This window comes from Macaca nemestrina, chromosome 4 (assembly GCF_043159975.1).
Source record: "Macaca nemestrina isolate mMacNem1 chromosome 4, mMacNem.hap1, whole genome shotgun sequence".
In the NCBI taxonomy this organism is placed as follows: Eukaryota; Metazoa; Chordata; class Mammalia; order Primates; family Cercopithecidae; genus Macaca; species Macaca nemestrina.
This window is the reverse complement of record NC_092128.1, coordinates 13,045,031-13,189,209: the sequence shown is the minus strand read 5'-3', so window position 1 is coordinate 13,189,209 and position 144,179 is coordinate 13,045,031. Positions and strand designations below refer to the sequence as shown.

General features: G+C 35.6%; 1 protein-coding gene across 1 annotated transcript; it reads left to right on the top strand.

Annotated features, from left to right (window-relative positions):
* The first annotated feature begins 81,936 nt into the window (after positions 1–81,936).
* Positions 81,937–82,673, top strand: LOC112425399 (large ribosomal subunit protein uL16-like). The gene has a single exon (XM_071094072.1). It carries the CDS (start codon positions 81,973–81,975, stop codon positions 82,615–82,617), a length of 645 nt encoding a protein of 214 aa, XP_070950173.1. The 5' UTR covers positions 81,937–81,972; the 3' UTR covers positions 82,618–82,673.
* Positions 82,674–144,179: the final 61,506 nt, after the last annotated feature.

The window sequence follows — 144,179 nt, the reverse complement described above, 5'->3', positions numbered from 1 at the left end:
AGAGAAGTATATGAAGATCTGCGAGGGAATAATAGTAAAATAATGTGCTACAAGAAATGGAAAGGGATCAAATACAGTTCGTTGATCCAAAATGATGAAGTTTCAGGCAGAGACACCCAGTCCAGTTGAGAGTACATATCCACACCATCATGACAATGCCCACAGTGTTGGATATACATGGACCAATCAATAGAGTAAGTTAAAATGATTAAATATCCTAATATCCTCATCTTATAAATTATGGTGCTGAGTTACAAGTTAAATCAAAAATATTACAAAAGCAACAAAACAGCCTATCTCTTGATTTCTTAGAACTTAGTACCTGAAAATAATACGCACCAGAAAGTAAAAAAAAAAAAATCTGAAAAAATTCTGTGGTACTTCATTGGCTTCATTAAAGTGAGTTTAATTATATCAAGGTACATAAATACGTATTTGATTCTGGATATTTTCAGTGAAAGATCTATAAGAACCATGTGAAAACATATCTCATTCTAATTTGTGGTTGATGTTATTTCCATTGACTTCCTTCAAAAACATTGCTGGTGTTTCTTATACTCAATTTTCATCCTGAGGATTTCCCTGTAATTGCACTTGGCAAGAATTTCATATTGAGCAATTATCAGTATCACAGTGCTAAATTTGAGTAGAAAAAAAATGTGTGCACGTTACCATTTATTAATTAAACATACAAATGGTTCCCTTCCAGGTTTTTATGATGATCTGGAATTTACCCCAGAAATTAATTACATTCTTTTTTATCATCACTAACTAAATTATTCATGAAAGCTTGTGGAGGTTAATTCTAAATTATTATACTACCAAAAGAGAAGGCCATATGATCAAGTTAAAATGGAAATGGCAAAAGAAGTGAAATCTCTAATCATTTTGAAACAATTAGTTTTGGGTTATCACCTTATTTGATTTTATTGCTTCTAAGCAATCATTCCTTCAGAAATTAGATACAGATATTTTCAACAGAAATGACTGACAAAGCTTAATCAAAGATGAAATAGCTTCATTTATCCAGAATTTATGAAGAAAAAATGTTTTCTAAAAATGAAGCCAATAAACATGAAATAAGTAAACCAAAATATTTCTGACCAGTCCCATATATATAAACAACAATATAAAAATGATATACACTTATAGACAAAAAACTTTGAATGCACTTAGGGCATTATATGACCAAATGCAAAGTATTGCTAAAATTTAAAATGTTGTATAACTAAGACTACATCTTTATTTATTCATTTATTTTTGTATTTTTTTCCATGGGATAATTTCTGGTTTGTGGACTTGCAGTTAATACTCAGAAAAACATGTTGAAATAGGATATTTTTCCATGCATGCCTTTGGCAACAGAAGAATTATATGTAAATGAATGTGCTTATGTGTATCTCATGTCTAAAAATGCAAGTTGGGACAGTATTTGGAGCAATAAAAAAATAATGATTTATTGAAATATATTTTGTTGTATATTTATTTGGTAAAGGGTATTTTTATTTCCTTTTTTTTGAGACAAAGAGTCTTGCTCTGTCACCGAGGCTGAGTGCAGTGATGTGATCTCGGCACACTGCAACCTCTGCCTCCTGAGTTCAAGCAATTCTCTTGCCTCAGCCTCCCCAGTAGCTGGGATTACGGGCATGTGCCACCATGCCCAGCTAATTTTTGTATTTTTAGTAGAGACAAGCTTTCACCATGTCGGCCAGGCTGGTCTCGAACTCCTGACCTCATGATCTGTCCCCCTGTAATCCCAAAGTGCTGGGATCATAGGCGTGAGCCACTGCACCCTGCCTTCAATTGATTTTTATTGTATTTCTTTGATACAGGGTCTTGGTCTGTCACTCAGACTGGAGTGCAGTGGTGCTAGCAGGTCTCCCTGCAGCCTCAACCTCTTAGGCTCAGGAGATCCTCTCCCCTAGACTCCTGAGTAGCTGAGACTACAGGCATGCGCCACCATGCCCAGCTATTTTTTTTTCTTTTCTTTTCTTTTCCTATCTTCTTTTTCTCTTCTCCTTCTCCTTCTCCTTCTTCTTCTGTTGTTGTTTGTAGAGACAACATCTCACTGCGTTGCTCAGGCTGGTCTCTTGCCTTAGTCTCCCAAAGTGGGATTTTAGGTGTGAGCCACGGCACTCAGTCATAAAAGATACTTTTAAATGAGATTTATGATGAATCAATTGACACAAGAAAGTTTTCAAGATTATTTATTCTGACTATGAAGATATTTCACCATTTTACAACCAAGACGACTGCTTATATTATATATGAACCTTGTTTTTACTTGGTGCCCTATGATGTTTTCTTTTATTTCCTTCTATTTATCTATCAGGTCAGGTCTATTGAAGCATTTGCCAACAATGACATTCACTTTTTTTAAATGTACAATTCAGTGAGTTTTGACAAACACGTAAAGTATGTGAAACCACTACAATATATAGAACAGATCAATTCTTGAAGTTTCTTTGTACCTTTTTGTTTGGTTGGATTTTTGTTTATTGTGGGTTTTTTTTTGTGGGTGTGTGGTTTATGTTTATTTTTGTTTGCTTTTGTTTGGTTTTGTTTGGTTTTTATGGTCTCTTTCTTTCTAACACTCTAGCCCTGGGCAATAACTGATCTGTTTCCTGTTCTTACTGCTTTCCCTTGTTTAGAAAGCCATACAAGTGGAATCACAGAATATGTAACATTCTAGGCAGGTCTTTTTTCACTTAGTATAAAGAATTTGAGAATTCTCCATGTTGTTGCACATGTCAGAAATTTGTCCTTTCAAAATTGCTTAGTAGTAGTCCATTGTACAGATGTGTTGCAGTGTGTTTAACCTTCAGTTAGCTTAGGTATATTATAAATAATAACCCTTTACCAAGCTACTATAGATATTCACATACAGCTTGTTTTGTAAACTTAACAGACCATAGCTTGGCAAGGGTTGTCAAGAATGCGAAGTAACTGAAAATCTGATACATTCTTGGTAGAAATGCACAAGTATAAAGCTACTCCAGATAACAGTTTAGCGGTTTCTTATAAAGTTAGACATAACTTACTATGGCATACAACAATCCAATTTTAGGTATTTTTAAAGTAAAATGAAAACGTATGCTTTTTAATATGCTTATTTGCTATTCATACATCCTATTTTGTGAAATCTCTGTTCAAGTCTTTGTTCATTTTTAAATTGAGTTTGCTGTTGTTGTTGTTATATATTCTGGATACAAATCTTTTGTCTGATAAGGGTTTCACATGTATTTACTTCCAGTTTGTGGATGTCGTTTCTCCTTTCCTTAAATGCCTTTGTTTTAAGAAGAACAGAAATTTTAAAATTTTTTGACATAAGACTTAATTATTTAATGAATCATGCTTTTTTTTTAGTCATACCTATACCTAAGAAACATTTGCCTACCCCCAAGAGTGTTTCACTGTATTTTTCTTCTACAAATTTTAAGAATTTCTTAATTTATGGTATGCATTTAAGGCTTAATCTATTTTGAGTTAATTTTTGCCTAAAGTGAAAAGAATAGATTAAGGGTTATTTTTTTTCCATGTGAATATTCAATTGCTCCAGCAGCATTTGTTGATAAAATTCCTCTTTGTCCATTAAATTACCTTTGAAGTTTGTAGAAAATCAACTGACCATATGTGCATAGGTTTATTTCTGGGTGCTATCCTGTTTCATTAATTTTTTGTGTCCATACTTTACAAATACCACACTATGCTGATTACTATAATTGAAAGTGTTTGTTTACAGGATTCTTTTTCCTTGTCAGGATTTTAATGATATCACTTCATTGTTTTTTGATATACATAGTTTCCAAGTAGAACTAACAGTTATGTTGACAAGATCACTGACTACAAAGTTGATTTACAGAAAACAATAGTGTTTCTGTATGCAATGACCATTTGGAAATTACAAGCTTTAAATGTTCACACATGCAATTGTATATAAATATAACAAATCTACTAAAATATGTTTACTGCTAACAAGATCCATTGCTAACAAGACCTATTGACTATAGTAAACCTTAAAATAATAAAATGTGCATTTCTAACTGTACCTTTTTTTTACAAAACTGTTTTTGCTATTCTTGTTTCATTGCTTTCTATATACATTTTAGTATTCATTCATTGATTTTTACAAAGTCAATCAAACAAACAAAATGATAGATGCTGGCATTTTGATTCAGATTGTGTTTACTCTGTAGACTTATTTTAGAAAAAATGATGTCTTACAAGTAGAGTCTTCAGATCTATGAAACTGGCATATTCCCTTTTTTGGTTTCATTTCTCTAATCAGTATTTTATTGTTTCCAGGAATCAGTCTTGATAGTAGGAAACATATATTGGTAGATTTGTTAGAGTTATACATAATTGCATGTGTGGACATTTAAAACTTTTAATTTCCAACTGGTCATTGCTACTGTATGGAAACAAAATTGTTTTCTGTAAACTAACTTTGTAGTCAGTGATCTTGCTCAATGTAACTGTTAGTTCTATTTGGAAACCATGTATATAAAAAAATGAAGTGACATCATTAAAATCCTAACAGGGAAAAGGAACCCTGTAAACAAAGACTCCTACATTCAGCATGCTAAGTAGTTCAATTTTATTTTAATGTAGACATGAATAATTAAAATAAATATCACAAACCCCAAGGTAATCATTAATTTTAAGAGATATAAAGAATGAGTCAATGTTGGTGATAATTTGGTTAAAAATAATATAAAACAGATAGTAAAAAAGAAACAGAAACTGAAAGAATAAAATATGAGAAAGATGGTAGACATTATTTTTATAATATCATTAATAATTCAATAAAATCGAAATATACTTGAGCATACATTTAAAAAGATGTATACCAAAATGTTTGTTTAAATGGCCAAAAATATAAATAAGTGCTCATCTAACTTATTGTAGAAGCTTAGAAGAGTAAGGATTATCATATACTAGTACCAGAAATAAAAATTTCTACAACTTTGGAAATTTTTTTATAAATTTGAAGATAAATATATTTTAACTCATTCATCTTACTTTTAGATATATGCCCCCTAAAAATATGTGCATCTATATTAAAGACAAGCAAAAATATTCATGGCATGAGTACACATAATAGTCCAAATCTAGAAACAATCTGAAAGTTCATCAATACAAAAACAGGAAAATAACTTTTGTTATAATCACAACATGGAATAATGCACAATGAGAATAAACTACAACTATATATAACATAGACACATTTTAAAGTAGGTAATTGTAATAAAAATAAATTGGACATAAAAATAATGTATAATGAATGGTTCTATTTATACAGATGTTTAAGTGCAGGAAAACATAAACTTAGAAAATGCAAAAAACAACAAAACTCTAAAAAACCAAGGATATGATTATCAAAAAATTAAGAAAGTGGTCAACTTTGATGAGATGATGGAGTGCGGAGTGAGGAAGGCTTCGAGAATTTTGACATTGACATTGTTTTACATTGTCATTAGTCTAATGGTTATAGGAATGTGTTTTTTTTTAAATTAGAGCTGTGCAATTTTACTATGTGTACTTTTTTATTTGAGCATTATATTTCACATATTATATATATAAGTTATATATAATATATATAATGATTCTAGATAAACTTTGCCTTGTAACCAATAATAAGCTAGTCACACTTCTTCCCCTACATCCCATATTAACAGTCACATTAAAATGCATGACAGACACAAAATACCAAGTCACTGTAAATGACAAATACTCCAATGATCGGACAGATAGCAAACACAACTTTTACACATAAATACATGGAAAGAAATCTGAAGCTGAGCACTAGAGGCAGAAAAAGGGCAACTGAAAATGCCTTCTCATTCTTCCCTACATGCGTAGACTTTACACGTATATATTTATTACAGAACAGAATGACAATGGACATGCAAAATATTTTTGAAATTAACCTGTACCATTTCTATTTTCCATAATGTTAATTTGAATATCTCCTTCAATCCCTTGTCATGAATAGTAATGTATAAGTAGTAGGAATCCCACCATCTTAAAACTAAAACTCAAAACAACAACAACAACAAAAAACCAGTTGATCTTTGGGATGTTTGTCACCCATTCACTGTTTTGGCAAAATAATAACTAAAATTGCTTTAAAATTCCTCTAAAATATAACTCGATACTTTATAGTATCAATAGATAATGGCAGCTAAATATTCCACTAATATTAAAATAGTGATAAATTCTTTATAATACTGATAAAAGAAATGTAAAAATCTAGTCAGTCGACTAGTGCTCAAGAGGAATCTAGCTCCCACTATTAAAATAATTACAGGGGCCAGTATTAGACTTCTGCACTATACAAGGAGACTATAGAACTAAAGATTCAGAGAAAATATGCAGTTTTGAAATATACCATTAAACTAAAATTTAGAAAGTATGTACTTAGTTATTTCAATAAGTTTATTATTAAAATATAGATTATAATGACAAATTCAGGATACCTTAAAAAGAAATGTGGATGCAATTACAAGAGAAATGGATGTTATAAAAAGAGTTTGGGGACAAGAAAAGAACAATATTTTAGGAAGAATTCAAATGAAACAGCAAAATTTAAACTTTCATTAAAAAAAATGAATGGTGGTAATGTTATTGGAAAAAATTAAACCAATGTCTAACAGCAGAACTTGAGAGATTTTCTCAGAAAAAAAGAGAAAAAAATGTTTTCAGAAACGTGTGTGAGTATGGGTGTTGTGTGAAACAACATGAACGACAGAGGAAAGAGAGGAGGACAAAATAAAGAGATACTGCCTAATAATATTGATATTCTTGAAGACCACAGAGAAAAAACAAGTGGCACCGGAGCAGTAAAAGGCAGAGTCTAAGTCTTTTCTGAGGTTAAGAGAGAATATAATATTTTAATCAAAAGTGTGCAATGAATAGCAAGAAAATATGTTGAAAAGAAAAAAGGAGGCAGAGCAAGATGACGAAATAGAAGGCTCTACAGATCATCCCCTTTCCAAGGACACTGATTTAACAACTATCTACACAAAACTGGCCCCTTCATAAGAGCCAAAAGTTAGGTGAACACTCACCAGACCTGGTTTTAAATTCATAATGCTGAAAGAGGCATTGAAGATGGTAGAAATGGCTATTGTCACCCCTTGCCCATTCCCTGGCAGCAGCCTCGCAGCATGGAGAATCTGTGCACCTAGGAGAGGGAGAACACAGCAATTTTGAGACATGGCATTGAACTCAGTGCTGCCCCGTCACAGCAGAAAGCAAAACCAGGCTAAACTCAGCTGATGCAAGTTCTGGCAAGCCTTGCCACCATCGGGGCTGATGTGTCCTGGAGCCCCAAATACACTTCAAATGCAGTCTAGGCCACAAAGACTGACACTCCTAGGTGAGTCCTAGTTATGACCTGGGCTCAGCCAGTGGACTTGAGGAAGGCACATGACTTGCGGAGACACCAGCCCAGGCAGCTAAGTAAGCGCTTGTGCCACCCCTCACCCAAACCCAGGCTGCATGGCTTGGGACTTGAAAAGAGATCCCTTCTCTCTGCTGAAGGAGGGGAGATGAAAGAGTAAAGAGGTCTTTGTGTTGCATCTTTGACACTAGGTCAGTCACAGTAGGATAGGGCACTACTCAGACACATAAGGCCCCCTTTCCAAGTCCTAGTTCCCAGATGACATTTACTGACACACACTGGGCCAGGATGGAACTTGCTATCTTGAAGGGAAGGACCCATCCTTGGCAGGAGCCAACACCTGCTGACTGATGAGCCCTTGGACCCCAACTAATCAGCAGCAATACCCTGGTCATACACTGTGGGCCTTGGGTGAGACTCTGAGACTAGCTGGCTTCAGGTGAAATGCAACACAGTGCCAACTGTGGCGGCTGTGGGGAGGGACTCTTTCTGCTTGAGATAAGTGGAGGAAACAGCAAAGGGGAGTTAGTCTTGCATGCTTAGGTACAAGCTCAGCCTCCGTGTGTTAGAACACAAAGTGGCCTTTTGGCGTGCCTTATTCCAGGCTTTGGCTCTCAGATGGCATTTCTAGACCTGTCCTGGGCCAGAGGGGATTCCACTTCCCTGAAGGGTGAGTCCTAGGCCATGCAGCACTCACCACAAGCTTACTTAAGAGCTTTGAGCCTGAAGGGAACATCAGTGGGTAGCCTGGGAGTACTTCTTGTGAGCTGGTTATGATGATGGCCATGTCGTGAAGCTCTTCTACATGTCAGCAGAGAACAATCTGAAGAAGAAATCAAGGAAGTAATCCCATTTACAATAGCCATAAATAAAATAAAATACCCAGGAGTAAACTTGGCCAAAGAAATTAAAGATGTCTACAATGAAAACTGTAACACATTGATGCAAGACATTGAAAAAAACACATAAAGTTCATGTATTAGAAGAATCAATATTGTTAAAATGTTCATACTACCCAAAGCAATCTACAGATTTCATGTAACCTCTATCAAAATACCAAAGACATTCTTCATAGAGATAGAAAAACAATCCTAAAATTTATCTAGAACCACAAAAGACCCAGAGTAGCCAAAGCTATCCTAAGCAAAAAGATTAGGATCTGGTGGAATCATGTTACCTGACATTAAATTATACTACAGAGCTATAGTAATCAAAACATCCTGAACTGACATAAAAACAGACCTTCAAGTCAGTGGAACAGAATAAAGAATCCAGAGATAAATCCATACATCTACAGTGAACTCATTTTTTACAAAGGTGCCAAGACAGTCTCTTCAATGAATGATGCTGGAAAAAACTGGATATCCATATGCAGAAGAAAGAAACTCGACCCCTATCTCTTTCCATGTGCAAAACTCAAATGAAAATGGATTAAAGACTTAAATCTTAGACCTCCAACTATGAAACTACTAAAAAAAAATATTGGGGAAACTCTCCAGGACATTGGACTGGGCAAAGATTCCTTGAGTAATACCCCACGAGCACAGACAACCAAAGTGAAAATGGACAGATGGGATCACATCAAGTTAAAAAGCTTCTGCACAGCAAGGGAACAATCAACAAAGTGAAGAGACAACCTACAGAATGGGAGAAAATATTTACAAACTACAAACTCTGACAAGGGATTAATAACCAGAATACGCAAGGAGCTCAAACATCTCTATAGGAAAAAAAATATAGTAACCTAATTTTAAAAGTAGGCAAAACGGGCATGGTTTTGCACACCAATGGTTCCAGCTGCTCACAAGGCTGAGGTAAGAGAATTGCTTGAGCCAGAGAGGTCGAAGATTCAGTGAGCTGAGATCATATCACTGAACTCCAGATTGGATGACAGAGCAAGATCTTGTCTCACCAAAAAACGACAACAAAACCTGAAAGAATAAAAAATGTAACTTCTTACTCTTTCTATTCATAATAAAACATTATATTTGTATACAATGCTCTATCACTTTAAAGGTAAAGAATACTTTGATGTCTTATCACATCTCATCACTTGTAGTTCAGCATATTACACACGTTTTGTTTTCTTCATTTATCAAAGGGAGAATCCTTTTATAGAAATTAATTTTGTTTCTCTTCAAGCTTGAGATCTCACTGGAAATTGAGAGCAAGGAAGTAGTCAGTCATGACCTGGAAAAGTACTAGAAGAAATGTGGCATACCTGGCCTCTCTTCATACTAAGCTTTGTGAAAACAGAGAAGCAGGAGGGCACAGAGAAAACAGTTAGCTTAGGAGTTTATCAGATGAAATCCCTAGATCTTGTATTGAAGCTAAAATTACTGATATAGAATTTCTACTCTTGCAATGTCCAAAACAAATGGATTTTTGCTCTACTTTTCTAAAGAAAAAAAAGTTCTGCCTTCCATAAATAAACATTCAGATTTGAAATAAAAATTGCCTTATATGAATCTGGAAGTCAACTTTTCTGTTTTATGAACTTATGATTACTTTCCCTTTATTTGTTGCATGTTTTTCTCTTTAAACCTTCAATTAAGTTATGGTATAAAGCATACTGTTTTATTTTAGATGATAAAATATTGGATACTATTGAGTTTTGTAGCCTTTTTTTTCGTTAAATCATCGTTAAATTACTGACCCATGTACAGTAATTTTTTCCCTCATTTTGTCATTTGATGAAAGTTGTAAGCTCTTTAATGAATCCATTTTCTAGCCTTATTGTACCTCTCAATTTTAATGTTTCATTATCTATGGTTTGGCACCCCAGATAGCACATTTTAGAGGTTTACTTCTCTAAAAGGAGGTAATTCATTTTCATATTATGAAAATTAAAAAATCAATATGGACTTGCTCATGCATAGCAAACCCATCTTAATTATGTAGCTTCTGCAAGTATGGTAACTGAATTAATTCTTGCCTGTCTTGACTCTTTATATAAATAAGACCCAGATTATCTTATATAGAGATTCAGGGCAAGCCCTTCTTCAATACTTAATTACCTCTCCCATGCTATCTTCCTTAATGATAATGTATGAAATCAATTCTGCAACATCCTCTGCGATAGCATACATACAAATTATTTAACGTTGTAAGGACTATACATCCTTTGTTCTGGGACTTTTACTTACTTTGAAATGGCTAGATGTGTTTTTCATAATTTCCCATTTATTAGAACTTGCAATTTCCTCTTCACAATGTTAATTTTCCATCAGAGTATATGCAAGCAATGCACAGTAGTTTTCTTGTACTGTCATTTTTTCACCACATTTTTTTGGCTTTTTTTTTTTTTTTTACGTTATTTGTTTCAAGAAAAGGGAATCTCTCATTGTTATTGCCATTCTTAATAAGTCATGTTATAGGCATGTACCTATTAAAAGATTTTGTTATCTCATATTTTTCTATAATCTAGTAACAAATAAGATCAGTCCTTTTTCATTGAGTATGTCACATTACCTTTTTACCAGGTTAGTTCACAATCACATAATCAGAAATATAACTTTCAGAATCTCCCAGATGTTATAAATTGTATTAAATTATAAAGTTTGTAGCATGCAATTAACATATTTTCTGAAATATTCAAATTATTTATTCTTAAAATTTAGGTTGTGTGTCATTTATGAAAGATATGATCTCAGCTTCTTTAAAAAATCTGCTTATTATATTGGTAGGATAAAATGAACGTTTTAATAAATTATGTTGATTGTCAGATATTTATTTTCAAAAAGATCATACTAAATTTATGCCTCACACATCAAACAAAGATAAATTTCAGATAGATTTTATACCTAAATGCACTAGAAGAAAACAGGTAAATTCCTTTATAATCATAATGCAGGGAACATTTGAGCTGCAACTTGAAAACTAAAGCCATTTCAAAAATTCAGTAAATTAAACTACTTAATACATCATAAATATCCTATATTAATGGAAGAGTAGCCATGAAGGAAGCAGAATTCGCATTCCAATGTGGTATCTAAGTATATTTTCCTACTGAAAGCAATGACGATGGGTCTTAACTGTCATTGTTTTTAGTGTGAGAAAGTATTTATGTACCACATTCTGGAATGTGAATATATATGTAACATATGTATGCATGCACTTATATATCATATATATGATATAATATATACATTTTATATATTATATATAATATTCCTGTAATAACTTGAAATATCAGACTTGAGGGACTAGAAAGAGAAGAATACTAATGTTTCATATCAATAAGATACAAGGACCATCATGAAAGAGATACTACTATCCAAAGTCAGGATGTTTTCAACATTAATGTATATAAATCCATAATAACACTAAAAAAGTACAAAATTTACTTCATTTGTAGCAAAGGGAAGTAGTTATCTAACCAACTTCTTATTCTAAAAACTACATTTAGAGAATCAAGTTTTAGCTGCACATTTCAAATTGGAAGTATATTTTTGATTTATCCATATAGTGTTTTGATTCATGAAAGCTCTTCTTTATAGAATAATGCTAGCTGATTAATATAGAAGAAATTATAAAATTAGAAAATTATCATTGAATAAGACAATAATAATCAACGGATGCCAAAATTATTGGATGAAAGTTTATGTGAAACTGAATACATACATAGCACCAAAATATTAGATTAAAAATCACATATGATTTGAAAGGAGGACATGGAAGCTTGCAATTAAAAAAGTCCACCTGTTAATACTTTAAGTGAGCAACCGTAACATCATCAATAGAGGGGCATTTAGACATTGCATGTCTTACACTGCATTTGAATAACACAATACATGATGCCACTTAGGGAGTATTCTTGCTAAAATATCCAGTCCAAATCTAGTTGATCATTTCAATCTAACTCCCATTTTAAATAAGCAGTGAAAGTATTTACTATATGAACTATATCCCCCCCTACACACAAAATGTCTAAAAGTTCTGACTTTAAAAAATTGACCTTTTTAAAAAAAAATACTTAATGCATTTAAACAATAACATAAAAAGGTTCACAGGGATTGGCATAGGTTAAGAAACATATAACTTATCAGAAACCAAGTCAACATTCAGAACTTACATTTACATTAATCTGATATGATGTAGTTTTAAGAAACCAGCATTAAATATTGTCTTTGAGATAACTTTGAATATGAACCTCACACTGGATCAAGTTTTTAAAATATGGTTAATGTTTAGTTGTTCAAATTACACTTCGATTCAGAGGATGAGGCATAATAACGTACTTTGTCTGACAATGACATTGAACTCTTTCTCTAGTTGGCTAGATCAAGAGCAAGCTAGAATCAGTGATCCCCACTTCTTTGCAAACTGAAAATATGGGACTGATTGTCTTCCTCTCTCTGTGCCTCTACACTAGGTATTTGACATTTTCAGAAAACTCTAATAGTAATGTACAGTGGCATCTAAGTGCAAACTTGTTGGTGCCTCAGTAGTTTTACCGTTACTGATAAGGCTGCTGTCAAGGCTTGCCCTTACAAACAGAATGGACTCTCCTCAAAACACACATCTAAGCCAGGTGTTCATAGCACTCTGCCCACTGCAAGATTCTCTGTAACAATGGGGGAGTAACAGGAACTGTGGCTCTCTTCTTAACAAAACACTGACTTTTTTTTTTTAACTTTAAGTTCTGGGATACATGTGCAGAATGTGCAGGTTTGTTACGTAGGTATACATGTGTCATGATGCTTTGCTGCACCTATCAACATATCGTCTGTGTCCATGTGTTCTCATTGTTCAACTCCCATTTAGGATTAAGAACATGTGATGTTTGGTTTTCTATTCCTGTGTTAGTTTTCTGAGAATGATGTCTTCTAGCTTCATCTATGTCCCTGGAAAGAACATGATATCATTCTTTTTTATGGCTGCATAGTATTCCATGGTGTATATGTGCCACATTTTCCTTATCCAGCTTATCCAGCCTGATGGATATTTGGGTTGGTTCTAAGTCTTGGCTACTGTAAACAGTGCAGCATTAAACATATGTGAGCATGTTTCTTTATAGGAGAATGATTTATAATCCTTTGAGTACCTACCCAGTAATGGAATTGCTGGGTCAAATGGTATTTCTGGTTCTACAACTTTGAGGAATCGCCACACTGTCTTCCACAATGGTTAAACTAATTTACACTCCCACCAATGGTGTAAAAGTGTTCCTATTTCTCCACAGCCTCTCCTGCATCTATTGTTTCCTAACACTGACTTTTAAGTTTCCCCCCAAAATATATAAACTTATTCTCTCATGTTTTGGTAGCTGCCCCAGGCTCATTTGAATGACAGATGATAATCATCAAGAAACTTACCTTGTGAAAGAGTAGGCAAATATTCTTATTTTTTGTAAATACATACTGAACTATTTATGAGTAAGGTTTCATAGTGCCTGTTATATTTAAAAAATTATTAAATGGAAAATATGGAGAATATGGCAAATATATTAATTATTAAAGAGAGGTGATGGTTGCATGAGTATTTGTTAAGCTGTTGTCTATGCATTTATGTTGTACTAAAGCTAGTTGTAATTAAAATCAACAAAAGTCTATCTGCTACCTCTTCTCCATTTCTATTAAAACTGCTAGCTTAGAACAAGTTGCCATTATTGTATTCAGAATGCATCTCCTAAGCGTCCATGTTCGTTAATAATTATGATATTGAAGGTTATTTTGGGAATTAGATTGTTGGGATTAAATTTATGTCAAGATACTCACTATTGGTGATCTTTAGTATAAGCAAAGTAATAAACTGCTATTGTTTAAATACCTAAAATACATTTTAAATTGTAAAACATTTTGCAATATTAGTCACTGTATTTGTTTTCAATATAAAATATCACAATATTATATAATCTCACAATATATATCAAAATTTTATGGAAAAAATAGAAATTGATAAAACAACATTTGTGATAGGATATTTTACAAATTTACATATGGCTCACAATATCAGTGAGAATCATACTCTGTAATATCACAATGACCACTACGTTAATAAATATTAAAACATCAATCCTAGGAGAAGTACAAAGGTATGTTTCTAATAGGCTTTGCTCATGATATTTTTCACCAGTCAATACATAACCTTGTTTTATGTGAGTTTCTGTTTAAAGATATCTTATTTAATATATGTTATTGGCTCATTAACACTTACCTCATGGCCAGTAGCATTAACATTCAGCACCCCTGAATGAACCCCAGCTAACATACACAAGGAGGTACATCACAGCCTTCTCAGACTTAAGAATGCCATACTACACTTCAGCACTATGCTTGGGAATTATTTTTAGCAGCAAAATCACCAGGAAAAAGCACGGAAATGTGAAAATGTAATGCTAAATAGACCAAAGAAAGACACTTGTTTATAACATTAGATCCGAAATAAGAAGGCAGAGGATGACTTTGACCTCAGCTGTGAACACACATCTACGTCGGCAGCATCAGTTTTGGTTTTTTGTTTGTTTGTTTGTTTGTTTGTTTGTTTGTTTTGCAGTTCTGTGCATGTGCATGTCCATGAGTGACTGAGAAACTGGCGTAAGTATTGATTTGGATATTACAAATCAATTTTAGTAAATACAAAATTTGGGAATACAAAATGCATAAATATCAAAGATTGACTGTATGTTGGTCTTTGAAAATATTACTCTTACTCTTATTATTAATATCAGCATTACCTATTCAACCTTAGTAATAAATTTAACAGGTAACTAGTAGTTTTATTAAAATATGTTGATGTCATCTTTCTGTAAACCCAAATGACAGAAATATTGTGAACGGAACAACTGACAGATTTGATTTAATAGGTCACGTAGCATCCTGTACCTAGCAATTAAAGAACGCACATATTGACATTTCAAAAACTGTCCACCTATTGAACCATGAGAAAGCTAAAGAAATGTCACGCCCATGAATTAGTATAATATCTGCTTTAATCCCTGAATATGAAACAAAAAAATTAAAAATCAGTAATTAATAGGCAACATTTTAGAAGTCTAAATACATTAGGTATTTAAAAACCTATCATGGTTTCTGGCTTTAACTTAGAATGCAGAAGGCTGGAAACAGTGTAACTACCACTGTAGCTACCAAAAAGATACAATGTTTCTATTTTTTAACTTTTATTTGTTTATTTTAAATTTTTTATTTTTTTGAGATGGAGTCTTGCTCTGTCGCCCAGGCTGGAGTGAAGTGGCATGATCTTAGCTTACTGCAACCTCCACCTCCTGGCTTCAAGCAATTGTCCTGCCTCAGCTTCCCAAGTAGCTGCAATTACAGGCACGCGCCACTACACTCGGCTGATTTTTCTACTTTTCAGTAGAGACAGGGTTTCACCATGTTGGCCAGGCTGGTCTCGAATTCCTGACCTCATGTGATCCACCCTCATGTGAGCCTCCCCAAGTGCTGGGATTACAGCCGTGAGCCACTGCACCTGGCCACACATTTCTAATTTTTCTAGATCTCATCAGAGACATGAGGCTGCAGGGCAATGAAATAGTCCAAAAATCTAGGGAAAGTGACAGTTCAAAGGAGTGATGAGATCTGAAATTTGAGCCCTCTGTGTTAGAGCATAGGAGAAAGAAAGAACCATTATAAAAACTGAAAAAAAAAAAAATTGTTAAAAAGTGTTTGCCTAATTGCTAAAGAACAAGTGTGCAGAAAAGAGCATAGCAGATTTCAGATTGCTTTCATTAAAGGCATGCTTGTACGGTTGGACTTTGGTGTCTGGGAAGTTGGGTTTGAGGAGTTTCCATAATTCTCTAATAAAAATGGATCACTGTGCCTGAATTATGCAAACAGTGTGATTTACGTTGAACACCTGCTTTTCTCCCAAGTGTCTGGCATTTTGATATGTGTTAGTCAGAGGGTGCCTACATAACCCAATATAAAACTTGGGCAGTGAGTCTCTTATGAGCATCCCTGATAGATCACATTTCACAGGAGTTATCGGGAATCATTGCTGGGGGAATTAAGCACGTCCTATGTGACTTCCATAGGAGCGGACTCTTGGAAGCTTGTGCCTGATTTCCTCCAGATTTCACCCATGCCCCTTTTCCTTTTGCTGATTTTTTATTTTTATTTTTTATTATTATTATACTTTAAGTCTAGGGTACATGTGCATAACGTGCAGGTTTGTTACATATGTATACTTGTGCCATGTTGCTGTGCTGCACCCATCAACTCGTCAGCATTTTGCTTTGTATCTTTTCAATGTAATGCATTATAGCCGTGGATATAGCTATGTTCTGAGTCCTGTGAGTCTTCCTAGTGAATCACCAAACCTAGGGGTAGTTTTGGGGACTCAACATACAATGTATGAATATATGAAATTATAAAAGTATAAAATTTCAGGGATCTATGCACTTGTGAGGAGTTCTCACCTACTTTCAGGCTCTTCTCTAAAGACAGTGACATCACTTAGGAGAAACACTAGGATAGAATGGGAATGAGGGGACAGGATTTGATGTCACAGACTGAAGGAAGAAGGTAGCTGTTATCTGTGGGAAAAATAGTAAAAACAGACAAGATATACTTTCATAGAGAGCAAAAGCCTTAAGCCTGTGGGAAGACCAATAAATCCTGTCCATCACAAAAAGCAGGTAAAGATTTATTAGGCAGGATGCAACGACTCACAGCTGTAATCCTACCACTGAAGGAGTTCGAGGCAGGAGGACTGCTTGAGTCCATGAGTTTAAGACCAGGCTGGGCAACACAGTAAGATCCAGTCTCTATTTTTTAAAAATATACATAAACAAAAACGCAGGTGTGGTGGTGCACACCTATAGTCCCAATTACTTTGGAGGCTGATGTGAGAGGATCACTTGAGCCTGGGAGGTAGAGGCTGTAGTCAGCCATGATCACACCACAGCACTACAGCCTGGGCAACAGAGCAAGACCCATCTATTAAGAAAAAAAAAAAAAGACTAGGAAAAAATCTTCCCTTAAGAGAGAAGATTGATTATATCTTACGCTCAGACAATTAGCGGTCTCCTACCACTAATGGAGAGGCAAGATCATGTGAAAAACATATACACACAAAGAAGCCAATACCTGACCCAAGATCCAGAAGCATGAGACCTGAGATTGGGTCATGGCCACAATGAGAGAAGCACCCCGTGTCTAACCATCAGATGAGCAAACATCAAGTGACCAGAAACAGCAAGCTGCCAGTTGCACAGGAGGTGCAAGGATATGAATAAAGACCCTGTCTGAGGTACAGGTGCCTTGTGAAGGCCAAAACCAAGGGTAGAGCAGGGACGGTGAGAAAAACACTCTAGCAAACTAGCAGGCATACCAAGCACTAGGTATTGCTTTAGGAGTTAGAAGTCAGTGGTGCACTGAGGGTAATGGCAGCAACAATGAAAAACAAACTCAGTTCAATTTAAGACTAGATAGACTCAATTTCTTATGCTAATGCCCTAGTGAACGAGGATTTCTGCCTATATTTCACTTAAATGTAATTTACTTCAATCTCTTTTTTTTTTTTTTTTTTTTTTTGAGACGGAGTCTCGCTCTGTCACCCAGGCTGGAGTGCAGTGGCCGGATCTCAGCTCACTGCAAGCTCCGCCTCCCGGGTTCACGCCATTCTCCTGCCTCAGCCTCCCGAGTAGCTGGGACTACAGGCGCCCGCCACCTCTCCCGGCTAAATTTACTTCAATCTCTACTGTAATACACAGGATCTCCCAGTTTCAACCAAAAATAAAAAGAAAATGCAAAAAAGTAAGAAAAACTGCACACAGTAGTGACAAAACCGTCAACAGAAACAGACTCAGATATGATGCAAATACTAAAATTACCACACAGTAAATTCAATTAACTGTGATTTATATGTTAAAGACTTCAAAAGAAAAAATGGATACAATGCAAAAACAAACGTGTAATTTCAGCAGAGGATGAAAACTGTAAGAAAGAATCAAATGGAAATGTTACAGAGCAGAAACCCAGAAATACAGGTGAAGAATCACTTTAGTGTACTTATCAGTATAATCAGTACAGTCTAGGAAAAAAACAACAGTGGCTTTGATAATAAACTAATAAAAATTATTTAAACTGAAATACAATATGAAGTAGTCATTTTAAAAATACAAAAAAACACCCCCTACCCCCACCCCCCCAAAATAGAACAGAACATTCAGGAACAGTGGGACAATATCAAATATTATTTTTGTGAAATTGGAATCCCAGGAGAAGATGAGAGAATTGAGAAGAAAACATATTTGGAGAGACAATGAAATATTTTGAAATAATTTCAAAGATAATAAAAGACAAGATACCCATAATAGAAAAAAGGATGTGCAAGATTTTCCTATTAGACATCCGTTCTTTGTAATAAGATATAGTGCTTTTAAAAGTGTGATTATAAAGACCTGTGGAACAGGACAGAGAGTACAGAAATGGGAATGATTCAATAAATGGTTAACCATATGGGGAAAAGATACATTTAATTTCTACCTCATATAAATTCACAAAATTCATTTTTGTTGATTAAGAAGCTAAAATAATTTAAAAAATTAAGAAGAGAATATCTATGTATCTATAAAATATTTATTTCTAGAAGAAAATATTTTTATATCCGTCTTGGAATGATTTTCTAAACAAAATGCAAAAAACATATTAATCAAAAAGGAAAGATTTGATATATTAGATTACACTATAATTAATAATAAACTTCTACTTATCAAAAGACACTGTGAATAACTTTTAAAAAACACAGTCAAGAAGATCCATGTGTGATCAATAAAGGATTGATAGCTGAATATATTACATTTACTTTAAAACACACAAAAATGATGTCACAGCAAAATGGGCAATTAACAGAACAGAAGCCATGCATAAATATTATGCCTATTAAGAAACACCTTAGTTACCACATTACAAGCAAATGTATTAGTTACCACATACAAGCAAATTTATAATGAAGAGACAATATTTGATCCCTACTGGATTGGTAAATGCATGGAGAAGAGTTGCAGAGAGTGTGGAATAGCGGTGCTCTTTGAAATGGTGTATGACACTATCTAGGAAACTTAAATAGGTAAATACATTCTTGTTCAGCGATTCCATCCTTAGGCATACTAGAATAACTCACATACCTATACATTCCCATATATGTGTGGTAGTCTTAGGTTGGTAGTAGCAAGAATTTAGATGGAACATCATTGACCATAAATAGTGGCAGAGTCATAAAATAGAAAACTATGAACACGTACATTTGATTAGCAACGTTTTACAATTGCTCCCCCTGCAGGTAGTTAAGACAAATGCATACCAATTGTAGAGTTGAAAGGTAAGATTTTTTTCAACTCCATATAATGTAATCATTTGGACGTATGTATTACTATTATTTTCTTTCAATTTGATTTCTATGGTAGCCTTTGCAGTGAGCCAGCATTGGCTCTTCCGCTTACACTCGCTTTTACTATACATTAGGTATTTAATTTATCTAAGTCCAATTACCCAATCTGTAGAAAAGAGAATATTATTATTTCATAGGTTTTAAATAGTTAATGAGATAAATTAGATAATGCATCTTACACAATGTCTTTTATGTAATTAGGCTCATTCTCTGCTACTTTTTCTCTTTCTCTTTTCCATCTTTCTACCTACATATTAATCCTAAATACACACATACATTCACACACAAAAATGTCTATAGATCTATATAAAAATATAAGAATATGTATATTTGTACAAATGTCTATATCTATATCTATATAAATACATGAGCATTTTATAGCACAAATCTGGAATCACGCTTTTAAAATTCTAACTTAGAATTTCCACTTAACATAACATTTTCACAGATCATTAAATATTCTTTAAAAGCATGATCGTAATTGATAAAATATATTTTAGTAGATTTACATTATATATTTTATTTAACTAACCCAAGTCAAAGAGCATTTCATTTTTGTTTTCATTTGATCAATATTACAAATCAGTCTGTGGTATACATTGTTTTACCCTCATCAGGGGGTACCACCTCATATACATCCACACTCTGTCCTTCTTTCTTTTCTTTTAATCAAAGAAAGAAACATCAAGTACCTGGCATTACTATGCATTTGAAATCAGTTACTCTAATCTTTTCCTCCTAGCTCATCCCTCTCCTTATTGTTTTATACACCTTTTGGTAAACCACTCTTGCATACTGTCCAGTAGAACTTCTATATTCATGGAAATATCCTACATTTCTGTTATCCATTCAGATAGGCTTCACCTATGTGTGGCTATTGAGCACTTGAAGGGCAATTAGTGCAACTGAGGAGGTTTATTTTAAATTTTACGTAATTTGAACAAATATCAATTTTAATTATAATAATCATGTGACATTACTGGCTACTGTGTTAGTCCATCAAGAAGGATAAATAGATAAGAAAAAAATGAAGACCGTTGAGTAATACAGTACTGGGATAAAAGGAAAAGAAAGGAAGGATAAAGGAAGAAAGAAAAATAGATGTAGAAAGATACTTAAAATCAATAAAATAGATTTTTTAAATAGTAAAAGTAATTAAAGAAATGGTACAATCATGGTATACCATGTGATTCTAGTGCATAATATGCCATTAATATTGCATAGTTTTTCTATTTATGATTTTAATACACAAATTCAGAGATGGAATTTTGAACACAAGGTATTATCAATTCTACCTGGTGTTGCCATTTGTCCTTGAAGAGGGTCTTGAATATGATCTATAGAAAAGACTGATATAAAGCATCTCACTAACAGAAGAAATTTGTGATGAAATATTTAGATTAAACAAATCTAGTATCTGCTCTAACTAACCTGCATCACTATTGGGTGCTTTTTTGTTTTCATTTGAATACTTCATTTTACTAGTTGTGTCACGTGAACAGATGTCAATATAGTGTAAATTATATTAAGAGATACTACTTCTTGTATTGTATTCATTTTGTAATTTAAGATTAGGTGTTGCACTATGTGAATCCCATTCCCAATGGCAATCCTTCAACATGAGTTTGTAAGGGCCATAGCAATCATTCACATTTTGTACCAGTGTAGGTCACTACTCCTGCATCATTATAACAATTGCACCTATAGAAAGAAACAGGGAGATTATAAGGCAAGATGAAAGAAATATAAGCATTCAAACTCCTCCTTTCAAACCAATTGGGAAGTATTTTTTATCTGAGTTCTTAGTAGGTTAGCCAAATTTCTTCTATGGAACTGATAGGGACAGAAGGCAAGGAAATTCAGGGCAGAAGAGGGTGAGTCCCTAGTGAGTGCCTCACCCTCAAGCCTGGAACCATGGTCCAAAAGGAGAACATACATTCCTCTTCTCCTGCTCGAATCTTGCCTTTTCCAAAACCATAAAAGCCCCAGGCTCCACCAGGAGAGAGAGGAGAAGAGGAGAAGCAGTGAGACGTTAGAGACTATGGTTGGTTAGATGTCGGAGAGAAGCAGATTGACTTCAGAGGAACAGCTTGACCACTTGCTTCCAAGAGGAGTGAGGCTGTGGATGGTTAGACTCTGGGGGAAGGTTATCTTCCCACTCCATCCCCTTTTTAGCTCCCCTTCCCACTGAGAACCACTTTTACTGGCAATACAATCCCGATATTTACCATCTTTAATTTGTTCATGTGACCTCGTTCCTACCGAGTGCTGGTCAAGAACTCTGGTGCAGGTGCAAAAGGCTGTCACACTGACCCTCCACTGAGCTGTTAACACTTAAGTCATCCGCAGATGGCAAAGCTAAAAGAGCACTTACCGTAACACTCTGGGGCTTCAGTGGTTGCAGGCACCCCCTTATATGCTGCTGCGGGTCTGCACAGAATTTTGCTCCTGCTGGCACCTAAAAGTGCCCGCCCCAGGTCCTATACCGGGTCACTTGTGCTCCCCCTCTTGCAAGGAGTGGAATGCAGGGGGACTCCAGCGAGTGGAGTTGGCTCCTGCTGGCACAGAAGAGGCTGACTAGTTTTAGCACCTGTACACTCCAGCTCCCCTCCACAAAGGGATCAGGAAACTTTCCTGCTTCAGAACCATGAAGTTCATTGCAGATACCCATGAGCATTAGTAAATGTCTAAGTGGATCTGGAGGCTACAATATTTTGGCCTCAAAGATACAGCTTAGACTCACACAAACTCACAAGTTACATGCCACCAACGCCCTTCAATACGGAGGTGGAAATTATCAGGAAACGGAAATAAAAACTCTCATTTGTAGAAGGGAAATTGGAAAATAGAGTACCTGATCAAAGAAGCAAGACTAAGCACTCTCTTCCCTTCCCATGGAGGAAAGTCCTCACTTAACGAATCCTGTAGTACATGTGTCTGCCTTCTGCGGCAAATCGTCTTACCTATTATCCTCTGTGGTTTCTGTCTTGCTCTTTGAGAAGTTCTTCCATGTCTGTTTTCTTTCTTTCTTTTTTTTTTTGAAATGGAGTTTCTCTCTTGTTGCCCAGGCTGGAGTTCAGTGGCATGATCTCAGCTCACTGCAACCTCCGCCTCCCGAGTTCAAGAGATTCTCCTGCCTCAGCCTCCCAAGTAGCTGGGATTACAGGCGTGAGCCACTGCCTGGCCACATGTCTGTTTTCATCCATGGTCACATCTGATATGTACATAGGGAAAGATACTTTTTGGAGGACCTGCCCATCTCTTCCAGCTAAGGTTCAGGGAATCTTGGATTCTCTTTAAGAAAATTAAAGCTGTCTTAGCAGTGGCTGTACAATACTTGTAAATGTTAGCAATTGTCTGGTGTATTTTGTCCAATCAATTCTATGTGTAAATAACTACAGCTAAACTTCTCATCCAGATATAGCTGTGAAGATTGAACATTCTTGCCTTTTACTTATTGACTTTCGTGTTCTTCATACTTCTATTGATTATTTTGAATCCACTTGAAATAACTGGCTAGGTGGGAATGTTATACCTTATTCTAACCTTTATCGGTGTGCAGTTGTGTAGTAAGAGGACGCTTAAGAAAATTGCTTACAAGCATTGGGCCGCAGTGTTATCTCTAACTAATGCTGCCCCTTAACAGCCAATATTGGTGAATATACCAGGTTGGAATACAGTAGAATTTGTCTTTTTCATCCTTGCTACATTTCAAATTAATGAGCTCACAGTGAAATTAGACTGCGAGCTGTTGGCAGATAAATTTCTCAAGCCTTCCTGTTCTCTGCTCACTTCCCTACTGATTCTAGCTTCAGTTTGTCAGTCAAAAGCATCAAGATTGAGTATACACTACATTTTAAAATTGTCTGCAATTGTAGATCAGGTAGTAATAGTACAACCTTGGTTGGCATGTTATCTGATTCCAAATATACAGCAGCCAACAGTTTGAACAAACATTTTACTATCACATAAAGAAAGTGATCAACTCTCCAGCCTGTAATATTGATTGCTTAGTATTTGCCTTATCATCTCCACTGAGTCAATTCTATTGATGTTTTGTTCTTGCAAAAGACATTTCCAGGTATGAAACTTTATGCCAGTTACTATTAAATTTATCTCTATAAAACAACAAAATAATAACAACATAAAAACAAATAATACTTTCTTAAAGAGAGTAGATTGTTAAATGTTTCTTTCATGTGAAAAGATTCCAGATACAGCAGGTCAGTGCTAATATGGTGTCTAAGAAATCTCTGCAGTTGTCAGGAATCCACCATGTTTTATCTGTTCCACAATCTTTGTGACAAGTTTCCAAACTCAAGGATTGCCTTATTTCCGTGAAACAGCCATTATAACTCTAATCATCAGATCCACGCTCTAGGATGCCACAAGGAGAAAGGGACAAGCATAAAAGAGGAGAGTACTGTAACAGTCAGCCCTTTTTAAGGTGGTTTCTTGGAAGCAGAATCCAAAAATTTCTGTTCAGAAATGTAACTTAATAACCTGGGATATGTCCACATCTTAGTTTAGTTTTCTAAATTAAACAAAGTGGGAGACTACATGGTAGGCAGGTTACTAGGAGTCTCTACAGTCTAATCATACATTAGTTTTGTTATCTGTAACATATGTTATACTTTATAAGGCTATTGAGTCTTAAGAATAAAATTATTATTAATAAGGATGGGTTGGTATTGACTTTGCCCTTGTCAAAGTTTTTGGGCGTTCCATTGAAGTACATATTAGCAAATCTAATATATGTTTCAATATATTAGTTTCCTAATAGGCATACTTTAGTATCCCAGTATCCAGAGGCCACTATCTCTCTCTTATTTTATAATGTATAACAAACACATATATAGCTTTAAAAGAAAACACCCTGCAGTAAATTTCAGATTAGATTTTGATTTTTTGTTTTCTTGCTACTCTTAATTTTAATGAAATTTTTGGAGACAAATAACTCACAAGAGAAAGTTTTTTAATGAAACTGATTTTGTACATTAGAATTAACATATTTTAAAAGAAAATTGCCTGCCGCTGCTAGAATAGTGCTCTTTTAGTGGTGCTTTTTGGTGCTACATCAAGTTTTAACTTCCTATAAAACTAGAGAAATATCATATACACCATATACACAAACAAGCATCACATACAAAGCAATACTTTAAAAATAAAAAAGAGGACAATGTATTTGTTAGATTGCTTTAACTGTGGCCAAGTACACATATATTGTTTTGCCTTTTATATTCTTCTAGTTATGTATTGTTTTGCCTTTTGTATGCTTCTAGTCAACCCTAATGTTAGAAGTTAATATGACATTAGATACTTTCCCAATCTTTAAATTTGAAACAGAGAAAAATTTCCATATGTAATATATAATAACAAAACTGAAAATTAATCAGTTCATTGATGAGGTTGATTTTGATTCAGGCAAGTTTGAACAATGATCGTCACTTATACATCTCCGATCACAAACTCATTCCTCTATACATCTGTGTGGTAAGAGACTATACATGCAGAATTAGGAAGAGAGGCGCTTTCCTAAGAACAGCATATCTGTAGCCACAGAGGTATTATTTACATAGCCAAAAGGTGGAAACAGCCCAAACATCTATCAGTGGATACGTGAATAGAAAAAATGTGGTATATACATACAGTGGGATATTATTCAGCCTTAAGAAGGAGAAAAATTCTGATATATTCTGCAACGTAGATGAACTGCAAGGATATTATGCTAAATAAAATAAGTCAGAAACAAAAAGGCAAATACTGTATCAATGATTCCTGTTGCATGGGTACATAAATAATCAAACTCATAGGGAGAGAAAATAGGAGAGTGGTTTCCCAGGTCTCGGAAGGGTGTGTGAGTGCAGAGTTGATTAATAAATTTAAGTTCTGTAAGATAAAAGTAGTTCTGTAGATTAATTGTACAACAGTGTAAATGTACTTAACATTACTGAACTGTACATTTAAAAATAATTAAGATGGTAAATTTTATGATGCCTAAACATTTTCTGGGAAAATACTTGATAATTGAAAAATGTGTTTACTTTTGCTAGATTGGAACAGGGTGTGATGAATGAGAAGGGTTAATTTTGTTATTTCTTTTTCGGATTGTTTTGATCTTTGAGTCATGTCATATAAATATTCAAGCTATTCAATATTTTAATGTTAGTAAAGTGTCATGGATAGAAACATAGAGGATTTAATACTAAAACTGATGGGCATAATTGCCTTTACAAAGTGAAATTAAGAATCAATAGTAGTAATTAAGAGAAAGTATTTTCCTTCTAAACATATCTTATGCAGGCATACCTCATTTTATTGTGTTTCACCTTATTATCCTTCACAGATAGTGAGTTTCTTAAAAATTAGATGTTTGTGGCAAGTCTGCATTGAATAAGTGTATCAGCACTTTATTTCCAATAGCATGTGATTACTTTGTGTCTCTGTGTCACATTTTGGTAATCCTCACAACACTTCAAACTTTTCATTATTGTTACATCTGTTGTGGTGATCTGTGATTAGTCATCCTTCATGTTACTATTGTAATTGCTTTGGGACATCACCAACTGCACCCATATAAGCTGGCAAACTTAATTGATGAATGTTATGTGTGTTCTGACTGCCCCACTGACCAGCTGTTCTACCGTCTCTCTCCCTCCCTCATTTTGGGCCTCTCTATTCCATGAGACAGATCAACACTGAAATTAGTCTAACTAATAACACTACAATGGCCTCTAAGTTTGCATGACAGAGTTTCATTTCTCTCACTTTAAATCAAAAGCTAGAAATGACTGAGCTGAGTGATGAAGGTGTATTAGTTTATTCTCACATTGCTATAAAGAACTATCTGAGACTGGGTAGTATATAAGAAAAACACATTTAATTGACTCACAGTTCTGCAGGCTATACAGGAAGCATAGCTGGGAAGGCCTCAGGAAACTTAAAATCATGAAGGAGGGTGAAAAGGAAGCAAACATGTCTTACATGCTAAGAACAGGAGGAATGTAGAGCAGGGGCAGGAGATGCCACACACTTTTCAACAAGTAGATCTTGGGAGAATTCTGGCATGGGACAGCACTGGGGAATGGTGCTGAAACATTAGAAACTGCCACCATAATCCATTCACCTCCCTTTAGGCTCTACCTCCAACACTGGGAATTACAATTTGACTTGAGATTTGGTTGGGGACACAAATTCAAACTACATCATTCTACTCCAAGCCCCTCCCAAATCTCTTGTTCTCTTCACATTGCAAAATACAACACCCTTTATCAAAAGTTCTCCAATGTCTTAACTAATTTCAGCATTAACTCAAAAGTCCACAGTCCAAAGTCACATCTGAGACAAGGCAAGTCCCTTTTTCCTATGACCCAGTAAAATAAAAAAGTTAGTTCTTTCCAAGGTACAATGGGGTTATAGACATTAGGTAAATAAACCCTTTTCAAAAGGCAGAAATAGACCCAAAGGGACTACAGGCCCCACACAAGTCTAAAACCTCGCAGGGAGGCCGTTAAATCTTAAAGCTTCAAAATAATCTCCTTTGACTCCATGTCTAGCAATAGGTGGATCTACTATTCTGGGGTCTGGAGGACAGTGATACTCTTCTCACAGCTCCTCTAGGCAGTGCCCCAGAGGGGACTCTGTGTGGGGGCTCCAGTCCTACCTTTCCCCTCCACACTGCCCTACTGTAGGTTTACATGAGGACTCCACCCCTGCAGCAGACTTCTGCCTGGGCATTCAGGTGTTTCCATACATTCTCTGAAATCTATGCAGAGGCTCCCAAGCCTCAAAATTTGCCCTCTGCACACCTGCAGTGGAAACTTGTGGCTCACACCCTCTAGAATAGTGTGGCCAGGGGCATATCTAGTGCCCTGTTAGCTACACTGAAGCTGGAGTGGCTGGGTCACAGGGAGTAGTGTCCTGATGTAGCACTAGAGAGTGGAGCCCCGGCCCCAGCCCACAAAACCACTCTGTCCTCCTAGGTCTCTGGGTCTGTGATGGTAGGGACTGTCCTGAAGTTCTCTGAAATGCCTTCCAGGCATTTCTGCCATTGTTTTTGCTCCCCTTTACTTATGCAAACTTCTTCAGCCAGCATAAATTCTTCCCCAAATAATGTGTTTATCTTTTCTACTACATGGTTGGGCTACAAATTTTCCAAACACCTGTGTTCTGCTTCCATGTTAAATATAATTTACAGTTTCAGATCATTTCTTTGCACATACATACAAGAATATACTTTTAGAAGCAGCCAGTTCACAATTTGACACTTTGTTGCTTAGAATTTTCTTCTGCCAGAAACCCTAAATTATTACTCTCAAGTTCAAAGTTTCACAGATCTCTAGGACAGGGACAAAATGCCTCCAGTCTCTTTGCTAAAGCATAGCAAGAATGACTTTTACTCAAGTTACTAATAAGTTTCTTATCTCTATCGGAGACCACCCCAGCCTTGACTTCAAACTCTTCAATTTTATGAAGTGCAACTGGTGTCTCTAAGTTGAAGCCAGTGCTAATTTACAATCTGAAAAATCTTAGGGTCCATACTAATTATGCTAAATTGATTCTGCCTGTCCTTTATAAATGAAATAACAATGCCTGGATGACAGCACATCTGTTACAGTATGGTTTACCAAATATATTCAACTCACTGTTGAGACCAACTGCTGAGAAAAACAGACGCCACTGAAAATATTACTGTTCATTGGCAACACACCTAGTCACTCAAGAGTTCTCACAGAGATATACAAAGGGGTGAATGTTTTTTTAATGCCTGTTAATATAACATGCATTCTGTACCCCATGGAACAAGGGGTAATTTCAAATTTCAAGTCTTATTATTTAAGAAATATGTTTTATAAGACTATAGCTACCGTTGATAATGATTCCTCTGATGGACCTGCACAAAGAAAAGTATAAAACTCCTGGAAAGAACATAACACTCCAGATGTCATTAAGAACAGTTGAGATTCATGAGAGAAGGTAGAAATACCAGCATTAACAGAAAATTAAAAGTCGATTCCAAACCTCATGGATGACTGTGAGGAAGCAGTTCAACACTTCAGTGGAGAAAGTAACTGCAGATGTGGTAGAAATAGCAAGAGAAACAGAATTAGAAGTGGAGCCTGACAATGTGACTGAAATGCTGCAATTTTATAATAAAAGTTTAACAGCTAAGAAATTATTTCTGATGCCTGAGTGATATGGTTTGGCTGTGTCCCACCCAAATCTCATGTTTAATCATAACTCCCACAATCCCAACGTGCCACAGAGGGACACAGTGGGAGGCAATTTGGTCATGAGGACAGGTTTTTATCCCGCTGTTCTTGTGATGGTGATTGGGTCTCATGAGATCTGATGGTTTTATAACAAGGAGATCCCCTGCACAAGCTCTCTCTCTCTTTGCCTGCTGCCATGCATGTAAAATATGACTTGCTCCTCCTTGCCTTCCACCATGATTGTAAGACCTCCCCAGCCATATGGAACAGTAAGTCCAATAAACCTCTTCCTTTTGTAAATTGTTCAGTCTCAGGTATGTCTTTATCGGCAGGATGAAAACGGACTAATACAACACATTGGAACCAGCAGTGGGGTGCTGCTGTAAAGATACCCCAAAATGTGGAAGTGACATTGGAGTCACTTGAGTAACAGGCAGAGGTTGAAACAGTTTGGAGGGCTCAGAAGAAGACAGGAAAATGTGGGACAGTTTGGAACTCCCTAGAGACTTGTTGAATGGCTTTGCTCAAAATGCTGATAGCAATGTGGACAATAAAATCCAGGCTGAGGTGGTCTCAACGGAGATGAGAAAATTGTTGGGAACTGGAGCAAGGGTGACTCTGGTCATGTTTTAGCAAAGAGACTGGTGACATTTTGCCCCTGCCCTAGAGATTTGTGAAATTTTGAACTTGAGGGAGAGGATTTAGGGCATACTGGTGGAATAAATTTCTAAGCAGCAAAGCATTCAAGATGTGACTTGGGTGCTGTTAAAGGAAATAAGTTTTATAAGGGAAGTAGAGAATAAAAGTACAGAAAATTTGCAGCCGGACATTGTCATAGAAAAGAAAATCCCATTTTCCGAGGAGAAATTCAAGCCAGCTATAGAAATTTGTAAAAGTAATGAGGAGCCAACTGTTAATCCTCAAGACAATGGGGAAAATGTCTCCAAGTATGTCAGAGGTCTTCACAGCAGCCCCTCCTATTACAGGAGGAAAACATGTTTCTGTGGGCCAGGCCCAGAGTCCCCGTGCTGTATGTAGCCTAAGGACTTGGTGCCCCACATCCCACTCGCTTAAGCTATGGCTAAAAGGGGTCAATGTAGATCTTGAGCCATGACTTCAGAGGGTGCAATCCTCAATCCTTGGTACCTTCCATGTGGTGTTGAGCCTGCAGGTGCGCAAAGTTAAAAATTGAGGTTTGGAAACTTCTACCGAAATTTCAGAAGATGTATGGAAATACCTGGATGCCTAGGCAGAAGTTTCCTCTAGGGGCGGGGTCTTCATGGAGGTCCTCTACTAGGGCAGTGTAGAAGGGAAATGTAGGGTGGGAGCCCTGACACAGAGTCCCTACTGGACCACCACCTAGTGGAGCTGCGAGAGGAGGTCCACCATCCTCCAGACCCTAGAATGGTAGATTCACTGACAGCTTGCGTTGTGCACCTGAAAAAGCCACAGACACTCAACGCCAGATTGTGAAGGCAGCCAGGAGGGAGCCTGTACTCTGCAAAGCCACAGGGGTGGACCTTCCCCAGACTATGGGAACCTGTCTCTTGCATCAGCACGACCTGGATGTGAGACGTAAAGTCAAAGGAGATCTTTTTGGAGCTTTGAGATTTGACTGCCCGCTGGAGTTTGAACTTGCATGGGCCCTGTACCCCCTTTGCTTTGGCCAGTTTCTCCCATCTGGAGTGAGTATATTTACCCAATACCTGTACCCCCATTGTATCTAGGAAGTAACTAGCTTGCTTTTGATTTTATAGGCTGCTAGGCAGAAGGTAATTGCCTTGTCTCAGATGAGACTTTAAATTGTGGACTTCTGGGTTAATGCTAAAATGAGTAAAGACTTTTGGGGACTCTTATGAAGGCAGGATTGGGTTTGAAATATGAGGACATGAAATTTGGGAGGGGCCAGGGATGAAATGATATGGTTTGGCTGTGTCCCTACCCAAATCTCATCTTGAATTGTAGCTCCAACAATCTTCACATGTCATGGGAGGGATCCAGTGAAAGATAATTGGATTATGAGGGTGAATTTTTCTCCTGCTGTTCTAGTGATGGTGATTGGATCTCACGAAATCTGATGGTTTTATAAAGAGGAGATTCCCTGTACAAGCTCTCTCTATCTTTGCCTGCTGCCATCCACATAAGATATGACTTGCTCCTCTCCCTGCCTTCTGCCATGATTTTGAGGCCTCCCCAACCACGTGGATCTGTAAGCCTAATAAACCCCTTTCGTTTGTAAATTCCTCAGTCTCAGGTACGTCTTTATCAGTAGTATGAAAATGGACTGGTACAATGAGCAAATAAATATGATTTCTTAAAATGGAATCTACTCTTTGTGAAGATGCTGTGGACATTGCTGAAATGATAAGAAAGAATTTTGAATGTTAAGTAAACTTAGTTGATAAAGCAACAGTAGTGTTTGAGAGTATTATTCCAATTTGGAAAGAACTACTATAGGTAAAATGCTATCAAATAGCATCACGTGCTACAAATAAATTATTCATGAAAAGAGAGTCAATCTACATTGCAAACTTCATTGTTATCTTATTTTAAGAAATTGCTACAGCCACCTCAACCTTCAGCAACCACCACCCTGACCATTCAGCTGCCATCAAGATCAAGGCAAGACCCTTCAGCAGCAAAAATTATGACTCATTAAAGACTCAGATGATCGTTAGCATTTTTTAGTAATATGATATTTTTAACTAAGGCATATACTTTTTTTCAGACATAAGTCTGCTGCACCCTTAATAGACTGCAGTGTAGTATAAATATAACATTTATATACTGATCAGCCAAAATATTCATGTGGTTTATCTTGTTTCAATATTCACTTTGTTGTAGTGTCTGGAACAGAATCTCTGTGGTATGCCTGTAATTTAATTTTTGCCATCTATTTTAAACATTTTCAAAAATAAAAATACTGCTAGGAAAGATAACATTTGAAGTTATCACCAGTCACTACATTGCATCAGAAAGTTGTAGTACAGTATGGGGAATGGATGTTAAAGAATAGGGACCAGAGGAGAGAAGTTAAGTATTCTCCTCTCCCCACATATTCTCAAAACAAAAGTGATAGCTCACATTCTTCAGAAGCAATATAGTTATTATTATCACATTGTTATAAAACTACTATTATTTTCTACAGTCTTAACCAATGGTAATCTGGAGCCATTATTACCAGTATACATAATAATATCAGATGATATTTACTGTATAACATCTCTTTCAGGTGTACACAAAGAAAGCAGGTGGTATTTGTAGTTCTATAGTTCAAGAATGCCTTTTGTTTTTAACTTATTTTTTATGTTCTCTAAGACCCAGCTATCACAAGTAGACTTGGATGTGATTGTTTTATTATATTTATTCACATTAACCAAAATAAGACATCACTTAATTGTCCATCAGCCAGTTAAATTGAATAAGTTCATTGTGATATGTTCATGCTATGTAATACCCCTTGGTATTAAAATATGAACAGAATTTTGATTCATGCAGCTACACAGACAAATATCTAAAACCTATTGAGGAAAACAGTCTAGACACTAAGGAGTTCACACTGAATGATTTCAACTATATAAAGATTTTAAATAGGCAATAATAATTTATGGTAATAGACATCAGATCTGTTGTTTAAAGGAGCAGAAAAGAATAGATTTCATATCTGGCTTAAAATTTTTGGTAAAAGCTCCACTGTTCATACCCCATGTGAACTGTAAGGCAAATAGAAAACACTCCATACTTAATGGCGTTCCAAACAGGAATCCACACAGAATGAGACAGCAGTCATTAATAGTGGTTCCATATCTGTTCCGGTTGGCTCCAGCTCAGAAGACAATCTGGAGCTGAGCTTGCACGTAGATCTAATGGAAGGATTCTACTTCCTGTCAGTTTTGTTAAGAAACCTAATTTCAGGGAGTGGCTGGCAAGATGGCTGAATAAGAGTGGCTCTGGTGTGCAGCTTCCAGCGAGATCAACGCAGAAGGTGGGTAATTTCTGCATTTCCAACTGATGTACACACCATATCTCATTAGGAATGGTTAGACAGTGGGTGCAGCCCACAGAGGGCAAGCCAAAGCAGGGTGGGGTGTTGCCTCATCTGGGAAGCACAAGGGGTCGGGGAAATCCCTCCCATAGCCAAGGGAAGCCATGAGGGACTGTGCCTTGAGGAATGGTGCACTCTGGCCTAGATACTATGCTTTTCCCAGTCTTCACAACCCACAGACCAGGAGATTCCCTCAGGTGCCTACACCACCAGATCTCTGGGTTGGAAGCACAAAACTGGGTGGTCTTTGGGCAGACACCGAACTCGCTGCAGGACTTTCTTTTCATACCCCGGTGGCACCTGGAATGCCAGTGAGACAGAACCATGTACTCCCCTGGAAAGGGGGCTGAAGCCAGCGAGTCAAGTGGTCTAACTCAGCGGAATCCACCCCTATGGAGCCCAGGAAGCTAAGATCCACTGGCTTGAAATTCTCACTGCTAGCACAGCACTCTGAAGTCAACCTGGGACACTTGAGCTTGGTAGGGGGAGGGACATGTGCCATTACTGAGGCTTCAGTAGGTGGTTTTCCTCTCACAGTGTACACAAAGCTGCCAGGAAGTTCGATCTAGGCAGAGCCCACTGCAGCTCCACAAAGCCACTGTAGCCAGACTGCCTCTCTAGATTCCTCCTCTCCTGGGCAGGGCATCTCTGAAAGAAAGGGATCAGCCCCAGTCAGGGGCTTATAGATAAAACTCCCATTGCTCTAGGACAGACACCTGGGGGAAAGGGTGGCTGTGGGTGCAGCTTCAGCAGACTTAAGTGTTCCTGCCTGCCAGCTCTGAATAGATCAGTGGATCTCCCAGCACAACACTCAAGCTCTGCTAAGGGACAGACTGCCTCCTCAAGTGGGTCCCTGACCCCTGTGGCTCCTGACTGGGAGACACCTCCCAGCAGAGGTCAACAGACATCTCATATAGGACAGCTCCCACTAGCATCTGGTGGGTGCCGATCTGGGGTGAAGCTTTCAGAGGAAGAAGCAGTAAGCAATATTTGCTGGTTTGCAACCTCCACTGGTCTGGAGTGGACCTCTAGCAAACTCCAGCAGACCTGCAGCAGAGGGGCCTCACTATAAGAAGGAAAACTTACAAACAGAAAAGAATACCATCAACATCAACAAAAAGGATGCCCACACAGAAATCTTATCTGAAGGTCACCAACATCAAAGGCCCAAGATAGATAAATCCATGAAGTTGAGGAGAAAAACAGTGCAAAAAGGCTGGAAAATTCCAAAACCAGAATGTCTCCTCTCCTCCAAGTTATCACAACTCCTCACCAGCAAGGGAACAAAACTGGACAGAGAATGAGTTTGACAAATTCACAGAAGTAGGGATCAGAAGGTGAGTAATAACAAACTTCCCTGAGCTTAAGGAGCGTGTTCTAACCTAATACAAGGAAGCTAAGAACCTTGAACAAAGGTTACACAAATTGCTAACTGGAATAACCAGTTTAGAGAAGAACATAAATGACCTGATGGAGCTGAAAAACACAGCAAGAGAACTTCATGAAGCATACACAAGTATCAATAGCTGAATTGATCAAGTGGAAGAAAGGATATCAGAGATTGAAGATCAACTTAATGAAATAAAGCATGAAGACAAGAGAAAAATGAGAGAAAAAAGAATGAAAGGAACGAACAAAGCATCCAAGAAATATGGGACTGTGTGAAAAGACCAAACCTACATTTGATTGGTGTACCTGAAAGTGATGGGGAGCATAGAACCAAGTTGGAAAACACTCTTCAGGATATTATTCAGGAGAACTTCCCCAAACTAGCAAGGCAGGCCAACATTCAAATTCAGGAAATACAGGAAACACCACAAACATACTTCTCAAGTAGAGCAACCCCAAGGCACATAATCGTCAGATTCACCAAGATTGAAATGAAGGAAAAAATGTTAAGGGCAGCCAGAGAGAAAGATTTGGGCACTCACAAAGGGAAGCCCATCAGACTAACAGTGGATCTCAGCAGAAACCATGCAAGCCAGAGGAGAGTGGGGGCCAATATTCAACATTCTTAAAGAAAAGAATATTCAACCCAGAATTTCATATCCTGCAAAATTAGCTTCATAGCAAAGGAGAAATAAAATTCTTTACAGACAAGCAAATGCCGAGAGATTTTGTCACCACCAGGCCTGCCTTACAAGATCTCTGAAGGAAGCACTAAATACGACAGCAAAACCCAGTACCAGCCACTGCAAGAACATAACACAGAATGACAAATTGGACAAAAAGTCAAAACAAATCAGTGTGCTGTATTTAGGAGACCCATCTTATGTGCAAAGACACAGATAGGCTCACAATAAAGGGATGGAGAAAGATCTACCAAGCAAATGGAAAGCAAAAAAAAAAAAGGCAGGGTTGCAATCCTAGTCTCTGATAACACAGAGTTTAAACTAACAAAGATCAAAAAGACAAAGAAGGGCATTACATAATGGTAAAGGGATCAACATAACAAGAAGAGCTAATTATCCTAAATATATGTGTACCCAATACAGGAGCAACCAGATTCATAAAACAAGTTCTTAGAAACCTACAAAGAGACTTAGACTCACACACAATAATAGTGGGAGACTTTAACATCCCACTGTCAATATTAGGCAGATATCGATGAGAGAGAAAATTACGAAGGATATTCAGGACTTGAACTCAGCTCTGGACCAAGTGGACCTAATACACATCTACAGAACTCTCCACCCCAAATCAAAAGAATATATTTTCTTCTCAGTACCACATTGCCCTTATTCTAAAATTGACCACATAATTGGAAGTAAAACACTCATCAGCAAATGAAAAAGAATAGCAATCATAACAAACAGTCACTCAGACCACAGTGCAATCAAATTAGAACTCAGGATTAAGAAACTCACTCAAAACTGCACAACTACTTGAAAACTGAATAACTTGCCACTAAGTGGCTACTGGGTAAATAATGAAATTAAACTAGAAATAAATAAGTTCTTTGAAACCAATGAGAACAAAGACACAACGCACCAGAATCTCTGGGACACAGTTAAAGCAGTGTTTAGAAGCAAATTTATAGCACTAAATGCTCAAAGAGAAAGCAGGAAAGATCTAAAATCAACACTCTAACAGCACAATTAAAAGAACTAGTGAAGCAAGAACAAACAAATTCAAAAGTTAGCAGCACACAAGGAATAACTAAGATCAGAGCAAAACTAAAGAGACAGAGACACAAGAAAACCCTTAAAAAAATCAGTGAATCCAGGAAGTTTTGAAAAAATTAACAAAAACAAATACAGCACTAGCCAGACAAATAAAGAAAAAAAGAGAGAAGAATCAAAGAGACACACCAAAAAATGATAACGGGGATATCACCACTGATCTGACAAAAATACAAACTACCATCAGAGAATACTATAAACACCTCTATGCAAATAAACCAGAAAATCTAGAAGAAATGAATACATTCCTGGACACATGCACCCTCCCAAGACTAAACCAAGAAGAAGTCGCATCTCTGAATAGACCAATAACAAGCTCTGAAATTGAAGCAGTAATTGATAACCTACAACCAAAAAAAAAAAAAAAAAAAAAACCCAGGACCTGACAGATTAATATCCGAATTCTACCAGAGGTACAAAGAGGAACTGGTACCATTTTTTTTCTGAAACTATTCCAAACAATAGAAAAAGAGGGACTCCTCCCTAACTAATTTTATGAGACCAGTATCATCCTGATCCCAAAACCTGGCAGAGACGCACACACAAAAAAATTTCCAGGCCTCTATTCCTGATGAACATCCATGCAGAAATTCTCAATAAAATACTGGCAAACCAAATCCAGCAGCACATCAAAAAGCTTATCCACCACGATCAAGTTGGCTTCATCCCTGGGACGAAAAGCTGGTTCAACATATGCAAATCAATCAATATAATCCATCATATAAACAGAACCAATGACAAAAACCATATGATTATCTCAATAGATGCAGAAAAGGCACTTGATAAAATTCAACACCCCTTTATGCTAAAAATGCTCCATAAACTAGGTATTGATGGAACGTATCTCAAAATAATAAGAGGTATTTATGTCAAACTCACAGCCAGTATCACACTGAATGGGCAAAAGCTGGAAGCATTCCCTTGGAAAACCAGCAGAAGACAAGGATGTCCTCTCTCACCACTCCTATTCAACATCGTATTGGAAGTTCTGGCCAGGGCAATCAGGCAAGAGAAAGAAATAAAGGCTATTCAAATAGGAAGAGAGAAATTAAATTGTCTCTGTTTGCAGATGACATGATTGTATATTTAGAAAACCCCATCATCTCAGCCTCAAATCTCATTAAGCTGATAAGCAACTTCAGCAAAGTCTTAGGATACAAAATCAATGGGTGAAAATTACAAGCATTCCTATACACCAATAGTAGACAAACAGAGAGCCAAATCATGAGTGAACTCTCATTTACAATCGCTAGAAAGAGAATAAAATACCTAGGAATGCAGCTTACAAAGGAAGTGAAGCCTGTCTTCAAGGAGAACTGCAAACTACTGCTCAAGGATATAAGAGAAGACCCAAACAAATTGAAAAACATTTCATGCTCATGGATTGGAAGAATCAATATTATAAAAATAGCCATACTGCCCAAAGTAATTTATAGATTCAGTGGTATCACCATCAGGCTACCATTGACTTTCTTCACAGAATTAGAAAAAACAACTTTAAATTTCATATGGAACAACAACAAAAAAAGCCTCTACAGCCAAGACAATCCTAAGCAAAAAAAAAAAAAAAAAACAAAGCTGGAGGCATCACGTTCCCTGACTTCAAACTATACTAAAAGGCTACAGAAACCAAAACAGCATGATACTCGTACCAAAATAGATATACAGACCAATGGAATGGAACAGAAGCCTCAGAAATAATGCCACACATCTGCAACCATCTGTTCTTTGACAAACTGGACAAAAACCAGCAATGGGAAAAGGATTCCCTATTTAATAAATGGTGTTGGGAAAACTGGCTAGGCATATGCGGAAAACTGAAACTAGATCCCTTCCTCACACCTTATCCAAAAATTAACTTAAGATGGATTAAAGACTTACACATAAGACCTAAAACCATAGGCAATACCATTCAGGACATAGGCATGGGCCAAGACTTCATAACTGAAACACCAAAAGCAATGGCAACAAAAGTCAAAATTGACAAATGGGATCTAATTAAACTGAAGAGCTTCAGTACACCAAAAGAAATTATCATCAGAGTGAACAGGCAACCTGCAGAATGCAAGAAAATTTTGCAATCTATCCATCTGACAAAGGGCTAATATCAAGAATCTGCAAATAACTTAAACAAATTTACAAGAAAAAAAAAAAACAACACCATCAAAAAGTGAGCAAAGGATATGAAGAGACACTTCTCAAAAGAAGACATTTATGTGGTCAACAAACATGAAAAAATGCTCATCGTCACTGATCATTAGAGAAATGCAAATCAAAACCACAATGAGAAACCATCTCAAGCCAGTTAGAATAGCAATCATTAAAAAGTCAGGAAACAACAGTTGCTGGAGAAGATGTGGAGAAATTGTTGATGGGAGTGCAAATTAGTTCAACCATTGTCGAAGACAGTGTGGCAATTCCTCAAGGATCTAGAACCAGAAATACCACTTGATTTAGCAATCCTATTACTGGGTATATACTCACAGGATTATAAATCATTCTACTATAAAGACACATGCACACGTATGTTTATTGCAGCACTGTTTACAATAGCAAAGACTTGGAACCAACCCAAATGCCAATCAACGGTAGACTGGATAAAGAAAATTTGGCACATGTACACTGTATGATATTATGCAGCCATAAAAAGGATGAGTTCATGTCCTTTGCAGGGACAGGGATGAAGCTGGAAACCATCATTCTCAGCAAACTAACACAGGAACAGAAAGCCAAACACCACATGCTCTCACTCCTAACTGGTAGTTGAACAATGAGAACACATGGACACAGGGAGAGGAACTTCACACACCAGGGCCTGTCGGGGGGTGAGGGGCTAGGGGAGGAATAGCATTAAGGGAAATACCTAATGTAGATGGTGGGTTGATGGGTGCAGCAAGCCACCATGGCACGTGTATACCTATGTAACAAACCTGCATGTTCTGCACATGTATCCCAGAACTTAAAGTATATATTTAAAAAAAACCCTAATTTTATATTGAAGACAAATTATAATATGTGCCCAGACTCATAGATATGGTTCAGTATCCGATTTAATGAATTGCATAATTATGTGTGTCACATTCTGCAGGAAGCATAGTATATGAGGTTATGCTTTCAAACTAGGAAGCAGAGATATATGACAGGCTTTCATTATCTTTTCCTTGTTCATCATTGCTACTTCATTAGGTCACTTCTATGCTTTGGAGACTGATGCCATGTTAAAAAGCTCTTATAATTAATTCATCCCCCACAATGTTATTAGTATATTGTTCAAATATTACAGTTGACAAATGCATCAGTGGAGACAGGAAAATAAACATGAATTTGAGATGTGTTTTGCATTTTAATATTTCAATTTAAAGTAAAATAAAAGTTGAAAAAATAAAATGAATAATACGCTTGCCACAACAATTTTAATTATCAGAATTCCATATTATTTTATTAAAATATCACAAATAAAAACACATAACATTTTATCATTTATTTATATCTGAGGATTTTATCATGTTTAAATACAAAAATAAATTTTGTTTTTAATGTTTTTAACTAAAATAAATTTGTGGTGAATAAATGATGTTGAAAGATCATTATAAGTATCATAAATGTTTAATAATTTATATATTTAAAATTAAAATATGGACTCTGAATGTGATTTCCATTTAATCTAATATTTAAACAATTAAACAATGCTTTCACTAGCAATTTTTTTATAGAATTTACGAATGAGAATTAAATAGATTCAATTACAGTGTTGATATGGGAACATATTTGGGGGTTTAGAGATTCTGAAATTTATTGCAAACTATTGTTTCTACTTAAGACTTCAGATGCCTATTTTTATACTAAAAGAGATTTTTGGCATTAAAAATTTTTTTTAGTCAGGATTAAAAACTTACAAAAGAAACCTAAATTGGCTGGTAGAGATACGTCTCAAAGATGCTCAAAAAAACATGATTCCACTGTTTGCAATTCAGTTTAACATCTTATTACAACATAAACATTATTTGTCACGATTTCCACATTAGAATTCTATATGCTGACAGCATACACATGAAGTTCAGAGTCTTCAAAAATGTACTTATGGCAAAAAAAAACAAGGTAGAATATCAGAAGATGTAAACACTATTTTTCCGTCTGACCTTTTGTTTTCATTTGAATACTACAATGTTAAACTTATAAACATCGTTTGTTTACATCATGTGTAGCACTGGCAGGAGACAGATATATATAAGGTGTGTCCAGTGAATGATACAGATTTTGATTTGGTTTGGTTTGGGTTTGGTTTCTCATGTTACGAGGCTTTTGTTATAAGTTGGTTGACAAATGCGAGGTTTAGGAGAAATTATGGCATATGTGATACGGAATATCATAGGTCTTATCAGGCAACATGATGTGTACTAGAATTTTTTAATGAGAAGATGAGCAACGATAGCATTTCAGAAGTCTGTAATTAAATTTACAGTCAAGAGAAGGAAGAGATCCAAAAAAAAAAAAAAGGGAATTTTACAGGTCGGTGGGTGTGAGGGAGGACCAGAATAGATACATTGCAGTATTCTGACTACAAAGTATTAAGATTCTGAACTATGCCTGTGGCAATTGTAATATAAAGGAAGGGATAGACATAAGAAATTTTTGAGAAAAAAATAATCTTTGAAGGAATTTGACATGTTGGCTAATTTATTACAGGGGTAATCAGAAAGAAACGGTCAGGTTTTATTTGTGATTTCCACTTATAGCACTGGGAGACTGCTACCACTAAGAAAATCACAGAAGTCAGTTTGGGTTGGCAGAGTTATCGGGTAACAGGAGCTGATAGGTGGGGTGAAAGCTTTGTAATCACTTAATTTTAAAACGAATTTGGTTTACAAGATAGATACAAGACACAGATGGAAATGATCACAGAGATGAAATTAACAACAACAAAAAAAGGGTGTAATTGCTTCCTGGAAAAAAAAAATGTCTCTAAAAATTACATTTGGTGTAAGATAATGCCCCTCCATTAATGGAAGGGAAGTCATTACACTTGGGCAAATTGCAGAGAAGATTGTACAAAGTTCTCTCACCCTCAACGTTAGCATTATTATAATGCACAGATGGAGTCTAGGTTGTCAGTGGTAGCTAAAACACTGTCTACCACTACACCTTACTCTTACTGTCAAGACTGTGCCTCAGTCCAAAATCTCACCACAAAACCAGCTGGCTTTCCATTTTCTCACAAAATGTTGCATCAACTGCACTCTCAGCACTGCTAATGCATCACAATATGAAATGCTGAGGTCAAGAATACACCTGCTAATATGAGCCAACTAGAGATTTCTATCTTAACTCAGGGAGGTAGGTAAAATACAAAGAAATTTTATTTTAGTCAACTTTACAACACCTAGATTTAGTTATGTCAGGCCATCTAGATAATGTTTACCATCTTTAACGTAGATAGCAGAGGAAATATTAGTTATGTATAGCCCAGAAAAAATAAATCCATGTATACATATGTATCCGAAACCTTCACTGAAAATATGAATGTATTTTGTACTATTTCAGAAGATTTTAGGATTACCAAATAAAAATTTATTAGGTATTGTCTCTTGATAGCCTGGGGACTAAGGCTGCAAAGCAAGAGAAAGAATATTATCTGGGAAGACAAATGGAGCTGCATTACAGCTCCTTAATTCTAAAGAAAATGAGTCATTATTTATAATAAATTTATGTGAAAAATATTAACAGTAACAGTTTAATTCAAAAGCCTGGCCTGTCTTCTTTGACTGGGAAACATAGTTTTCCTCTAGGGCACATTTTATCATTTAAAATATAGAAAAATGTGATGAACATAACACTTGAAATAATAGAACCTGAAATTTATCTTAAATGAGATTAGACTAGGCCATTGTTCCTAAAAGTATATGTCTTTTTAAAACAGCTGTTGGGAAATGAATTCATCATTTCATTATGTATTCTAAGACAATCTCTATGAATTTTTTTAGATTAATTGGCTGCTCAAAAATTTCTAACTACATATTATAAAAGAAGAAAGAGAAACTAACTCTTCATTGTAGCTGGAGGTGTATATCTGAGACAGTTAATGCAACTTTGAAAGCACATGTTCACAGGTGCCCAAGGAATATTTAATAATCTCCGTATCCTTTTTCATAAATGTTTAGCTAGATTTTCATCATAGGTGATGGGGAACCCTTGGCTAAATAAAATATCTCACTTATTTTGTCAATATCATATTCATACAGTGTTTTAAAAATAAAACATCCACAAAGAAAATTCAAGGTGAGGAAGAGTCTAAGATACACATTAATATATTAATATTCAAATGTGGGCCCTGCTTTAGGATAACTTTAGATTTCTTATTTAGCTTCTCATTTGCTAACATAATATTTTACAAGAGACAGATTGAATTTCGTGATACTAAGACAAGAAAAATACATATGGTAAGCTCTGAAAAAGTAACTGTTGTCCTACAAATAATCCCTAGGTAAGTAATGATTTGTAGTCTCAGGACACAAAAATACGAGTTAACCCTTACTTGTTTTTTTTCCTATATAAAATGAATCATTAAAATTTATTTTATATTTATAATTCATAATAAATAGGAGGTACTAGGTAATGTATTGTAATTGTTGTAAATAAATTGACAAAACTTTATGGTGTCACAAAGTTTAAAGATGACACATATTTGTAATTTCATTTTGCATGATATAATATTGAATCATATATTTCACTTGAATACATACAGGAAAATATACAAAATCCATCTCTGCCATCATGGTCTATTTTCTTTCATTTTACTGTTTCAATAGCTTATTTTGACAAAGATTTCTTCCTGCAAGACATAGTTTTCAATGGAATTTTAAGTGGCTGTTTGGTGACAATGCTCTGACTCTTCAGTACAAGTAAAGGAGGATCCAATTGTAATCAGGGCATATGACAACCAAAGAGGAAAGAGCAGAAAGAGGAGGTGCTAAGAAGGTAGAATTGGTAAGAAGTGAGGAAAGGAGAAAGGAGATTGAAAGCCTAATGTCACCAGCTTCACAATCTTTTTTTGTGTTTTCACTATTTAAAAGGTATTAGAGCTTTCCTGTTCTCATATTTACATGGAGATAACTTCATATCATAATTTGTCTTCATAAGAAAAATACTTCCCAAGGTTTATTCTCATTCTGAAAAAGCCAAATGAAGTGCCAAATAAAATGATATACATTTTAAAAGTGCCGTGTCTTTAAAATATCTGGCACAGAGTGTCTGTTTCAGCCATGAGAATTCTTTAGTTTCATGTCAGTTGCATATAGACTATTTACTTTGAAACAATATTAAAAAGAAACAAGTTAAATATTAAAGATTTTTCATAAAGATAAAAATAGATAAATTAAGTCGTGTATTATTAAGGGCACTTCAGTTTTGTAATGACTTTACTTTCACCAAAGGACAATATTGTACTGTCTATTTTTAATCTAGTCAATAATATAAAATAAAACAAAATCCATATATAAACTTAGGATATTTTTTCAGGTGTAAGTTGAATTTACTCAGTTATATATTTTTTTGTGGTTGGACTACAATATTAAAATATGTAAAGAATAAAATAAAGCACGAGAAGTACTTTCTTTTTCAAAGTTATTATTTTGAAGAATGATGCATCCTGTTGATTAAAGTATATTTTGAAATACAGAATGCAAAAGTATATTTTGAAATACAGAATTTCAAAAATTGAAATATATTGATTATATTTCAATTTTCTGATTATACTGATAATATTTAAATATCGATTTTTATTGATTATATTTAAATATTTTTGTCTCTAGTAATCAATATAGTTTGAAGCAAAAAGGTGTTTTTTAAAAATAAAGTCTATATCTGTAAGTAACAGAAAACAAGTTTTGTTTTTTTTTTTAAATAAAGTCTATATCTCTAAGTAACAATAAAATGATTGGAGCTGGGCTTACCCTACTGACTGAAACAACCAAAATATGGACCAAATTAATTGAAAAATGCTTTTAAAGACACTAGCTATCAGGCAAGGAAAGACAGCAATCCTTGAGATTAAGTAAATAAACAAAGTGAACCCCATGTTTACCCACATTTACTGCCTTGACTGAATTTGTAGGGTGTGACCAAAAGAGGGAGAAGCTGGACAAAGCCTTGCATATTCCTAAGTTGAAAAATGAAGCTGAGAGTGCAGGTGGAGAAAAGTGGCTAGAACTTCCAGGGCATATAACTGGAATGAAAACTTCACACAGACAACACTCTGGAGATATTCAACGTACAAATTTTAAAAACCTCAGAAAACCTATGGCTGGGCGCCAGGAAAGAAACACCTTACAGTATTAGAGATAACAGTGCCTCTAATATACACAGAGCCGGAAGTAGTGCCTATTCTCAAAAGCCGGAAGAGAAAACCTCAAGATTTAGTGAGATCTATTTAGAATATGCACAAGGATCTTGCCTCACAAAGGGACAAAAGCTTGTGTTAGGCTAAGCAGTCCCTGGGTTTGCTAATAAATCTTCAAAACAAAATCCAAAGGGTAAAGTTATTCCCACATAATGTTACTGCATCTCAGAACCAAAATCAAGAATATTTATAGGATTATGAAAATAACCAACACCAAAGAAAATAAAATCCACAATGCCTGCATTCAATTAAGATTACCAACCATGCAGAGAGGTAAGAAAATACTCCTATCAAGAAGAAAGGTAAGCCAATAGAAAGTGAATCAGAACTGAAATGAATTTTGATCTTAATAAAGATATTAAAATAGTACTGTGACTATATTCAGTAAGCTCAGAAAGGTAAAGAGACATATGGAAGGTATAAACAATGATCCAAATAAATTCTCTAGATATATAAATTAAATACATGAGATGAAAAATTCACTGGATGATATGTTAACGGAAGATTAGGCACTAGAGAAGAAAATATTTGTGACCCTGAAGACATTGCAAGGGAAAGTGTCTGAAATTAAACATAGAACAAAAATAATTTTTAAAAAAACATATAGTAAATTTTAGGACAAATTCAGGTAAACTAATATGTATGAGTGGAGCTCACACAGAAGAGAAGGGAACATGGAAATAAAATAAAAATAATAGCCAAGCATTTTCCAAAGATGATGAAATGCACTATAGTCCACATACCCAAGAGTCTCAACAAAACTCAAGCAAAAGAAACATGGAAAGTGTACACCATGGTGTGTGAAAAGTACTGGAAAACAGTAATCATGAGAAAAATCTTAAAATCAGTCACAGAAAAAGGGCATTCAGGTACAAAGGAATAAACATAAGACTAGAAGCAGAGTTCTTGTTAAAAACGATGCAAGCGAGAAGAGAATTAAACAACATTTTTAGAGTACTGAAAGGAAAAGAAAGCTTTTTTCATACATACAAGAGCTGAAATAAATCATCACAATCAGACCCACACTACAATAAATCTCAAAGAACTTGAGGCAGAAGGAAAATGAAAGTGGTTATCAGATCAACTGCGGCAGTGTCACAGTGTTTGTGTTCAAGTCCCTCTTATTTTACTTAACGATGGCCCCAAAGGGCAAGAAAAGTGATGCTGGCAATTCCGCTATGCCAAAGAGAAAACAAAAGAGTGTTTCCTTTAAGTAAAAAGGTTAAAGTTCTTGACTTAAGGAAAGAAAAAAAATCGTATGCTGATGTTACTAAGATCTACAGTACAAATGAATCTTTTATCTGTGAAATTGTGAAGAAGAAAAATAAGTTTGTCCTAGTTTTGCTGTTGTATCTCCAACTGCAAAAGTTACAGCCACAGTGTATGTATAGGAAAAAATATAGTATATATAGGCTTTGGTACTATCTGCAGGTTCAGGTTTCCAGTGGGGATCTTGAAATCCACCACTCATGGATGAGGAAGCTTCTATCTTAGGTAAATACAAAATGAAAAGCAAGATAAATGAAAATTAATTGGAAAAAAAAGGAACTAATATGAGAGAGGAAATCAATGAAAAAGAAAAGAGGCAAACCATACTGAATAAAGAAAAAGACAGAGAACACAAATGATTAATATCAGGAATAATAGACTTAACATTACTAGAAATAGTAGATATTAACAGTAAAATAAGAGAATCTTTTAAATAAGTGTAGGTCAATAAATGAACAACTTAGATAAAATGAAGATATTTCTTGAAAGACACTATTTTGAGTCGACTTTGTCTGCACCTTCCAGAAAAAGATACATTGAAGTTCTAATCCCCAGTACCCCAGAATATGACCTTCGTTGGAAATAGAGTTTTTACACAGTAAATCAAGTTAAAATTAGGCCATTAGGATGGCCCCTAATTCAGCATAGCTGGTATCCTTATAAAAGGGAAATTTGGACACAGATACACTCATAGAGAAAATTCTACGAAGGCATGCAGAGATACCACATAAATAACTATGGAGGGTCAGAACAACAAACCAGGGACTGGAATGTCAAGGATTGTCAGCAAACCAGCAGAGCTAGGAAGAGGCAAGAAAGGATTCCTCTATGAGAGTCAGAGAGAGCATGGCCTTGCAAAACCTTGATTTTAGATTTCTAGCCTCCAGAACTGCAAGACGATACATTCGTCTTGTTTAGGTTACCCAGGTTGTGGTACTTTGTTATGGCAGCCCAAAAAATCCATTAAAGACACAAACTATCAATGCTCTCTCAAGAACAAAGAGATGCACTGACTAACTCTATATATTAATAAAACGGAATATCATGTTAAAAACTTCCCACAAAGAAACTCCAGACACCTATGGAATCTCTAGTAAATTTTACCAAATATTTAAGGAAGAAATAATACAAATTCTACAAAACATCTTCCAGAAAATAAACGGGAACATAGTTGTGAATTCACTCTATACATCCAGCATTACTCTGATACCAAAGCAAAACTAAGCAAAGAAAACTACAAAAAAGCACAATGCTACAGACCAGTATCCTCCATGCACAGAGAAGAAATGACTCTTCTATTTTAGCAAATTTTCAGCAAAATTTTACCAAATGGGATCTGACAATATATCAAAAGGATAGCACTTCATAACCAATCGGCCGTTATTTCAGATATACAAGGCTTACTTAACATTCAAAAGTCAGTGAATGTACTCACCATATTAACAAACGAAACAAGAAAAATATATATGATTATTTCAATAGATGCACAGAAAATATTTGACAAAATCCAATGTGCATTCTTCACAAAACTCTTAAAGAATATGTGTGAACTTGCTCATCCTGATTCAGGACATGTATGGTAAATACCCCTTACAATTAAAAAGGAAAGGCTGAATGCTTTCCCCCAAAGATCAAGAGGATGGCTAAAATGTCTGCTCTCACCACTTCCATTCGACATTATATTCAAAGTTCTAATGAATACAGTAAGGTAAGAAATACTAATAAAAGTCATCCAGAATAGAAAAAAAAAAAAGGTATCTTTATTTGCAGCAACATTATACAAGAAGATACAATTAAATACAGAAAAAAATCTAATAAGTGAGAATAGCAAGGTTTCAGGTCACAAAATCAAAGTACAGGGGGCGGAGCAAGATGGCCGAATAGGAGCAGCTCCAGTCTCCAACTCTCAGCACGAGCGACACAGAAGACCGATGATTTCTGCATTTTCAACTGAGGTACTGGGTTCATCTCACTGGGGAGTGCCCGACGATCGGTGCTGGTCAGCTGCTGCAGCCCTACCAGCGAGAGCTGAAGCAGGGCGAGGCATTGCCTCACCTGGGAAGTGCAAGGGGGAAGGGAATCCCTTTTCCTAGCCAGGGGAACTGAGACACACAACACCTGGAAAATCGGGTAACTCCCACCACAATACTGCACTTTAAGCAAACAGGCACACCAGGAGATCATATCCCACACCTGGCCGGGAGGGTCCCACACCCACGGAGCCTCCCTCATTGCTAGCACAGCAGTCTGCGATCTCGCGGCAAGGCAGCAGCGAGGCTGGGGGAGGGGCGCCCGCCATTGCTGAGGCTTAAGTAGGTAAACAAAGCTGCTGGGAAGCTCGAACTGGGTGGAGCTCACAGCAGCTCAAGGAAACCTGCCTGTCTCTGTAGACTCCACCTCTGGGGACAGGGCACAGTAAACAATAACAAACGCAACACAAACCTCTGCAGACACAAGCGACTCTGTCTGACAGCTTTGAAGAGAGCAGTGGCTCTCCCAACACGGAGGTTGAGATCTGAGAAGGGACAGACTCCCTGCTCAAGTGGGTCCCTGACCCCTGAGTAGCCTAACTGGGAGACATCCCCCACTAGGGGCAGTCTGACACCCCACACCTCACAGGGTGGAGTACACCCCGGAGTGGGAGCTTCCAAAGGAAGAATCAGACAGGTACACTCGCTGTTCAGAAATATTCTATCTTCTGCAGCCTCTGCTACTGATACCCAGGCAAACAGGGTCTGGAGTGGACTTCAAGCAATCTCCAACAGACCTACAGCTGAGGGTCCTGACTGTTAGAAGGAAAACTATCAAACAGAAGGACACCTACACCAAAACCCCATCAGTACATCACCATCATCAAAGACCAGAGGCAGATAAAACCACAAAGATGGGGAAAAAGCAGGGCAGAAAAGCTGGAAATTCAAAAAATAAGAGCGCATCTCCCCCGGCAAAGGAGCGCAGCTCATCGCCAGCCACGGATCAAAGCTGGACGGAGAATGACTTTGACGAGATGAGAGAAGAAGGCTTCAGTCCATCAAATTTCTCAGAGCTAAAGGAGGAATTACGTACCCAGCGCAAAGAAACTAAAAATCTTGAAAAAAAAGTGGAAGAATTGATGGCTAGAGTAATTAATGCAGAGAAGGTCCTAAACGAAATGAAAGAGATGAAAACCATGACACGAGAAATACGTGACAAATGCACAAGCTTCAGTAACCGACTCAATCAACTGGAAGAAAGAGTATCTGCGATTGAGGATCAAATGAATGAAATGAAGCGAGAAGAGAAACCAAAAGAAAAAAGAAGAAAAAGAAATGAACAAAGCCTGCAAGAAGTTTGGGACTATGTAAAAAGACCAAATCTATGTCTGATTGGGGTGCCTGAAAGTGAGGGGGAAAATGGAACCAAGTTGGAAAACACTCTTCAGGATATCATCCAGGAGAACTTCCCCAACCTAGTAGGGCAGGCCAACATTCAAATCCAGGAAATACAGAGAACGCCACAAAGATACTCCTCGAGAAGAGCAACTCCAAGACACATAATTGCCAGATTCACCAAAGTTGAAATGAAGGAAAAAATCTTAAGGGCAGCCAGAGAGAAAGGTCGGGTTACCCACAAAGGGAAGCCCATCAGACTAACAGCAGATCTCTCAGCAGAAACTCTCCAAGCCAGAAGAGAGTGGGGGCCAATATTCAACATTCTTAAAGAAAAGAATTTTAAACCCAGAATTTCATATCCAGCCAAACTAAGTTTCATAAGTGAAGGAGAAATAAAATCCTTTACAGATAAGCAAATGCTTAGAGATTTTGTCACCACTAGGCCTGCCTTACAAGAGACCCTGAAGGAAGCACTAAACATGGAAAGGAACAACCGGTACCAGCCATTGCAAAAACATGCCAAAATGTAAAGTCCATTGAGGCTAGGAAGAAACTGCATCAACTAACGAGCAAAATAACCAGTTAATATCATAATGGCAGGATCAAGTTCACACATAACAATGTTAACCTTAAATGTAAATGGACTAAATGCTCCAATTAAAGGACACAGACTGGCAAACTGGATAAAGAGTCAAGACCCATCAGTCTGCTGTATTCAGGAGACCCATCTCACACGCAGAGACATACATAGGCTCAAAATAAAGGGATGGAGGAAGATTTACCAAGCAAATGGAGAACAAAAAAAAGCGGGGGTTGCAATACTAGTCTCTGATAAAACAGACTTTCAACCATCAAAGATCAAAAGAGACAAAGAAGGCCATTACATAATGGTAAAGGGATCAATTCAACAGGAAGAGCTAACTATCCTAAATATATATGCACCCAATACAGGAGCACCCAGATTCATAAAGCAAGTCCTTAGAGACTTACAAAGAGACTGAGACTCCAATACAATAATAATGGGAGACTTCAACACTCCACTGTCAACATTAGACAGATCAATGAGACAGAAAGTGAACAAGGATATCCAGGAATTGAACTCATCTCTGCAGCAAGCAGACCTAATAGTCATCTATAGAACTCTCCACCCCAAATCAACAGAATATACATTCTTCTCAGCACCACATCGTACTTACTCCAAAATCGACCACGTAATTGGAAGTAAAGCACTCCTCAGCAAATGTACAAGAACAGAAATTATAACAAACTGTCTCTCAGACCACAGTGCAATCAAACTAGAACTCAGGACCAAGAAACTCAATCAAAACCGCTCAACTACATGGAAACTGAACAACCTGCTCCTGAATGACTACTGGGTACATAACGAAATGAAGGCAGAAATAAAGATGTTCTTTGAAACCAATGAGAACAAAGATACAACATACCAGAATCTCTGGGACACATTTAAAGCAGTATGTAGAGGGAAATTTATAGCACTAAATGCCCACAAGAGAAAGCAGGAAAGATCTAAAATTGACACTCTAACATCGCAATTAAAAGAACTAGAGAAGCAAGAGCAAACACATTCGAAAGCTAGCAGAAGGCAAGAAATAACTAAGATCAGAGCAGAACTGAAGGAGATAGAGACACAAAAAACTCTCCAAAAAATCAATGAATCCAGGAGTTGGTTTTTTGAAAAGATCAACAAAATTGACAGACCACTAGCAAGACTAATAAAGAAGAAAAGAGAGAAGAATCAAATCGACGCAATTAAAAATGATAAAGGGGATATCACCACCGACCCCACAGAAATGCGAACTACCATCAGAGAATACTATAAACACCTCTACGCAAATAAACTGGAAAATCTAGAAGAAATGGATAATTTCCTGGACACTTACACTCTTCCAAGACTAAACCAGGAAGAAGTTGAATCCCTGAATAGACCAATAGCAGGCTCTGAAATTGAGGCAATAATTAATAGCCTACCAACCAAAAAAAGTCCAGGACCAGATGGATTCACAGCTGAATTCTACCAGAGGTACAAGGAGGAGTTGGTACCATTCCTTCTGAAACTATTCCAATCAATAGAAAAAGAGGGAATCCTCCCTAACTCATTTGATGAGGCCAACATCATCCTGATACCAAAGCCTGGCAGAGACACAACAAAAAAAGAGAATTTTAGACCAATATCCCTGATGAACATCGATGCAAAAATCCTCAATAAAATACTGGCAAACCGGATTCAGCAACACATCAAAAAGCTTATCCACCATGATCAAGTGGGCTTCATCCCTGGGATGCAAGGCTGGTTCAACATTCGCAAATCAATAAACATAATCCAGCATATAAACAGAACCAAAGACAAGAACCACATGATTATCTCAATTGATGCAGAAAAGGCTTTTGACAAAATTCAACAGCCCTTCATGCTAAAAACGCTCAATAAATTCGGTATTGATGGAACGTACCTCAAAATAATAAGAGCTATTTATGACAAACCCACAGCCAATATCATACTGAATAGGCAAAAACTGGAAAAATTCCCTTTGAAAACTGGCACAAGACAGGGATGCCCTCTCTCACCACTCCTATTCAACATAGTGTTGGAAGTTCTGGCTAGGGCAATTAGGCAAGAGAAAGAAATCAAGGGTATTCAGTTAGGAAAAGAAGAAGTCAAATTGTCCCTGTTTGCAGATGACATGATTGTATATTTAGAAAACCCCATTGTCTCAGCCCAAAATCTCCTTAAGCTGATAAGCAACTTCAGCAAAGTCTCAGGATACAAAATTAATGTGCAAAAATCACAAGCATTCTTATACACCAGTAACAGACAAACAGAGAGCCAAATCATGAATGAACTTCCATTCACAATTGCTTCAAAGAGAATAAAATACCTAGGAATCCAACTGACAAGGGATGTAAAGGACCTCTTCAAGGAGAACTACAAACCACTGCTCAGTGAAATCAAAGAGGACACAAACAAATGGAAGAACATACCATGCTCATGGATAGGAAGAATCAATATCGTGCAAATGGCCATACTGCCCAAGGTAATTTATAGATTCAATGCCATCCCCATCAAGCTACCAATGAGTTTCTTCACAGAATTGGAAAAAACTGCTTTAAAGTTCATATGGAACCAAAAAAGAGCCCACATCTCCAAGACAATCCTAAGTCAAAAGAACAAAGCTGGAGGCATCACCTGACTTCAAACTATACTACAAGGCTACAGTAAGCAAAACAGCATGGTACTGGTACCAAAACAGAGATATAGACCAATGGAACAGAACAGAGTCCTCAGAAATAATACCACACATCTACAGCCATCTGATCTTTGACAAACCTGAGAGAAACAAGAAATGGGGAAAGGATTCCCTATTTAATAAATGGTGCTGGGAAAATTGGCTAGCCATAAGTAAAAAGCTGAAACTGGATCCTTTCCTTACTCCTTATACGAAAATTAATTCAAGATGGATTAGAGACTTAAATGTTAGACCTAATACCATAAAAATCCTAGAGGAAAACCTAGGTAGTACCATTCAGGACATAGGCATGGGCAAAGACTTCATGTCTAAAACACCAAAAGCAACGGCAGCAAAAGCCAAAATTGACAAATGGGATCTAATCAAACTAAAGAGCTTCTGCACAGCAAAAGAAACTACCATCAGAGTGAACAGGCAACCTACAGAATGGGAGAAAATTTTTGCAATCTACTCATCTGACAAAGGGCTAATATCCAGAACCTACAAAGAACTCAAACAAATTTACAAGAAAAAAACAAACAACCCCATCAAAAAGTGGGCAAAGGATATGAACAGACATTTCTCAAAAGAAGACATTCATACAGTCAACACGCACATGAAAAAATGCTCATCATCACTGGCCATCAGAGAAATGCAAATCAAAACCAAAATGAGATACCATCTCACACCAGTTAGAATGGCGATCATTAAAAAGTCAGGAAACAACAGGTGCTGTACAGGATGTGGAGAAATAGGAACACTTTTACACTGTTGGTGGGATTGTAAACTAGTTCAACCATTATGGAAAACAGTATGGTGATTCCTCAAGGATCTAGAACTAGATGTACCATATGACCCAGCCATCCCATTACTGGGTATATACCCAAAGGATTATAAATTATGCTGCTATAAAGACACATGCACACGTATGTTTATTGCAGCACTATTCACAATAGCAAAGACTTGGAATCAACCCAAATGTCCATCAGTGACAGACTGGATTAAGAAAATGTGGCACATATACACCATGGAATACTATGCAGCCATCAAAAAGGATGAGTTTGCGTCCTTTGTAGGGACATGGATGCAGCTGGAAACCATCATTCTTAGCAAACTATCACAAGAACAGAAAACCAAACACCGCATGTTCTCACTCATAGGTGGGAACTGAACAATGAGATCACTTGGACTCAGGAAGGGGAACATCACACACCGGGGCCTATCATGGGGAGGGGGGAGGGGGGAGGGATTGCATTGGGAGTTATACCTGATGTAAATGACGAGTTGATGGGTGCAGCACACCAACATGGCACAAGTATACATATGTAACAAACCTGCACGTTATGCACATGTACCCTACAACTTAAAGTATAATAATAATAAATAAATTTAAAAAAAAAAAAAACAAAATCAAAGTACAAATATCAATGCTATTTCTTCATCTTGACAAGTAAACAGAAACTGAAATCAAAAGACTTATGCCAATGACTAGCATCAAAATTATAGTATTGTTAGGGATACATTTTATAAAAGGACTTTAAGACCTACCCACTTAAAACAATAAAAAAGACTTAAGAAAATATGTGTATATACATATGTATATACACACACATATATATACACACATGCATATATATACACACATGCATATATATACAAATACAATGAATAAAGAGTTCATGTATCAGAAGACTCAACATTCTTAAAATGTTAATCCTCTTCAAATTGACTTATAAATTTAATGTAATTCATATAATAATTCCAACAGAACTATTTTAAGCAAAACTGACAAGCAGATTATAAAATTTACACAAACATGTAAAGGCCCTACAATAGCCAAATGATTTTGTAAAAGAATAAAGATGGAGGACTAACACTGACTGAAATGAAATCATCAAGAATGAAATAATCAAAGAAAACATCTTTGTCTTGATAATCAACGACATGAAAAGTGACACATTGGAATGATACCAGTGAAACAAGGGTCAGTGTGTGCCTCGCTGTAGCCAGAGAAAGGGAGTGAAGACAAGAGAACATTTGAGTCCATTTATGTAATCCAGAGCAACAGGTAGGTTTTACAAATCAGTAACAATATCAGATTACAACCCCTTAAAAGCCAAATAGAAGCATTTAGATATGGTCATAGAAGGCATTCTCAGCAGCATTATTTATGATAGCAATTCAACAGGAAGAATGTAAATATCCAATAATAGGGATGAGTTTATATGCTTCCATGATGAAATGTTATATATAAATAAAAATGAAGTATATGAAGTGATGATAATAAAAGATGTTTTAAGTATTAGAATATGAAATAAAAGCATAACTCCATATATACTTATTACAACAGAAATATGAAACACATGATGCATGTGAACAATACACTGGAGTAAAAAATATACTAAAGCAACTGCTGCTTCTGGGTGATAGGAATGAGAAAGCTAGAATTTGTCTCTTCTATTTTCCAGGTAGTTTTGTAATATGTGAAGATACAACCTTTCATATAAAATATGTAAATATGAAATAAATAATTATAGCTAAAATGTTGCTTTAAAAAATCCTTGCCAAGGTTGGATCCAGAAAGTTACCAAGTTCATATGACAAAGTAACAATAATTAAGAGGCCCTCTAAAAGTGAAAGCTTGGAAAGAAATATAATAATAAACCAACCTAGTAATGAGCTGATGCTACACATCCTTTCCTTTCTGTTGCATACCCTTTCTACTCTGTGCAGATGAAGGTATCACAATCATTAGGTAAGACTTTTTGACTTCAGATATAAAATGATTTTTAACCTAGGAAAGATCAGTAGAACTATGCATTAGAGAGCCATTTTTCCAGGGGGATTCATTTGAAGATAGAGGGGTCATCTTCTTTGGGGTCGGCTTTCGTTACTGAAAAGACAAGAAGTACTAAGATGAGATCCAGAAAGAAGGACTTAAGACAGTTTCCCCTTTCTTTCCCCCATTTTACTGCATACTTAATGGAAAGGTAAAGAGGGTCAAGTTTCCTACTTGGGTTTTCAGGCCTAACTTACGATCATATGAAAGGAGACACAAATGTGTTCCATAAATAAAATGTGTATACTTGCCAGTGAAGTCAACCTTGCTCTCTTTCTCAGAAAATTGAGCATGTCATTGTGGTCATAGATAAATAAGAACTATGTTTCTTCCTGCCTATTTTAACCGTCCTGTATTCTAGGTAAATCTCTCTCTATATATATTTTTATTATAAAATTGTATACAGAGAGATAGCTACATATGTATAGATATAAGAAGAGAGAGATATTTTACATAAATTCATCTATTTTTATATCATATATGACATTTAAAAAGTTCTGATTCCGAATCAGAGACTAATTTTATTGTTAATATTACTAACTGCCAAGAAAATATTGAATGTTTTTTTAATTTAACCTTTAATAAAGGGTTTATTCATGATTTACTGAGTTTTTGGAAACAGAACAACTGCTTAATAATTTTGTTTTAATAATATGTCAGCATATTATCTGGTTAAACAAATCATTTAAACTTCTAAGTGAAATATATGCAAAGACTTTTAATAGTATATTTAAGTAATTTTTATCAAATGCATATGTAAAATCAAACTTGAAATTTGTGACACAATACCATATAACAGAATTAATCTATAAATATCAGGAGCAAATAAATAATTGCATAATGGGATATTCAAGCAGAGTAAAGGTCAAAAGTTCAGTGGACTATAACTCTATGGCAACTCCATTAAATTAACAAGATGAAATTGTAAAAATTTAGGTCAATATGATTTGCTTTCATTACAATGAGTCATTACAATGAAAAAATAATAACCACCAATGTTTTGTTTTAAAACCACAATTGAAAACTGATTTTTAAAATCATTTTCATAGCTATGGATAAGAAACTTAATACCATTTTATTAAATCTAAAGGTCCTATTATTATACATTTATAATGTGCTTTAGAGTCAGAATTTAAAATTTTATTTGGTTGTGAATACATTAATATGTGCTATAATTTAAATTGTTTTCTATTTTGAGGTAAAGAAAGTAAAATGTATTATGTGACACAAGGTTAATTACTGAATTCACTCTCCATACAAATATACCGCAAAATATCTAATTACACTAATTAATATACAGATTGTATACAAAATGTTTTCACAGACTTTAAAAATATACCTCCAGGATATTGTCTTTAGTGCAGAACACCATATAAACTTTATTGCTCTTAAAATCAGTAGAATGTTAACTCAAAAGGACTAGGTATTTGGGTGTCTATAGTTTATTACTTTTCACCTCTGCAGTGTTCTGATATAATTAAATCTAATTTTCACCAAATATTTACAATTTTTTAAAAAAACGTACTTTACAAAATCAAACATGTCAGCAGTGAAATATCTTCCTTGACATATCTAAAATATATAGAAATCTATGTTCAAAATATAATTTATAATATTTGTTAAATAGAAAGGTTATTTGCTATTTGCTGACATGACTTTTCTGACATGAAGCACTTCATTAATCAATTTGATACGTGCAAATGAAAATTATTGAATTAACGTAAAATGTTAGCTCTTACACAGTATATAACGTAATGCCAGAATTGGAGTAGAGAGACAGTGTGCCTCATCATTTAAATCTGTAAGACAATTAACTTAGCCTAAATGTAATTTCTAATACTATTTTTTGTGTTAAGTCCTTTCTAAAGAACAAAACCTTTACGCTGCCCTAATAACAAATAACATTTTTTTTTAATAATTCAGGAAAATCATGAAATTGACCGTGTAAATATTTAGTATTCTGAAATTCAAAGCCTAACCATAATAAATGCTAATCACTTCATCATTTATAGATGTCTCAAAAAATATAATTTAATAGTAAACATGCTAAGCATTGTTAATTTACTTGGAATTTTTCTTGTTTTTACTGTTTTAAAAGTCTGAGCATATTTTAGTGGTTTTGGTCCATACACTTTTTTTACAGCACTGTTGAAATTAATTCAGTGTATGTTTACTCATTATTTCATTTGCTAAATGTTCTAGGCTCTTCAAAACTATACAAGGTAAACACAGTGTATTTATTTGCCCCTGAGAACTCACATATCATGGTGGAAGTAAGCTGAATATGTAAGATAATATAATACAAATTAGAGGTACCCTAAGATTAAAAATAATTATAGATGAATAATGTGATATCCACAGATGAGAGGGGTAATTTTACACTGACATTTTTGCTATTATGTTATCTGTTATCTAAATAGAAACATGGAAAATTCAAGTAAAATTGTAATGAAAAAGGAAGAAAATATTCTTATATGCCCGTGTATCTGCACGAATGCTTATGCAATAATTTTCAGTACTTAATACTGATTTTGTTCTATTCACCAAGATATAGCAGGGGACAGACTGCTTGTTTCTCAGCACCTCTCTGTCAGCAGAGCACCCACACTAATACCAACAGAAACAATTGGAGCAACAACAGCAAGAACATCCAAAATAATGGGAAAATTGACAAGGGAAAAATTGTGAATCCCAATGCAAGCAATAATAGTGTAAATACTCATACAGATTTTCTTTATTTTTTGATTTCATATTTGGGTTTATTAATTTATTTTTATTATAAAATTATTTTATTGTATATATTGAAAGCATACAGTATGAAAGTATGGGAAACATACAAATAGTAAAAAGGTTACTATAGTGAAGTAAATTGACATAATTCATTATTTCACCCTTCACGTAGCAAAAGCAGCTAAGAATTACTCATTTAACATTAACTTCAAAACAGTACAATTTTATTATATGTAGTCTTAATATTGTATATTAGATCTTTGACTTGTTCATCGTACATATCTGCTACGTTGTATTCTCTGACCTGTATCTCCCAATTTCCTCCCCATCCACACCACCACCCCGGTAGCTGCTGTTTTGTTCTCTATCTCTGTATATCTGAATTTTCTTTCGAATTCCACATATAAGGGAGATCATGAAATAGTTTTCTTTCTGTCTGACTTATTTCACTTATTATAATTTATTTCCACCAGACTCATTCACCTTGCTGCAAATGGTTAAGATCTTGTTCTTTCTCATGGCTGAATAATATTCTTGTATAGGTAGGTAGGTAGATAGATAGATAGATAGATAGATAGATAGATAGATAGATAGATAGATAGATAGATAGATAGATAGATACATAGATAGATAGATAGATAGATACATAGATAGATAGATAGATAGATAGAGACACACATATATATTATATATATAATCTCACAGTTTCAGTATCCATTTTTCTGTTGATGGATAATTCAGTATTTCATTTCTTGGCTATTGTCAATAGTACTGCAATAAACATAGGAGTTCAGGTATCTTGACAAAGTGATGATTTCATTTCCTTTTGGTATATGCCCAGATACAGGACTGCTAGGTCATATGGTAGTGCCATTTTTAAGTTCTTTAGAAATATCCATATTCTTTTCCTTAATAGCGACACCAATCTACATCCTATAAACATGTAAAAAAGTGTTTTTTTCTACATATTCTTACCTACATTGTTATCTTTTAACTTTTTGGTAATAGGTATCCTAATGGGTGTGAAGTTGTATTTCATAGTGGTTTTCATTGACATTTCTCTGATGATTAGTGATGTTGAGCACCTTTTCATATGCATGCTGGACATTTTAAGTCTTCTTTGGAGAAATGTCTATTTATGTATTTTAGCCATTTTTTAATTCAGTTATTTATTTTTCTACTATTGAGTTACATGAGTTCTTCATAAATTTTGGATATTAACTGCTTATCAGATACATGGCTTGCAAATACTTTTTTCTAATGCATAGGCTGCCATTTCATTTTGTTGTTTCCTTTGCTGTGCAAGGGCTTTTTTAGTTTGATCTAGTGCCAATTATTTATTTTTACTTTTGTGGCATGAACTTTTGGTGTGATACCCAAAAATCAATGCCAAGGCCAGCATCCAGGAGCTTTTTCCCTATGTTGTCTTCGGAGAATATTGCAGTTTCTGGTCACACATTTAGGCTTTTAATCCATTTAGAATAGATTTTTGTGTATGCTGTAAGTTCAGATTTTGTTCTTTTGTATGTTGAAATTCAGCTTTCCCAGCACCATTTATTTAGATTATTCTATCCTCATTGTGTCTTCTTTGCACCCTTGTCAGAAATAAACTGATTTTATGTTTGGATTTATTTCTGGGTTTTCTATTCTATTCTACTAGTCTATGTGTCTGCATTTATGTCAGTACCATCCTGTTTTGATTACTACAGCTTTGTAAATTAGAAATCAGGAAGTGTGATGCCTTTGACTGTGTTTTTTTTTCTCTCAGAATTGTTTTGCCTATTTTTTATGTTTTCATACAAATTTTAGTATTATTTTACCATCTCTGGAAGAATGTAAATTGGGATTTTGATTGGGATTGTGTTAAATCTGTTGTTCGGGGTAATATGTATTTTAGTAATATTAACTTTTATGATCTGTTAACATGGGAAATTTTTCCATTTGTATGTGTCTTATTCAATATTTTTCATCAGTGTTTTGTAGTTTTTAGTGTACAGACCTTCTGACTCCTTGGTTAAATGTATTCCTTAGTGTTACAAGAAAGGGATCCCAATCCAGACCCCAAGAGAGGGTTCTTGGATCTCATGTAAGACAGAATTCAGGGTGAGTCCATAGAATAAAGTGAAAGCAATTTTATTAAGGAAGTAAAGTAATAAAGAATGGCTACTCCATAAATGGAGCAGACCCAGGAGCTGCTGGTTGCCCATTTTTATGGTTATTTTTTGATTATATGTTAAACAAGGGGTGGATTATTCATACCTCCCTTTTTAGGCCACAAAGGGTAATTGCTTCATACTGTCATGGCATTTGTAAATTGTCATGGCACTGACGGGAATATAGCAGTGAGGACAACCAGAGGTCACTCTTGTCGTTATCTTGGTTTTGGTGGGTTCTAGTTTGCTTCTTTATTGTAACCTGTTTTATCAGTAATGTCCTTATGACATGTATATTAGGCTGACCTCCTTTGTCATCCTGTGACTTAGAATGTCTTAACTCTCTGGGAACATAGCCTAGTAGGTCAGTAGGTCTTAGTTTACCCAGCACCTATTGAAGATAGAGTTTCTTGAGTTCAAATGTCTCTGACATTTTCCTCCTTTCTTTTATAAGAGAACGTTTAATCCTAAGGTTTGTAGAGAGACAATGATCCATTTTCTGTAACTTTTTCAGGTGGAATAGGGGTGATGACATTCCTGTTTAACAATGAGCATTTCTTTTATTCAGGGTAGAGAAGTGTTCAGTCACAAAGCGTTGGTATGGCAAGCACCATTAATAACTCTTGAGTTCTGACAAAAGGTGACATCTGGAAGATTTATAAGTATTCAGTTTAAGAAAACGTTGAGTAAGTTTACTCTGCATTCCTACATAAAGAGTACAATAGTAATATAACAAAATAAGCAAAATTATCCCAAGTAAATTAAATTAGAAGGCTGTCCATGAACTGTGTAGCTGCTGGATTCAAGCTGATATGTGATTAGCTGATTCCAATGTGCCCAGAATTAGAATACTGGTCCAGATTTTTATATTACCTATCCCTCTTATTTCTTCTGAGTTGCAGTAAGAGATTACCGATTGGCTCACAGGAATAAGCAGGGTTAGCCTAAATTGTAGAAAAGAAAACAAAAACAGCTAAGACTAGAATCTAATAACAGGTGTATTATAGTCATTGAAACATAATTTTTCCTTTTTTTCTCTCTCTAATTTCCCATTTTTACTAAAGACAAATCACGGTAAGACTAATTTGTTTTATTATACTTGGCCTGATTACTTGTAAAAAGTGCAGTAACAATAATTATTTTTCACATAAACTTTTTAAAAATTGACTTTGGTGGAATTCTGTTCCATAGAAGGAATCTTAGATAAGACTTTTTTAAAGTCAAGTCGTGTCATGGATTTGTACCCTCAAATATCTATGAGGTCAGTAAATTCCTCTCCTCTTGAGGCTCCAAGATAAATTAGGATTCCCGGACCTGTTAGAAAGTGACATTTTTTGCTTACCACAGATCAGAAACCTTGTACAGGGACTGTATAAACAAGGTAGGAGGCTAGTTTTCTCAAAGGGCTTTTATTGGCTTTGCAAGTCAAGTTTGATTCTTTAAAGGAAAGCATGTCATTCCAGGCAAAGTCTCAGTAAAATAACCAGGTTTTCTAATTGTGTCCTGTTAAAAAGAAAACATATTCTCATTGTACTTATTCAAATAAGTACATTGTTATAAATTGAGAATACTCAGAAATGATTTCCAAATTCTGGAGGAATCAAAAAGAGAGAAAGAAATATGCTCCAAATTTTGTTCATACGATTATACTTTACCTAATTGTTAAAAGTTGTAAATAGTTTAAAAGAAAAGTTTTTTGCCTCTGAAAAACAAAACAAAGGATCAGCGGCATTTTAAACAAAGTTAGAAAGATTACTTTAGTGTTCTACTAGTTCAGTCCATGTAGTTAATTCCTGTTCTATTTTGATATTCATGAACATACCAGTTCTCCATGAGAGTTCTGAAAGTTATTTCCTCTAATTTAATGTCACAGTTTCCAAAGTTATCAGAAATCTGCTCCTGTCAAAGTCCTACAATTGATTACAAAACTGTCTTCTAAAGAGGACTGGTATAAGACAATAATTGTCCATGAATGAAAAAATGTCTTAGGGCAACCTCTATTAAAGCCACAATTGATTAGGAATTTTGGTTACTTCTATGGACAAATACAGTCCCAAAAAAACCAAACACCATGTTATATTTGACAATATTTCCTGCATGATTTTTATAACAAATAAGCCAAATGTCACTGTTGTATTAATTATTGGTATCAAACTCAATTTTTAATAAAACCTTATAGATAAAATTATCCAATCTTAATCAGTTTGACTAAAAGGTAGAATTCTCATAAACCTTTTATAACCCTTTACAGTTTTTGTTAACAAGCAGATCACTGTTCTAAGGAAAACCTGTTGTGGTTTTATCTCAATGTTTGTTTTATAGAAAAACTGAATAATACCCCTTTAATTTTAGTTAATATGTTCATACACAAAATCTCTTTTGCAATTAACTTTTCATAAATCTTCCATAATTTGTTTAAACATTCAGCTTTATTCTAACATTTTAAACCAAAAAATTACACATTCCCATGTCTTTTTATAATCTTTTACCAAAAACACATTTTGCTTTTCTTACACACCTTATCCATAAAACTGTTTCTTTATTAGTTTTAATTATATTTTACAATGTTAATTCTTCATGACTTTATCTTTGGTGAAAACTTTGGTAAATTTAGTATTTTAATTATGTACTAACGTGGAGGCTAGGACCCAGGTACATAGGGTCTGACTCTTTCCAGTGTTTAATTTCATATGTCCCAGGCCTTACCTAGCAGTAAAGCAAGTACGTTATACAGTTAAGAGTCATAGTGGCATTTTATAAAGCTTTTATGAGGCTTAATCACTTTTAAATTGTACAACATTTCTTGCACGAATTCTCTTTTATAAATTATTTCATGACTTACGCAGATCATCTATGACATGTTTGGAGTTTCTGACTTGTCCTAAACACCTTTTTAAAAACAAACAAACAAACAAAAAAACAGTTATTTTATTTTAGGACAGTAATTTACCATACGAGATCTTTTCTTACAAAACATTATTTTTATTTGTAATCTTATTTGCATAGTTAGGGGGCATGGCTAATTACACATGTCCCCAGGCCTTACCTCGAATCTAATGCTCCAAAAACAAATTGAACAATTTTTAAAAGTGAAAGAAGTTTATGACCTTAAAGCATTTAGCAAACCTAATATGTATATGTATCCAAATCCGTATAATTTGGACCAAATATTTACATTTTTGAAAATAGTTTTATTTTGCCAATAATTTTTAAAACTCTCTTTATTTCCCAAATATTACCTAAATCACCTGAACTAAAAGCCATTACATTTCTGACAAAATATTTGATTTACATTTTTCTTATTATTAAACCAATTAATCAAAACTCTTTCATATATATAAACATCACACACACAACACATATACAGACAGAGAAAAGACAAAGAACTCATTTCCTAAGCCAGAAATTGAACCCTGAACCTGGGTCATCATTGTGAAAAGAGAAAGCACAGCCACATGGGTACAAAGTCAAAATCCCAAGGACGTACAAGACAAGAAGGAAACCTCATCCAGGTTTTCTTAGGGACCTGCAGCAAAGTTTGTAACTGACCAGTTTGCTGGGCCATCTTGAACAGTGGGCTTACAGGTGTCCCAAGCCCATGTTCTATCCTAAGGTACCTCTCTTTATGACAGAACAATATACAAATACACACAAAGCACACCAGATTCGCTACAGTTTAAGACTAGTCTCACAAACACTCTCTCCTATTAATCAAAATTTAAAAGAGGAGATAAATAGTGATTTTTACCATTTATTCAACCAGTTTGCATAGAGAGAGAAAGGAAAGGGAAGGGAAGAAAGCATTGCTTGTGGCAAGGTGGGGAAAGCAAGGCACTTACATGGGCCAGAGAAAGACCCACCTGTTGTAGCCAGCAATCAAAAGTTCAGACAGCTGCTTTGCAGTTGATAAGGGATCTTTTCCATCCATCCCATTGGTTCTCAAGTTTAATTTTTCAGGGAGGAAAAAGCTCCCCATGTCCCATGGTCCTATACATGCCTACTCTTGTCACCCACAGCTGCCAGTAAAGAGTGCAAGGTAGATTTAAAAAAATAGCAGTTACAATCCCATAGTACCAAACCTCTTCGTAGCTGAAAGGGACTTTACCAAGAGGAATTTTGCTGAGAGAACTCTCTATGCCCCTAAATATTAGAAGGGACTCTAACCCTCCTAAGTTGGGTCTCGAACCCAAGGCCATTCAAGTGTCCTTGCCTTTCATTAAGAGGGGGCCTTGAACCCTCTCTGCCTTCGGATAGACTCTTAATTCTCCTAAGTTGGGCCTCTAACTCAATCCCATTCTTTACCCAGGTACACAACCACTTACCCAAAGTCGGCCAATCGCCCCTGCAGTCTATTTCCTTTGAATCAGGGTGTTTCTTCAGTGTTGTCACTTTGGGGTTGGCCAGAAAGATGTTACCAGACGCCACCACTTACCCAAAGTCAGCCTTTGGGTTGGGGGTTTTCTCTCTATCATCCCTTTGTGGTTGCCAGAAAGATGTTACCAGGAAGCGGTCCTAATCCAGAACCCAAGAGAGGGTTCTTGGATCTCGTATAAGAAAGAATTCAAGGTGAGTCCATAGAGTAAAGTGAAAGCAAGTCTATTAAGAAAGTAAAGAAATAAAAAATGGCTACTCCATAGACAGAGCAGCCCCAAAGGGCTGCTGTTTTCCCATTTATATGGTTATTCTTTAATTATATGTTAAACAAGGGGTGTATTATTTATGCCTCTGCTTTTTAGACCATATGGGATAATTTCTTGACATTGTCATGGCATTTGTAAACTGTCATGGCACTGGTGGGAGTGTAGCAGTGAGGACAACCAGCAGTCATTCTTGTTGCTATCTTGGTTTTGGTGGATTTTGGTCAGCTTCTGTATTTAACCTGTTTTATCAGTAACGTCTTTATGACATGTATCCTGTGCTAACCTCCTATATCATCTTGTGACTTAGAATGTCTTAACTGTCTGGGAATGCAACCCAGTAGGTCTTATTTTACCCAGCTCTTATTCAAGATAGAGATGCTATGGTTCAAATGCCTCTGCCACTAATAATTGTATTTTTTATGCTACAACAAAGAGTATTTTTTGGCCTGATTTCTTTGTTAGTAAGCTTGTTATTAATGTATAATAATGATACGGATTGTTTAATTTTGATTTTGCACACTGCAACGTCACTAAATTTATTTATTAGTTCTAACTGTGTGTGTGTGTGTGTGTGTATGCTTTGGGTTTGTTTACATATAGGAAATTGTCATCTGAAAATAGAGATAATTTTACTGCTTCTTTTCTGTTCCGTATACCTGTTATTTATTTTCTTTTTTTTTTTTTCTTTTCTGACTGCTCTTGCTATAATTTCTGGTACTATGCTGAACAGAAGTGGCAAAAATGAACATCCTTGCCTTGTACCAGATCTTAGTGAAAAAGCTGTCAGCTTTTCCCTTTTGATTATAAAATTAGCTGTGAGTTTCTCCTAAGTGACCCTTGTTTTGTAAAGAAGCTTTCTTTCTATTCCAAAACTGTTTAGAGATTTTATCAAGAAAGAATGTTGGACTTTTTCAAATGCTTTTTCCATGCCAATTGAGATAATCATGTGGTTTTTATCTTTTCATTCTGCTAACGTGATGCGTAACATTAATTGATTTGCATATGTTAAACCAGCCTTGCATGCCAAAATAAATCCCACTTCATCATGATGTATAATCTTTTTGATAAGTTCTTCGATTCGATTTGCTAATACTTTTTTGAGAATTTTTGCATCAATGTCCATTGAAGAGATTGGCCTGTATGACACATATCTTTTCTTGTGATATATGTCTAACCTAGGTATCAAGGTGATGCTGGCCTCATAAAATGTTTGGAAGTGTTCCCTCTATCTCTATTTTTCGGAAGAGTTTAAGAAACATTGGCATCAATTGTCCTTAAATGTTTGGCAGAATTCAGCTGTAAAGCCATCTGTTTCTGAGCTTTTCTTGTTGGGAGGTTTTTGGTTGTTCTTTTCAATCTCTGTATTTATTGGTCTGTTCAGCCTACTTCTTCGCAGTGCAATGAATCAATAAATAATTTTCTCACTTTCATTCTTTATTTTATTTATTGGACTCTTTCTTTTTTTCTCAGACTAGCTAAGGGTTTGTCATTTTAATTTTTTTTTTTTCAAAACACACACAGTTTTATTGCTTCCTTTGGATTTTTCTGTTTTCTATACAATTTATTTCCATTGTGATTTGTATTATTTTCTTCCTTCTGCTAATTTTAGGTTCTGTTTGCTGTTCTTTTTCTTCTTTTTTTAGTTGTAAGTTAGACTGTTTATTTGAGATCTTTTTTCACTTTTCAAGTACAAATTTTTCACTCTAAACTTTCATTTTAGAACTGATTTTGCTGTGTTGAATTGGTTTTGATGTGTTGTGTTTCCATTGCCATTTTGCCGCAAAGTATTGTTTTAATATCCCTTTCGTTTTTTTTACTCATTGGTTATTTAGGAGCATGTTCTTTAAATTTCACATATTTCTATTGATTTCTAGTTTCATACCATTGTGGTTTAAAATAATACTAGATATGATTTCAACCTTCTTTAAAGTTTTGACTTGTTTTGTAACCTAATATAAGGTCTATCTTGGAGAATGTTTCATATGCATTAGAGAAAAATGTGTATTCTGCTTCTATTGGATGGTAAGTTCTGCGTATGTCTTTTGGTCCCTTTAGTCAAAAATGTAACTCAAGTCCAAATTTTCCTCGTTAATTATTTTGCATAGTCGATCTATTTCTTGCTGAAAGTGGGATATTGAAGTCCTCTACTGTTATTGTATTGCCATTCACTTCTCTCTTCATGTTCATTAATATTTGCTTTACATACTTAGGTGCTCCTATGTCAGGTGCAGATATGTTTATAATAGTTATTTCCTCTTGATTAATTGACTCCTTCATTATTAAATATTAACCTTATTTGTCTCCTGTGACAGTTTTTTGTCTTGAGATTTGTTTTAGCACATGCTTATAGCATAGCGACCCTTGGTCTCTTTTGGTTACTGTTTGCATAGGATGTCTTCTACCATGCCTTTACTTTCAACCTATGTATGCCCTTAAAGCTTAAGCAGACCTCTTGTAAGCAGCATATAGGTGACTCTTGTTTTGTAATCCATTTAGCCATTCTATGTCTTCTGATTGGTGAATTTAATCTATTTAGGTTAAATAGGTTTAACTCATTAGGTTTTATCCATTTAGTTTTTTAATCTATCTACGGTTATTGTTGATGAATAGGACTTACTGCTACCATTTTGTTATTTGTTTTATGAGAATTTTATAGCTCCTTTGTTTCTTTTGTCCTCTCTTGCCTACCTTTGTTATTGGGCTTTTTTTTTCTTTTTTCTTTTTTCTTTTTTTTTTGTAGTGCTAAGCTTTGATTCCTTCTTTTTCATTTGTATATCTGCTGTAGTTTTTTGTTTTGTAGTTACCATGAGACCTACATTAAATATCTTATAGTTACAGTCAACTATTTTAAACTGATAATAACTTTTGCTGAACACAAAATTTTTAGATTTTCACCCTCCCCCTCACAATTTATACTTTTGATGTCATAATTTACATATTTTATATTGTGTGTTCCTTAACAGCTTATTGTAGTTTTAGTAATTTTTGACCATTTTAAATTTATCTTTCATAATAGAAATGTGGCGATTTATATACCACCATTACAGTATTGTAGTATTCTTGTCTTGACTATGTTTTTACCTGCACCAATCAGTTTTGTACTTTCATATGTGTTTACAATGGTAATTATCATTTTTTCAATTCTGCTCAAAGAACCTTCTTAAGATTTTGGTATGGGAAATGTCTAGTGGTATTGAATTCCTTCAGCTGAGGGAATCTCCCTCGGGTCTACAGCCCACAGGCAGCTGCAACGGCACTGGATTCCAGGGCACACATGTTTGGAGCAGCTGTAGAGCCAGGTTTCTGGGTTTACAGGCTTGTGAAACTAGTGTGGTGTCTGGGACTTGAGGGTGAGTTCACTTTTCAAAGTCTGAATGGATGCAATTTCTCCCCTAACCTAGAGTGTGTTGCTCTGGAACATACCCCAGCAGCTTAAGCACAAGGGGGTTGAAATGTAGCTGTGATTCTTATATGGGGGTCATGGAACAGCACTAGCATAGCTCTGGGAAAGAACAGGTGCTCTAAAGGGTTGGGCCTCAAGAAGAGGGCACAGCTGCAATTCAGGACTCAGAGTCAACAGAGCACAGTGGCAGCTCAGGTTCTAGGGGATGGGGGAGGGAAGTGAGGTTACCATTTAATGGTGACTCTGGGTCCTGGGATGGTGGAACATGGCAGTAGCCAAGGCTCTGAGGCCAGATGCAGCAGCAGCAAGTGCCCAGGAATGGCAAGATGGCACAGCATAGGCTTTTCTTTTTTCACAGCTCAGCATGTGAACTCTGAGGTGCTCCCTCAATTGGGCTCGGAGCCTGCAAGGACTGTAGGAGTCTTCACTGGTGACTACTGTAGCAGTCCACAGTAGTGATGGGGGCTGCCAGTGCTCTGTTGCTTACCTTTTCACTGTAGAAAGAAGTGTCTCCTAGTTCTGAGCTGATCCCAACTGGGGGTTAGGGTGGCAAAAGCAACCTGTTTCTGTCCCCTCCCTGTGGAGCCATCCTGAGTTTCTGTGCTCTACAAATTTCTGTTGCTTCTTTGCTAGTCTCCAGAGCTCTCCTCCAGTTATTTTGGCAAAAATGTAGTTGTTTATTCATTTTATGTGGGTATGTGTGTGTAGTTTTGTTTTGTTTTGCCAGGAGAAAAAGTGCTAAGAGCTTCTAGTTGGCCATTTTGCTGACATCACCCCCAGATTTGTTCCTTAAAAGCATCTTAAGAACATATTTGTTTTCATCAGGTCTGGCTGCTGTAATAATACTATAGTCCGTAGACATAGAAACATTTATTTCTCATAGTTTTTGAGTATCAAGTTAGATCAAGGCACCACCAGATCTGGTGTCCAGTGAGGGTAATCTTCCTTGGTTGCAAATAAATGTCTTCTTGCTGTGTCTTCATATGTTGGGGAGAAGACAGGGAAGAAGCAATCTGTCTGGTGTCTTTTTATAATGGCTCTAACCTACCCATGAAGGTTTCACCCTTATGACTTGATTACCACTCAAAGTCCCCATGTCCTAATACCATCACTTTGGGGGTTAGGATTTATTTCCAGTCAGATGATGCCTGATTGGTTTACTGTTTCTTCTTCCTTCTTCCTTCCTTCCTTCCTTTTCTCCTTCTCCTTCTCCTTCTTCTTCGTCTTCTTTCTTCTTCTGCTTTTTGTTGTTGTTTTTGAGGCAAAGTCTTGCCCTTGTCCTCCAGATAGGAGTATGCTGGCATGATCTCAATTCACAGAACCTCATCCTCCTGGGTTCAAGCGATTCTCCTGACCCAGCCTCCCAAATGGCTGGGATTACAAGCACCTGCCATCACACCTGGCTAATTTTTTGTATTTTTAGTAGAGACGGGGTTTCACCATGTTGGCCAGGCTGGTCTCAAACTCCTGCCCTCAGGTGATCCACCCACCTTGGCTTCCCAAAGTGCTGGGATTACAGGCATGAGGCGCCATGCCTGGCCTGGTTTACTTTTTAAAAACAACTATATGGGCTACAATCTGCGCATGCCATAAAATCTTCCATTTTATTTATTCAATTTAAAGCTTGTTTTGTATATTTCTGTTTATAATTCTACACTCAATTACCACAATGCAATTTTAGAACATTGCACTAATCACACTAAAAAGATCTTATTAGCCTGATTAGTTATTAGTCTGTCATTCTTGAACTTCTAATAATGGGCATGAATGGGAAATGCTTACAATACGTGTCTAAAAGTTCTTCTAAAAGAGAATAGATGGTTTGTAAAACTCTGAAATTCATAATGGGTACAAAATATTTACTAGCATAGATATTAAAATAATTTTAGTAATTTTATTATTCCTAATTTTGAAAGTAAGAGGTATTAAATATACCATGAATTTTCAGTAATATTTCTTTTCAACCATCTGAATGAAAATGATATGCAATTGGTTCATCTTCTGGACAAAAAATATGATTTGGTATTTACCAAATAAACACACTTGATCAAGCACATTTTGTTCACATTACATTAAACAATATTTCTTAATCAAATATCTTATAGCATAAGGTAGTGAACACTGTTAAATTAACACATCCAAAAATAGTTTATGATTTAAATAATCTTTCAATCAATTATATTAAAATTTAGATAGACAAACAATTACTATGTTAATTAAAAAGTCATCTCTAATATAATTGTCAAATGTAAGATAGTGCCTACTTTTTTGCCTCATCCAACACCAAACATCAATACTATCAACAAGTTCCATTTTATTTTAGTATTTAACCTATAGAAATAAGAAAGGGTAAGTAATAACACGTTTTAGGCACAATGTCTACAATAGAAAATTCTCACCCATACCATATTTTTTTTCTTTTTGGATATTTGGAAAGGCTCCTAAGTACAATCTCAGTTATTCAAAATGTATCAATCATTTCTGTTTCTGTAAGTGGATTATGGTATCTTTATAATAAGTTTTATCTTAAATGTTATACCTTGTTTTATAATTTCTTAGTAGTTTACATATATTTAATAACTCCAGTTCTTTGTTTCTCAAAGTATTTTCCTTGAAGTAGTCTTCGGTGGGATATGCTGACAGGAACAGTTTTAAAGTCAAACAACTTTGGGAAAGTGCATATTCTTTAGAAATTTTCATCGTTCATTTACATATTAAAGTGCCTCTGAACCCCTGCAGCAAGAAAACCTATGGCTTTTGCTTGTTTATAATCCCAGTTCCCCAAAGTCATTTGCTCACAGATTTAAAAATACTATTAGAATGTAACAGCATCCCACAGAGTAGTGTTCTGTGAAACATTTTGGGGCAAACATTGATTTAAGCCAAGATTACTAGCAACTGAGTGGGTTTGCTTTTTGTTTGTTTGTTTGTTTGTTTTCATTGTAATGACTCTATTTTGGGATCCTTCATTCTGGATATTTTCCTGTCTTTTCATTCATTCCACACTGTCTCAAGGACTGTAGCATTACATAAATTTTTAGGATGAAAGACGGCTAGCCTTAAACATTTGTTGCTCTCGTAAGATATTATTTTAGATATTTGATATCTTTGCATTTTCATAAAAATGTTAGAAGCAGCTTGACAATTTATTCAAAAAGCTCCTGAGATTTTCATTGTGATGATACTTAATGTATGTATCAATTTAGGGAAAAATCAGTATCTTAACAACATTGTATTTACAAAAATTTGTATGTGGTGTAAGTCTTTACCACTCCAGGTCTTTTAAAATTCATCTCAACATGTTTCATTGGTTTCAGTGAACAGTTCTGTATCTTTTGTAAGATTTATTTATAGGCAATTGATGTTTGTTGATGCTATTATAAATATTTTAAATTTATTTTGCAATTATTTATTGTTACTATATAGAAAACTGTTTATATTGCCTTTGTTTCCCGTAACCTAAAGTCACTTACCGACTCTAGGAGCTATAATTTGTGTAGTTTTTTAGGGCTGCTATAACAACATACTACAAACTGAGTGACTTCAACAAGAAAAATTTGTTGTCTCACAGTTTTGGGGGTAGAAGAAGTCTGATATTAAAAGGTGTTGGCAGGGCTGTGATCCCTCCAAAGTCATTAGGGAAGGATCTGTTCCAGGCCTTTCTCTTAGTATCTGGTAGCTTTTTGGGTTGTGGCTGTGTAACTAAAACTTCACATGATATTCTCACTGTGTCCAAATTTTCTGTTTTTATAAGGATACCAATCATATTGCATTAGGGGCTCAGCTTCCTTCCACAAAATACAGCTTCATCTTATCTAATTAATCTGCAATGAGTCTATTCTCCAATAAGTTCACATTTTGTGGTACTGGGAATTAAGTCTTCAACATAATTTTAGGAGACATAATTCAACTGATAACAATATTTCATATAGATTTTAAAAGATTTTCTCTCATATAATTATGCAATTTTCAAATAATGAGTTTTTCATTTTACTTTATAATTTACATCTTGTATTTCTTTTCCTCATTGTATTGTGCCTGGCTAGAATTTCCAGTACAATCTGGAATAGAAATGGTGAAAGTGCATTTAGTTGCCTTCTTCCCTGTCTTAGAGGAAGACATTCAATGTTTTCACATTATGTTGTACTTCAGTTGTGGGTTTTTAACATATACCCTATAACAGATTAAGGAAATGTCCTTCTATTCTTTATTTGCTAAGATCTTTTTAACGATTTGTGTCAGAATCTTCAAATGCCTATTCTTCATGTATTGCAAGGAGTATATGATATTTCTACATTGTCCTGTTATGCTGTTAATTTTCAACTGCTGAACCAACGTTGCATTCTAGGTAGGGTTTTTACATATGGCATTTAAATGATGTTGAATTTGATTTGCCAGTATGTACAGGATATGTGTACCTATGTTCAAAAAGATAATGATTCTATAATTTTTCTTATTTTTTAATGTTTTTGTCAGCCTTTAGTATCAGAATAATGAGGCATGTAGAATGACTTGGAAAGGGATCTGGCCTCTTCTGTTTTCTGAAAGAGTTTGTGTGAAATTGGTATGATTTCTTCCTTTAAATATTGATAGAGTTTGCCTTATAGCCAACTGGGCTGTAAGTTTGCTGGTGGAAAAGCTTTAATTAAAAGGTCAGTGTCTTTAACAGATATAAGAATATTCCAATTTTGTATTTATTCCTATTTTCAGTTTGTTCAGTTTTGTAATTTAGGTAATTAGTCTTTCATTCGAGGTGACATGTTAATTGGAATAAAACACTTCATTGCAGCTCCTTACTTATCTTTTAGTGATGGGTGGATTTGTTGTAATGTTCTATTCTTTGTTCAAGCTTTTGAGAAATTGTATATCTATCTCTATTACTCTCTTTAATTCCTGATCAGTCTTACTAAATATTTATAAACTTTACTAAAATTCCAAAGAACAATTTTTGACATATTTTTTTCTCGATTGCTTTATCTGTTTCCTAATTCATTAATGTATTCCCTTATTTTTATTTATTTATTGTGATTATTTCATTTTTTAAATTTTTATATATTTTGGGGGTAAAAACGTAGATTTATTACATGCATATATTGTGTAATGGAGAAGCCTGGGCTTTTTGTGTACCCATCACTTGAATAGTGAACATTGTAGCCAATAGGTAACTTTTCAGCCATTACCCCCATTCCACCCAACCGCCTTTGTAGACTCAATTATCTATTATTCTACTATTTATGTCTGTGTACCCATTGTTTAGCTCTCACTTATAAGTGAGAATAGCTTTTTTTAAAATGTTTTCTGTTTCTGAGTCATTTCACTAAGAATAATGGCTTCCATTTCCATCCATGTTGCTGAAAAAGACCTGATTTCATTTATTTTTATGGCTTATCGATAGAATACTTTCTATAGTATACAGATACCACATTTTAAAAATCCAATCATCCACTGATGGGCAGTTAGTTTGATTCCACGACTGCTGTCGTGAATAGTACTGTGATAAACATATGGATGCAGGTGTCTTTTTGACAAAATAATTGATTTCCCTTTGAGTATATATGCCACGGTGTGATTGCTGGATGGAATGATAGTTCTACCATTAGTTCTTTGAGAAATCTCCAAACTGTTTTCCTTACAAATTGTACTAATTTGCATTCTCACCAACAGTATATAAATGTTCCCTTTTCTCTGCATCCTTGCCAATATCTGTTGTTTTTTGACTTATTAATAATTGTCATTCTCACTGGTGTAGGACAGTATCTCAGTGTGGTTTTAATTCGCATTTATCTGGTGATTAGGGATGTTCAGCCTTTTTTCATGTGTTTGTTGGCTGCTTCTATTTCTTCTTTTGAAAAAATGTCTGTTCACGTCCTTTGCCAGTTTGTAATGTGGTTATTTGTTTGTTTTCTTGTTAAACTATCTGAGCTCTTTTAGTAGATTCTGGATATTAGCCCTTTGTTGAATCCCATAGTTTGCAAGTATTTTCCCCATTCTGTAAGTTATCTGTTCTTTTTGTTGATTGTTTTGCTGTGCAGAAGCTTTTAAATTTAATTAAGTCTCATTTGTCTATTTTTGTTTTTGTTGCATTTGCTTTTAAGGGGTTGGTCACAAATTCTTTACCTAGGCCAACATTCAGAAGAGTTTTTTTGTTTGTTTTTTTCTAATATTTTTATAGTTTCATGTCTTACCTTTAGGTCTTTAATCCATCTTGAGTAAATTTTTATATATGGTGAGAAGTATGAGTCCAGTTTTATTCTTCTGCATATGGCTAGCTAATATTCCCAGGACCATTTATTAAATATGGTGTCCTATTAAATAGAATTTTTATTTCAGTAACCAGTTATAGGGAGAAGTCCTGGAAATTATCACCAGACCAACTCAAAATTACAAAGCTTTTTTCTAGAGCTTATATACTTTCTAAACTGTGTGTCTATGTGCAAGTGTGCATTCATCTAAAGACGTAAGTGATTAACTTATTTTAATTTATAACTAGGATCATAGTCCTGAAGACCTTCCTGGACCCACTGGAAGACCTACCGGAGCCTCAGTAAATTGACTTAATCTAAATGGGGACAGGTGCTGGAATGATTACCCTTATCTTATCTCCCGCTAAATCCTGGAAGTTTGGGGAGTTCCTTCAGACCCCCAATAAACTTGTTTGTGGAGGCCTGGGGAGTTTCTTCAGGACCCCAATAAAAGATATTTAATCCTAAATGGGTTCTGTTAAGAATTCCTTCATTATCTTGTATGTTTCAAGGCCCAGGAAAGGCCTAGGCAAACTCTTGGTGGACTTTTGTTGCATTCCAGCCCTTGTATAAGGGCACTGGTTCTTTCAACTTTTAATGTTTAGCTTAACCATTCAGTCAATGCTGAAACAGTTGTTTTGGAGGCCTGAGTTAGTAATACCACGCCTGCCACACTATTATAACTCGTGTGTATAAAAGAAACATAATTTAACTTTTGAAGGTTCATTTAAATATGGTTAGGTAATTAAAATAGAAAGAGGAGGGATAATATTAGATGGGAGGGTAAGGCAAGGTGTGCCAATTCCTTTAAAGAGGCGCCATGACGAGGGAAATACCTATATTGCTGAGAATTCCTGTAGTCCATCCCCAGCTCCCTTTATCCTCTTTTCACCCACAGTGAAATTCAGCATTAAGGAAAGTAAACTTAACTGAAAACTTCTTGTTAATAAATTCCTAGAATCTTTGGCAGGAATTTCCTGGAAACAGCTTCAATAAGAACTACAGGTCTTTCTCCTGGATACTAACTGCCTAACGGTACAGCTTTCGTGTTCCTATAATATCATGAATATTACATCTCATTCTGTTTATTGTTCTGATTAGTCTTATGATTTGTCTGAAAATGTATCCTAGTTATTTAATTTTGATCATTTATACAATCATTTTAAAGCTAATTCTAATGCTAACCTTAAGACCCCAAATCTTAAAGAGTTCTTTCTGTGGAAGTGCCATATTTTTCTCCAATGCAATGGAAGAGGAAGCGATTCTCCTGTTTCTAGTTTCTTAACCATGTAAAGATAGTTCATTAATGCACCATCATCATCTGTGTCTCCTGATTTGATATTTATATCACATAATTATTCAACAAGGGGACACAATTCAACCCATGTTTTCCCCAGTCACCTTCTCTGTACCTTCAATCTCCATATTGAGGGACCAGGCAGATCCCTCTTTGTCTTCCTTTCCATGAATTTTCTCACTCTCATCTCCTGTACACTTCAGATATCACTGGTCTGTTTTTAAGCTCAGTATTGAATTCCCTCCAAAATCTCTTTAAATGCATGACTAAGCAAATGCTTGTTCTCCCCTACTCCATTGTCCACTTCGTACACTCACACAACCCTTCCTGGAAACTTAATTTCTGAACTTCCTAGCACTACTCAATCTTTCACAGTGGCAATGTTTCACACCACTGCCATCTTTACAACACAATTTCTCTATTCTGGTCCTTGGCTCACAGAAAATTTATGGAAAGCAGTCATTGAGCTACCTCAGATGATCTTCATCTCTCTTTCAGATCCTCTCAGCCTCATCTCTTTTTTATTTCAGCCACTGCTGGAAAGAACAACTTTTGCTGGCTCTTGACAGCTTCACAACATAGGAGATCCTCACTTAATGCCCCAATCATTGATAATCTGTTTCTACCCCAGAGCTTTGTGTCTATGCTGCACAGGAATAAGTTCAGAGAAGTTAATGCCCTGCAGAATAAGTATTTGACCAACTGGGGATGGAAGCCTTGGGATAAATACTTCCTGTTTTCATTCTTGATAGTTGAATCAAATCTCTCTCCTTGTCTTATCCCCTCAAACTCCCTTCCACTCCCATTCTCCCAGAATCTCTGTATTCTCTGAAGCCAAGAATAAGATACCCATAGATTCATTTTCTCAAAGTCCAAACAATTCTTTGCCATTAATCAGTCATTTATATTTTATTGGAGACATAATAACCTATTATCCACAATATTTGTTAAAATCCTTCAACTCTGTGCTTCTCTCTTTAAAAGATAGCACCCCGTATACCTTCTTGAAGAACGCAGATGCACTCAGGACTAGCAACATAATTTCCAGGGCTACTGCAAAATAAAAAAACATAGGTTTTATTGTTTATAAATTAAGAATTTTTAAATGGTGACAGCAGAACAATAAAGCAGGATCAGAAACTTCTCAATTGGAGCCTGTGAGATTGCACAGGTGAAACCAGAAATCATGCCCTTTAAAGGAGGCTCTATTTCTCCCTTAATGAATCATGCAAACTGCACATTAGTTTTGTTCTTTCTCTTTATTCTCTTCTGCTACTTCAAAATAAAAAAGTTTATCTTTTTTGAAGTTATTCATATGTTTATAGATCTCATCTATTACTGCTTCCATTGACACCTCTGCCCGACTTTTATCATGGTTTTCATAGCCATTTTAATCTTCTCCATTTCAATAACTCTCTTATTATTTGCTACAGGAAAAGCAGAATATAGTTAGGCAAACATTTTATCACTATATATATATATATGTTGTCACTATATATATGTGTGTGTGTATATATATGATTATATATATGATAAGCACTAAGATACGTAGACTTACAACATTATTACACTTTTTAAATTAGGGAGTGAACAAACATTTTGTTTAGGCAAAAAAGTCATCTCACATACTGACATCAAATTATTGGTAGTGGAATTCACTTTTGGAAAGTATCATGACAACAAACATGTTGTCACTATATATAGATATATATATTAGTTATATGTACCTTGGGAACACTATATATAACTATAAAACAGTAGTTATATATATGTTGGGAAAGTTAGTTAGCTTTTCTAAGGTAACTGCAGGATTTAAACCTTCGTGTGTGTGTGTGTGTGTGTGTGTGTGTGTGTATAGCCAACTGGATACATATATACATATGTATATATATGTATATATACGTATATGTAAACAGATATTTAAATAACATATATATGTACATATATGTATATATGTACCCAGTTGGCTATATATATATACACACACACACATATATGAAGGTTTAAATCCTGCAGTTACCTTAGAAAAGCTAAGTAACTTTCCCAAGGTATATATAACTAGTGGCTAGGTGAGAAGGAATTTAAACTGTGACTTTCTGTCCTGCACTTTCAGTTACCATATGCTAATGCTGTTAGCATTAAGCTAGGCTCACTGGTCATAGATTTGAATAAGTCTTATTCTCTGCTTCAGGAATGGACTTTCTTATGTTTTACAGCAACTTACTGTCCAGGATCCCTGCTCTCATACCATCCCAGGTCAGTTTTCCATTTTTTATGTGGTTCTAATTTGGAGACTTTGAAATCCTTGAGGATAAATCTCATGCTTATTTCATCATTAAAGCCCCGCAGTTAACCAGAATGGCCAACACATTGTAACCGTCAAATACATGGTTCATTCATTGAATCTGGAATGAAGTTTTTACCGCAGTTACAATGGAGTGAATATTTTTAACATATTCTGTATTAGACTAAAAGTTTTTAATCAGAAGGAGAAAAAAACAGATATTTAAATAACTACAAAAATAACTATTTTGAAGGATAAGCACAAAGATATGTAGGCTTACAACATTATTACACTTTTTAAATTAGGGAGTGAACAAACACTTTGTTTAGGCAAAAAAGTCATCTCACATACTGACATCAAATTATTGGTAGTGGAATTCCCTTTGGAAAGTATCATGATCAATGATACTTTGACTGTTACAATGGGTTAGTAATGTCTGCAGATCATGTGATAACTTTTTAAACATTCATCTGGATAAAATGTCTTGTCAACATTTTAACTAAAAAACGCTGTGCATGTGGCTCACACTCGTAATCCCTGCACTTTGGGAGGCCAAGGCACGTGAATCAGTGGTCAGGATTTCCAGAGCAGCCTGAGCAACCTGGTGAAACCTCATCTCTACACACACACAGGAAAGTACAAACATTAGCCCAGTGTGGTGGCATGTGCCGGCGGTCCCAGATGAGGTGGGGGGATCATTTGAGCCCCAGAGGTGGAGGTTGCAGTGAGCCAAGATCATGCCACTGCATTTCAGTCTGGGCAGCTGTGAGACCCTATCCAAAAAAAAAAAAAAATTAACTAAGAGAAAAATACATGTAAGGACAAGAACACGAATAACTTTCCTCCCCTGATGGTTTGTATAAGACATAGCTTGAGTTCAAATAATGAAAAACCCATTTGAAAATACACCTTAATGTCAATAACTCAGTTTCTAGTACACAATGAAGACACTTAGACACTTTGCATCAGAAATATTTGCTCAGAACTAAAAGATGGAATATGAAAGGTAATTATAAACTAACATGGGAAAGCAGGATTCCTCAGGAAGAAAATGAACAGTAAGAAAAAAATTAAAATAAAAACTGCATTTTTCTCCTACACTTGTGTGAAAATAAAATGATCTTATAAAAGCTTAATTGTAATGGTAAGTCTGCATGTTGAATGTGTATAAGTTTAATTAATAAGTTCAATAAATTTGATCATATATATAGATTAGATGTTCTATATTCAAATTTGTAGTTTTAATACATTGAACTATGTTTCATACTAATAAAAATGCTTGAATAGTCTTTAGAGTAGCATTTTTAAGCAACAAATTAATGAGCTCAGAAACTCACAAAAATTATAAGAAAAGATATTAAGTTTTAAATTAATAAAAAATATAATTCAGAATCACAAAAGAAAACAGAATTGAACATTAGTGTCAAATGTGCAATATGAATAATAATAAAGTAAGAATAAGGGATTAACATCAGCATGGGGAAATATAATTTTGAATTAAGAGTTACATGAAGAAAATTAGATTGCTAAAATAGGAAAAAGTCTTCAATTGAAGAATATTATTTTTTCTAGATTGGTTGTCAGAAGAAATTAATTTCCACAGTAATCAACAAAACCACCAAATATAGGCTCAATTCTCTTTTGTCATTTCATACAGAAATTTCTTGTGTTTATATTTACTTCAGTTAAATCAGTTTACTTAAACAAAATATTTAATCCACAACACTGTGAAAATAGCACAGTCTACTTTAAATGTAAAAGTTAAAATAGGTTAAAGGTAAAAGGATGGAGAAAAATACATCAGAATGCTAATTAAAGGTAAAATCTATACCATTTTCAGATAAAGAAGGACTTAGAATAAGTTTTATCAGAAATAAGGAGATCCATAAAATAATGAGAGAAAGGTCTATTATCCAGGAAAATATAAAAATCTTAAACCTTTATGCACCTAACAATGGAACATCAAAATACAAGGATCGGTACAGACAGAACTGAAATAAGACAAACAGACAAATCCACTCTTATAATTCTGTATTTTAGCACCTCTTTTTAATAATTGATAGACCACACAGGCAGAAAACCACTAAGGATATGATTGATCTGAAAAGCACTATCAATCACCTTGATCTAATTTACATTTAAAGAATACTCTACCCCATAATGCCAGAATACAAACTTTATCAAATTTAAAAGAGCAGGAATCATACAAAGTATACTCTGAGAACATAAGTGAATCCACAAGTAGTGGCCTTGCAAAATAGAAAGCAATAGGCCCATATTACATCATGACCTTTGAATTCCACCATTTAAGGAAAAAAATGATACTAACCCTCCAAAATCTCAACAAAAGATGGAAGCAGAGAGAACACTTTTTTTTTTTTTTTTTTTTTTTTTTGAGACGGAGTCACACTCTGTCGCCCAGGCTGGACTGCAGTGGCCGGATCTCAGCTCACTGCAAGCTCCGCCTCCCGGGTTCCCGCCATTCTCCTGCCTCAGCCTCCCGAGTAGCTGGGACTACAGGCGCCCACCACTGCGCCCGGCTAGTTTTTTGTATTTTTTAGTAGAGACGGGGTTTCACCGTGTTAGCCAGGATGGTCTCGATCTCCTGACCTCGTGATCCGCCCGCTCAGCCTCCCAAAGTGCTGGGATTACAGGCTTGAGCCACCGCGCCCGGCCCGTGAACACTTTTAAACTCATTTTATTAGGTCAGCACTATCTGAATAACAAAACCAGATTAAAGACATTACAAGAAAGAAAAATTAAACACCAATATCTCTCATCAACACAGATGCAACATACTTCCCCAAAATATTAGCAAATGTAATGGAATAATTCATAAAAATAATTTTATCACCAAGTGAAATTTGTTTCAGATATATAGGACTGGTTCATCATCCAAAAGTAAATTAAAATAATCCACCACATCAACAGGCTAATAAGAAATATGATAACAATATTATCAGATCAATTCATGTGAAAGAATCCTTTGACAAAAGCCAGTATTCATGCAAGATAAAACTTTCAACAAAGGAGGAGAATTTCCTAAACCTGATAAAGAATATCTACAAAAAACATACAGTTAATAGCATATGTAGTATTAAGAATCTGGACATTTTCCTCATGTTCAGGAACAGGGCAAAAATACCTTGTTTACTTCTATTCAAAACTCATACTGAAAGTCTATTTAATGATAAAATACAAGAAAAGGAATGAAAACATATAGATATTGAAAAAGAAATCGAACTTTAATTGTCCAGAGATGACAAGATTTCCTGTGCAGAAACTCCAAAGACCAACAAAAGAAGTGAAACTAATGTTCAAGTAAAGCAATGTCATAGGAATCAAGATAAATATACAAAGTCAGTTACTTTTTGATATACCAACAATGAAGTAATTTAAATTAAAGACAATAATACAAAATATAAATGTATCAGAAATATGAAATACTCCAGGATAAATCTAACACTATATATATAGGATCTATATGTAGGATATATCTACATGCACAAACTCTGATGACAGAAATCAAAGATCTAAATAAATGTAAAGATATTCTGTGTCATGGAATGGAAGACTCAATACTGCTAATATGTCAATTTTTTCCAAATCATTCTATTTATTCAACACAGTTACAGTCAAAATCATAAGAAGATATTTTGTGTATATCAAAAACTAATTCTAAAATATGCACTGAAAGGGGGAAAACCTACAATAGCCGAGAATATTTTGAAGGAAAAGAACGAATTTGGAGGCTCACACTGCCCAATTGTAAGACTTGCAATAAAGATACAGTAATCAAGAATGCATGGTATTGGTCAAAGAATAGACACATAGATCAACGGAATAGAATATAAAGCTCAAGCTCTTTCCCTTCGGCGCGCCACTGAAGATCCTGGTGTCGCCATGGGCCGCCGCCTCGCCCGTTGTTACCGGTATTGTAAGAACAAGCCGCACCCAAAGTCTTGCTTCTGCGGAGGTGTCCCTGATGCCAAGATTCGCATCTTTGACCTGGGGCGGAAGAAGGCAAAAGTGGATGAGTTTCCGCTCTGTGGCCACATGGTGTCAGATGAATATGAGCAGCTGTCCTCTGAAGCCCTGGAGGCTGCCCGAATTTGTGCCAATAAGTACATGGTAAAAAGTTGTGGCAAGGATGGCTTCCATATCCGGGTGCGGCTGCACCCCTTCCACGTCATCCGCATCAACAAGATGTTGTCCTGTGCTGGGGCTGACAGGCTCCAAACAGGCATGCGAGGTGCTTTTGGAAAGCCCCAGGGCACTGTGGCCAGGGTTCACATTGGCCAAGTTATCATGTCCATCCGCACCAAGCTGCAGAACAAGGAGCATGTGATTGAGGCCCTGCGCAGGGCCAAGTTCAAGTTTCCTGGCCGCCAGAAGATCCACATCTCAAAGAAGTGGGGCTTCACCAAGTTCAATGCTGATGAATTTGAAGACATGGAGGCTGAAAAGCGGCTCATCCCAGATGGCTGTGGGGTCAAGTACATCCCCAATCGTGGTCCTCTGGACAGATGGCGGGCCCTGCACTCATGAGGGCTTCCAATATGCTGCCCCCACTTAATACCCACCAATAAATTCTACTTCCTGTCCAAAAAAAAAAAGTTCAAAAATACACCCTTACAAACAGTCGACTGATTTTTGGCAAAGATTCAAAGGCAATTCAATGGGCAAAGTTTTTTCAAGAAAATCTGCTTGAAAAATTAGACACGTCTATGCAATAATTGAACCTAAACACAGATATAACATTCTAAATGCATTATAGACAAAACATTATTTTAAATGCATTATAGATCCAAATGTAAACTTAAAAATCAGAAAATTTCTGCAAGAAAATATAGAAGAAAGGTGATACTGGGTTTAGCTATGTATTTTAAAATAAAAGACCAAACATTTTTCATGAAAGAGAAAGTCATAAGTTGAACTATGTTAAAAGTAAAATTTGCTTTGTGAAAGACACTGTTAAGATAATCAAAACAAAAGCCAAAGAATGAGGAAAATATTTGAAAGTCACCTGTCTGATAAAAGACTTGTATCCAAAATATACAAATAATGATTAAAACTCAACAGTAAGGAAACAAAAAGTACAACTTCCAATTTTAAAATAGGCAAAAGATCTGAACAGATCTGATCTTAAAATTCAGATATTGTTGAAAAAGAAGGAAACATCAAAAACGATTTATCAATTTTTTAGTAATTTTGTACACACAAGGAAACATTTTTGATAACTTTGAATTTCAAAGTTTATAATGACTGCTAGGTAAAAATAACCTGTGTTACTATTATAAAATAGATGACAAAGAACAGGTGAGGTGATTAAGAAAGATGCAAATGAGTTAAAGGTTCGTGATCTAAATTACCTGAGTTGGAAGTTTAACCTGGTAGTTTCTTGCTGTCTAAACCTTAACAAGTTACTTAGCCTCTCTGAAATACAGTTTCCTCACTTAAAACAATGAATCTAAATAACTGTGTCTTACTGTTAGTAGAATAAAGGCATATAGAGAACTTAGAACAATGCCAAACACATGGCAAACACTCAATAAAAGTTGGCTATATACCTTATATGCGTTTCAAAATCAAAAGGTACTCAAGGTTATAATTTTTAAAAGGCACATCTTAACTGTATCTTCTGTCATCTAGTTTCCTTCTGTATTAGGCTTTTTTCGATCAAAGAAGCAAAACCAATGGGATATGGCTAAATATATATTTGTTGCGGGGGTCTGACCAACACAATTTTAGGATAAGGTCAAAGAGTCCTTGTGATGCTGTTGACTTTGTGACTGACAGTAGAGTTTTAAGTCTGTGAGACAGAAAGGAAAACAAATGTCAAGTGGCCATCAGCAAGGTCAACGTGGAAGCCACCTGCAGAAGCTGAAACTCACAAGGGGAAACTGAAACTCCTCTCAGTTTTCAAACCTCTAACTTTGATGATGTGAATGATCTGCAGAAGAAGCTGGAACCTTTCCTTCATCAAGGGGCTGAACACGCACCTGACCCAAGCGTCAGAGAGGCTGACTGGGGATCCAGGGAAAGGCGTAGCAGTGACAGTCCTGGCTGCTGCCTCACATCCACAAAAAGCGAGCCAGCAAATGGGGGACAATGGGGAAGAATGACAAGAGTCACTGATGACCGCACCCCAACCTTCCAAGCATTATAAAATGACTGCTGCTCTACTTCTACTCTCCAAATTTCACACTAAAATGTCTGTGGTGTCCCATCCTAACAAGAAACATGCAGAAAAAGGAATTCCGGGAAATATAATTCATCTTTGCCAAGAAGTCACAACTACAACATCACTGCCACACCACCTCTGGGGCAACAAAGCGTATTAGATTGTTTTTATACTTCTAGATACATTTTACGTTTGTACATATTATTTTAAAAATTTAGAACACTATTCTAAATGTACTTTCAGAGAAATAAATTGACTTTCAGAAATTGGATGTTGTTGTTACAAATAGCTTCAAATGAAGTTTGACATTTTACCATTTGGTTGGTTGGAGTTCAATAGTTTTGTCTGTTTGCTTACTTGCTTTTAATAAAAAGCACTGTAATGCCATATTATTGGAGATCATGCCTATTACAAATTTGGGTGTTACCTTCACAAGTGAAGTATTAATTAGGTGCATATAAAAATTACAATTCTTTTTTTATACCACAAGTCTACAGATAATGTTCCTCTGTCCCTTAGATTGTAGTATACAACAGAGAAATCTGATTTCTGATTAAGATTTTTAGCTTATCTCATTATTCTGCATGGATTTTACTAATGTGCTCAGTTTACCCTGAAAATTTTAATTTTAATGAATTTTCTTTAAACTGCAGTGAGTACTTCGATCAGATTACAAATGAATATATTTTTCTATGATATTTAAAAATATGTCTCCTGTTCATGCACCTCTTTGCCACTTTATCTATACCTGTTTTGTTCTACTCCTGTTTCTACAGCAGCTTTCGACTTTTAAAAAATATTAGAACTTTCTTCAGATAACCTTTTGGTTAGCAGTAGATTATTTCAAGATGTTTTTCTGGGCCTTCTGAGTTAATGCCACAATTCTAGAAACACATTGGTGGGTAATTCCCTTTCCTTTGCTGTTTGGTATTTGTCTAAGGCCACACGTTAGCTACTTTCTCTTTTCTTATGTTTAAAGTAAGATTTGTTCAACTTAAAAAGAGATGTCTATGTTCTCATTTTATGCCTACTTATGTGGTGGTCAAATCTGCCTCTGAAATGAAATGTTAACCAGCAGGTTGATGTATAAAATTAACAGTCCAAATACAGACTTTTATTTAGAGTAACTCCATGCACTTGTGGGTTTTCTTCCTCCCACTGCTAATTCCTGGCTTCCTGTTACTCTAGTCAAAATTCGTTCTGAATGTTCTGCCATTTATATCACTTTACTTTACAGAGAATTGCCTAAAAGACTTCCAGCCACTTCATTTAGCTATTTCATGGTATTGACAATCACTTCATGAATATACATACATGGAGGTGCAATAGGGCAGGATCAAGTAAGGATGAGAAGAATTCACGCTTTGCATATTTGCCTACTCATCCTCTGATGAGTTGTGGAGAGTGCATGCCCAGTTTTCTTATTTATACTTAAAATTTTCAACTCTTTCTGTCTCAGTGCTTCTAAATGTTATAAAACACTTCCATTAGTAAGTATAGCTCTGTGTATATAATAGTTAATTATTAATATGGTAACTAATATCTGTTTAACATTTATTCCGGATTTACAATATGTTGAGCACTGCTCTAAGCAGTTTATGTGGTTTGTATTATTTCATCCTCCAAACAATCCAGTGATTTAGTTTGGATTAATATTTACAGTTGAAGATCCCAAGTTACAGAAAATAAGCAGTTTGACTAGTGCTATAAACGTGGTGGAAGAGTCAGGATTCAATGGTACATAATTAGGCTCCTAAAGTAATTCTCACAGTTGAACTGCCTCATGGGCAGGTGAGTAAAGTTAGAAAAACAAAACCTCTCTATTAATTCTGGCAGAACCCAGGGCATTCTCTTTCCATGGAGAATCCCTGGTGTAGGCTGTAAATCTCAGCATCAGAGCATCAAAAGACCAATTATAGGGATTTAGAAACTTCTGCATTTTCATGTAGCCTATTTTCAAAAAATAAAGGCAAAATTTACTACATATTGAAACCATAAGAATTTACTCAATTTTACTCTGCCTCATTTTTAAGTATTTATTTTAATGTTTGTATGCACATAGTAGGTGTATATATATGAGGTACATGAGATATTTTGATACAGGCAAACAATGTGTCTGAATCACATCAGAGTAAACGGAGTTTTCTTCTCTCCAAGCATTTATCCTTTGTGATACAAACAATCCAATTTTACTTTTAGTTATTTAAAAATGTACAATAAATTATTGCTCACTTTAGTCAACTTGTTGTGCTATCCAATACTAGATCTTATTCATTCTGTCTAACTGTATTTTTGTGCCCATTAACCAACCTCATTCCCCAACTCACTACCCCTTCCAGCCTCTGGTAACCATCATGATACTGTCTATGTCCACGAGTTCCATTGTTTTGGGTCCCACAAATAAGTGAGAACATACAACATTTGTCTTTCTGTGCCTGGCTTATTCCATTTAATGCAATGACCTCCTGTTCCATTCATGTTGTTGCAAATGACAGAATCTAATTCTTTTTTATGGCTGAATAGTGCTCCACTGTGTATATGGACCACATTGTCTTTATTCATCTGTTGATGAAAACTTAGGCTGTTTACAAATCCTAGCTATGATGACTAGTAATGCAATAAACATGGGAGTGCAAGTTATCTCCTTGATATATTGATTTCCTTTCTTTTTTGTATCTAGTAGTGAGATTGCTAGATGATCTGGTAGTTCTATATTTAATTTTTTGAGGAACCTCCAAACTGTTCTCCATAGTGGTTGCACTAATTTACATTCCTACCAAGAGTGTACAAAGATTCCTTTTTCTCCACATTCTCACCAGTATTCATTACTGCCTGTCTTTTGGATCTTAGCCATTTTAACTACGTGTTAAAATATGAAATGTGAAATATATCACATTGTAGTTGTGATTTCTATTTCTCTGATTATCAGTGACGTTGGGCATATTTTCATTTGCCTGTTTTCCATTTGCATGTCTTCTTTTGAGAAATGTCTATTCAGATCTTTTGTCCATTTTTAAATTGGATTATTCAATTTTTTTCCTATAGAGTTATTTGGCTCCTTCTATATTCTGATTAATAATACCTTGTCAGGTGGTAGTTTGCAAATTTCTTTCATTCTGTGAGGTACCTTTTCATTTTGTTGATTGTTTGCTTTGTTACGAAGAAGTTTTTAAACTTGATATTATCTCATTTGTCTATTTTTGCTTTGGTTGCCTGTGCCTGTGAGGTATTAATCAAGAAATCTTTGCCCAGTGCAATGTCCTAGCAAGTTTCTCCAATGTTTTCTTTTAGGGGTTTTATAGTGTGAGGTCTTCACTATCAGTCCATTTTAATCCATTTGTTTCAACCCATTAGTTTTAATCCATTGTGATTGGATATTTGTATATAGTCAGAGATAATGGCCTAGTTTCATTCTTCTGCATATGGATATCCCGATTTTCCAGCAGCATTTATTGAAAAAACCATTCTTTCCTCAATGTATATTCCTGGCAACTTTATTGAAAATGAGTTCATTTTACAAGTATGGATTTGTCTCTAGGTTCTCTATGCTGTTCCACTGATATATGTGTATGTGTCTACGCCAGTAACATGCCATTTTGTTTACTATAGCTCTGTAGTATAATTTACAATCAGATAATGTGATTCCTGCAGTTTTATTATTTTTGTTTAGGAAAGCTTTGGTTATTCTGGGTGTTTTGTGATTTCACATAAATTTTACAATATTTTTTCTATTTCTGTAAAGAATGTCACTGGTATTGTGATAAGGATTGCATTATATCTTTAGATTGTTTTGGGTAGAATAGACATTTTAACAATATTGATTCTTCCAATGCATGAACGTGGAATACCTTTCTATTTTATTGTGTCTTCATCAATTTTTGAATCAATGCTTTATTGTTTTCATTGTAGACATCTTTCATTTCTTAAGTTTATTCCTAGGTATTTTATTTTATTAGCAACTATTGCAAATGAGATTACTTTCTTAATTTTTTTTCAGATTGTTCTTTATTGGCATATAAAATGTTACTGATTTTTGTATGTTGAATTTGTATGCTGAGACTTTACAGAATTTGTTATCAGTTCTAATATTTTTTGGTGGAGCCTAGCTTTTTCCAAATATAAGATTATGTAATCTGTGAACAAGGATAATTTGACTTCTTCCTTTCTAATTTGGATGCCCTTTATTTCTTTCTCTTATCTGATTGCTCTAGTTAGGACTTCCAGGACTGGTAGTACTGGAATACTATTTCTACCACTACTGAATACTACTACCGCTACTGAATATTTCTGCCACTACTGAATACTACTTCTACCACTACTATTCAGTAGTGGTATGATACTAGCTGTGGGTCTGTCACATCTGGCTTTTATTGTGTTTACTTTTTTTGTACTCTTTTTTTTTTTTTGAGGGTTTTTGTTGTGATGAGATGTTGAATTTTATCAGATGCTTTTTCAGCATCAGTTGAAATGATCATATGGTATTTGTCCTTTATTCTGTTGATATGATATGTCACACTGATTGCTTTGTATACGCTGAATCATCCTAGCATCCCAGGGATAAATCTCACTAAGTTGTAATGAGTGATCTTCTTAATGTGTTGTTGAATTCAATTTGCTAGTATTTTGTTGAAATTTTTTCCTTAAATCCTTATCAGGGATATAGGCCTGTAGTTGTCTTGGTTTGATGGATCTTTGCCTGGATTTGGTATGAGGGTGATAATGTCCTCATAGAATGAATTTGGAAATATTCCCTCCTCCTCTATTTTTTTGGAATAGTTTAAGTAGGATTAGTATTCATTATTTGGTTAAATTCAGCAGTGAAGCCATAGGATTCTGGGTTTTCTTTGCTAGGAGTCTTTTTATTTTGACTTTGATCTCATAACTTGTTATTAGTTTGTTCAGGTTTTTAATTTCTTTATGATTCAATCTTGGTAGGTTTCCCAATTTCAAACTACAATACAAGACTACAGTAACCAAAACAATGTGATACTGGTAAAAAAAGAACAGATGCATAGACCAATGAAACAGGTTAGAGAACTCAGAACTAAAACCACAGATATACAACCATCTGATCTTCAACAAAGTTGACAAAAACAAGCAAAAAGGAAAGAAACTTCTATTCAATAAATGGTGCTGGGATAACTGGCCAGCCATATGCAGAAGATTGAGTGTGAACCCCTTCTTTTTGCCATACACAAAAATAAACTCAAGATGGATTAAAGACTTAAATGTAAAACCTAAAACTATAAAAACTATACAAGAAAGTCTAAGAAATATCATTCTAGACATGGGCCCTGGTAAAGATTTTATGACAAAGATGCCAAAAGCAATTGCAACAAAAGCAAATATTGGCAAGTGGAACCTAATTAAAGAGCTTCTGCACAGTTAAAGAAACTATCAACAGAGTAAACAGACAACCTATAGAATGGGAGACAATATTTGTTAACTATGCATCTGACAAAAGTCTGATATCTAGAACCTATAAGAAACTTTCATATGCAAAAACAAGTAACCCCATTAAAAATAAGTGAAGGACATGAATAGACACTTCTTAAAAGAAGACATACACACAATCAAGTATATGAAAAAATGCTCTAGATCTCAAACTATTGGAGAAATGCAAATTAAAACCACAATGAGATACCATCTCACACCATTCAGAATGGCTATTATTAAAAAGTAAATAAATAACACATGCTACGAGGTTGCATATAAAAAGGAATGCTTATACACTGTTGGTGGGAATATAAATTAGTTCAGCTATTGTGAAAAGCAGTTCGGAGATTTCTTGAATAACTTAAAACAGAGCTACTATTTGACCCAGCAATCCCATTACTAGGTGTGTCTCCAAAGGAAAATAAATTATTCCACTAAAATATATATGACTTCGGATGTTCATTCCAGCACTATCACAATAGCAAAAACATGGAATCAACCTAGATGCCCATCAATTGTGGACTGAATAAAGAAAATGTGGTACATATACACCATGGAATACTACACAGCCATAAAAAGAATAAATTCATGTCTTCTGCAGCAACATGGATGCACTTTCAGTGAAGGCCATTATCCTAAGCAAACTAACACAGAAACAGAAAACCAAATACCACTGTTCTCACATATAAATAGGGAAACATTCAGTTCACATGGATACAAGGAAGAGAATAATAGACACCACGGCCTACTTGAGAGTGTAAGATGAGAAGAGGGTAAGGATTGAAAAAGTATCAAGTACCATGCTTATCATCTGGATGATGAAACAACCTGTACATAAAGCATCCACAAAATGCAATTTACTCATGTAACACACATGCATATTTCTCCCCTGAACCTAAAAGTTAGAAAGAAAAAAATCTTGATAGATTGTATGTGTCTAAGAATTTATTCATTTCTTCCAGGCTTTCCAGTTCATTAGGCGTATAGTTTCTCATAGTAGCCTCTAAAGATCCTTTGAATTTCAGCAGTATCAGTTGTAACGTCAGCTTTTTCATCACTGATTTATTTGGGTCTTCACCCTTTCTTTCTCATTGAATCAGACTAAAGATTTATTTATTTTGCTTCTCTTTAAAAAACAATTTTTATTTTGTTGATATTTAATTATTTTTATTTCAATTTCATTTATTTTTGCTCCAATATGTATTATTTCTTTTCTTATACTAATTTGGAGTTTGGTTCGCTCTTCGTTTTCTAGGTCTTTAAGATGCATCATTAGGTTGTTTATTTGAAGTTTTTTTGTTTTTGTGGTGTAGACACTTATTGCTATAATTTTCCTCCCTTAGTACTGCTTTCACTATATCCATAGGTCTTTGTATGTTGTGTAGCCATTTCCGTTTGCTGCAAGACATTTTAAACTCTCTTCTCAATTTCTTCATTGACCCACTGGTCATTCAGAAGCATATTGTCATTCAGGAGCAAATAGCCACATATTTGTATAGTTTTCCAAATTCCTATTGTTATTGATTTCTAGTTATATTCCATTGTGGTCAGAGAAGATGCTTGATTTTATTTCAATTTTTTGAATATTTTAAGACTTGTTTTGGGATGTAACATTGGACTATACTTGAGAAGAATTTATGTGCTAAGGAGAAGAATGTGTATTCTATAGCTGTTGGATGAAAAGTTCTGTAAATATCTATTAGGTCCATTTGTTCTATAGTGCAGATTAAGTCCAGCATTTCTTCATCGATTTTCTGTCTGAGACATCTGACCTATGCTGAAAGGAGATGTTGAGGTCTCCAGCTATTATTGTGTTAGAGTCTCTCTATTTAGTTCTAAAAATATTTGCTTTGTATATGTAGGTGCTCAGTGTCGGGTGCATATATATTTAGAATTGTTAAATCCTCTTCCTGAATTGACCCCTTTATCATTATATAATGATCTGCTTTGCTTCATTTTACAGGGTTTGTCCTGAAATCTATTCTGTCTAATATAAGTATAGCTACTCTTGCTCTTTTGGGTTTCTATTTACATAGAATATATTTTTCCATACACTATTTTCAGTCTATGAATGTCTTTATAGGTGAAATATGTTTTGCATAGGCAGCAGATCATTTGGTCTTTTTATTTTATTTATTTACCCACTCTATGTCTTTTGATTGGTGAGTTTAGTCCTTTTACATTTAATGTTATTACTGATAAGTAAAGACTTATGACTGCCATTTTGTTATTTACTTTCTAGATGTTTTGTTGTCTTCTCTTCCTTCTTTCCTTCCTTCCTGTCTTCTTTTTAGTGAAGGTGACTTCCTCAGGTAGTATGGTTTGTTTGCTTTTTATTTTTTTGTGTATCTGTTGTAAGTTTTTCAATTTCATGTTACTGTGTTTTTTAACTTTTTTCAGCTTAACACTGATTGCATAAACAAGCAAACTACATACAAGCTAAAAAAAAAAAAAAAAAAAAAAACCTATTAACAACTCTACACTTTAATTTGATCCCCTCACTTTTTAACTCTTTAACATTTTGTGGTCACTTTGTGTATTTTCTTATACTGTCTATGTCTCAAAAAGTTGTTGTAGTTATTATTTTTGGTAGGTTTGTCCTTTAGTCTTTCTATTCAATACATAAGTAGTTCACATACCACAATAATAAATTTGTGATATTCTGTGTTTTTCTTTGTGTTTACTGTTCCCAGTGAGATTTGTACCTTCAGATTATTTCTTATTACTCACTAATGTCCTGTGTTTCAGATCAAAGAGCTCCCTTTAGGATTTTTTGAAGGACAAATCTGGCGTTGATAAAATCCCTCAGCTTTTGTTTGTCTGGAAAAGTCTTTATTTCTCCTACAAGTTTGAAGGACATTTTCTCTAGATACATTATTCTAGGATAAAAGTTTTTCCCTTCAGCACTTTAAGTGCATTATGCGAATCTCTCCTGGTCTGTAAGATTTCCACTGAGAAGTCTACTATCAGATGTATTGGAGGGCCTTTGTATGTTATTTGTTTCTTTTCTCTTGCTGCTTTTAGGATTCTTTCTTTATCCCTGACCTTTGAGAGTTTGATTATTGAATGTCTTGAGGTATTCTTATTTGTGTTAAAAATAAGAAATACTTGGTGTTCCATAACCTTTTTGTACTTAAATATTGATATCTTTCCTAGATTTAGGAAGTTCTCTGTTATTACCCCTTTTAATAAACTTTCTACCCTGATCTGTCTCTTTACCCACTCTTTAAGGCTAATAACTCTTAGATTTGTCAATTTGAGGCAATTTTCTAGATACTGTAATTGTCCTTCATTGTTTTTTTTTTTTCTTTTGTCTCCTCTGGCTATTTTCAAATGACCTGTCTTTCAGCTTACTAATTACTCATTCTGCTTGATCAAGTGTGCTGTTAAGAGATTCTGACACATTCTTCAGTGTCAATTAAGTTGTTTAGCTCCAGAATTTCCGCTTAGTTCTTTTTAATTATTTTAATTTCTTTGTTGAATTTATCTGATATGATTCTGAATTCCTTTTCTGTGTTGTCTTAAATTTTGTTGAGCTTCCTCAAAATAGCTATGTTGATTTCTCTATCTGAATGCTCACATATCTCTTCTCTCCACAATTTGTGACTGCTACTCTATTTAGTTAGTATGGTGAGGTCATGTTTTCTCAGATGGTCATGATTCTGGTGGATGTTAATAAGCGTCTGGAAATTGAATTTAGGCATTTATTTTAGTCTTCACAGCCTGGGCTTGTTTGTACTTGTTCTTCTTGGGAAGGCTTTCCAAGTATTCCAGGGGACATGGGTCTTTTGATCTACACCTTTTGTCGCTGCACCCATATCTACTTTAGTGACCACTCCAAGCCCAGTAATGATATAGCTCTTGTAGACTCATAGAGCTACCACCTTAGTGGTCTTGAGGAAGGCCTGTAAAAATTCTGTAGATTCCCAGACAGACTCTTGTACTTTCCCCTTACATTCCCTCAAACGAATGGAGTCTCTCTCTTTCTGTGCTGAGCTGCTTGGATCTTGAAGAGGGGTAACACAAGCACTCCTGTGGCCAGCACCACTGAGACTGCGTTGGGTCAGACCCAAAGGAAGCAGAACACTGGTTCTCACCCAAGGCCTGCAATGAATACAGCCTGGCTTGCCTATACTCACTCAGAGCCCTAAGGCTCGTAGCCATCAGATGGTGAATCTAGTCAGGCTTGTGTCCTTCCTTTCAAGGCAGCTAGTCCCCACCCAGCCCCTGGTGCACCTGGGGGTGCTGCCTGGGAGCCAGGGCCTGGAGTCAGAATCCTTAGAGATCTATTTGGTGCTTTCTTCTACTGCAGCTGAACTGGCACCCAAGTGGCAAGACAAAGTGCTTCCCACTATTCCTTTCCTCTTTCTCAAGCAGAGGAGTCTCTCCCTGTGGTTACCAGGCCCACAGAGAGTACTGCCTGGCTATGTCCAATGTTTGCTTAAGGCCCAAGTTCTCTTTAGTTAACTTGTGGTAAATGCTGCCAGTTATAAGACTCTTCTTTTAGGGCAGTGAACTCCCCTCTGGCTCAGGGCAGGTCCATAAATGTCCAGGAGCCAAGGCCTGCAATCAGGGACCCCAGGAGCCTACTTGGTGCTCTACCCCACTGTGACTGAGTTGATACCCAAGCTGCAAAACAAAGTTTTCTCTTCTCTCTCCTTTCCTCAGGCAGAGAAGCTCTCTCCCCATGGACACCACAGCTGGGAATATTCTGGGTCACACCTGAAGCCAGCATGGCTCTGAATCTCACCCAAGGGCCACATACTGCCTGGCTACCATGGCTGATTATTCAAGGCAGGTGATGATTTCTGTCAGCACTGGATCTTTCCCTAAAAAGCAATGGGTTCCCTTCTGGCCCAGGTTACATTTGGAGATGTTGAACAGGAACTAGGGCCTGAGATAGAAGCCTCGGGACTGTGCCTGGCACCCTATCTTACAATGACTGAGCTGGTATCCAACCTGCAAGACAAAGACCTCTCTACCCTTCTCTCTCCTTCCCTCAAGCAGAAAGGCGAAGTCTCTCCTGGAGCTGCGAGCTGTGCTGCCTGCAGATGGGGAAGGGCGGAGCATAAGCATTCCCTTGGTCACCCTGGCTGATGTCTCACTGGGTCATGTGCCCTCAATCCACCGGCTCTCAGCATATCATAGCACGAGGACATGCAAGGGAATTGCAGTCCTTATGGCCTAGACTGCATTTCAAGTTTTCAAGTTTATGTAGGACCTGAGAGCACTTTTGCCCACAATGGTGAGGCTGGCAGAAACTCAGGTTCTGACCACTGGAATGGACAATTTGCCTCTGGATCGAGCTGGTTTAAATGCTCCCTCCATGGGCACAAGAGGAATCCTGTCGCATGTTGCTTTCCCCTGTGAAAGGGCAGCACTGAGTTTCAATGCAAAGTGCCACAATCACTGCACTCTCCCTCCCCCAAGCACATAAATTCATGTAGCCATTGACAGGGGATGGAGAAAAGGTAGTGTCAGTAATTCAGGACTGTCTTTCCCACCCTTTTCAGTTCCTCTTTCCTTGATACAATTTTAAACATATGTAATGATCACTCACCTGCTTTTTGCTCCTTATGAGGATGTTTTTGTGTGGATAGTGTTTTAATTTGGTGTTCCTGTGGCACGGGACAGTTGCTGGAAGCTTCTCTTTGGCCACGTTGCTCTGCCTCCTCATTCAACATCTAATTTTTTTAAAATTGTTACCTTTTTGAAATCCTGGCATTATATTATCTGAGAATCTCAGTGTCTGAGGTTATTTGTGTTTGCTTCTCTAGTTTTGTTTTGTCATAATGCATGATGGGAAAACTGGGAAATGTTTCTTTCTGGGCAGTTAGGAATGTGCCATTCTGTGCAAAAATTTAAAACTAGTTTTAATTATTGAAGCTAATAAATGTATCCCAAATCAAAGAGTATGTCTTCTTTGGAGTTTTCATTTCCTGATTTAATATTTTCAATACATTTAAACCAAATAAGAGACATCAAGTATTTTGATTTTAGAAGGTTTAAACACTTAATAACTAAACCTTATTAAATTGAGGGGCCTTATTTTCTTACTCCTCTCCACAAAAACATATTCCATATAAGGTAGTTAATAAAGATAAATGGATTGTTTACTGAAGAAAAACGTAGAGCACTAACCATACAGTACTGTAATTAAATTACCAAGCAAATAAAAATATTAAAATGCCAAGCAGTATTCCAAATTGTTTTTATATGTATATATGATTTGGTAACAAGCAATATAGCCCCATGCTTAATAGCAATTGCATCCTTTTCTATAAATTTTATGGAATATAAATTTACGATATAAAAAGACAAATAAAACAGTAAAATAAATAAAAAATACACAATGTATAGTGGAATTGGGAGTTTGCTTTTGGTTAAGAACTTATTTATTAATGAGATGAACTAAAAACAAATTGAGATTTCAGGGGTGGGAATAGGCATATTTAGAAAAATCTTTCAAATTAAGAGTTTTTCTTTTTTTAATGGCTTATCTATTTTTTAATTCATGATTAACTTTTTCATTTATTTTAGTCTCCTCCATAAAATGTTTTAATAGAAACATTTTTTAATCTTTCAATTTATATAATGTTAAAATGTCCAGTCCAAACCTGTTCCATTTACTAAGATGTGTATTTATATCTGTGTTACACTAAAATATTGATTGCTATTTTCTTTAATAACTGGCATACAAGAAAATTGCACAGCAACTACACAGGAGTTGCATTAAATATACTGGTTAGCATTCCTTACCATGTCGTACATGCCTATTTGACAGTAGGAGTAGTCTATTCCAATAGAGATGATTCTTAAAATTTATTATATTTTAAGCTTGCAACAAAACTTCTAGAAAAATAACATTCTAATGTACACTCCAGGCGCAAACAACCCAAAATCATGACATAATATATCAAACAACATTTTTCAAGGCATTGAAGATATCCAGTTAAGGGCCGTTCTTCCTATAGATGGAAACAAACAAGCTGAGCTTTACTACTGACACAGGATCCTGTCTGTAAAGAATTTCCTGCCTGGGTGCCTGTAATCCCAGCTACTGGGGAGGCTGAGACAGGGGAATCACTTGAACCCAGGAGTCCGAGGTTGCAGTGAGCCGAAATAGTGCCATTGCCCTCCAGCCTGGGCGACAAGAGTGAAACTGCATCTCAAGGGAAAAAAAAAGAAGAAGAAGAATTTCCTGCCTGTCTGGCAGTGAGAAGAAACCCAGGCAAGCACAGCACTCCCAATGAGTTGAGGAGAGGGAGTTGAGAGTGGATAGGACAAGAGGGTAGAGTTCACAGCCAGCATGCTCAGAGGAGGAAGCTGCACAGAAAAAGCAGTCTGCAGATGCGCAGCGGTCCCCTTGAGTTTTCAGCTGAGTCCTGATCGGTGCCTATTTATGAGGAAACTACCTAACAGGTTTCAGAACGCACACGGAGCTAAGTACAGTCCCTAACTCCACAGGCAGAGTGGAAAACCTCCTAACTCACAGGTTATTTGGTAGAGTTCTCAGAGGGGATTTGCCCAACCACTGGGGAAACGTAGACCCAGAACACGTGCTGTTCTGATCCTGCTTAACAAAACCTAAAAGTGAGACAGGAAATCACACTGTTTTAGGTAATTTGACTGTTCCAATAACAAAGCTCAACAGTATTTACAGAAATGCAAAGGTACACACATGACAAGATAAGTATCGCCTGTTTGTGTCTATTCAAACAGGACCGGGTATGCAAAAAAGCATGTAAATATGCCCCATGATAAAGGAGAAAAAATCACCCAATCAAAACTAGTCCCAAAACAGAGACTGCAGAATTAGTAACAATAACACTGAAACAGTTATTTTGACTGTATTCCATATGCACAAGAAGCTAGAGGAAATGAGAGTCTGTTAAATAAAACATGGAAATATAAAAAGATGCAAATTGAATTCGAGAGATAAAAACTACAGTATCTGATACGTAATAGAATTGGTGAAATTAGCAGAAGATTAGAAATTGCAGAATAAAAGATTAAGAGACTTGACAACAGACATAGAAATTATCCAAATTAAGAAAAGAAAAAGGACTTTAAAATAAATAGTGCATCATTGAGCTGTGAAACAAATTTGAGCAGTTTACTATAAATATAACTGGAATCTCAGAAAGAGAGAAGGGGCAGGACAAAAGTTAGAAATGATACTATTAGAAAAAATAATAGTAAAAAATTTTTCCAAATTTGATGAAAGCGAAATCCACAGATCCAAAAAGCTAGGTGAATCCTAAATACAGTGATGACAAAAATTATTTGAAGACACATTATAGTCAAGGTGCTTAAAACCAGGGGTAAATAAATAAATAAATAAATAGAGAAAATCCAAACAGTGCATACATAGATATGAGTAAGGCAGATTTCTCAGAGGAAATAAGGTAAGTCAAAAGTTAGTGAAGCAATATGTCTAAAATAAAGGAAGAAAAATTTAAAGGAACATTTTCAAGGAGAAGTAAAATGACACCAAATTGAAATCTGGTTATACAAAATGGATTAAAGAATTTAAAGGGGTAATTATGTGGATAAATTATGTAAAAATTTCCTAATGATAAGTGACTGTTTAAATAAAAAACAGTAATATTCAATTGCAAGTTTTATAATATATATGACGTTAATGACTAAATGGACAGTAAAAATAATGAAAATATACTTCTGTAAGATTCTTGTACTATGCACAGAGTGGTATCATATCATTTGAAAATAGATTATAATAAGTTAAAATTTATAATGTAAAAAAGAAAATATCGAAAGCAGACAAAAACACAAGCAAACAAGGAATTATAGCGAATAAGTCAAACAACACAGAAAAAACAGAACCATAAAATACACTAAATCTAAAATAATGCATTAAAAATGTAAAAATGTAGACCAGGAACAAATAAGACAAATAGAAAACAGCAAATGGCAAATTAATAACCAACCATAACAATAATTATATTAAATTATCTACACTGTTTAATTAATAGGCAATGATCATCAAAACTGATAAAGAAACAAGACTCAAGACAACTCAGCAACTCAATTAAAAACAGGCCAAAGATTTGAGCAGAGAACAGTTTTCTGCTTATTAAGGAAGAAATATATGTTACAAATAAGAATTTGAAATGTTGAACGTTATCATAAAAAATTGCAAATTAGGCCGGGCGGGGTGGCTCACGCCTGTAATCTCAGCACTTTGGGAGGCTGAGGCCGGCGGATCACGAGGTCAGGAGATTGAGACCATCCTGGCAAACATGGTGAAACCCTGTCTCTACTAAAAAAAAATACAAAAAATTAGCTGAGCGAGGTGGCGGGCACCTGTAGTCCCAGCTACTCGGGAGGCTGAGGCAGGAGAATGGCGTGAACTTGGGAGGCGGAGCTTGCAGTGAGCTGAGATCCGGCCACTGCACTCCAGCCTGGGCGACAGAGCGAGACTCCATCTCAAAAAAAAAAAAAAAAAAAAATTGCAAAATAAGTCGGAAGCAGTGGCTCATGCCTGTAATTCCAGCACTTTGGGAGCACTAGATGGTATATATAAAGCACTATTGAAAGTAATTCAACATATATGTGCTAATACACATTATTGCTGTGTAGCTTTCTCTCTTTTCTCTCTCTCTCTCTGTGTGTGTGTGTGTGTGTGTGTGTGTGTGTGTGTGTGTGTGCGCGCGCGCAAAGCGACAGAATGGAAGAAGGAACCTAGACTGCAGTGGTTACCAGGGTAGAAGAGCATGTGTATTCAGAAGGAAGAGAAGAATATATTGTTATTTTGTTAGAAGTTTCGTGCCTACTTTTTTTTTTTTTTTTTTTGAAACGGAGTCTCACTCTATTGCCCAGGCTGGAGTGCAGTGGCATGATCTCGGCTCATTGCAACCTCTGCCTCCCTGGTTCAAGCAATTCTTCTGCCTCAGCCTCCTGAGCAGCTGGGACTAGAAGTGCGTGCCACCATGTCCGGTTAATTTTTGTATTTTTAGTAGAGACGGGATTTCACCATGTTGGCCAGGATGGTCTCGAACTCGTGACCTGTGATCCACACACTTTGGCCTCCCAAAGTGCTGAGATTACAGGCGTAAGCCACCATGCCTGGCTGTGCCTACTTTTTAATAATTTTTAAATGTATGGTTTGTGGAGAAAGAGTGGTGCGAAAACTGGAAGAAATGAAGAATAAATGTGTCATGGTTGCAGAAATTAGAAACATCATCTTTCTAAAGTCCATTATTCAAAGAAACAGCAACTATTGCCTTTGTTCTTATCTTCATGTACAGGTAAGCATTGCTTGTTTTCTGCTCTTGTACCCTGTTCTCACCTCACCTTCCTTACCCTAGAGCACCCTCATGCTGGTAAGACGTGGAGATGAAAATGGTAACAAAAGTAGATCTATATGAGGTCGTTATATGTAATCTCTGGGGAGATGCATCTCACACTTTGTAATTTATTTCATATTATCAACATGTCATTCGGAATATATTGACTGATATTTCTTATGGTTTCTGAAATCTTTTTTTTTTTTTTTCCAGATGGAGTCTTGCTCTGTTGCCTGGCTGGAGTACAGTGGCGAGATCTCAGCTCACTGCAACCTCCATCTCCTGGGTTCAAGCGATTCTCTTGCCTCAGCCTCCCAAGTAGCTGGGACTACAGGTGCCCGCCACCACGCCAGGCTAATTTTTGCAATTTTAGTAGAGACGGGGCTTCATCATTTTGCCCAGTCTGGTCTTGAGCTCTTGACCTCAAGTGATCCTCCCACCTTGGCCTCCCAAAGTGCTGGGATTATAAGGGTGAGCCACTGTGCCTGGAATCCTTAGTATTGTTCGAATGGTTGAATAAGCTAAGCCTAGAGCACAAAGCACATGTTCTCCCGTCTCCTGCGCTCACTTTCCTAAAGGGTCATTTCTTTGTTTCATTTTGCTGTATTTTAAAATAAGTTAAACTTTTAATGCTTAAAAGAAAAACATTTTGGTTGTTGTCGTAGAAAATAGTCAACAGATGGTCAATAGGTGGTCACAAAAATATGAGCTATTCCTTGCCAAGATTTCTCTTTGGAGTTGTGTGACACACCTAGAGGGCCACTCATGGGGTCTGGTGTGCTGGTCTTTATGGGAGGGAGTTGGCGCCACCTGTCGGTTGCTTCATGGCCAACATGAAGCAAGTCAGCACTGTCTTGGTCAGCCCAGACCAAAGATGTTCTGTCTAACCCTTCAAGAGTGCTCTTTAATTTGAACATTCTTAGTAATGCCTTATGAAAAAGTTATTTTTATTTTAAATATATATATTTTTAAAAACTGATTTGCTCCATATTTTTTATTTTATTTTATCCTGCAACTAAAAGACTCTCTGTGAGAGTGTCACTGGAAGTGGAATGTAGACCAAGGCAACATTTTGATTTGATTTACCAAATAGGGGTTTTGCATGAACTTTTAAGGAAATACTCTGCATAAAACGTATTTTGTATCTTTAAATCTAAGACATTAGGCTTACTTTATTAATACTGTATCATACGTGTTGACAGTTGTGGAAATTGATTTAAAAAACTGTATTTTAGAATTACTATCTGGTTGATCATCCTTTTTGCTGTTTTTGTTGCCTCAAGTTCATTCAGGTTTTTCTGTTTGTTAATTTTCATGCTCTTGTTTAAGCACAATAATTTTTGAAAATCATGTTGCTGATTCCACGAAGAAATGAGTGTTTAGTTTAAAATATCATGAGGGAAGTTTTATGGTCTAAAATATCTTAAACTAGATAAAGACAAAATGGGTTCCTTAATGTTACTTAAATGTGTTGTTTAATGACTGCAATAAATCCTGGTACATTTTTTCTCTCTGCAAAAGAAGAAAAATAATCATTTAATAGTTAACAAAATTTCTCAATTTACAGTTGAGGCTAAAAGTATTCATTTTCATGTTTTTGAAACATCAACCTCTTTATCATACAAAATAGTTGTGAGGAAACTTTTCCCCACTAATTCACTTAATAAGAAATATCAGAACTTTCAACTTAGCAACTTTTAAGTAAAAAATGCATAGTGTTTTTTTGTATTGTTTCACACAAAACCAAATGCATAAACTAGCTAGCTTCTTCAACTTTACATGTTTAAAGCTCACTTTTTTGTGTGGCAAAACCAGCTTTTTAAGTTGAAGTTATATGAGAGGATGAAGTAAGTGCATGAATAAAGAAAATATTATAAAAATGTATTTTACTTTTTAAAAGTCTTGATAGGTTTCCACACAGAAGACTGCAATGCATGATAATTTACCACATAATTGAGAAAAAAGAAAACATTTTCCCTATTTTTAAAACTAGCCTGTAAATTAAAATAAACAGACCAGAATAAATAAACATGATTTGGAAAGAGAGAGAGAGAGAGACATAAATAGCGATGTCTCATCTTTTGTCATATGTATTGGAAAAGGGAGTATAGGAAATGCTCTAGCTGATCCATGTACTTCTCAGTACCCAAATGCAGGGCTAACAAGGGTGGTCATCTCCAGGACAAAATGAGGGTTAGTGAGAACGAGTGGACAGGTTTGCACTGCATTCTAAACAATGCTGACAGGATAATGGACTCTGAGCTCTCAGTAAAGACCCAGGGAAGACGTCATGTAAATAGAGGTCTGGGCAAGAAAGGCTTTTAAATAATAAATAACAAAGAGGATTATGTTAGAGTTCTTTTGTTTGAATAAGATTTATTGTGTAGTGAGGAAAGAGGGAATTTTTGCACTTGAAGTTTGGGAAATGAAAAGGGGGAGATGTTAATTAACAGTATACAGGCTTCTAATAACTAGATTAATTTTAGGGATATTCTATAGATCTCTTGTTTCTCATTTATCTATCATATTCTATTTATACATCTATTATCTATCTACCTATCTCTATCTACCCATCTCTTTTGCTTATTGAAAATTGTGTAGAATCTATCATGTAAATTCAGAAAATAATTTTTCAAATATTCAGTGTTGAATTCTTGGTAACTTAGAACAGGGTCCCAAACCCCAGGCTGGAGATCTGTACTGGTCCATTGCCTGTCAAGGAAAGGGCCTCACAGCGGGTGGTGAGCGTTACCTCCCGAGCTCTGCCTCCTGGCAGATCAGCAGTGGCATTAGATTTTCATAAGAACAGGAACCCTGTTGTGAACTGCGCATGTCAGAAATCTAGGTTGACTGCCCCTTATGAGACTCTAATGCCTGGTGATCTGAGATGGAAGAGTTTTGTCCCCAAACCATCTCTCCCCACCCTCCACCCCCACTTACAGGACTGTATTTTAGAATCTAAGTCATATTTGACATATAATAGTGCCTGGATATTCAACCCTATGAGATAGGTCAGGTACTACTATTTCCATACAAACAAGGACATATGAATTGTAAAATGCCTAAAACTCCCTGAAATAATTGGCATGAGGAACTGTCATAATTCCCCTAAAACATGACTGGTGTTTTTTTTCAACATTTTATTTTCTTCTAATAACTAATCTTATAGTTGGGCAACAATTTGGTTGGCCTTGAGTTTATCAATCAGCCTTAAAATTGTTTAGTTTACGTATTTACTCATTCAATCAGTTGTTTGTTCAAAAGAACACAGTACAGTCAAAAATGTGAGCGGTGATAAAGTGGCAGATATTAGCAGACAGCTTGGCTGTTTTCTTTAAGGGACTGACAGTTGTTTCAAAGATTCTAATATCTTATGGAAATCATTCTTTTTATTATTTGAATGTGCTAATATAAATAATATAAAATAATCAAAATCATATTGTAATACAATGTTTTGCAGGTCTGGAGTGAGTCTGCTGACATTCAAATCTCAGTTGTCCCAGCATCTTGTTGGCTACTCCTAGTCAAGTAATTCGTCCCTCAGTGACTTTACCTTTAAGAGAAAGTGATAATGAAAATACCTGCCTCATAAGAGTACTGAGATGATCAAATTTGTTAATTCATATTAAGAGCCTAGAAGAGTGTCTGGCAAATCATTAGAATCTGATAATCCTCTCATAGTATTACATGTACATGAATCACTCTTTTATATGGTACCCCACTAGTCCCTAATACTGGTCATACCATATCACATGTTAATCTATACTTTACATATATATACTTTAAACTTTAAATTGTACATCTATAATCTGGAGAAAACACCTGTTCACAACTGTGTCATATATCCCTATTGAATTAGTAGACTTCTTTCCACATAAACTAAACACTGTGATCTCCATAGGCAGCTTTGGGAGATGTGATAAGAGGATGAGTGGCAATGAAGCTAAGTTTCTTTATTTCGAGAATTATATTAAATTCACATAGTAGTAGTTTATCTCCTCCTGATCAACACATCTAATTAATACTTGTGTATGTGATTAATAAAAAGGAAGAAAGTAAATATATTAAAGTTGGGTCGGTAATCTAAAAGTTTCAAGTGTATAGGCAAACAAATATTAAATGTGGTTGCTGTATTTTGGGAAACTTATCTATTACTTTCCTTATAGTTGCCAAGAAGATAAATACATAGAAATCATTGGAGATTTAAGTCTCCCTTAAATAAAGCCTCAGGAGAATATATTAAGCCAAATGACCTATTACTTATTAATATTTGCTCAACTGCTTTGCTGCTTTAAGTTTATTGGTTTGAATTTCAGGCTTATCATTTACTCATGTTTTGATGGAACTTCTGAAGTAACCTCCTCTAACTGGTCTCCCAGCTTCCCCTAGTGACTTTTATAGTCCATTATCCACAAGGAAATTATAGTGACTTATTTTTATCCCTTAAATAGACAATACCAAACCCTGTAGAAGAACTTACCATTCCTTCCTATTGCACTTACAGTCTTAAAAATATCTATCTTTCATATTAGTTTCTTGTGAATGATCTAAAACATTACCACAAAGTAGGTGGTTTAAAACTACAGAAATGTATTCTCTAACAACAGTTCCAGAGGCCAGAAGTTCAAATCCAGGTGCTGGCAGAGCCATTTTCTCTCCAGTGAGTCTAGAGCATAATGTGTTCCTTGCCTTCTCCGGTTTCTGGTAACTACCAAGACTCCTTGGTTTGAGGCCTTGTCTCTCCAGTTGTCAATTCCATCATCATTAAATGTCTCTTGTTCCATCTTCACATTGCCTTATTTTATATGTTTCTGATGTTCCTCTACCTCTCTCTTACAAACATACTGTGATGACATTTAGGATTAATCTTCTGTAGGGTTAATCCAGGCTTAACATCTTATCTCATGACCCTCAGCTTAATCACATTCCCAGGCTCTAGGGATTAGGACCTGATATCTTCAGGACCCACCATTCAATCCACTACACCTGCCTTCTTCTGCTCATCCAGCTCCAGCTCCGCTTATGCCAGTTTCCCTCATCATGATAGCCACATTGGATGTCTTTCAGTATCTGTAAAAATATTGGAGTTTCTCTCACCTCAAGTGGCCTCACTGATGCTATCCCATCACCAGGGATTATTCTTTCACTCACTGTTTCCTGGTTAAGGTCTGCTTAGTCCTAGGAAGTATGGTAAACGTCACCTTCTTGTAGATATTGTCTTGTATCTTGCAGTTTAAATAAATCCTGATATGCCCCTTCACGGAATCCTGTTATTTTTATTCATGTCATTTATAATAGTATTTAATTAGGAAATCATTTCTGTTATTATATAATAATTTCTATGTTCTCCATGATAGTAGATGCTTCATGAGGACAAAGGAGATACCTATTTTGCTCACCAATGTAGGCCTAGCATCACTTACAGTGTGTGTAACTCAATAAATATCTCTTTTTAAATTCAGACAATCTTTATAATAATTATGCATTTGCTTGATGAATATAAATGTTCCAGACAGTTCTAGTACATAATTATATTTTGTTCTATTTAACAAGTAGCACACTCTTAATTTACTTTAATTTTTTATATAATGAAAATAGTGACAATTACAAAGTTTTAAAATGACATTTTAATGTATATTATTTTGGAGTCTGATTTTCAAAATATGCATATGTAAAGTAATGTAGCCGGGCCACAATATCTAGGCCAAAAAATGGTCTATTTTACCTAAATTCTGAACCTCTAGGGGGAAGCGTGGTCACAGCCTCTGCAGACCAGCAGACTTAGCCTTTCCCCCGGTAGTTCTGAGGAATCTGGGCAGCTCAGACAAGTGAAAGCACACCCCCTCCACCAAGGAACAGACAAAGTGCTTCATTAAACGGGTCCTGTTCCCCGTGCCACCCAACTGGGTGAGACCCTCTAACAAGGGTGGTCAGACACCTATACAGGAGCAATCCTACTGGCATCAGGTTTGTTCCCCTTGAGGTCAGAGATCCCAGAAGAAGGAGCAAGCACCCATCTTTGCTGTTCTCCAGCCTCCCTGAGTGACATCTCCAGGCGCGGGAGTGAACCAGATGAACAGGGCCTGAAGTGGACTAGCAAACAGCAGCAGCCCTACAGAAGAGGGTCCTGACCATTGAAAGAAAAACAAACAGAAAACAATAACAGCATCATCAACAACAATAAAGCCCCCACAAAAACCCCATCCAAGGGTTAGCATCCTCAAAGTCAAAACTAGACAAACTCACAAACATGAGAAAGAATCAACTAAAACAACGTGAAAACCCCAAAGGCCAGAACGCCTCTTCTCCAACATCTCTCCAGCAAGGGCACAGAACTGGATAGAGGATGAGACACATGAATTGATGGAAGTAGGTTTCAGAAGACGGGTAATAAAAACTACACTGAGCTAAAAGAGCATGTTCTAACCCAATGCAAAGAAGTTAAGAATCTTGATAAGGGATTACAGGAGATGCTAACTAGAATAATCAGTTTAGAGGGAACATAAGTGACCTGATGGAGCTGAAAAACACAGCACGAGAACTCTGTGAAGCATACACAAATATCAATAGCTGAATCAACCAAGTGGAAGAAAGGCTATCAGAGTCTGAACACCAACTTGCTGAAATAAGGCATGCAGATAAGACTAGATAAAAAATAATGAAAAGGTATGAACAAACCCTCCAAGAAATATGGGACTTCATAAAAAGACCAAACCTACGATTGATTGGAGTAACTGAAGGAGACAGGGAGAATGGAAAAAAGCTGGAAAACACACTTCAGGATATTATCCAGGAGAACTTCCCCAACCTAGCAAGATAGGCCAACATGCAAATTCAGGAAACATAGAGAACACCACTAAGATATTTCATGAGAAGATCAATCCCAAGACACATAATCATCAAATTCTCCAAGGTTGAAATGAAAGAAAAAATATTAAGAGTAGCCAGAGAGAAAGGTCACATCACCTACAAAGGGAAGCACATCAGACTAACAGCGGATCTCTCAGCAGAAACTCTACAAGCCAGAAGAGATTGGGGGCCAATATTCAACATTCTTTAAAAAAAGAATTTTCAGCCCATAATTTCATATCCAGCCAAACTAAGCTTCATAAGCGAAGGAGAAATAAAATTCTTTCCGGACAAGCAAATGCTGAGGGATTTTGTTACACCAGGCCTGTCTTGCAAGAGCTCCTAAAAGAAGCACTAAATATGGAAAGGAAAAACTGGTATCAGCCACCACAAAAATGCACCAAAATATAAAGACCAATGACTTCATGAGGAAATTATATCAAGTAGTGTGCAAAATAACCAAATAGCATCATGATGGCAGGATCAAATTCCCACATAACAATACTAACCTTAAATGTAAATGGGTTAAATGCCCCTAGTTAAAAGACACAGACTGGCAAATTGCATAGAGTCAAGCCCCATCAGTGTGCTGTCTTCAGGAGACCCATCTCACATACAAAGACACACGTAGGCTCACGATAAAAAGATGGAGGAAAATTCACGAAGCAAATGAAAAGCAAAAAAAAAAAAAAAAAAAAAAAAAAAAAAGCAGGGTCTTCAATCCTGGTATCTGACAAAACAGACTTTAAACCAACAAAGATCAAAAAGGACAAAGAAGGACATTGCATAATGGTAAAGGGAACAATTCAGTAAGAAGAACTAACTATTCTAAATATATATGCACCAAATACAGGAGCACCCAGACTCATAAAACAAGTCCTTAGATACTTCCAAGTTCTTAGAGACTTAGACTCCCACACAATAATAGTAGGAAACATTTAACACCCCGCTGTCAAGATCATTGAGACAACATTGACAAGGATATTCAGGGCTGGAATTGAGCTCTGGAGTCATCTACAGAACTCTCCACCCCAAATCAGCAGAATATTCATTCTTCTCAGTGCCACATGGCACTTATTCTAAAATTGACCAAATAATTGGAAATAAAACACTCCTCAGCAAATGCAAAAGAATGGAAACCATAACAGTCTCTCAGACCACAGTGCAATCAATTTAGAACTCAGGATTTAGAAGCTCTCTCAAAACCAAACAATTACATGGAAACTGAACAACATGCTCCTGAATGACTGGGTAAGTAATGAAATTCAGAAGGAAATCAAGAATTTTTTTTGAAACCAATGAGAACAAAGAGACAATGTACCAGAATCTCTGGGACACAGCTAAAGCAGTGGTAAGAGGGGAATTTATAGCACTAAATGCCCATATCAGAAAGCTAGAAATATCTCAAATTGACACCCTAATATCACAATTAAAAGAGCTAGAGAGGCAAGAGCAAACTAATCCAAAAGCTAGCAGAAGGCAAGAAATAACTAAGAGACCCCAAAAGCCTTAAAAAATCAATGAATCCAGGAGCTGATTTTTTGAAAAAATTAACAAAATAGACCACTAGCTAGACTAATAAAGAAGAAAAGAGAGAAGAATCAAATACACACAATAAAAAATGATAAAGGGGATATCACCATTGACTCCACAGAAATACAAACTATCATCAGAAAATACTGTATACACTAATTTAGTTTCATATTAATAAATTGTAGCTAGATTATCATCTTATGATTTTCTATAATAAATTTAGCTCTATATGAACATAAAATTTCACTTGAAATAAAGTAACTTAAAGTAATTTTAAGGTGTTAAAATTATAAAGTGTTAATTGAAAAAACTGTACAGGGCAATATTTATTTTTGGTGTCCTTAGCATTTGTAATGTTATATGTTATATACTATATTTCACAAGTTAGAATGTACTAAAGACCTAGTTTAAATTTTGTTGTGTGATTGTGCCACATATCTTCTGCTAGTCTCTTCAATCTGATCTCCATTATTCTCCATATTAGACTTCATCAGTAGACTCTGGCTGCCAGCTTCAGCTTGTATTCAGCCAATGGAGACTCTGAGAAGAAGATCAGGATGGTTTTTAGTCCCTGACTCCTTCTTTGAAAGGTTGCCTCAATGTGGTTGTGTTTCTGGGTTAAAAGTCACCCCTCCTCTCAATCTGACTGTATTTCCGTCACTATCTCCTAGCAACTATGGGTAACCAAGGACTCTCTTTCCCCATTCCTTCATTTCTTAGATGGTAAGAGCACCTTTGCTGTTAGTTCTGTGATACTGCACTGCCTGCTGAGGTCTCACTAAATTCTGCCCATACTTCAGAAACAATCTTTATCTGCCCACAAGTAAACTGAATATTTGTGTCTTCCCAAAATTCATATGTTGACATCCTAACTTCCAATGTGATCATATTAGCAGGCAAGTCCTTTCAGAGGTTATTATGACATGAGGGTGAAACCCTCATGAATAGAATTAGTTCCCTTATAAAGAAGCTATAGACAGCTGCCTTGGCCCTTCCACCATGTGAGGCCATCTATGAATCAGAGAACCAGCTTTCATCAGACATCAGGTCTACAATTGCCTTGATCTTAGACTTCTCAGCCTGCAGAACTGTGAGAGAAAATGTTTTTGTTTTAGCATCTGGAATGCACGAAGAAAATATTATTTTAAAATTCTCTTTAAATTATCTTACTATAAACCATCTATTTCATGCTAAAATTACAATAAAAATAGGCAATATAAAGAATAAAGCAAATAATTAGGGTTTTTTTAAAGCATCATTTTGATTAAAACAAACTTTTTTAACAAAAATGAAAAATTGTACTTTTAAGTTTTATAGGGACACAGGAAAAATGGTGTTAAAAATACAGACACAGACTATTTATAGCTAAATTCTGATTTGGTGACTTATTGCTTGTTGTTTACTTTATTTATCTAAAATTCAATTTCCTCACCATTGGTTAATGGTAGAAGGTACATTAAATCTATCACATGTTATTGAAGTTGGGATCATATATTTTTTAAAAATACATAAATCGTTTGACACAGTGAGTGGCATTGTGGGAACTTTCAATGAAGAGTAGCTTCTACTTTTATAACCTGAATCTGATATATTGCAAACATTAATTTCTAATAATTAAACATGTATCTAATTGCAACACTTAAATTAGTTTTTTATTACCATCATATTGGTAAACCCTATGGGAAAAAAACTAAGTGTGTGTATTTACAAATAATTTCAAGTTATAACTCCTTTATAAAATATAATATGCTCTGATTTATTGGATTAAAAATCATTGACTTTTAAATTATCTAAATGTAACCTGTAATTTCTGGCTTTCTATCTCCATACAATATTATTTTGAAAAGTCAGAGTAATATAAATTAGTAGACCTAGATTATAAATAATAAAAAGTTTGATAAACTTTTCTCTGTAAAAATGTTACTCTAATTGTTTTATTATTTTTATCCTCACAGATCATACACTTGCCTTGGAGGTTCCTCAGAAACTGCCTGAAGCAGGTAAGAGAGAACTAAGTTGGTATGATTCAAAGTTCATAAACAGAACAGCATTAATTATTTATATATTTTATATACTGTACTAGAATATATGGTTTCTTTTGAAAGGAAGTTTTCATAGTAAATTTGACCAGATTCAATTTAATAGCTTTATAGCCATGAAAAACTGTATACTAGTTAAAAATACATCAGCTCTACCTCATTTCCCTGCCTATCATTGGCATATTTTTTAGCCCTAAGGTCCCCACAAAAGGTGTTAGACTTAAGTAAATGTAATTGACCTTTTATTTACATCCTAAACGTGAGTTTATTGAAGTCTTCCAAATTATTTTAATGTAATATCTCACTGTCTTTGTAATTTTGATAATAATGCATTCTGACTGTAGAACACTCAGAAAATAGAAAAGTACACAGAATAATGCATAATGTCATGATGAGGAAGAAAATGTATTAATATATTAGCATATTTTCAGCTCATTATATTTTATAGACAGATTTTATATTTAATATGCTCTTATTTTATTAATGAAATTATTATAGAAATAGACTCCCCATTTTAAAATGAACGTGCAACATATGTTTTCCTATGACATTATAAATGTCTTGAAAACACCATTTGATAGTAGAATAATCCTTTTATAAATGCCCATAATTTACTTAAACATTCCTTTATTTTTATAGTTATTTTGTACAGTTCTTGTTAATTTTTTTATTTAACATAGCTATAAAATTATAATCCCCATAAAGAAATATTTTATACTTATCTCATTACTCTCCAAGAATTTTAGAGAGAATAAGTGACTTAAAGAATATGAATCTATTTAGCCTTTTAAATATATTGCTTTATTTTTTTTTAAAAATACCAATTTTCTCACATAACATAAGGAAACAATCTTTCCCTTTTATTTTATTCTGCTAGTTTAATACATGAAAGATGATGCCTTCTAGATTTATTTGCATTTCCTTTTTATAGTGAGATTCATCATTTTCTCATTTGAGTATGCTATTTGCATTTCTTCTGTGTGTTGTACAGTTACTCTTCCACAAGTTTTACATTTTTTAAGATACTGATGAAAATAAAAATGACAGACATATTACAAATGATACTTTTAAAGACATCAGAAATCTGTAGAAGCTAACATTAGATCACTAAAATTTCAACAGGGAGAAGAATTTAGAAGTGAGATGATGGATAAGCAGCTGCTTTTCAGAGTGAAGAAACTTACCAATTTGGGGCATAAGTTTAGAATCAGAGAATGAACTGCTGCTAGAGAAAAGGAAATCACCAAAGCTTTTAATTAATGTGAGGAAATGGAATGACAAAATTTGAAAATATTTGAAAACTCACATATAATATTGGTTTCCCTTGCATGACTGTGGCTGAATTGTCAGATTCAGTATACTCGTCTATGGATTTACGGAGAAAGTTCTGAAAAGGAAAGTAAAATCTCTCACAAACTTTCACTGCTTGGGAGTTAAAGACCTGCTTTCACCAAAAATAAGTTGGATATAAATGGAACAAAATAGACAAGTGCTGAAGATACTAGAACGAGTGAGGAAATCACATTGAGTCTCCAATTGTTATGCATGGGTACTGAATCAGGGCTCAGAAGGAGGCTGCTAAATCCACTGTAAGTCCCTAGGGGAAGGTAGCTACTATAGGACAGGCAAACCAGAATAGATTTTGGCTTTGATCAAATAATAAGATCAGGGAATTGAGCAGCCCTCAGAACTGATCACAAAATTCCCTCTGATTTTTCAAGATACTTGCCTAATTGTGAAGCAATGTTGAAACTGCCTTGACAAAAATTATGACAGTAAAAAAATCTGACCTAACCATCCAAGCTTCTAACCTCCAAGCTGCCCTTGCTCATTCCTGGGCATTGGCCAAGCTAACTATGGGGAAATTTAGTTTATTGTTTAACTTTGAAACAAAGATGGTAACAACCCCTTCCTGAAACAAACCCCCTCCTTGCTAAGGGATCAGACCTCCTTTGTAAAACTAACACATTACCCATAAGATTAGAATGTATGACTCAGGAGTCATGCAGGCAAAGGCTACAAGGCTCCTAACCACCCCAATATTTCCTATAAATAACAATACCATTGTAAACCTAAGAGTGGTGTTTGAAGACCCTGTACTCTGATGGACTAGTTGGTTCCACCCAGGTTGGTAAACTGGTTCATCTGGTCTTACAGGCCCCATTCAAGAACTCAGTGCAAAAAGAGAGCTTTGACTCTCTATGGTTTTATCTCTGACGCAAGCCATCAGCATTCCTCGTTCTCAAACCCCTTGCTTACCAAAATATCCCTAAAAAACTCTAGTCTCACTGGGCGCGGTGGCTCACATCTGTAATCCCAGCAATTTGGAAGGCCTAGGTGTGGTGGCGCATGCTTATTGTCCCAGCTACCAGGGGAGACTGAAGCAGGAGAATCACTTGAACCTGGGAGGCAGAGGTTGTGGTGAGCCGAGATGGCGCCACTGCACCCCAGCCTGGGTGACAGAGCAAGACTCTGCCTCAAACAAACAAACAAACAAACAGGAATGCAGCTACTCCTCTGACATACTTACTTTTCCTTTAAATAAATACTCAGTAATGGGATTGCTGGATCATACGATACTTCTATTTTTTGTTTTTGAGAAATCTCTATAATGTTTTTCATAGTGGTTGTACTAATTTACATTTCCACCAAGAGTAAATTAAGACCCTTGCCAGCATCTGTTTTTTGTTTTTTTTTTTTTGTCTTTTTAATAACAGATATTCTAAGGTAAAATTATAAATGTTACTGTCATTTTAATTTGCATTTCTTCAATGAGTAATGATGTTATATATGTTTTCATATGTCTGTGGGCCGTTCGTATGTTTTCTTTTAAGAAATGCCTATTCATGTCCTTCACCCACTTTTTAAATTTGTTTGTTTACTGTTGAGTTGTTTAAGTTCTTTGTATATTCTGGAAATTAGACCCTTGCTGACTGAATAGTTTGCAAATATTTATTTCATTCAACAGGTTGTCTACTCCCTCTGTTTATGGTTTCCTTTGCTGTGCAGAATTTGTTTTAGTTTAATATAGTCCCATTTGTCACTTTCTGTTTTGGTAGTGTATGCTTTTGATTTCTTAACTATAAAATCCTTGCCTACCCCAATGTCATGAAGTGTTTCTTCTGTGTTTTCTTCTAGTTGTTTCATATTTTTAAGTCTGAAGTTAAGTATTTTATATATCTTGAGTTTGTTGTTGTTGTTGTTGTTGTTTATTGAGACAGAGTCTTGTTTGATTGCCCAGGCTTGTGTGCAGTGGTGCAGTCTCAGCTCACTGCAACCTCCACCTCCCAGGTTCAAGCGATTCTTCTGCCTCAGCCTCCCAAGAAGCTGGGACTATGGGCAGGTGCCACCATGTCCAGATAATTTTTTTTGTATTTTTAATAGAGACAGGGTTTCACCATGTTGCTGAGGCTGGTCTTGAACTCCTGACCTCATGATCTGCCTGCCTTGGCCTCCCAAAGTGCTGGGATTACAGGTATGAGCCACCGTGCCCAGCCTATCTTGAGATTTTATAATATGATGAGAGCTAGGGTTCCAGTTTCATTATTCTGCAAGTGGGTATCAAATTTTTAGCACCATTTATTGAGGAGACTGTCCTTTCCCAATGTATGTTGCTGGTGCCTTTGTCAAAATCAGTTGGCTGTAAATACATGAATTTATTTCTGTGTTCTCTATGGTGATCCATTGGTCTATGTGTCTGTTTCTATATCAAAACCATGCTATTTTCATTACTATGGCCTTAGAATACATTTTGAAGTCCTGTAGTATGATGCAACCAACTTTGTATTTTCTTGCTCAGGGTTGTTTTAGTTCTCTAAGATCCTTGTTAGTTCCATATACATTTTGGGTCATTTTTTCTATATCAATGAAAATGGTCTTGCTATTTTGATAGGGGTTGCAATGAATCTTTTAAGTACTTTAACCACTATCATCATTCTAACATTAATTCTTCTGATCCATGTGCATGGGATGTCTTTCCATTTGCTTATGTCCCCTTCAATTTTTCTCACCACTGTTTTGTTGTTTTCCCTGTAGAGAGGTCTTTTACTTCTTTTGTCTAATCTATTTCTAGGTATCTTTTTTATAGTTTTTATAAATAGTTTTTTTTTTACATCTTTATCAACTCATTCATTGTTGGTGTTTAGAAAAACTACTGCTTTTTGCATGTTGATTTTATCTTCCGTATGTTTAATGGATATTCTGTATCTGAAAGTAGTTATTGTACCTAAACATTTTTGATGAAGTCCTTTCATTTTTCTAGATTTAAAATCATGTCTCCTGCAAAGAGGGATATTTTGCCTTCCTTTATAACAGTTTAGATGCTATTTCTTTCTTTCTGTTAACTCCTTGCTCTGGCTGGGACTTCTAAATAGAGTGTTGAATAAAAGTGGTGGCAGCCGGCATCCTTGTCTTAGTCCATTTTTGGGAGGAAAGGGTGATGAGGGTTTGTCACCTTTATTTTGTTGAGGTATGTTTCTTTAATACCTAGTTTGTTAGGACATTTCATCATGAAGCACTGTGGAATTGTATCAAGTGCTTTATTGCAACTATTGAGATGATAACAAGGTTTTGTCCTTCATTCTGTTGATGTGATGTATCATGTTAATGATTTGCATATGTGGAATCATCCTTATATCCCTGGGATAAATCCCAGTTGATGTGGTATATTATCTTTTTGATGTGAAATTGAATTCGATTTGCCAGGATTTTGTTGAGGTTATTTGCATCAATGTCCATCAAGGATATTGGTTTGTATTATGTTGTTGTTGTTGTTGTTGTTGTTGTTGAATCCATGTCTGGTTTTGGCATCAGAGAAATGCTGGCCTTATAGAATGAATTAGGGAAAATTCCCTTCTCTTCAAGTTTCTTGAATAGTTTGAGAAGAATTGGTGTTTGTTCTTTTTTGAAAATTCAGCATTGAAGCTTTTCTGTACTGGACTTTTCTTTGTTTGGAAATGTTTTGTTACTGCTTCAATATCATTACTCATTTTTGATCTGTTCTGACTTTCTATTTCCTCCTGATTCAACTTTGATAGGTTACACGTGTGCAGGAATTTATTCATATATTCTAGCTTCTGTTCAGCTTGTAAGCATCTAGTTATTAATAGGAGTCTCTGTTTATCTTTTGTAAGTCTGTGGTATCACTTGTAATATTTTCTTTTTCATTAATAATTTTGTTTATTTGGGTCTTCTCTCTTCTTTGCTTGGTTAGCCAAACTAGCAGCATATTCATTCTGTTTATCTCTCTGTAGAATTGACTTTTCATTTCATTGATCCTTTGTATCTTTTTCTTTAGTCTCTATTTCCTTCACTTCTGGCCCAATCTTTATTATTTCTTTTCCTCTGCTAATTTTTGATTTGTTTTTTCTTGCTTTTCTTGTTCCTTGAGACATATTGTTAGACTGTTTACTTAAAATCTCTCTAATATTTTGATGTAGGCATTCATTGTTATAAACTTTCCTCTTAGCACTGCTTTTGTTGTATCCCACATGATGTAATATGCTCTTTTTCTATTTTTATTTGTTTCAAGGAATTGTTTTAATTTTTATCTTACTGTCTTCGTTGACCCAATAGTTGTTCAGAAACATGTAGTTTAATTTCCATGCATTTTTATAGTTTCCAAAGTTCTTTTTATTATTGATTCCTAGTTTTATTCCATTATAGTCTGATGAGATATTTTCATGAGATATGGTTACAATTTTTCTTATTTGTTGAGCCTTTTTTGTGACTCACCATATGGTCTATCCTGGAGAATGTTTTGTGTGCTGATGAGAAGAATGTATATTCTGTAGCTGTTGGACAGAATGTTCTGTAAATGTGTTTGGTTCATTTGGTCTAATGTGCATTTCAAAAACAATATTTCTTTGCTAATTTTCTGTCTAGATAATCTGTCTAATACTGTAAGTGGGATGTTGAAGTACCGAACTATTACAGTACTGAAGTCTACCTCTCCCTTTAGGTCTAATATTTGCTTTATATATCTGGATGTTTCAATGTTGGATGCATATATGTTTATAATTGTTGTATTATCTTGCTGAATTGATTTCTTTTTCATTATATAATGACCTTTTTACCACTTTTTACAGTTTTTAACTTAAAGCCTATTTTATCTCATGTAAGTATAAGTACCCCTTCTCACTCTTCTTTTTCATTTGCATGAAATATGTTTTACATTCCTTTCTTTTTATTCTATATCTATTTTAATGAGGGAGGTGAGTTTCTTGTAGGCATGTAGTTGGGTCATGATTTAAAATTCGTTCATTTAAATAATTGTGTTCATTGATTTCCAGTTATTTTGTATGTCCTTTGTTTCTTTCTCTCTTCTTGTTTATCATTGTGGTTTTGTGGATATGTGGTAACATTTGAGTCCTTGTGGTATTGTGGATTTGTGGTAACATTCGAGTTCTTCTTTATTTGTGTGTTACCTCTGCTAGCCAGTTTTATATTTTCTTGCATTGTTATGATGGTAAATATGTTCCTTTCTCTGCCGGGTATAGGACTACAGCATTTCTTGTAGGCCTAGTTTAGTGGTGATGAATTCCTTCAGTTTTCACTTCTTTGGGAAATACTTTATTTCCCCTTCATTTTTGATGAATACCTTCATTGGATATACTATTCTTGGCTAGCAGTTGTTTTTGCTTTTAATATTTTGAATATATCATCCCATCTGGCCTGCAAGGTTTCTACTGAGAAATCCACTGTTAATTTGAAGATAATTCATTTATATTTGACTAGATACTTTACTTTTTGTTGCTCTTTTTATAATTCTATTTGTCTTTGACTCTGGCAGTTTGACAATATTGTCCCATGTAGAAGACCTTTCTGCACTGTATGGGTTTTGGTTATCTGTTAGGTTCCTGTATCTGGATGTCTAAATCTCTTACTAGATTTGGGAGGTTTTTCAGCAATTATTTTGCCTGTTTTTTAATCCTTTAATTTTCCTTTCACCTTCTGTGACATCAAAAATTCAAATATTTGGTCACTTTATGGTGTCCCATATGTCATGTAGGATTTCTTTATTCTTTTTTATTATTTAATCTTTCTTTCTGTCTGATTTGATTATTCTAAAAGACTTGTTTTCAAGTCCTGAAATTTTTTCTTCTTCTTAATCTAGTCTATTTTTGAAGCTCTTGAATGCATTTTATTAAATGAAGGCTTTAGTTACATAATTTCTATTTGTTTCTTGTTTAGGATATATATATATTCGGTACATTTCTCATTTATTCCCTGAATTGTTTTCCTGATTCCTTTGTATTTTTTTTTTCTGTATTCTCTTATATCTCACTGGGCTTTCTCAATATCAATATTTTAAATTAGTAATCCAGAATTTTACAAATGTATTTTTGATTGAAATCTGCTGCTGAATACTGTGTCCCTTTGGAGATGTCATATTTCTTTGCTGTTTTGTGTTATTCATGTCCTTATTTTGGTATATGTGCTTCTGGTATAATAGTCACTTCTTTCAATTTTTTGAATTTTTTTCATAAGGAACAACTTTTTACCCAAAGGTGTATTTATGATGTTGGTTGAGTAGGCCACTTTGGCTTTGATTCTGCATGTGTGCAGTAGTGCAGTCTTCATGTGATTTCATCTTAGACAGTGTCAGTGGTGTCTATGATTTTCTCCGTTGCTTAGGGTAAGTTGTTAATAGAACCTGTAGTGAAGTTTGCTAGGAATGGGGAAGCCTGGTGGGCTGGCTTTGGGGACTCAGTAGTGATAGCGGCAGGCAAAGCATGCCTGTCCTTTGGTTTCAGGTTATACACTAACACTGGTTTTAGTGTGTCCAGGTGGGCCAATTATTGTGCTCCCAGGTGGCTTGCTCAGGTGTCAGAAGTAGCAACAGTGGGATGGGTTGCTGCAAGGGTCACTGGGCTTTTGGGCAGAAGGTATGGTGTGTGCAATGGCAATAGCACCAGCCTGACTAGCCTCTTTGTTTCAAAAATCTGTCCTGGTGTTGAGTGTGGCTGTAACAGGCTGGGTGGGACAGCAGGCCATGCAGGTGGGTGTCCGCTGTGATGGTAGAGGCAGGTTGGGTAAGCCTAACACCAAACTCCCAGGAGGAGAGCACTGGTGCCAGTGTTGGTGGACTAAGCTAGGCAGGCCCTAGCCTCCTAGACAGCATGGCTGGGCACAAGGAGGATAAAGCTGGGCTGGGCAGACCTGTCCTTAGGCTCCATGGTGGTGCATATAGGAGTTGGCTGTAGTGGCCAAAGGAGAGATGATCACCAGTCCCGAAGTGGAATGCTTATGCAGGGCCAGCAGCAGCTCGAGCGTAGCTCTGCTCCTGGGACGGCAGGGGTTGCTTTCTATGGCAGCTACTGTGTGCAGGTAGTTGGGGAGGCATACACTTTGTTTGTACTTCCACAAGGGCTGTGGCTGTACACCGTGGCAGTTTCTGCAAGCAGGGGAGTTTGTTCTTGAGGCCTAGAACATTTCTTAAATGACTTCTTTATGTTAAACTATACATACCTGTGCTGTCCAATACAGCAGCCATTCGTCGCATGCAACTACTGAACACTTGAAATATGAAAGGCCAGACTGAGATGTGTTGTTAATGTAATACACACAACTGATTGCAAAGACTTCAGTACAAAAAATGTAAAATAACTCATAAATAATATGTATGTAGGTCACATGTCAAAGTAATTTTTTGTATAGATTGGGTTACAGAAAGTATATGTATTTCACTTTTTAAAAATTTTTTCACGTGTCTACTAGACAATGTAAAATTACATAAGAGACTTACATTATATTAATATTAGACAAAGCTAATATTAGACAAAGCTAATATAAGAGACACATATATCAAAATTCATATACTTTGCACACATGACCTCAATACTGAAAGCTCACAATTGCCTAATAATAGAGTACTTTATATTTATTTTATAAACTAGTTAGGTGAGGCTTAAAATGGTTAAGTAATTTTTTTTTCAGTGTTTTACAGCTGTAAACATGGGAGAACTTTAAACCTACACCCATGGAGCAGTCAAAGGCATTGTTTTCCTCCTTGTGTCTCTAGAAGGTGCATAACCTAAGATAAAAATAACCAAAATACAAGGCAAAAGATTTTGGCACAGAGTAGGTTCAAAACTGCTTCCTGGAGAAAGTTTTAGCACTACCTACAGTCCACTTTATGGAGAATTGAAAGGTTATTTGGGCAATGATACAAATCTGTGGCTTCATATTTTTAAACCAAAAGTCAACTTTTTATCTGCATATCTGGTTTTTGATAATATCCTTATGCCTAGGCACATTGGCTCATGCCTGTAATCTCAGCACTTTAGAAGACCAAGATGAAAGTATGCTTTGAGCCCAGCCTGGGCAACATAGTGAGACACTGTCTCTACAAAAAGTAAAAATTAGCTGTGCATGGTGGCATGCACCTGTCATCTCAGCTATTCAGGAGGAAGGATGGCTTAAGCCCGGGAGATCAAGGCTGCAGTGAGCTGTGATCCTGCCACTGCATTCCAGCCTGGGCAACAGAGTGTGACCCTGTCTCAAAATAATATCGTTAATAATAATAGCTATGCATACTTGGCACCAGAATCTCACTATTCAGTCATCTTCTGTTTTATGTCCATCAAAAGCTGTGCTGAGTTAAGAGTACTATACACTAAACTTTAATTCTTTTAGAATCTCAAAGCAAAGACTTTGCATCATATAAGGGCCACAACAATGCTGCATACTTCCATGTTTGAACTTTACCTGTCCCTTGGAAAAGTTTTCAACATTCGGAAATATGCTGTTGGCTTTTATCATAAGCACATAGAAAAAATAGCCAAAATACATATTTTGATCATACTTTTAAATACATGAGAGTACACTAAGTTTAAAAACACAGTTTCTGAGTTTGACCAAAGCCTACAACAATGTAATCAACAATCTAGTAAAAATATGAAGCTGTTGGCTGAGCACGGTGGCTCACACTTGTAATCCCAGCACTTTGGGAGGCTGAGGCGGGCGGATCATGAGGTGAGGAGTTCAAGAACAGCCTGGCCAACACTATGAAACTCCGTCTCTACTAAAAATACAAAAATTAGCTGGTCATCGTGGCAGGCGCCTGTAATCCCAGCTACTTGGGAGACTGAGGCAGGATAATTGCTTGAACTCAGCAGGCAGAGGTTGCAGTGAGCTGAGATTGTGCCACTGCACTCCAGCCTGGGTGACAAGAGCAAAACTCCATCTAAAAAAAAAAACAAAAAACCCCACAAAATATGAAACTTTTTCATTACATATGAAACTTTAGAAATGTTCAGTGACTCTTTACACCTTTAGACAACACTGTTATTAGTCATTTTGTCTGTAGTTATTTTTTATGTGAATGGATTAATAAAGTTTGTATTGTTTTGAGTGTACCTCTTTGTTTATTATGATATTTCATGAGATTAATTTAGGTTTTGTTTGGAATTCTAAGCAATAGTCCATTGAATGAGTATAACACAATTTGTTTAACAGTTCTCCTGCTGTAGGATATTTGAGTTGTTTGAGGTTTGAGACTATTATTAATAAAGTGTTAAGAGAGTATAGCCTGTATCAGTCATTTCTTTGTGGCCAAAATTAAAAGTTCCCTGCTTTTACATTTTATAGTTGGTCATATATGTTATTCATTATGTGGTTCCATTTCCCTTATGCACAGATGTAAAATGTAATTTCTGTTAAGAGCTAAGTTATAAAATTTTTAATATAATAATTACCTCCAAACCTACCTTCTAATATTATATTTTTCATGATTCTTTGTCTTTTGGAACAACTGTTTCCAATATTTTTGTATATATGTGTGATTTACAAAAATAAACGAAGAGAGTAAACAATGAAACTTAGCTGAAATGTGATTGGTGCAAAATAAGAACTACCTATAAAGGGCTATGCCTTGTAAAAGGCCACTTTCAGTTTCATGTAAAATAAGAAGCTATTTTGGCTTGAAAGGATTATAAAAATATAAAAAGCTCAATACTTTCTTTTTTATAGAATATATGAACATTTTTGTCACTGACTTTTTTTAATGTCAAAATAAATAGTTTCTCTTAACTTCTTTCCTTCAATCTCTCATTATAGAGTATAAGATATTTTAAGAGTACTTACTCCTGTTTATACCATCTAAGTTGACTCCTGCTTATACTACGGATGCTTTAAACTATGTCTATACACCTGTGAGTATATTTTTAAATTGATGATAGGACAGGTATTACTTTCCCAGGGCTGCAATAAAAAATTACCACAAACTTGGTGGCTTAAAACAATATAAATGTGTACTCTTATAGTTCTGAATGTCGGAAGTCCACAATCAAGGTTTCTGCAGGTACACTCTCTCTCTTTCTGAAGACTTGTTTTGTTTTGTTTTGTTTTTGTTCTGTTTTGTTTTGTTTTGCTTCTTCCAGCTTCTGTTGGCTCCAGGCATTCCTTAGCTTTTAGCTTGTGGCTGTATAACCCCAAGCTTTGCCTCCATCTTTCAGTCCCCCAGAGCATGCCTGCAAAACTCTGCCCCCAACTTCACATGAAATTTTCACCTCTCTGTGTGTCTCTCCTGTTTGTGTTTATCATAAGGATCTTTGTCATTAGACTTAAGACCCAATCAGATAACCTAGGTTGGTCGCAAAATCCTTAACTTACATCTGCAAAGACTGTTTTGCAAATACAATCACATTCACAGGTTTTCGGATTTAGAGTGGGGGAAAATCTTTTCTGGCAGCCACCATTCAACCCTCTACAGAACCCCACACATGAATATCCTGAATTCTAATTTCCAGGAGAAAAGCCCTGACGATACATTGTATAGTGACCAATTATCACCCGGCAGAAAAGTGAAAAAGAAAGGCCTAGTACACCCACATTTCTAGTAGCAGCTTGACTTAGAAGTTGCTCATGTCAATTCTGATCACATTTCATTGCCCAGGTCTTAGTCATAGGAGTGTCTTATACTCAAAGAGGGGTGAGAAGTACCATCTCTTACTGGGTGTCGATGTGTCCAAGGATCTACTACTGACAGAAAGGAGTAATTGATAGAGGTTCAGAATTAGTGATCTCTACCACAACATACTTGCCTATTTCTTTTTAAAAAAGAAGATACCATAGCTTTTCAACCTATGGTGTCTATTCTCAGTTCCTTCACTTAATCTTGTATAACTATAACCAAATTGATGTATTCTCTAAACTTCCAGTTCTTTTAAATATCTAAGATGAATATATTTCATCCAAATATCTTAATATTTCTGAGTTATTGGAGGCCTTAAGAATTATGATGTATTTTGAGGGTTTTCAGAATCAAGATGGAGTTAAAACAATGTTAAAACAAAACAAAACTAAACTAAACTCATGACAATCAAACAAAGAAACCCCAAAACCCTAACAAATAGAGCCAGAGAGGACCATGAAGAGAGTTTTCATGCTAGTATGGCTGAAAAAAAAAAAATCACAGAAAATGGCAAAAACCACAACCTTGCACAAAAGCCATCACAATCTTACACATAAAAATATTCTGAAGATACCTTAGCTACTGCCTGTCCAGCGTCAGACTGGTGTCATTCTTGTATTAATCTTTACAGATAAGGATAACCATTTCAAAATAATTAGGTAAAACTCCTCATTTTTCCTTTAAAACTTGTGTTTCTTTACCTCCCTTAATATGCATATAGTTTATTATTGCGTGACTATTCCTATTGCAATGTTCTATTCCCAAATATTTTTTAAAATTTTTTAGAGAGCTTGTTCTGTTAGTTAGCCTGACAGTATAAAGATGCACTGCGAACTATAAAGTTCTAACTTAAATTAAAATAAGATGTTATTTGAATATAATAAAGGGAAACTTTATCCTTTAAATACCATCATTCTAAAGCTATCACAATTAAGATTAGGGCATTTAAAAATGATGTAAATGTTATATTCATAAATTGTCAAAGAGATAATTCAAAATAGAAATTATTTTAAAAATGTAAAGGACTACAACAAAATATTCATATCATAATTTAGCATTTTGATTTATGCATATAATCACACACACATACAAACACATAGATACACATGTGTATTTTTCATTTAGCATTGAATAAATTGTTTAAGACAACTTTCCATTTTCCACATGAAGAACAGTGGGGTTCAGAGAGATTATGTAGCTTGACCAAGGTAATTTAGCTGGTCAGGAACAGAATGGATACTATATAGTAACCCTCCCTGATTTTCAGTTTTCACTTTTTGCAGTTTCAGTTACCTACAGTCAACCTAAGTCCAAAAATATTCGATGGAAACTTCCAGAAATAAACAATTAATAACTTTAAAATTACAAGATGAGTAATATAATAAAATCTGACACCATCCCTCTCTGTCATATTTGGGACTTGAATTATCCCTTTGTCTGGTGTATCCATGCAATATACACTACCTGCCTGTTGATCACTTAGTAGCTGTCTTGGGTATCAGAAATATTGTCCCAATATCACAGTGCTTGTGGTCAAGCAGCCCATGTTTTACTTAATAATGTTCACAAAATGCAAAAGTAGTGATGCTAGCAATTTGGATATGCCAAAGAAAAGCCATACAATGCTTCCTATAAGTGAAAGGTGAAAGTTCCCAACTTAATGAGGGAAGGAAAAAAAAATCATATGCTGAGGTTGCTGAGACCCAAAGAAATAATGAACCTTTTATCTGTGAAATTGTGAAGAAGGGAAAAGAATGTGCTAGTTTTGCTGTCACACCCGAAACTTAAAAAGTTACAGCCACACTGCATGGTAAGTGATTAGGTAAGATGGAAAAGGCATTACATTTGTGGGTGGAAGACATGAACAGAAACATATTTCAAATGACAGCAATTGGGTTTGGTACTATCTGCAGTTTCAGGCACTCACTGGCCTCCTTGGGAGGTATTCCCTGCAAATAAAAAGAACTTCTATAATCCATATTTCATTCTAATGCCAAAGATAAAGCTAAAACATTCATTTGCACTTTATAATGATTGAGCAAAATATTATTTTATTAATGAATCTTAGATTTTATTGAAATAAGAGTAAGATTACTACAATGACTTTAATTCTAAACATTACCTCTTTGCTTTGAAGCAGATATTGAAGTCTTTGATTAAATTTAGGCAATTACCTAGGTTAAAAAAAAGCATATATTTTACTATGTACCAGCTTAATTCATACTAGTAAGATTTTCTAATAAAAATACATCATATATAATTCCTAGCCTAGTGATAGGAAATGCATAATTTTATTAATTTTATTAATTTTGCTAAATATGAGATGCCTAAAATTGGAACCATATCTTCACATGTTGATATTGAAATGGAAAATAAATTTGATCCCTGGTGAAATATTCACATTTTGTTCAGTTCAGTGGAAATTAATATTGATTCATCATCTTTAATACACTGGAGACCCGCATTAAAGTGTCAAACTACAAGCTTGTCAGCTTCATTGACAATTAAATTTCCTTTAAAACAGAGATGTGGGAAACTGAATTGTTCATTGTAAATGGGGAAAAAAAAAAAGATTGAATTGCACACTGATTCCCAGAATGACTGATTCCTTTCTGGATGAAATAGTATTAAATAAGATTATGAACAAGAGAGACTATTTTCTTTCTTTGATAATGTATATGGATTGGATTTCAGAGTGAGTGCCAGAAGTTACACTTAAAGTTATTCCATTGGTTGGAAAAGTAAATGGTGGAGACCTTATGGAAAATTAACAATTTTTTAAAATGCCTACATTGGTACAGAGCCTTCTCCAACTTCTGGTTTTATAGCAGCAGAAAAACAGACTAAACTCAGTTCTTCAACCCTAGGTTGTACAGTTGGACAGAGAAGAAGAATATGCCATTGAGAAGGTTTCTGAATATTGCTTGCCCTTCCTCATAAATCTGTAAAAGTAATGAGCAATTCATACCAGTAATACGGTATTTCTGACTCAGTAAGCACTTAAGGATGTTATAAGCATTCTTTGAATCCTGGGAAATATAAAGGTCAAGCTGTCTTATCCGGAACGACTGTGTTCTTAAGCGTGTTTGACGAATATGTATGGTAAATAGATGGATATAATAGAAAAAAGAGGATAACAAAAAGTTAAATAATTTTTATGAAATGTCTGTATATTACAAAGAAAAAAGAACAAGCTTGGATCACTTTTCTGGAGACCATCGAAATGCAGCACAAAAGCATTGATTTGTAGTTCTCAACAAAGTGGCTTTGACATAAAATTGTGAAATAGGCACTCTTCACCTCCCTTGATAATCCTTCACTATTTTATTATGAGTCCAATAAACTAACACTTTTTCCCCACATATACTTTAAAAATGTTTTTAGTCATTTTGCTCCTACTGGCATATAACTAACAACAGCTTTAAATAACACAGGAAGATTCATTTATACTCTGACACTCCAGGCCCCATCGTTAATTCAATGTTAAGAGACCTAGCGTTATCTGTACCACAATATTCCCTACCCTACTGTATAAATTCACAAATCTTCTCTGACAGAAAAGACTTAAACACTGATATTTGCTATCCTGTAACACTCAAATGTTTAGCAAATAAATTTTTGTCTCCTATTTTCTTTAAAAATTTGTGCCAATCTCATTTTGTTTTCTTTTTGCAAACTCTTCAAATTATGTTGTGCAATATATTTTTCTTAGATCATTTTCCCCTCTGCTCTTCAGATTTGATAACTTACATTGATCTGTCATCAAAAACATTGACATTCCTCCTACTGGATAAAGTCCATCTACTTCATTTTTAAAAATTTATTCTTATTTTTTATTCTTATTTTTAAAATTTCTTTTGTAAACACTTTATTGTATAAATGTTATGTGATTTGACATATATGTCATATATATGTCAATAATTTGTGTATCTACATATACACAAATTGTTACTGCAGGTAAGCAATTCGACATATTTGTTACTTTCCATCATTACTTGTTTGTTGTAAGAGTACCTAAAATCTACATCCTTGGCACATTTGTACTATACAATGCAATATTATTAACTGTAGTACTCTTGCTGTACAACAGATTTCTAGACTACATAACTTAAAGTTAGTGCTCTTTGACCTACATCTTTCCATTTCCTCTCATTCTCCACCCCTGATAACCACCATTCTACTCTGTATTTTTGTATTTGACTTTTTTTTTTTCTCAAGATTCCACATGTAAGTGAGATCATGATTTTTTTTTTTCCTGTGTCTGGCTTATGTCACTTAGCATGATGTCCTCCACTTTTATTCATATTGTTACAAATGACAATTTCTACTTCTTTTTTAAGGCTGAATAATATTCTATCTCATATAGAGTATAAAACACAAAATTCACTTGTTCACTTAATTCTTAGAACATTTTTAAATTTATAGAAAAGTTACAAACATAATACCAAAAATTCTTATATGCCCTGCACCCAGTTCCCCATGTTGTGAGCATCTTACATTAGCTTGACAGATTTGTCATAATTAATGAACAAATATTAATACACAAGTATTAACTAAATTCCATATTTGATTAAGATATTCTTAGTTTTTACCTAATGTTCTTTCTTTTTTTTTTTTTCTTAAACAGAGTCTTGCTGTGTCACCCAGGCTGGAGTGCAGTGGCACAATCTTGGCTCACTGCAAGCTCTGCCTCCCGGGTTCATGCCATTCTCCTGCCTCAGCCTCCTGAGTAGCTGGGACTACAGGCGCCCGCCACCACACCCTTAGCTAATGTTCTTTGTTGTTACTTTCGTTCTAGGATCCCATCAAAATTCTTGCATTGCATTTAGTCGTTATATCTGCTCTTGGTTCTGACAATTTCTCAGATCTCCCTGTTTTTGATGACCTTGACAGTTTTAAGTGATACTATTCGAATACTTTGTAGAATGTCCCTCAATTATTATTTGTCTGATATTTTGTCATGTTTACATTGGATTTATGTTTTTTTTTTTTTTTTTTTTGGTAGGGAGACCACAGAAGTAAGGTCAATTGTTTTCATATTATGTCAAAGTAAATGCTATCTACAGGATTAATGGCTATTGATGTTGACCCTGATTGCCACGCTAAGGTAGTGTTTGTCAGGTTCCTCCAGTGTAAAATTACTTTTTCCTCCCTGTCTATACTGTACTCTGTGGAAGGAAGTTGCTATGTGCAACTCAAACACAAATATACACACACACATTAGTTTGTTTAATTTTCTGATTATTGATCGTTGGAGAGCTAGTCTGGTACCTAATGGAAAAGATGTTCTCCTAGTAAATGAGTTGAAATAATTTCTTTGTGTTTACAAAATAATTATTATATATAGCTTCAAAATTCATGATTGTGCTTAGAAATTGTGCTGTATAATAAATCTTATTCTTCCATTTTCCTTTCATATAAAAATGAAACTTCTGTCAGAGAGTGTGAAAATTACCTAATGACATATTTTTCTCCTATTTCTGTAGACTTCTTAAGTATTTCTAGATTATTTCCAATGTTATTTCTGTACATATATTCAGATAAGGAACACACAGTGGTTGTCGTCAGTGGTTTGTATTTAATTGTATAACATCTTCTTTAAAACACAATCAGAATCTTTAAGCATAATCTATTAAAAAGAAAACAACTAAAAACAAACAAAAGAAAAAATTATTTCCTCTTTCTCTGCATAACTTTTACTTTAAGATTCTAAGCTGAATATGTCCAAATGAAATCACACTGACTTCCTTCTGTGTCTATTTTACAACTTCATGCATCTCGAAATGCGTTTTTATGTTCATTATTGAATTTACATCTGCCAATTTTATCTGGCAAATATTTTATAGAACTGAGGAAGCAGAATTCTAATGCTGATATGAGAAGTAGTTCTCATTAACAATATTTTTAATAATGTGTTTTTAAGCTATTCCAGTTTTCTGGCAGGACGCAATCTTTCATCCTTTGTCCCCCATGAACTTCCTCCTCAGTAAGCTTCTCTTACTTGTTAAATTCCTATTGGGATGTCTACATGGATTCTTACAGAATGTTTTAATCACATCATTAATTAAACATCTAGACATTGATTTTACTTACTATTTGATCTTTCACAGATCAGAACTAATTTTAAAAATTATTTCTAGAGCTACTGCATTGCTGTCTAGTAGAACAGATTTTATTACAGATGGTCCAGAGACTCTATTGGTAGCTACAATCTGCCAGCATTGGCTCTTGAAGGTAAGTGGTAAGGAAATAACTGCCTTCCTCCTTTAACTTTAGCTCATTCACTAGCAATTCCTTACCCTGCATGAGATGACTTTACTTCCAACTGATCCGGGGTGTATGGAAAATGTGAGAACTGCCTAGTCATGGCACAAATGAGGAATACATGTAACCAATTAGTGGGAAATAAAGATTAAAATATAAATAGGTAGGTGTTTAAATTAAAAAACACAGAGAAAATGCCAAGAAATTATTATAAAATTAAAGTAGAGAGAAAAATTCACTGAAAATTTTTAATTTGTCTCATATCCATTTGGCATTATCTAAGAGTTTGAAGGATTTTAAAGAGGCAAGTAAGGGGATTATATCTTCACTTGGGTGTGTCAGACACATCAGCCCCCCAAATGCTAGGAGTGACATTCCTAAGGTGAGATCATTGTGGTTGTCTGTGGTAATCATGCCCTTTATTCCTTCTCTTATTTCTCTCTACAATTCTCTCTTGCCATCTGCCTTTATCTCCAGGGCCATGCATTCAGTGTTCCTTCCCTCATTTTATAAGGAGAGGGTTGGCCGGGCACGGTGGCTCATGCCTGTTATCCCAGCACTCTGGGAGGCCAAGGTGGGCAGATCACCTGAGGTCAGGAATTCGAGACCAGCCTGACCAACGTGGAGAAACCCTGTCTCTACTAAAAATGTAAAATTAGCCAGGCATGGTGGCACATGCTTGCAATCCCAGCTACTTGGGAGGCTGAGGCAGGGGAATCGCTTGAACCCAGTAGGTGGAGGTTGCGGTGAGCCAAGATCATGCCATTGTACTCCAGCCTGGGCAACAAGAGTGAAACTCCGTCTCAAAAATAAATAAATAAATAAATAAATAAATAAATAAATAAATAAATAAATAAATAAGAGAGGGTTTAGAAGATGGATCCTAGGTTCAGATGAGGGATAGCAATTGTGTTAATTTAGCATTCACTGAGAAGATGGATTTGAAAACCTCTTCTAACAGTGATATTTCATTCATTTATTACTCAAATAGTTTCAGATAAATGCTGTAATATCTGCTAGAGAAACTTTGGTACTTTTTTCTTTTTCTTCTTTCTTTTTTTTTTTTTTTTTTTTTTTTCTTTTTTTGAGATGGAGTCTCACTCTGTGGCCCAGGTCAGAGTGCAGTGGCACGATCTCAGCTCACTGCAACCTCTCCTGGGTTCAAGTGATTCTCCTGCCTCAGCCTCCAGAGTAGCTGGGATTACAGGAGCGCACCACTACACCCAGCCACTTTTTGTGTTTTTAGTAGAAGCGGGGTTTTACCATGTTGACCAGGCTGGTCTTGAACTCCTGACCTCAGGTGATCCACCTGCCTCAGCCTCCCAAAGTCCTGGGATTACAGGCGTAAGCCACCACACCCGGCCTACTTGGGTACTTTCTAATGATACTAAAAGTATAAAGAAAAATTTATTGGAAGTATAGAAATCACTTGACTTCTAGACAGGTTTTCTAGACAAGAAGAGTTTGGGGGATGACAAGTAGTAGAAACTAACTTGTGCAATTCTTTTTTAGGAATATAATGATGAGAGATTAAATACTATAAAATATTCATATGCTTAAGTCATAGTTACCATCCATACTTGATGAGTCATTTGTCATATCCATAATTTAAATTTTAGTTGCTCATGTATTGATGATCATGATGAAGCTTGATATTTTGCCATAAAAATAATAAAATTTTGGATTTAAGATTGTTCAGCTCAATACATTTCTTGTGCTCCCCTTTTATTCTCTGAAACCAAGAGAATAGAAGGGGAGAACAAATACACTTTTTAAAATTCTATTTAAAAATTTCAACTTTTATTTTAGATTCAGATTTGTTACGTGGGTATACTGGGTGATGCTGAGGTTTGGGATACATATAATCCTGTCACCCAGGTAGTGAGCATAGAAGCCAGTAGCTAGTTTTCCAGCCCCCTACCCCACTTCTCCCAGTAGTCTCCAGTATTTATTGTTCTTGTCTACATGCCAATGTTTGGTTCCCACTTATGAGAGAGAATATGTGATATTTCGTTTTCTGTTCCTGTGTTAATTTTCCTGGGATAATGGTCTCCAGCTGCATCCATGTTGCTGGAAAGGACATGATTTTGTTCTTTTTTATGGCTGCATAGTATTGCATGGTATACATGTACCACATTTTCTTTACCCAGCCCACCATTAAAGGGCACCTAAGTTGATTCCATGACTTTGCTTCTGTGAATAGTGCTGCGATGAGCATACTAGGGCATGTCTCTCTTTGGTGGAATGATTTGTCATCCTTTGGATATATACCCATTAAAGGGATTGTTGGATTGAATGGGGGAACTCTTTTAAGTTCTTTGAGAAATGTTTATAAGAAAATAAAATCATGTTATGAGAAAAGCGATCAAGATATGAAATGCAAGGCCAATAACTGAGGAAGTTATATAAAATAAGAGAGCTTACCCATTTTAAATTGTTTGGCCTAGTCACATCAGAGGGAAGGATTATAGGACAAGGTTCATTAATAATTTCGTTTTTAGCCAGTTTATCTCTAGTAGGACCCACTAACATCCATACTATATTTATTTTATTTTATTTTATTTCCTGTATGTGTGTGTGTGAGAGAGAGAAAATCTTTAGAGGATGAGAGCTGGGAAGGTAGGAAATGCTATCTAACCCTCTCACCATACTCAAAACATTGTATCTACTCTAATTTTCCTAAGGTAAGCAGATTTGGGGACTTTAAAGGCAGGAAGATTTTCCCTAACTTCTCTGCAATTATGCTATTCTATCTCTTTTCTGAGACTATGGAAACATAATGGCTGAGCAACAGGCTAAGGTAGGAGCAAATGAAGTGAAGAGGGAATAAGAGCTTGATTTCAGTTTCAAGCCCATTATTCTGTCACACATATCTTTGCTTTTCTAATACTGCCTTTCATGGGAAAGGTCCTCATTCAACATTTGGTGAGTGAATGAGTGACCTGGAATGAACAATGCCTGTACATAAAGTCTGAGGTGACCAGGACACCTTCCAATTTCAGAAACTACCATTAGGCAGCTGTGACCCTTGAGAGACTGTGGCTTCAGCTGGAGCTCATATAAATTCAGCATGTTAAAGAATATTAAACTTTTGTTGTTGAATATTCAAAAGTGTAGCAAGTTGTTAGAAATGGCCTGAAATTTATTTTTGTTTATAAAAGTGTTCCCAGCTTTAAAATGAGCTGTTCCCAAAATTAGTGGGGCAATTTTGGTGAGATTATATTCATGAGGCCTTACACAGAACTGGGAATGAATATGAAAGAAAGCTGCAAGGACTATTTATGTATGGGAAGGCTATAAAGGAGTATGCCTGGATGAGTAAAAGTCTACCTAAAGGATTGCACCACAGCTTGTGCCTGACGACTTTGGAGACATGATTGAGAGGTTAAAGTAGAACAAAGTATTTAATAAAAAGCTGCTCTGTTAGTCAAGAGGGCACACACAGGAATGCTTTGATGGCCATACATCAATGTGTGAATCTGAATTGGAAGGGACCATTTTTCCTATACGTCTGCAAGGCACAGCATCGTTGTGGTGTTTTGGTGCAAAGACTCTAGGGGATTCGTTATCAGGACTGACACCATGAAAGTTTTGTGAGAGCCGCCAGTACAGAAGCACCATCAGCAATAGCAGTGATGAAGAACCTGGAGGAGACATCATAGGCCATGAGCATTAGTAATATGAAGAGCAGGTAAAGAAGAGCAGCAGGACATCAGGGGAGAGAATACTCGAAGTACCAGTCAAATTGAGTGTGATGTGTCTGGGAAGGTACTAAGTGAAGAAGAACTGTTCTTTACAAAGCTGGAAGTATGTCAAGAGCATGGAACATTGTAAACCACAGAAAGTGGCTCACACTGCAGCCCCGTTTGTGCCTAGTATTGTCTGAATTGATGAAATAGGGTTTTCATGCTTCACTCACATATATTTGCTTGGTTTTCAAAAGATTCTTAGGATCACTATCTGGGAAGAGTTAATGTAATGGTGTGCCCTCAGCACAGCAGGACTCTTGATATGTCCCTGAGACAGTTACCAGATTATAAAAGAAAAGCGCAGGACACCCATTTAAATCTGAATTTCAGATAAACAGCAATTCTTTTAGTGTAATATTGTTGCAAATAATACCTGGAGCGTACTTATACCCAAAAATGTTGTTTATTAACAATTCAGATTCCACTGGATGTTCTGTCTTTCATCTAGTAACTCTACACTGGACCTGTTGCATCAGTAACCTCCATCTGCCAGGTGGTCATCACTTCTTATTTCTTTACAAAGGTGGAGGCGTGGTGAGGTTTTGCGTCATATAAGATTACGCTGGACTCTAACTCTGCAGCTGCTCTGCTTTCTTCCTCACTGGTGTCCCATGCTCCCGGACGAGGCACTTCACTGTTCACGGCCTTCCATCTGCATGGAAGTGGAGCATGTTCCTGATTTGGCTTCTGCAGTCAGCGCGTCATCATCAATTTACTTCGTGGTCTTCTGTGCTTCTTTCTCTCCCATTTCAATACATATTCCTTTTTCCTGTCACCTCTTTTAGAAGAATATATTTTAGAAAAAGAACTGTTTTCATTTTGTACCATACAACTCTCTCCTTTCCAGGAGTAGGTGTGTAGATGGTGTGCAGTAGGTGTGTAGTGATAGGTTGGAGGAACATTCAGGCACAAGTAATAAAATACTCAGAAGCATTGTTTTCTACAGAAACTATGCCCTAGCTCCAAGTTCCCCCACTGTGTGGAGCTCCTTCCTTCTTTGTGATAATTTTTGTGTAAAGGAGTCAACTGCCTTTCCATGAAACATATTTCCATGAGTTGGACCTGATCTCAGGTTCTGTAGATATTTGTGTAACTGTGTCTATAGTCCTATTTTGACTGAGATTAAGTTCTCTTCCTTGGGATTTCTGGCTCTAAGGGAATAAGAAAATACAGTGAAACATTTGTTTTCACATTCCTACATGAAAATTTAGAAGGCTGTTTTTTTTTTCCTTTTGTTTGTTTCTGGATTTTTGTTTTGTTTTGTGTGATTGGTTTTGCCTTGTTTGATATTATATAGAAGACACAGAGAAAGTCAAGCTTATCTCATCCGTCTGTTTTAATGGGGTATTTTGAGCATCAGCCCTATCCCAGATGAAAAACCTTATTGGACTTTCTAGTTAAATACTTTCTATCTCAGCCCTAGCACAAATAAAAAATTGTATTGCATTTTCTAAGTAAATACTTTCCATGTAAAGTGGAATTTTATTTATTTGCATGTATATTCTTTAGTCTTTGAAGTATAAACATATATGAGTTTTATCACTTCTTTTTCAAAGAAGAAAGGATTTATGTTTGGTAATATGTAAGATATGAAACATCAGGACTCAAAGATAAACTTTGCTCTCAGATGTCTGGTCACTAATTGTGCTACGCATCTCTGAGCTTGAATTTCCTTTTGTTAGGTGAGAATAATGAACTCTGCTGTTGTGGATTTTTTTTTTAATGGTAGGGTGCTATTGCATTCTGGAATTAATCAAGGAGTTACTTAATAAAATATATTCCAATGTATTATAAACACTTTTGGCTTTAAAAAGTGAACTTTTTAGTTGAGACTACAGGATTTTGATCTCACACTGTGACAAGAAGATACTGCCCATTTCTTTCATATAAAGTGGTTGAAAGAATTGAATATTCTTCTCACCCTTAAATGACTATCTTTGATGCCTGATTTTCAGCAAGCCTTTGAATTTCTCTGTTTTCAAAAATATTGCTTCCAGGGGGCAGATTGCCGTGGTTTTCTCAAATTAACTCCCAGGCATGCTTATGTAAAAGGGAACTTGGTTAGTAAAATGGACAGGGTTTATTTGTCAGAGGAAATGACTCCAGAAGAACTGTAGACACAAAAGTGCCACTATACGGAAATTGAAGAGCTGACCTCTTACTCTCAGCTTTAACAATAAAATGCTTTGTGACACTCAGAAACCTCTTTTCACTTTCTGAGACCTCAATTTCTTTAAATCTTAAAACATAACAATAGACTACATTTGTGATTCTCAAAGACAGTTGAACAGAATCATCTTGAGGTTTTTTCTTTTAATTTAAGTTTCCTAGATTCCTCCCCAGAATTTATGACTCTGGCAACCCTACCTGGGAAATTTCCTTGTTCCAATGATTGCCTTACAAAGCAGTAACCGTCAAGGTGCAATTGAAATAGGAGAGTTCCCTGGCCTCCCTCCCAGGATGTGCAACAGGAGTGTGGCTTGGCCCTACCTCAGCTTATGGGAGTGGGAGCATGCAGAGAGGAAGGTGCAGTAGCCTAGTGCTTCTGGGCTCTGGCCCACTGGTAGCATCTAGGGGTGCCTGTGATTCCAGAAGCCCAAGTAGGCCTGTGTTACAGTGCTCTCTTTTAGATTTGCCATCTGCGGATGGTTTAAGTGCTAAACAGCTCAGTGGACCCTCTGCCTTTTTGCAAGGGCAGGGGGTCAGTGCGACAGCTTTCTGTATTCCCAGCTCTTGTCTGGTATCCAGGGAAAATCAGGTCATGCACAGACTTGACGGATGGTGAATATGGGAGTTTTATTGAGTGGTGGAGGTGGCTTTCAGTGGGATGGATGGTGAGCTAGAAAGGGGATGGAGTGGGAAGATGATGTTCCCCTGGAGCTTGGCCATCCAGCAACTGATCTTCTCTTTAACCCTCCCCAGCCAAACTCCTCTCGATGTTCAGATGTTCCTTCTTCTCTCTCTTTCTCTACTGCTCTTCTGCTTTTCTGTTCATCTGCCCATCTGCTCATGGAGCCTGGGGTTTTGGGTTTATATGGGTACAGGATAGGGGGGCATGGTAGACCAAAAGGCAACATTTGGGCAAGAAGACAGGAATTCCTGTTCCCATTTAGAGCTGCGGGTTTCCTGGCTTGGGGGCAGGGTTTTACTGGGGAACCACCTTCTTCTACCCAGTATTTCTTTGTCTCCTGTCCATATCACAACTGGTTTGGTGCCACAGAAAAAAATGTTAGTTCATAATATTTGATGTCAGAAATATGAAGTGTGTTTAAGCTAAGAATACTGTATACAGGCCGGGTGCAGTGACTCACACCTGTAATCCCAGGACTTTGGGAGGCCGAGGCGGGCAGCAGATCACAAGGTCAGAAGAACGAGATCATCCTGGCTAACACGGTGAAACCCTGTGTCTACTAAAAATACAAAAAATTAGCCAGGAGTGGTGGCGGGCGCCTGTAGTCCCAGCTACTTGGGAGGCTGAGGCAAGAGAATCACTTCAACCCGGGAGGCGGAGGTTGCAGTGAGCTGAGACCGCACCATGGCACTCCAACCTGGGCAACAGAGTGAGACTCCATTTCGAAAAAAAAAAAAATACTGTATACAAATAATAAATACTACATATTGAGACAAAAATGAGATTAAGAAAGTTGCAACATTAATCTATGTAGGAATAATAGATGAAAAAATACATTGTGATGAGCAGATCCCAGAAATCTGTTATTTTTATCTGTTCCAGATGGTTCTGAAGATTAGTGATGAAAAGAAATGGCTGGGCTCTTTCAGCTCAAATATTTTATTTCATGTAAGGCTCTGATTGCTATCACTGATCTGTGATTTCCTTCTATAATAGAGATGAATATTAAATAACCACTCTTCAAATGAAATTGTCCTTTGTTTGATAGTCATACATGGTGGTCATCCTGGATTTCAAAAACTGCTTTAACGAACAAACAGGGAGGGCTATCTCAAGCAGTCTAATATCCATTGCTCTTCACTAGGCAGGGCATGTCCTCAAACTCACAGTTCTCTTTGTATTAGAGGGAGCTTATATGGACATGCCGTCAGATCAAGGCTCCACATTTCAAGCCAATAGACAGATAAACTTTGTGTTTAATCCCTCAGTAGAAAGTGCAGTATTCAAGGTTTTATGAGGTGTTCTGTTATGTCTTTCACTTGAATTTATTGAGCATGTATTGATTATTATTTGTTTAGAACTACACGCAAAACACAAAATCATAATCCTTATGTTCCTAAAGCTGAAAAAGAGGAGACATAACAAAAGAAAAATAAATGACTTTATATCATTATGAGAAAAAAAATGAGTAAAATGAGCTATACAGATTTTTGAAGAAGGAAGAAATCAGTGGTGGTTAGGACAATCTAGAAAGTCTGTATGATAAGAAAAGATATGCTCTGAGTAGAATTTGGTTACGCTGGAGATGAAAAACAAAATACAGATGTTGACTGTAAACAAGTACAAGCCAGTCCTTTAGCCATTGACGTCCAAACCCTTGCGAAAAGTTCACCAGGTTCATTATACACTAAAGCATCTGTATTCCATTCCGTACATCCCAGATGTTGTATTTTAATTTTGTCCCTCACTTTTCTGTAAGTTAAATAGAATCTATATTTTATATATATATATGTGTGTGTGTGTGTGTGTCATTTTCTTTCTACATAGTTCTTTGATAAAATATTGTTTGGGTTTGGGGTTTTTGTTTTGTTTTGTTTTGCTTCTATGAGCACTTTTAGACTCCAATGAAGTCTCACACACTTATTTTCCTAATAACTCCATGTAATCACCATTCCCTCTTCAAAACTATGGAAAAGTATATAACAAGTTATTTTTACTTTTTTCCTTGGCCTACCCTAAAGTTCAGTCATATTGGCATTATTACAGCAGAGCAATGTCTCCATGTGCACTGTTCATTCTAGTTTTTATCTTCATTTCAAAATAGTGGAATCTGTTTTATTATAAGTTTGAAATGGTGAGTTTTAGATAATTGCATATTCTCCTTAAGGATCTACAATTTTCATTCTTTCTCTCAGAACATCTGTATGTCAAAAGGATTTTTAAAATTCCCTTAATTTTACCTAGATTAATGTTTCAACTGCTGTAGTGTCAGTTTGTCTCAATATATAATATTATTATTTGTGTACATAATTTTACTTAAACATAATCTGTACTTCTGGCATTAGATAAATATCATGAATTCATATTTCTCTGTATTACCAAACCAGTTATTCTTTGAGTGTGTCCATAACATAAGGTTATCAGTGGCACAAGGAAACGTCTCGGATAGGGTTGCCAGATAAAATACTGGATGTGCACATACATTTTAATTTTACATAAACAATGAATGAAATTTTGTGAATTATGCAGATATGAGTCATACAATATATTGTTTATTTTTAATTCAAATTTAATTGAATCTTCTGTATTTATATTTGCCACACTTGGTGACCTTACCGATATATCATTTTATCAGGCTTCTCCAAAGTTATCTGTTTTGCGTTTTTCTTCCTTTATTTTTCCATCACTTTCTTCCTTTTGCTCCTTGGCTCAGTCAACACAGACTTTTGTACATGCACTCCTGCTTCTGGTTTCTCAAAAGCCATTCTCATCTGGCATATGTATGTATATGTATCTGAAACTTTTCTTACCATTCCTTTATTGTCTGCTCTTAAATCTTCCATTGCTTTCTATTTCTCTTGTTGAGAAAGTCCACATTTCTTACCTTAATTTTCAGGCTCCTTCTTTACTGATTGCATGTTCCTCTTCAATTTCTTTCTCAATAAGTCCCAAAATTAATGTCTGACTCCAAATGCCTTGAGAATTAACCATGCATATTATATATTTTCATCACTTTTCCCTTGTTTCTTTTGTGTCTGTGATAACTTCTCTCTTCTCATCTGATTATCCTGTCAACCTCTGGTACAAATCTTATCTCTTGGATGCTCTCCTATAGTTTTTAATCCTTTTGCAATTACCCTCCTACTGAACTTATCTGTAACAATTATTTAACACATGATTATAATTTGTTTTTTGTTTTGTTTTGTTTTGTTTTGTTTTTGAGATGGAGTCTCGCTCTGTAGGCAGGCTAGAGTGCGGTAACGCAATCTCGGCTCACTGCAACCTCCAGCTCCTGGGTTCAAGTAATTCTCCTGCCTCAGCTTCCCGAGTAGCTGGGACTACAGGTGTGTGCCACCAAGACCAGTTAATTTTTGTGTTTTTGGTAGAGACGGAGTTTCACCATGTTGGCCAGGATGATCTCAATCTCTTGACCTCATGATCCACCTGCCTCAGCCTTCCAAAGTGCTGGAATTACAGGCGTGAGTGACCATGCCCGGCCTTGCACTTTATTTTTAAACAATGTTATGTTCTTTTTGTCTCCTTCATTAAAATACTATTGTTGTTATCGTTTTTAAGATCAAAGCCTACGCCCCACCTTTTTTTTTTTTGACTGCTGATCAAACAGTCGGTGTCTTAATATGCTTTGGTCGCTATAACAAAATATAATTGACCAGATGACTTAATCTATTTTTTTACAGTTCTGGGGGCTTTGAAGTCCAGGATTTGGTTCCTAATAAAAACCATTTTCCTGTTTGCAAAGGGCCGTCTTCTTGCTGTATTCTCACTTGACCCAGAGAGAGAGAGGTCATCTCTTTTATTTCTCTTCTTATAAGGGCACTAATCTCATTCGTGAGGGCTTCCCTTTCATGACATAATTACCTCCAAACCCCCCTCCCTCAATGCCGTTACCTTGAGGATTAGGGTTCCAAAGTATGAATTTTGGGAGAACACATGATGTCCACAGCAGCAAGCTTCAATAAGCATGTCTTCAACCGAATGGAAGATGATAAGGACCTCTTACTCTAAAGTGCACTGACTTCCATTGAGAAGGAAATGATTGAAGTAGTTTGGGGAAATATGGACCCAGTCATACATCTGCTTTGAATATTTGCTGTGCTGGATAAAGTTTCAATTTGTTACAATCTTAGGAGAGTTTAAGAGGGACACCAGGTCATTATGCTTTCATCATGTAGCTTGTAGGGCAAAGAACCTTTGATGCTCTGAGAGACAGCATTTTTGCTGAGTTCATTTAAGTACTTAGATATCTAAAGGCATGTTCTTTTCATAACTACTCATCTTGGTACCACATCAAGTTTGAATATCTAGGATATGTTGTATCATGGCCATTGAAATAAGTCATTGCGTTATATTTGGCACCAGAGCAGTGGATGACAAAGTTTATACTTGATTGAAGGCATGACATTAGGAAAGTGGACATTTCAGTAATCATTCTGAACTTAGTATGAAGACAAATAATCAGACACAGACACCTTTGATCTACTGACAGGGCCCAGACATGGCCTGGTATCTTTGGCTAGTACGCTATCTCTAGAGTTCATATAAATCAATTTACAGGAACATTATTTATTTCTTTCCCTAAGACTATTTGCTAGAATGAGGTCAGAAAGAAAGATTAATATGACACCTAATACTGCAGCAAGAAGAAAACTGGTTTACTATTAGGGTCAAATCTTAAAGAGGTAGGAGTTTTTGCTTTGCCAGAAAATATTAAATGTACAACCTCTCATTAATAATCCTGATGGATCCTATTTAAGAGACCCAGCAGCGCTGCTGCAAAATGACACAAGCAGAGGCCTTGAGTGTTTGAAATCCTAGGTTGACAATTCCCTTCAGAAACTTCAATTTTGTCCTCTGAGAATTAGAAAATGCCCTGGGGTTTTATAGGAATTAAAACTGAGAGTAGGTGGGTAGTGGTATTTCTCTAGTAGGAGACCCTTGATCAATGGGTGTGTCTGACTCCACACCTTCCCCTGCCTAAGGAACCAAAGTTTAGATCTATGTAGGAACTTGTACAGTACTTTTATATTTTAATGTTCTTTCAAGTGTTTTGCTCATGTTCTTTTTAAAAAAAATCTGCGTATATAAGCAGATCTTACATTATTCTCCCTATATTTTTTCAGAAAAAGCAGCTGAGTCATAGAAGAATTATGTGATACCGTGGAAAGATGACTAAACAGGAATCAGGGAAGTTTGATGAAATTTCCAACTTAGCCACTAACTATTCTATGACCTTGAGCACCCTAGTCCTCTCATATGTAAAGTAAAAATGTTGAACTAGAAGTTCACTGTGTTTTCGCATAACTCTGAAAGTCTGTAATGAAGCCTAGGCAGAGGCAAAATTATAAACATAATTTGGGTTTTTCTGGATGTTAAGTGGTATAGCTTTTCTTGCTTGATCATACTGCTTTGTTCGCAGTTATTTGCAGCATTGATCTTTATATGAAGAAATCTACATTTCTTTGCCCTTTAAAATCCAATTTAATTTAAAATTTAAATGTATGTGTCTTCGAGTAAATGTTGCTCAACCACCAATGATTTGTTGTAACTGCATGGGGGACACACATAAATCAAAAATGCATTTAGAGCCCTGTCCAAATTATAAATTCAATAACTTGGTTCAAATTATAAATCAAAGGACTACTGTGCAGCTGTCAATCAATCAAAACAGATTAATAACCTCAGCTGAAGTGATTTGATGAACTATAGACGTTATGGAAACTGCAAGACTTCAGCTCTAATTTGAAGGGCTCTTTACAGTGTTGGCAGAAAGCTTCTACCGACTGGAAAATAGGAATAGGGAAATTTATAGAACACATTGCATGGGCTTTACTCCGGCAGTTTTTTTGGTCTCACAATTGCCCTCTTCAGGATGTAGCGTTATCACCATTATCATCTTACAGGTGAGGGACTGAAGATCACAGAGGTGAAGTGGCTTGCCCCATGTCACACGCTGAAAGAATACAGAGCAGGGGGTCAACCCACCTGGGGAGTCTTTCTCCAGATACTGATCTCATAACAGCTACATTAGACTGTTTCTTATACAGTTCCTAGCACCTAGTCACCTAGGAGGGTGACTCATCAATAAAATGTTACAGTTAAATTATCTTCGGTTGCAAACCACATCTAATGGCTAGAGAATATAAAGATTCTGAGAAATCTAAGGCATGTTGTTTTCATCTTTTTTTTTTTTTTTTGATAATAAAAAGGCACCTTGAATGATTCTTGCTTAAATGAATTATTTTAGCTTCTCAGGGCTCTTCATTCCACCTGCGTGTTTTCCATCACTTAATAAAACTACAAGCTTGCTAAAGGTAGCAGAGTTAGAAGCCCTGATTTTCTGTTTAATTTTTATAATGAGCTGCTTGAACCACTTATCCTCTACCTGCAGCTTCTTCCTTCTGCAGATGCAAGAAATGCCTGGCCATGTTATGGGATTCTGTGAGGGTTATAAGCAAAGGATTTCACGCCAATAACTCAGTTTTGTTTCCCATAGATAATATATGAGGTTTTAGTAATTGGATTTCATAAATTCATTTCAGATGGGTGCCTACTGCAAGACAGCTTCTGTGCTAGCTATCTACACAGGTATTATCTGATCTCATTTTGAAAACAACACTGAGGAGGTGGTTCTTATTAGCATCAAGACTTCTCAAGTCATGGGCTCTATGGAGTTTCTTGGGAAATATAATGAACATGAATGGCCTCTCTTACAGAAACTTAGATGACTCTACTGACCTGGTATTCCAACTTCTGAGAGTAGAAAAGGTAAAACCTCAAACTCTGGCTTCTCAAAGGAAGTATGGTTTCACAAAATCTTACAAAAGTTCAGCCTCTCCACATTGCAGTAACTTTCAGATTCTCCGTAACTCCGTGGCCTCTCAGTGCTCCAAGCATCCTACTCACCACAAGAGGATAGACTATTGTTCACCGAAGAGATAAGAAAATGAGCTTTTAGTTTTTGCCTCACCCAGTACCTCCTACATTACATTTAGCAGTATTAGTGCTTTTATCATTGTTTAGTAGTTGTAGTAGCAGCAGCAGCTGCAGGAACAGCAGCATCAGCAGTAGTACTAGTAAATCCTTGGGATATGTATTTCTAGCCAATAAGCCATGAACCCTTCAAGGCAGCCTGCACCCCTGAGCTCAGGCTCATCTGCAGCCGCCAACCACAGGCAAAATCATGTAGCTACTGCTTGACAAATACAGGAAGTTTATCCCTGGTACGAGAGACCATGAAACATGATGAAAGTAAAGAAAATATTGGTTATTATGAATAGTAAAGATTCATAAGTGCCTTTACCTGTGGAAGACCTTCCCCAACACCCTACCCAAGGTCATTACTATTCTTAATGCCAATAATTTCCTTGATTTTAAAAGCTTTTTTAGTTTTTTTGTTTGTTTTTTTTAATTGTGGCAAATTGAAAATAGCATTAAATTTACCATCTAAATTTTTTTTTATTTATTTTTTATTTTTTTATTTTTTACTTGTTTATACTTTATGTTCTAGGGTACATGTGCACAACGTGCAGGTTTGTTACATATGTATACATGTGCCATGTTGGTGTGCAGCACCCATTAACTCGTCATTTACATTAGGTATATCTCCTAATGTTTTCCGTCCCCCTCCCCCCACCTCACAACAGGCCCCGGTGTGTGATGTTCCCCTTCCTGTGTCCAAGTGATCTCATTGTTCAATTCCCACCCACGAGTGAGAACATGCGGTGTTTGGTTTTCTGTTCTTGCGATAGTTTGCTGAGAATGATGATTTCCAGCTGCATCCATGTCCCTACTAAATTATTTTTAAGTATACAGTTCAATAATGTTATGGACATTCACATTGTTGTACAACCAAACTCCAACACTCTTCTTGTCATGCAAAGCAAACTCTTTATGCAATTTCCCCTCTCCTCAGCCCCTGGTAACTACCATTTAATTTTTTGTATTTTATAAATTTGATTACTCTAATACCTCATATAAATATAATTATACAGTATTTTTGTTTTTAAGACTAGCTTATTTCACTTAGCATAGGATCTTCAAGGTTTATATCCATGTTATGCCACAGATCAAAATTTTCTTCCTTTTTAAAGCTGAATCATATTCTGTTTTATGAATATACCGCATTTTGTTTGTGCATTCATCTATCAGTGAAACCTTTGGTGGCTTCTACATTTTTGCTATTATGAATAATGCCTCTGTGAACATAGGTAATAGATAATACTTTCCTTGAGTTTATTTTTAATTTTATTGTGAACAAAAATATTTCTATACAGTATATTATTTAACTTGTTATTGTAGAAAATTATATTCTGAGTTGCATCCATGCTTGCCAAAAAAACCTTATTTTCACTTTAACTCAAATTGCACTATATAATGCCATCTATTCTACTGATGATGTACATTGGATTATTTCATTTATTTTCTTGCTAATGTGAATGTGCTAATTTGAAAATTCTTCTACGGCATCCTAATGTGTCTTCAACAGACTTGCTACTCAACAGTGACTAAAATACTACAGACATCAGCATCACTTTGAGTTTATTGAAAATTCAGAATACCAGGCCTCATCTGACCTCCAAATCAGAATATTTCATTTGTTAAGAACCCAGTGGAATTTGTAGGTACATTAAAGTTTGAGAAAAACTTCTGTAGAGCAGTCCTAACCTATGAGATAGCCACTAGAAACATATTCTATTGAGCTCTTAAATTGTGGCTAGTCTGTGCTGCAATATGCCGTAAGGATAAATTACATAATAGATTTCAATGACAATATAAAAAAGTAAAATAGCTCAATAATTTTTACATTGATAGCATATCAATATGGTAATCTTTCATAAATATTGGGTTAAAGTGTTTATTTAAATTACTTTTATCAGTTTATTATTCCTTTCATAATATTATTGCCAGAACATTTTAAATTACAAACGAGGCTTAGAATAAAATTCTGTAATACACAGTTG

Excerpts from the sequence above, each read along its gene's own strand:
- LOC112425399 (XM_071094072.1), top strand. The coding sequence starts at position 81,973 with ATGGGCCGCCGCCTCGCCCGTTGTTACCGGTATTGTAAGAACAAGCCG.